At 40.1% G+C, this 143,059-nt stretch overlaps 9 protein-coding genes and 1 long non-coding RNA gene across 29 annotated transcripts in view; 3 read left to right on the top strand and 7 right to left on the bottom strand.

Moving 5' to 3' along the window:
- Window positions 1-1,698: 1,698 nt before the first annotated feature.
- LOC103695810 (BTB/POZ domain-containing protein At5g03250-like) lies at window positions 1,699-8,747 on the top strand. Its single transcript, XM_089923865.1, has 4 exons — window positions 1,699-2,145; window positions 4,233-4,302; window positions 5,834-7,060; window positions 7,997-8,747. The coding sequence occupies exons 1-4, from the start codon at window positions 2,087-2,089 to the stop codon at window positions 8,459-8,461; spliced, it is 1,821 nt and encodes a 606-aa protein (XP_089779991.1). The 5' UTR covers window positions 1,699-2,086; the 3' UTR covers window positions 8,462-8,747.
- A 19,656-nt stretch (window positions 8,748-28,403) lies between these two features.
- Window positions 28,404-39,604, bottom strand: LOC103721471 (secretory carrier-associated membrane protein 1-like). 4 transcript variants are annotated; one of them, XR_015967591.2, is made up of 13 exons: window positions 39,187-39,604; window positions 35,724-35,789; window positions 35,504-35,620; window positions 35,214-35,276; window positions 33,794-33,827; window positions 33,504-33,626; window positions 32,758-32,820; window positions 32,558-32,651; window positions 32,390-32,435; window positions 32,206-32,273; window positions 29,322-29,670; window positions 29,124-29,189; window positions 28,404-28,875 (listed from the first exon to the last, which is right to left on the bottom strand). XR_015967591.2 is itself a non-coding variant. In XM_008811697.6 (13 exons), exons 1-13 carry the CDS (start codon window positions 39,241-39,243, stop codon window positions 28,789-28,791), a joined length of 933 nt encoding a protein of 310 aa, XP_008809919.4. In that variant the 5' UTR covers window positions 39,244-39,604; the 3' UTR covers window positions 28,404-28,788. The 4 variants fall into 4 exon arrangements, 2 of the variants coding, with proteins under 2 accessions (XP_008809919.4, XP_088558084.2); XR_015967590.2 differs by having other exon boundaries at window positions 29,278-29,670; XM_008811697.6 differs by having other exon boundaries at window positions 29,622-29,670.
- A 1,430-nt stretch (window positions 39,605-41,034) lies between these two features.
- ATMIN7 (HOPM interactor 7) lies at window positions 41,035-63,622 on the bottom strand. Of its 4 annotated transcripts, none has more exons than XM_088701974.2 (34): window positions 63,482-63,622; window positions 63,086-63,225; window positions 59,366-59,441; window positions 58,822-59,059; window positions 57,667-57,788; window positions 57,538-57,596; window positions 55,756-55,813; window positions 55,592-55,676; window positions 55,274-55,477; window positions 55,085-55,143; window positions 54,905-54,974; window positions 54,753-54,821; window positions 54,414-54,536; window positions 54,159-54,212; window positions 53,988-54,076; window positions 53,726-53,822; window positions 53,533-53,631; window positions 53,219-53,428; window positions 52,957-53,067; window positions 52,705-52,889; window positions 52,004-52,630; window positions 51,417-51,834; window positions 50,649-50,888; window positions 50,406-50,529; window positions 50,112-50,260; window positions 46,001-46,357; window positions 45,601-45,767; window positions 45,241-45,518; window positions 44,881-45,056; window positions 43,701-43,823; window positions 43,422-43,558; window positions 43,016-43,343; window positions 42,098-42,193; window positions 41,035-41,698 (listed from the first exon to the last, which is right to left on the bottom strand). In XM_088701974.2, exons 2-34 carry the CDS (start codon window positions 63,192-63,194, stop codon window positions 41,636-41,638), a joined length of 5,400 nt encoding a protein of 1,799 aa, XP_088558100.2. In that variant the 5' UTR covers window positions 63,195-63,225; window positions 63,482-63,622; the 3' UTR covers window positions 41,035-41,635. The 4 variants fall into 4 exon arrangements, with proteins under 4 accessions (XP_088558100.2, XP_008809918.3, XP_088558107.2 ...); XM_008811696.6 differs by having other exon boundaries at window positions 58,822-59,065; XM_088701981.2 differs by having other exon boundaries at window positions 63,086-63,222; window positions 63,482-63,617.
- Window positions 63,623-65,084: 1,462 nt separating this feature from the next.
- Window positions 65,085-79,617, bottom strand: LOC103721469 (uncharacterized). Of its 5 annotated transcripts, none has more exons than XM_039125750.3 (16): window positions 79,364-79,617; window positions 77,906-78,012; window positions 77,705-77,810; window positions 77,585-77,626; window positions 77,195-77,305; window positions 70,553-70,636; window positions 70,366-70,484; window positions 70,096-70,197; window positions 69,507-69,623; window positions 69,350-69,415; window positions 68,851-68,917; window positions 67,859-67,912; window positions 67,126-67,215; window positions 65,901-65,960; window positions 65,777-65,812; window positions 65,085-65,462 (listed from the first exon to the last, which is right to left on the bottom strand). In XM_039125750.3, exons 3-16 carry the CDS (start codon window positions 77,792-77,794, stop codon window positions 65,361-65,363), a joined length of 1,140 nt encoding a protein of 379 aa, XP_038981678.3. In that variant the 5' UTR covers window positions 77,795-77,810; window positions 77,906-78,012; window positions 79,364-79,617; the 3' UTR covers window positions 65,085-65,360. The 5 variants fall into 5 exon arrangements, with proteins under 5 accessions (XP_038981678.3, XP_038981677.3, XP_088558122.2 ...); XM_039125749.3 differs by having other exon boundaries at window positions 79,287-79,615; XM_088701996.2 differs by lacking the exon at window positions 79,364-79,617 and having other exon boundaries at window positions 77,906-78,045.
- Window positions 73,470-74,577, bottom strand: LOC148715292 (uncharacterized). The gene is made up of 2 exons (XR_015967603.2): window positions 74,426-74,577; window positions 73,470-74,347 (listed from the first exon to the last, which is right to left on the bottom strand). It is a non-coding gene; the product is annotated as an uncharacterized LOC148715292 (long non-coding RNA).
- A 1,944-nt stretch (window positions 79,618-81,561) lies between the features above and the next one.
- Window positions 81,562-87,458, bottom strand: LOC103721472 (uncharacterized). Its single transcript, XM_039125747.3, has 5 exons — window positions 87,073-87,458; window positions 86,265-86,314; window positions 83,999-84,076; window positions 82,651-83,230; window positions 81,562-82,444 (listed from the first exon to the last, which is right to left on the bottom strand). Exons 1-5 carry the CDS (start codon window positions 87,211-87,213, stop codon window positions 81,923-81,925), a joined length of 1,371 nt encoding a protein of 456 aa, XP_038981675.3. The 5' UTR covers window positions 87,214-87,458; the 3' UTR covers window positions 81,562-81,922.
- A 3,237-nt stretch (window positions 87,459-90,695) lies between these two features.
- On the bottom strand, window positions 90,696-104,869 carry LOC103721466 (protein STRUBBELIG-RECEPTOR FAMILY 3-like). 10 transcript variants are annotated; one of them, XM_039125741.3, is made up of 18 exons: window positions 104,543-104,869; window positions 103,631-103,792; window positions 102,134-102,263; window positions 101,980-102,051; window positions 101,719-101,784; window positions 101,545-101,616; window positions 101,375-101,446; window positions 101,210-101,281; window positions 101,069-101,134; window positions 99,552-99,617; window positions 98,939-99,315; window positions 98,785-98,847; window positions 98,407-98,693; window positions 97,362-97,630; window positions 97,108-97,246; window positions 92,325-92,464; window positions 92,043-92,199; window positions 90,696-91,053 (listed from the first exon to the last, which is right to left on the bottom strand). In XM_039125741.3, the coding sequence occupies exons 2-18, from the start codon at window positions 103,743-103,745 to the stop codon at window positions 90,949-90,951; spliced, it is 2,268 nt and encodes a 755-aa protein (XP_038981669.3). In that variant the 5' UTR covers window positions 103,746-103,792; window positions 104,543-104,869; the 3' UTR covers window positions 90,696-90,948. The 10 variants fall into 10 exon arrangements, with proteins under 10 accessions (XP_038981669.3, XP_038981673.3, XP_038981671.3 ...); XM_039125745.3 differs by having other exon boundaries at window positions 98,407-98,687; window positions 98,785-98,844; window positions 104,543-104,867; XM_039125743.3 differs by having other exon boundaries at window positions 98,785-98,844; window positions 104,543-104,867.
- A 5,278-nt stretch (window positions 104,870-110,147) lies between these two features.
- On the top strand, window positions 110,148-111,918 carry LOC103721465 (S-adenosyl-L-methionine-dependent methyltransferases superfamily protein). The gene has a single exon (XM_008811688.6). It carries the CDS (start codon window positions 110,761-110,763, stop codon window positions 111,661-111,663), a length of 903 nt encoding a protein of 300 aa, XP_008809910.1. The 5' UTR covers window positions 110,148-110,760; the 3' UTR covers window positions 111,664-111,918.
- A 21,352-nt stretch (window positions 111,919-133,270) lies between these two features.
- Window positions 133,271-135,663, top strand: LOC103721464 (uncharacterized). Its single transcript, XM_008811687.6, has one exon. The coding sequence runs from the start codon at window positions 133,556-133,558 to the stop codon at window positions 134,453-134,455; it is 900 nt and encodes a 299-aa protein (XP_008809909.4). The 5' UTR covers window positions 133,271-133,555; the 3' UTR covers window positions 134,456-135,663.
- A 5,275-nt stretch (window positions 135,664-140,938) lies between these two features.
- The window catches only part of LOC103721463 (CTTNBP 2 amino-terminal-like protein), a 5,952-nt gene continuing 3,831 nt past the window's right edge, over window positions 140,939-143,059 (bottom strand). Inside the window, exon 2 of the mRNA XM_008811686.6 lies at window positions 140,939-142,383. Within this exon, the coding sequence (XP_008809908.1) occupies window positions 142,240-142,383 (144 nt within the window). The 3' untranslated portion in view covers window positions 140,939-142,239. The remainder of the gene's footprint in view (window positions 142,384-143,059) is intronic.

A 143,059-nucleotide genomic window follows, 5' to 3' on the forward strand; every position in this document is an offset into this window, starting at 1 on the left:
ATCCAAAATAGCTAACCGGAAGTTATTATTTAAGTTCCTTGATCCCGTATAAGTACCCAAGATCTACCCAGTAAATAACTAATGTGGGACTAAACACACGCCCGCATGGATCCTCACATACTCCTCCCATATATGTCCTGACGTCCTTGTCAGACTAAGGGTTCAAATCCATTCAAATCTAATCACAAATACCATGATTGGCCCGTGGTCAGCCCCATGGATTCGTGCTGCAGTGTCCCCTAGTCCACATAGGTTATGGTCCGGGTCCGCTCTGATATCATTTGTAACAACTCAAGACTTCACCCAAAATAGCTACCCGGAAGGTATTATTTGAGTTTCTTGATCATGTATGAGTACCTAAAATTTACCCAGTGAATAACCGATGTGGGTTTAAACATACGCCCGCATGGGTCCTCACAACTTATTCCTTAAAACAATATGTATAGTGCTTCCGACAGATGTGAATAAAAGCAAAAGCAGGACAGCAGATTGATATTTGCCGCAGTCGGATGCAACCTCCATGAGAGTTCTTAACATCAAGAAATGTCATGTGGGATGGAACCTCTAGCACAACATTATCTTAGTTGGCGCCTTCTATATCAGTGGATGGCAGCTTGGCTTACAGATAAATGGACCCATGTCCGATGGGTAGAAGTTGGGTTCCTCTATGATGCATATTTTGTATCCTAAAGAATGGTACATATTTGGATGGGTGATACATCACTCATCTTGAAAATGGATAGCTATTGCTCAACTATCAACCTGCCATATTTGACACATCAGACATGCAGGTGGCATGTCCATTTTCGAGATGGGCGATTTGTCGCCCATTCAAACATGCACTGGTCTCTGCGATATAAAACATGCATTGTAGCGCATCCAAACTCTAGGTAATCGCATACGGCAGCGCAGACTAGCATCAATTTTGGCTCCAAGTAGCCCCATCAAAATGCTATGAACTTCCAATTACATATAAAGTTGGCAAATTATTGCTGACAAGGGAGTCTTAAGAAATTTAAGAAACCGTGGATCTATATACAATTTTCCCTCGACATATTGTTTATGCCAACCATACCGGGGAACTTCCGCAAATAAGCAGATTAAAATTATGCTTAAACAAGGGAACTTTATGTAATTTTCTTCTTCTTTTTTTTTTTTGGTACAACGGCACCTCACACCACACCATGAGTGCAACCAACAAAATCTGAAAAAAAAAAGCTGACGGAGAGAAGAAAGGACAGCCGCTTGGTTCTCCCAAAGAAACCCTCCAAAGTGTTAAGCTGCGGCAGAGGTCACTTAGTCGGCTGCACTATTTGCCTTCCGGTAGACATGAGAAGCCCAGAAGGAACCACACTCTTTCGCTAGTCTCCGAATGTCGTAGAATAGTGATTGCCTGCTTGTCTTGCCTACTTGATTACTATAACCGAGTCTCCTTCGAGATGAATGCAGGCCACACCCAGAGTATGTCTCACATAAGAGATGCCTTCCCACATAGCTTTAAACTCAGCTCCAATGACAAAGGTGTCTGAAGATCTGCCGATCTCTGGCCACCACAAGTTTAACGTTGTAATTTTTCTTTTGAAGTACCACAAACAAATTTAAAGTCGGCAATCATGCCCCCGCCTTTCCTTTCACACGAGAGAAAGGCGCACTCCAAGGGAGGTACAAATGCGGCTTGGTGGACACAATGTCCCAAATGATGTAACCGAGAGAAAAAGCGAAAAGCCGGTGGAATCCATCGGGGAGGATTTCAAGGGGACGGGCTGCCCCTTTTTCCTCCCCATTAGACCCGGGCCCATCTTAATCTCTTATTTCCTTTTTCCCCCCGCTCTCAACCGAACGAAACACAGGAAAGATGATTCATAGGCTTATGATAACCTTTTCCCTCTAATCTCCAAAATTTTCCCTTCTTTTTTCACATCTCAAGATCTGTATGCTTGTTCTTCTATGTGGCGCGATCAGCCCTAGAGCTCCAGATCCTTCTCTATTTTTGTTCCTTCATTTCTTCCTCCTCTACTGAGCGTAGAGCGAGATAACATTCCTGACAAAAATCAGAACTTCAAAATAATAAGAAGGAAAAAGAAGGATGGCGACCATGAAGCCGGGCTCCAAGGCTGAAATCTTCCAACTGGAAGGCCAAACGTGGTATGTGTTTCCATATCCAGCTCTCAACAGAATTTCTTGTTCATGAAAAAGAGTTGCAACATTCTTCTCTGCTTAGTACTAATAATAAAATGTTTTACTCTTTAAATACAGTATTTTCTTGTGGTGAAAAAAAGAGAGCTAGGCAAGCGTAAAAAAACAATTCTTTGGTACGGTACTTCATATGTGCATTTCTTTTACAGCGAGATACTTGCAATTTTAAGTTTTTTTTTTTAATGATGGTCGCATCTCTATATGAATGCATTACTACATCATGAGCTTAGAAGGGCATTCTCCTAGCGGCACTTTTGCCACAGGGAAAATTTGGGGTGTTTTTGAAATAATGTTTAAGGTCATCCGACAGAAGGCTAGAGAATTAAGGGAATGGAGAATCCTCTAAAGATTTCCAAGGAGGATTAGAGGATAAACAGAGATCGAACAAATATTCTCACATAGTTTTGACAAAATTCAATTGGCTCTCTCTCAAGCTGTGGACAAGCATTACAAATGTAGCATTCTCAGCATCTTGGGTCTTGTTGCCGCTAGAATCCGAGGCCACTTGAGGTCGGTGAAGTCCCGAAGTAAATTTGAGTTTGGCAGAGACCCGAGATGAAGGACACCGGGTTGATAGAGTTGGCGTTGTATATGATACCACTATTAGGGTTCGAGCTTATGGACAAGCATTACAAATATAGCACTCTCGGCATCTTGGGTCTTGTTGCCGCTAGAATCCGAGGCCAATTGAGGTCGGTGAAGTCCCGAAGTAAATTTGAGTTCGGCGGAGACCCGAGATGAAGGACACCGGGTTGATAGAGTTGGCATTTTATATGATACCACTTCCAGGGTTTGAGTCCAACCTGAAATAAAATCCACTTGCTGGAAGTTTTCTAGCGGGGGACCCTCCGACGCTCAAGTCAGTCATATTCTATGGAACAACGAAAGAAAAAGAGAGAGAGAGGGAGAGAGAGTTTCTAGAATGGGAATATAATGACTTAGCTGAGGGTCCCCCATTCTCCCCTATAAATAGGAGAGGCTCAATGTCTGTCACCGAAATCAGCAGAGGGCCTAATAACCACGCCGTAGCAGCCCAACCTGTAATAACTACAAAACAACGATACATCGTGTAATAACTGCACGGTAACGGTCCGCCACATTAAGGACGTCAACCATGCAGTTATGGCCGAGCTGGAGTAACCGTCACAGCAATCGTGGCCACGTGGTGAATGGGCATTAGTTGCCTTCCAGTTTTTGTGGAGGCACGTGGCATCCTCTTCCTACTCCATCTAATTTGGCTTCACTTTGGTCAACACTGAGATACCACACTTCGAGCAATACCGAGGTCAATATCTTGCGAGGTTGGGTCGGCAAATATTCCTCATAGCAGGTCTTCTTAAATAAATACACCGGAACTGTGACATTTGGAATGCAAGGCTCATAGTTGTGTGCCTCATATGCTTGTCAAGTCAAAGTGGGGAATGCTATGAAATCGAACTAGTGTTGATGTTATACAACATGTTATCTTCCCTACCATACTTCCTAAACATGTTGCCATCTGGTCTTCGGAGCATAAAGTGTCCTACAATTAGAAGTGCTTCTGGTATTACCTTGATAAAAAGTCATCAAGGTGCTCTCTGAAATAGTCTAGAGTATATCACTAATTCCGCAGACAAAGATATCCAGAGGTTTGTCACAAGAAAGAAATGAATCAGTTTGGATTAAACCAAAGGCTGAGAAGAAATTTTATATGCATATCTAATAGTGTGCATATTGCCCCCAGTCCACATGTTTAATTGTGCAAGCAGTGGTGATCGTGAAAATTGAGAGCTGATCACATACAGATTTAAACAATTTTCCAACACCAGAAGGATTCTATTGGATGATCGATACGTTCGGATGTTATTTATGTTCTTCTGTGTGGAGGGAACTGCCAATTTAGGGATCATATTGATGCAAAGCTATTTATCGACCATGAAGAAACATGATGTCCTAAACTATCCTGATAAGTAACCAAAAGAAATCAGATTTCCTAGTTTCGTGGTCATGGTCCTTGTGAATTCATTCTAACATTTGGGTACTTTTTGTGCTTGCAGGAAATGTACAGCTGAGCTTGCGAGCGATGTTGTGATCGAAGTAGGAGAAATGTCCTTTCATCTCCACAAGGTTTGCTTCTTTGCTTTTCAAGCTGCCTTCATATAATGTTACGCATTTCCATTTTCCTACTTATGCAAGTGTGGCTGATAGCAGCACAATTACCAAAAGAGGCATGATTTCAAGGAACTTTTGAATATGGAAAGATCCCGTTTTTTACATATAAGATGGACATGACAAGCTAGTTAATGGCTATCAGATCATAATCATTTAGTCTTTTTCCAACTGTTTGAGGTCGACTTTATGGATCCTCATTTGCCAAGTATTCCTATCTAGGATCGCCTTCGATATTATTATGTTTCTCTATATCCTTTCTCAACCTCCATTCATGTTAATTTAGGTCTTTCTCTTCTTTTCTTAGGGGAGCCTCCTCAGATCTTCACTGTACATATACAAATCATTTGACTCGATATTCCATCCTTTATCCTTAATTTGTGCAACTCTTGCAGCTCCTCTAACATATTCATTTCTTAGTCTATCCTTTCTAGTTTTACCACACATCCAGCTCAACATTCTCATTTCTGCTGGTTAATCGCTATATTGGAAAAATTCTAATCAGTAACTTAGGCTGAATGCTGGAAAAGGACATACTATTTCAATGAAGACCATAACAAAAAATGTTCCAAACATTCATGTATTATCAACATATGCCATTAGTTATCTAGAAATTTGTAATAGTTTTTCTAGCTTTTTTCCCTGTCTAAAATCTTTTTTAGAGTCCATCTTGCAGAACATCATAAACTCTCATGCATATTAAAAGAATTGATCTGTTCTGTCAGAATTTTATTCAAAATATTTTGATGCAATGACATTTCTACTGAAAAGGTATTGATTTCCATACATAACAGATGGAGACTGCAAATACATACGCTACACAGTTCCAACTTCTGTATCTCATAAAGTTCCTCTATTTTATTAATTATTTATTTTTTTGTGTGCAGGGAGGTGGTGCAAGTTCTGCTTTGTTAGAAAGTGCAACTATTTCTTCTTAAGGAAAAATGATCGAAAGCACTTTTGTTATAGCTATCATATGCTCAATCTGCATTATGTGGAGTCTTTTTTTTCTCAAATGAGAGCTAGTCATCTCCTTTAAAATTCTTTGGCATTATATTCATCTCTTGCCATGATGTCTATTATTCAACCAGACTATTGCACTTAGAAATGGCCCTTCGGAAAACCTTACATATTGCTGTTGTGATTTATCAGCATGCAGATGCTTGTAGGTTTTAAGTGGTAATATGCTATGATCTGATTAGCTTGTCAATTAAAAAAAAAAAGTTGCTGCAGGAGGCTTCGTTTAGTTCATTATATATGTATGTTTATAAATGTGCCATGGTACATATCTGTGTGTAAAGAACCTGAGCTAATAGCCTAACCATCACGATTCTTGACTTGATAAAGTCTGAAGTATATATATACAATTTTGTTTTTTTAAACACTTATCATTTTTGCAAAATGTGATATAATCTGACAGTCTGTTTGCTTTTCTCAATGAATTGTTTGTGTCTATAACAAGCATAATATTTTTCATGAATTATTGCAGTTCCCATTGCTTAATAGGAGCGGGCTTTTGCAACAAATGATTAGTGAATTTCATGGTGAGGATGGAAAAGCCTGTGTTTTTCAGCTTCATGACATTCCTGGCGGTGCCAAGGCTTTTGAGCTTGTAGCAAAATTTTGCTATGACGTAAAGATAGAGCTGAATGCTCTCAATGTGGTCTGTCTGCGCTGCGCTGCTGAGTACCTACTCATGACTGAAGATTATGTAGGTGGGAATCTTATTTTACAGACAGAGCACTTCCTTAATGAAGTCTATAATAGTTGGAAAGATACAATCAAAGCTCTGCAGTCGTGCGAGAGTGTTCTTTCCCATGCAGAAGTGCTTCACATTGTCTCAGTATGCATCGGCTCACTGGCATCTAAAGCTTGTGCTGATCCAAATCTTTTTGGTTGGTCTGTGGTTGGACGCACTTCCATGAAGAGCCCAGGCAGCTCTTTGTGGAATGGAATAGTTGCTGAAGAGATGCCAAGATCCACTGGTGCCGATTGGTGGTATGAGGATGCTTCTTTCCTCAGTCTACCTCTATTCAAGAGGCTTATCTTCGCTGTGGAAGCTGAAGGCATGAAACCAGATAATGTTGCTGGAGCACTCATGTTTTATGCAAGGAAGTTCCTTCCATGTCTGAGTAGGAACTCAAGCTTCCGTGATGGCACAACCCGTACAACTCCTGGTGCATCAGTTTCAGCACCATCAGGAAGCAATCAGAGGGTCTTCCTTGAAGAGATCATTGGATTGCTGCCAACGAAAAAGGGTGTTACTTCAACAAAGTTTCTGCTCAGCATGCTTCATACTGCAATGATCTTACATGCAAGTCCTTTATGTAGGGAAAATCTGGAGAAAAGAATAGGTGCCCAATTGGATGATGCTGCATTGGAAGACCTTTTAATACCAAATGTGGGCTACTCGGTTGAAACTCTCTATGACATAGATTGCGTCCAGCGAATCCTTGATCACTTCATGTTGACAGACCAATCCATGCTTGCAAATTCTCCTAGCACTTTGAATGAGGGACAAGTGATGGCCCCATCCCCTTCATTGACACCAATGACGATGGTAGCAAAACTTGTTGATGGTTATCTTGCCGAAGTCGCACCAGATGTTAATTTGAAACTGCCCAAGTTCCAGTCACTGGCAGCTGTCATTCCCGATTATGCCAGACCTTTAGATGATGGCATCTATCGTGCTATTGATACATATCTTAAGTTAATAGCTCTTTATAACCAATTTAAACTTTTACATTCTTCTACTGGAGACTTTATCCTTTCTCAATTTACATGCACTCTTGCACGCCACACACACCTGCGTGTACGTCCATGTACCTGCATATGTACATGTACGGACGTCGCAGGAAGAACATGAACATCGTGTGCTTTGACTTCCCAGTGAAATTTGTCATCTGTTTTCTCTAATGCACGTCTATCTTCCTGGCAAACTAAATCATAACTATCAGGGCTGTCAATTAGTGCAATTGGTAGAAGTCTTTGGAGGTTGGCACCAAAGAATTGGGTTCATTTCCATCCCTCACCTTGATTTGGCCAGGATTTCTTGCATCCTATTTCTCAATATATATATATATATATAGCATGACTATTGCAAACTTGGCTACTCTCCTTTTTTGACTATTGGAATTTGTTTGTAACTGGAAAAGACATGCTCTTTTTATATTTAGTATATTGGTTAGAAAATTAAAGTCTTATGGCATTGTTTAAGGTGCAAATGAAGATTAACAGATGGTAAGTCCTAGCTTTCTTCAATTGAAGGAACTCTTTTTATCTGATAATGTAAGTTTAAAATCCAACCTGAGATCTGGTTTCTGAACTTGCCAGACTTGGTTCTATGATGAAGTTGAGCTTTGATACGGCCCAATGAACCCTTCGATAAATCTCCTGAACTAGCAATCAATCTCATTTAACAAGCATGCAGATTTGTTTTCTTTCTTTTGTTTCTTAAATGGTACCTTCATGCAAGCAAAATATGTATGCTATGCCACAGTTGTATGGTGCTGTAAAGATACCAATTTGTATGCAATTAAACTTGAAAATTCTTATGTTTGTCATGATTTCCGCACAGATTTTTTCCCCCTTCCAATTGATACAGTAACTCTTCATGGTATATGATTACTATCTTTTCTGGTTCTGTATGCAGTCCCACCCATGGCTCACAGAGTCAGAACGCGAGCAGCTCTGCCGGCTCATGAATTGCCAGAAGCTCTCCCTGGAGGCCTGCACCCATGCAGCCCAGAATGAAAGGCTGCCCCTCCGGGTGGTTGTTCAAGTCGTCTTCTTTGAGCAGCTTCGTCTACGAACCTCAGTTGCTGGCTGGTTCTTCGTCTCTGATAGCATGGAGAACTCCCAAGCCCCTCATGGGAATACCATGCTCCCAAGGACCAACGAAGGAACAATCCAGACCGAAATCATGCAGGCCCAAAAGGAGGATGACCATAGAGTGGGTGTTGAGGACATGAGGTTGCGAGTTTCAGAGCTCGAGAAGGAGTGTTTAGGCATGAAGCAGGAAATCGAGAAGCTTGGGAAGCCAAAAAGTGGATGGAACATTTTCCCCAAGAAGTTTGGATTTGGCTTGAAGTCACAGCCCACATTGCATGCCAAATAAGTCCCTATGATTGCAGCTGGTCATAGGGATGAACATTAATTAGCTGACCGAAGGGAGCTCGATGTGTGTAAGAAAATATAAAATATATAAATAAATCAACCTCATTCTAAGATTTATTTATATATTTTATATTTTCTTACAATGTGTTTTTCTTTTTATGAGCTTCTTATCTTTTGTTGATTGCACTCTAGATAGCCTGTGATTGTTGATAGCATTCACTGTAAGTCTGTAACTACGGCTGGAAGACAAATGGTGTAATTTGCTGTGACTTTCAACCCACACAAGCTCCAAGTTCTATAAATATATATATATATATATATATATATATATATATATATATATATATATATATATATAATAAACCTATTTTATTCTATAAGTTTAAATTTTTGGGACAAACAGGGATTTAACATGATTTTGAGTCCGAACCTGTCTCCATACTTTAATTCTTTTATTAAAAAATTTTACATGGCTCATCCATCAAAGGAAAGTCCGCATGTTAGGAGAGGATAAGAAAATATAAAATACATAAATCACATTCCCTGATGAATGCGTGATTAGATTTAGTTCCAGTTTGTTCTGTCTTCAACTCTATTGGAGTGAGCTCCGTGCATCGAGACCTTGGGTTTTCACTAACATTTCAGATACGTTTTGTGGTCTGGAATTTAATAAGCCGTTAGAGAGGATTATGGTATTGTTACATCCCCAGCTTCCCATGCATCAAACAAGAAGCATCTCCTTGCATTGCAGTAGGAGGTATGAAAACCTTTGGATGAGAGAGAGTAGATAAAGAATTCGGATATTGGAAAGGGGAGGCTCGATCTCTTTATGAGGGTGTCATTTTCTTTCACATCTAACTGGGACTTTATTTATTAACAAAATTTCGCAGAACTAGAAACCGAAATAAAAGGTTGGAGTTGGATGTTTCTTAAGGAACCAAGCAAGAAGTTGTGTGTGAAACTAAGAAGAGCCACTGGAAGTGACAGGATGAGCGATTCCCCCCCTCCCCACCTCTCCGGGGAGCGACGGGCGTCAGGAAGCGGACCGGGTGAGCCGGGGGACGGGAGCCCGGGCGAAGAAAGCGGCGACGGAGTGGGCCAGCCCCACCGCGATGGCCACCTTCACCTGCCCCCTCTTCGGGATCGGACGGCTCGATAGACTCCGACTCCTCCTCCCGATCGCGCTCCTCCTCCCCGCCGGTGGCCCCGCCATCTCTCTCTCTCTCTCTCTTCCTCTCTCTGAACGCTGGCCGAGTCGTGTGAGTCAAGACGAACGACAGCCAAGCTATATAAAATGGAAGCGTTGCCAAAATGCTCTCCATTCGTCTAAAACCTACGACTATGCCATCCATCTCTTTTGTGTTCTATTTAATATTTTTTTTTTTTGCCCCCTTCCAAATGTACAAATTATTCAGTAGTACAAGAGGAAGCTCAGAGCCGTTACAAACATGGTGTAAAATATTATCTTCCATGCCTTTCTTATCTTATAAAACATTTAACGTAATAATCATGATATCTACGTATCGGTTGGTTGCTGTAACGATGTTCTTTTTTCTTAAAACTAGTTTGCAGCTATTACTATTGCATGTATATAGATATTTTATTATAAAAAATTATAAATTAATTATTGCATGAAATATTTCTATTATTGTCTAGGATGGATGTAAATCCAGTGCTCGACGGACTATTAGCTTGTGCAGCATCATTCAGCAATTATAAGAGATTAGAGATGGGTAGCAGATGAAAAGCCATGGCCATGTCTCATGCATCTCGTGCGTCTCAGGATTTAGGAGCAAGATAAGATACCAACACCGATGACCATCAACGATACAACAACCTGAAACTTTCTTACAGTGTGTGGAAAAAAAAAAACAGGATAAAAGAGTTAATGTAAGAATGATTTGAATTAGTTGCCTGTAACCCGAGGTGCGCAAAATAGAACATAGCGTAGGAGGGCTTCGGATGCCAAGCTTCCGGGGACACACGGCGCCTGCCACCCTCTCACAAGACACGGATCTTAAGACAAGGTCCTACGGGATAACGGTAACCATGGGGGTGCGAGTGGTACAGCACGAACACGGAGGAACCTTCCGGTGAGGGACTCTCAAAGCACAGAGGGGGCACACGGATCCAAGGGTCCGTATAAGGCCGCCGCAAGTGGGGGTTCGATCTACCCCGCTTTTATCGTTCATATTCGCGGACAACCGAAAAAAATGTGCGGCTTTGGATGCGCACGTGGCTTCCGTAGATGCTAAAGATGGGCATCGGACCGTGCTGGACTCGGCCTGGCTCAGACCCATCGGGCCACAGACCAAACAGGCCGTGCCTGACCCTGCCTATTACTAAACGGACCGTGCCGGGCCCAGCACGGCTCAAACCCATCGGGCCACAGACTAAACAGGTCGTGCCTGGCCCGGCCTGTTACTAAACGGGCCGTGCCTGGCATGACCCGCTTAACCTAAAGTCTAAGCCCGGCACGACCCTAGGCCCGTGGGGTGGCGGGCCATGCCAAGCCCGGCACGGGCCGTGCCCTGTCCAAAAAAAATACCCATAACGGCTATTTGTGGCTTTTTTCCCATTTTGCCCCTCCCAACAGCCATAAAACGACTAATTTGAGGGGTATTTTGGGAAAAAAATTGAGGTCCTATAAATACCCCGTTCCGGACTAGCCCGCGGACTGTGCCGTACTTGGCCCACAAATCGTGCTAGCCCAGGCCCTTATGGGCCGTGCCGGGCTCGGCCCGCGGGCTAGAAATCCTTAACCCAGCCCGACCTCCTTTTATGAGCCGTGCCTAGTGATGGGCATCGGGCCGTGCCGGGCCGGCCCGGCCCAGGCCCACTGGGCCACGGACTAAACGGGCCGTGCCTGGCCCGGCCCGCTTCGTTAGCGGGCCGTGCCCGGCACGGCCCGCTCAGCGAAAAACTGAAGCCCGGCCCGGCCCGCTCAGCGAAAAACTGAAGCCCGGCCCGGCCCCAGGCCCGTGGATTGGCGGGCCGGGCCCGGCACGGCACGAGACGGGCCGTGCCTGGCACGGCCCGTCTGGAAGGAGGGGAGAAAATAGCCGTTTCCAATGGCTATTTTTGGTTTTTTCCCAAAATACCCCTCCCAACAGTCCAAAAACAGCTAATTTGAGGGGTATTTTGGAAAAATTTTTTTTGGAGTCCTATAAATACCCCTTTCCTCTCTCATTCTCACCACACCAAACCAACTATTCTCTCCTTCTCTATTACTACTATTTCTCTCTTTTAAAGTGCTCTTCTAGCAATTTAATTTTTAGTTTGCATTTAGCAAGTGTTCAAGTGCTACATAAGAGGAGGTTCCTGTTGAGAAGAGAAGATCACTCCTGTTGAGAGCACAAGAGGAAGCTCAGAATTTCGGCTCTACCTCTGCCCTCTGACCCTCTACTCAATTCCTCCTTGTGGTTAGTTTTTATTTTTTGCATTCATCAATTTAGATATGTCATCTTTTGAGGAAAGTCATTTTGGCATTCCTCCTGTTTCTGAGGGAGAAGAAACTAATCCCCAACCCCATGTTCCTAGTTCCTCTAGAACTAGTGAACCAAGTGGAGATCAAACCTCTTCTCGTAAGAGGACTAGTGCTGTATGGAATGAATTTGATAGAATTATGGTTGATGGAGTCTGGAAAGCAAAATGTAAAAAATGTGCCAAACTTTATAGTTGTAGTAGTAGTGGGGGAACAGACCATTTAAAAAGACATCAAGAGAGTCATAGGATGCATGATTCTCATACTCAAACTCAAAGTACCCTTAATATACAAGGGAGATCACTTGTAGGTAATTTTGCATATAATCAAGAAAATCAAAGAAAAGCACTTGTAAAATGGATAGTTAAGGATGAATTACCTTTTAGTTTATGTGAATCTTTTAATTTTGAAGAATATGTTCAATTAAACCTACAACCTGCTTACAAAAGAACTAGTAGGCGTACATTTAGAAGAGTAGCTATGACTAACTTTTTAGCAATGAGACAAAGTTTAATTGAAACACTCTCTACTTTAAATGTAAAAATTTCATTAACTTCTGATATTTGGTCAGCATCTGTAGGTAGTAATTGTTTTATTGCCATTACTGCTCATTATATTGATAATGATTGGCAATTAAATAAACGTATTCTTGCTTTTCGTGCTTTTGATTTTCCACATTCTGGGCAACAAATTTCAAATGTCATTTATCAAACTGCATGTTCATATAATATTAATGATAAAATTATGTCTATTACTTTTGATAATGCATCTAATAATAATTCTGCTGTTACATTATTAAAGGACTCATTGCATCCCATGTTAAATGGAAATTTATTGCATATTAGATGTGCATGTCATATCTTAAATCTTTCTGTTCAAGCTGGCATGGGCATGATTCAAGATGTGATTTCAAAAATTAGAAATGCAGTTTCTTTTATTCATGCTTCAAGTTCAAGACTTCAAGAATTTAAGGAACTATGTATAAATCATGGTAAACGTTTTAAAAAATTTAAACTTGATGTAATTACTCGTTGGAACTCAACATATAGCATGATACATGATGCATACCCATATAAAAACTTATTAAGTGCATATATTAATGATCGTGGATTAGGCTTTACATTGACTAAAACTGATTGGAATAAAGGAAAAATTTTGGAAAATTTTTTGCTTAGTTTTTATAATGCTACTAATGTTCTTTCTGGTATTTATTATCCAACTTCATGTTCATTTTTACAACAAGCATATATAATTAGTCAAAAATTTGGAGAACATAGATATGATGATGTTTTAATACCTATTATTGAACAAATGGAATCTAAATGGAATGAGTATTGGGACAAGATATGTCCTATGCATAACTTAGCTGCTGTATTTGATCCAAGAGTTAAATTGAATGGCGTGCTAATTTTACTTGATGCATACTGTGAAAATATGATTCAAGATTCTGAACCTGCTAAAATTGAGGTAAAACAACTTTTTTATGATATTTATGCTATATATGATGAAAAAATTCGTGGATCTAGATTCTCCGTACAAAGCTCTATTTCTTCTTCTAGTAGTTCTCGTTCGTCATCTATTTTTTCATTCATTGCATAGAGAAAACACACACATGCTTCAAGTTCATTTTCATCTTCTTCATCTTTAAGTAGTGAACTAGAATTTTATTTATGAAATGATCTTCAGTCTGCATATGATGAAAATCAAATAGAGAGTCTAGATGTATTATCTTGGTAGAAGAGTGTTAAAAATCAATATCCTGTTATGTCTGCAATTGCACGCGATATTTTAGCTGTGCCGATGTCCACAGTAGCATCGGAATCCGCTTTTAGTGCAGGTTGGCGTGTTCTTGACGAAAAGAGAAGTAGGATGACTGGCGAAACGGTTGAGATGCTTCTCTGCTTCAAAGATTGGTTGGATGCTGAGGCGAGACTTCAAGATAAAGGTGGACATAATACAACATCCTCTGATGATGATGATACAAACACTACTGAATAGTGAATACTGAATCACTGATGATTAGTAAGATTTCTTAATTTTTTATAATTGTACATTTTTATTTTTTTAATTGTTAAAGTGAGTCATCTCTATTTTTTCTCCTTCCTTATTGTATTCTGGAGGTCAGACCAAGGTCCAAAATCCAAACCTCCCTTCATGTACCATTTTGATTTAAATTAATAAACTGGTAGGGGTCTATGCCAAACCTCCCACCATTAAGGTGGCTTTATATTAATAAATTCTTAGTTTTCAATATTTATTAGTTTATTAAAAAAAATTATTTTCATTTATTTTAAGGGAGACGAGCCGTGCCAGGCCCGGTTCAGGCCCTTATGGGCCGTTCCGGGCTGGCTCGCGGGCCGTGCTCGGCCTAGGCCCTTATGGGCCGTGCCGTTCTTGGCCCGCGGGCCGTGCCGTGCTTGGCCCGCAGGCCGTGCCAGCCCAGGCCCTAATGGGCCGTGCCGGGCTCGGCCCGCGGGCCAGAAAATGGCAACCCAGCAAGGCCCCCTTTAATGGGCCGTGCCAGGCACGGCCCGGTACTGTAGCACGCGGGCCGTGCCAGGCACGGCCCGCTTCGTGCCGGGCCATGGGCGGCCCGACCCAGTGCCCAACTCTAGCCGTGCCTAGCACGGCCTATTACTGTAGCAAGCGGGCCGTGCCACTCCTTAACCCAGCCCGACCCCCTTTTATGAGCCGTGCCTGGCACGGCCCGCTTCGTACCGGGCCATGCCAGGCCATGGGCGGCCCGGCCCAATGCCCACCTCTAGTAGATGTGACTGCTTGAGGGCATTTGGGTCAGCAGAATGAAGGGTTTTTAGCTGCCGTAACAGATTCGGGAAGATTGAGAGACACCTGTCGTGGTACTAAATTCGCGTGGGAGCCTCGTTATCTTTCTTTCTTTCGTTCGTTTGAGGTTTTTTCTTCATTAATGTCCTTCTAGAAATTTAAATTTATTAAATACCCTCTTAAAATTTATATTTATTTTTGTATTCTCATAAAATACTATTTTACAAATATCCGTAATATAATAGTTCTTCTAACACCAATAATAAAAATAATATTTATTTTAATTAAAAATAAAATAAAATTTTGAAATTATTTTTATGTCCTCCATCGTCATTGCCTCATAAATAATTTTTTTTGCACACTACCCATTAAGAGTATTTTAGTTATTTTAGTTTGAAATTATTAATTTTTTAACGTCATTAGATGGTGTAGGCAATTTTACGAAAGTATCTATATATATATATATATATATATATATATATATATATATATATATATATATATATATATATATATATATAAAGCAATTTTAAGAGAGCATTCATGCAAAATTTGATATTTAGAAGAGTATACATAGTATTATTATTATTATTATTATTATTATTATTTTCTTATTAGTTAATGTGAGAGGCCAGGGCCTTGATGCATTTTCTTTTTTTTCTTACCGGTAATGCTCCTCCCATGCTTGGCTTGTGTCTTCTAGACCGGGAAACCCATCATTTTGCATCTTGTCCAGCATATTGGTTGTTGTGGTCATGCACATGGACTCTTTTCGACAATCCTCCATTCCGACCTGAGATCCGCGTGCGCTTCTCCTAAATTTCGTGGGATTCTTGAGTCGTGGGTCGAGTATCCCTTCCGTCAAATTTTCTTAGGGTTCCTTGCTGCTCGGAGCATTCCGAATTCGTGCATGAGGAGATACTGCTCTTCGTCCTCCGGCCTTGGCAAGCTGAAGTGCCGGTTCTTGCGTTGCAGCGCGGGATGTCGACATCCCCCTACGAAGGAATGCCATGTTTTTCTTTTCTGATGGTACCTCCACATGAAGAGATTATGCGTGCGGGTGGGCTTTAGCCTTTTTTTTTCAGTACATCGGCTGCTCACACTACACTCACATAAGCACAGTCAGCTGCATCACTAGCAATAAGACTATATAAAGCCGAAGGAATGGAAAACAACTGGGTCCAGAGGACACCTCCCGAATGATGAGCAGCGAATGAGGCAACCCAGTCAGCAGCCTGGTTCGCCTCCCATGGAACGTTTCTAGCCTGGACCACACAACACTCCCAAAGCAACCGACATGTGTCAACTAAAAGAGGATGCTCTGCCTCCTTCGGCCTCCCCTCTCGTAGGCGCTCGATCAGCGAGGCTAAGTCTCCCTTCAGGATGATGTAACCTACCTCCAGAACATGTCTCGCATAGGAGAGTCCCTCCCATGTAGCCCTAAGGTCTGCCCCAAATGCTGATGCCTCGAAGGACCGCCCCCCAGCAATCAACCTGAAACCATAGCCTCTAATCACAAATGCCGCTCCTGTACCATCGCCACCGTCGGGCAAGCTCCTATCAAAATTCATCTTGAGATAACCAGAAGGTGGGGGCTCCCAAGAAACAAGAGCAAACCTAAGCACTATAGAAGCATAGAGGGGCCCCCAGATGTCCCTAGCCACCATAGATGAATCAGTCTCAACAGTCTCAATGACCTCCACTGCCTGGTGGAGGGCTCGCTCCACAACAGACCTCATGAGAGCCCTCCTATCCTCAAAAACTTGGTCGTTCTTATCCAGTCAAATATGGTATTCTAAGTAAACTGCAGCAATGCCCCACCCTACTGTGCTCGGAGATCATATGGCATACCTCACCTGCTGAAGGAACTCCCCCATCGTGACACCGGACCCCAGAAAGGGAAATGATACCCTCCTCCAAACCTGAGCTACCTGGGGGTACTCAAATAAAACATGGCTAATAGTCTCCACCGAATCCAGGCAATCCACACACATCAGCGGAATCCTGACTCCCCTCCTCGCCAGCATATATCTAGTGGGCAGGCAGTCCCAGACCACCTTCCAGATGAATAATGCCACTCGAGGGTGGACTTGCATCCTCCAGATCTAACTGCCATCACACTGTCTGGCCATCTTGCCCCTCAGCACCACCTGTATATCAGCCGACCACACCCTAGCTGATTCAGACGCCGCCCACACCAGTCTGTCCAACCCACCCTGGGGCATCGGGATGGCAAGTACCCTCTCAGCTAACTACACTCCGAAGGCCTCCCTAATCAAACTCTCATCCCACCGGCCCTCGCCAGAAACCATTAGATCACTGACTCTGAGTACGGCCAACCTCCCCGAGTCGACCATCATCGGCATCCAACAGAGTAGAAGCTCCGTCAACCACCTACCCTCCAGAACATCAACAGACTGTCCATCCCCAATCATCCATTTGATCGCCGGTAGCACCAACTAGGCGAAGGAACAAATCTCCCGCCATATGAAGGAACAATAACGCCCGGCCCGAAGCTCCACCCCAGTCAAGTAGGCTCCATACTTGGCCCTCAAAAGGCCGCTCTACAGGCTGTCCGGCTCCAAGATAAACCTGGCGGTGTGCCGCACCACTAAAACCTCCCGCCTCATCAGCAATGACTGGACCCCCAATCCACCATGTTCGAGTGGCTGGCAAATAACCTCCCACGCCATCAGGTGAGTGCCCCTCCTGCCCTCTTGCCTGCCCCATATGAAATCTCTGAACATCTGCTCCAATGACCTCAAGAGAGTCGTCAACACCGATGTGTTAGCCAACAAGTACACCGGCATCGAGCTCAAGATCGACCGCACTAGGGTGATCTGTCCCATCATAGAAAGAGCATCCATCTGCCATCCCTCCAGTCTGCATCTGATACTCAGCTCAATCTTTGAACAATCAGTACGCCGAAGACGCCGACCAGTGATGGGAACCACAAGATACCTCATGGTGCCCTCCTGCTCCCCCACGCCCAGGATCTCTTTGATGGAAGCCTTGACCTGCGATTGAATCCTCGGACTAAAACAGATAGCAGACTTGGCGTGGTTCACCTGCTGACCCAAGGTAGAACAGTGATTATCCAGAATGTCACGGACCACCCTCGCCGCCCGCTGCATCGCTTGAGCCAACAATAGATAGTCATTGGTGAATAAAAGATGCGATATCTGGAAGGCCCCCGACACCGGGCTATACACCTCCAGGGCATGCTGCTCAACCGTGTGTCGAAAAGCCCTCAAATAGTGTATCAAAGCAAAGAATAAAGAGCAATGGGGACAACTGGCAACCTTGTTTAAGACCAATCACCGACTCGAAGAACTGTGTAGGAGAGCCGTTCTGTAATAACCCCAAAATATTTTTTTTTATATAAAAAGGGATAGAATAGTCCTTTTCAATTAATATAAGGGGTAAAATAGGAAAGAATCAAAAGATAATGGCATAGTTGTAGATGCATTGAAGTGGTAAGGGTAAAATTGGAAGGAATCAAAAGTTAATGGCATAACGGTAGATATGTTGAAGTGTTAGGGGCAAAATGGGAATTTAATAATATTAAACAAAGGGTGAATAGTGTTTTGATGTGATTTAATTAGGGGGTTTGCTGTGGCTTTTGGATGGAAACCGAGAGGGAGTCTCAGACGGACAGAGAGGAAGAAAAAGAAGGAGAGGAAAGGAAAGGAAGAAAGGAAGAGGAAAGGAAAGGAAGAAAGGAAGAAGAAGGAGATCCCGGTTGCGCTGCCAGCTGAAGGAAAAAGTGTAGATCTCCTTCCCCTCTACGCAAAGACCTCGATTTCCAAAAAGAAAAAGGTAAATATCCGTCCCTATCTAGTCTTTTGATGACATTAGGCTATACAAAGGGTGGATATAGTCTAGAGGGGTCGGATAAGGGTTGTAGAGGTGGTTAAAAGAGGAAGAATCGGATTTTAACAAATTTTTCCGGCACTACGGAAAAACTGTGTCGAAGTCCCAACTTTGGCAAATTATTTAGGGGGTCAAACGGCCTCCGATGATGATGCATGTTATCTCTTTGGAATCCTCTATGAGTGTAGAATGTTAGGTAAAAATTTCATCAAATTTGGAGTCCTGAAAGTGGATCAAAACCGGGATGAAGTAACCCACTGTCAGTTCGGGTTACTGTTCATCCGGGTGGAAAATAAGGGATTTCATGCCATAATAGGGTATTAAGCCTAGATTAGGCTAAGGGAGACCTTGTACTCGTGCAAGGGAGTCCCTAATACACATAAATGATGAGTTAATTAATAGAAAAAGAAAAAGAGAAAGAAAAGAAAAGATTTAGGGAACGGAGGAGTTGAATCAATTAAAGTTCCCTATATTATAATTGGCACGTAGATTATGACCTTGATACAAAACTAAATGTATTATAAATGCATGTCACAGTTGGGCAAGAAGTTAGGGAGCAAGAAGAAGAAGCCCCTACTGCCTACCATAAAGTTTTGGAGGCGTATCAGGGCTGTGCCAGATTGACAGGTGAGTGGGAGTCATGTACTTTGCACCATGAGCATTCCTTATTCATTTTCATGAATGTTGCCAGTGTGACTTGATTCCACCTAAGCCTATTGATTAATTGTTGTTGTAGATTCCTCTATATTTTGTTCTTCATACTTGATTATTCTGTACATGCATTCGAGGGAACATTGAGAGGAATTACGATGGATCTGAATTGGGAAATGACATCTTTTGTAAAGTGATTTCATTTCATCTATTTCAAAGACTTGTGAGTGGGAGTCATGTACTTTGCACCATGAGCATTCTTAATTCATTTTCATGAATGTCGCCAAGTGTGAATTGATTCCACTTGTGCATATTGACTGATATTGTAGTAGATTCCTCTATAATCTTGATTCTCCATGCTTGATTATTCTGTATATGCATTTGAGGGAACATTGAGAGGAATTACGAGAGGTTGATGAGTAATCAAATTGATTCCGAATTATGAAATGATTTCTTTTGTAAATTGATTTCATTTTCTCTATTTCAAAGATTTGTAGAGCCTTTTTAGTGGTATATTGAGTTGTATTGCACTTCCTTGACCCTCACTCCTAACCCTGATGTTAGTTTATGATTGGGTCATGATCGAGTGAGTGGTAGTCTTGATCATACTCCTTTTTAGTAGAGTATTGGGAGGGTGCATTATGGCATTTATGCATGGCTTGGCAGTATCTGCAGGACACCTATAGTCGATGGGGTTGAACATCGGCCTTTGTGCACATAGTAGCCTTCTGGGTGGGCGGAGCCCAGTCCCTTCCTAGGGGGGACACGGCCCTAGGCGTAGGATCGGCCGGTCCTACGACTTATATTCTGCTTGCCGCCGGGCATAGTAAGACCCCGCGAGGTGCAGTATGGCTTTCCGCGGATGTAGAATTTCCGCGAGGTGCCGTTTAGTATGTAGATGTGAGATGGATTTCTGTTCTGGATACTGGCCAGCATTTATATGATCAGTGTGGTGTCTTATCCTGCATATGCATGTGACAGTAGGGAGTTGTTGCTGGTTCGCCTGGGGCGTAAAACCCACCTCCCGATAGCTGTCTAGCATTTATGTTATCGGTATGGTGTCTTATCCTGCATATGCATGTGACAGTAGGGAGTTGTTGCTGGTTCGCCTGGGGCGTAAAACCCACCTTCCGACAGCTGTCTAGTGATGATTTACATATTGGTGTGGTGTCATATTCGATGTATGCATATGGCAGTAGGGAGTTGTTGCTGGTTCGCCTGGGGCGTAAAACCCACCTCCCGATAGCTGTCTTGTTGATGATTCAGCCTATTGACACCTGATTTATATGATTCAGTACTATGACCTGTTGAATATATTCATGAGTGGCATATATGTTGACTTGATTATTCCATATATGCTTCAGATGAGTTGATATTGATTGTGGTGATATTGATGATTTACTCCATATTCTTTATGTTGAGTTCATGTTCATCTTGTTATTGATCTTGAGATTTTACCTCGAGCCATGATTATATCTTGTCTCATGTGCATAGTACTCTCTACTCCACTCACTGAGTATTTATATACTCACTCCCCAGTTTGGTGTTTTTGATTGCAGGGCAGGTATTGTATAGAGAGGAGCAGGATTAGTGGTTGCTTGCTAGCTGTGCCGCTCCATAGTATAGTATAATGTAGATAGAGGTTTATACCTTTTGGTGTATTATAAACCTTCTATTGTATATAGTGCATAGTTACAGTCATAGATCCTGTTGTGGATATGGGTTTGACCATGGATGGATTAGGAAGCAGGTATATATATATGTGTGCAGATGAGTTATATGCCTGAGATGATGTATTGCTATATATTGTCCAGGTTTATTATGTGACAGATTATGTGATTGCTGCTCTGACAGGTAGTGTGTTGTATGTATTGAGATAATCCTGACAGGTCACTATAGGAAAAGTGATCATTTTGTGCATGCATCATGCCAAATTTTTTCAAGATTTATTGATGATTGATAGGTAGTAGGGTTCTACGCGGTGGCTGGTGGCCTTATGCCTACCCGCACCCTAGGACCGTCGCGGCGGCCCGCCGGAAACGGGGCGGGGGTCGTGACAAAGCTTGGTATCAGAGCAAAGGTTAAGAAGAGTCCTGTCAGAGCAATAGGATGAGTCAGGATTAAGTATAGGATTATACTATGGAGCATAGGATTTTTTTTTATGCTATTTGCTGGGTCATTTACAATTTAGTAAAGCATTTTATGACTCAGTGTGTAGTGACTCAGTATGTAGATATATAATAAATACCTCCAAGGAGAGGACCTGCTCGTCCTGGAAAGAGGATGGAGTCGGATATAGTATTGGATGCGGGTTCCGCATACATCGAGCCCCAAAGAGAAAAATCTCGTCCTGCTGATAGACGGAGGGTTGATGATCAAAGAGAGGTAGGAAGTAGAGATGCATTGATGGAACGGTTACTGGCGGAAAATCAGGCTCTGAGGGAGCAGATTGCTCGGGGGAAATCTCCTGCCCCGTCAGTAGTATCCATCCCACCTCCTGTACCTGTGCCAGGAAGTTTGGCCAGACGGGCTCTAGATAATGAGGGGATTACTGTATAGGAATTTCTGAGGCTTAGAACCCCAGAGTTTAAGGGGGAAGAAGGTGAAGATCCTCAGAGATTCTTGGAGGAGACTGAAAAGATGATACGGAGACTGCCCTGTTCTGATGCAAGAGCTATAGAACTTGTAGGGCTTACAATGAAGGAAGATGCCTGGGACTGGTACCAGAGGCATATGGAGGACAGATTGTACAGTAGGAATCCTCCAACCTGGGAAGAGTTCAGGCAAGCAGTGATGGATGAGTTCTTGTCTCCGGCTGAGAGGCAGAATCGGGCTCTTCAGTTTGAGAGGCTGAAGCAGATGCCCGGAATGAGCGTATCTAAGTACGCTCGTGAGTTCACTAGATTGGGGAAGTATGCTCCTTACATCATCCCCACTGAAGCTGCCAGGATAGAAAGATTCAGGCGGGGTCTGATTTCCCCGCTTTATAATGCAGTACTGGCAGTAGAGGTCCCCACCTTATCTAGATTGATAAAGCAAAACAGTGGGAGACCAGAAACAAAGAGGAAAGAGCTGAAAGAGAACAGAGGAAAATGAGTATGGGGAAAGGGCAAAGCAGTAGAGATAGATCTGAGGGAGTAGATCTCTCGGAGGGCCCGATGGAGCAGTCTGTACGCTCAGCTCCACCTGCCCCACGTAAGAGGAAATGGAGGGAAAGAGGTCAATCACAAGATACTTTTCTACCATCAGTACCTCGTCCTCCAGTCACTATGGCCAGAACTGAATCTAGGTTCCAATCATGGCCAGTATGTGGCATATGTGGGAAGCAGCACCCTGGCAGATGCAGAATGGGTCAGAGAGTGTGCTACAGATGTGGACAGCCGGGTCATTTTGTCAGAAAATGCCCGCAGGGTGCCACCCAGCAGTTTGTGCCTTTGGCATCCTATCCTTCTGTGCAGATGGACAAGCCTAGTAGTAGGGAGCCTGTAGGCAGAGGTAGAGGTCAAGCACAAACATCACAGCAGAGTGCTGGACCATCTCAACTGTCAGCTCCAGTAGGCAGAGGGCAAGGAAGGGTGTTCACGGTAAATCCACAGGAGGCACAGACATCGAATGCAGCTATGACAGGTAATTTACTCTTTTAAATTCGAGGACGAATTTTATATAAGGGGGGGAGGATGTAATAACCCCAAAATATTTTTTTTTTATATAAAAAGGGATAGAATAGTCCTTTTCAATTAATATAAGGGGTAAAATAGGAAAGAATCAAAAGATAATGGCATAGTTGTAGATGCATTGAAGTGGTAAGGGTAAAATTGGAAGGAATCAAAAGTTAATGGCATAACGGTAGATATGTTGAAGTGTTAGGGGCAAAATGGGAATTTAATAATATTAAACAAAGGGTGAATAGTGTTTTGATGTGATTTAATTAGGGGGTTTGCTGTGGCTTTTGGATGGAAACCGAGAGGGAGTCTCAGACGGACAGAGAGGAAGAAAAAGAAGGAGAGGAAAGGAAAGGAAGAAAGGAAGAGGAAAGGAAAGGAAGAAAGGAAGAGGAAGGAGATCTCGGTTGCGCTGCCAGCTGAAGGAAAAAGTGTAGATCTCCTTCCCCTCTACGCAAAGACCTCGATTTCCAAAAAGAAAAAGGTAAATATCCGTCCCTATCTAGTCTTTTGATGACATTAGGCTATACAAAGGGTGGATATAGTCTAGAGGGGTCGGATAAGGGTTGTAGAGGTGGTTAAAAAAGGAAGAATCGGATTTTAACAAATTTTTCCGGCACTACGGAAAAACTGTGTCGAAGTCCCAACTTCGGCAAATTATTTAGGGGGTCAAACGGCCTCCGATGATGATGCATGTTATCTCTTTGGAATTCTCTATGAGTGTAGAATGTTAGGTAAAAATTTCATCAAATTTGGAGTCCTGAAAGTGGATCAAAACCGGGATGAAGTAACCCACTGTCAGTTCGGGTTACTGTTCATCCGGGTGGAAAATAAGGGATTTCATGCCATAATAGGGTATTAAGCCTAGATTAGGCTAAGGGAGACCTTGTACTCGTGCAAGGGAGTCCCTAATACACATAAATGATGAGTTAATTAATAGAAAAAGAAAAAGAGAAAGAAAAGAAAAGATTTAGGGAACGGAGGAGTTGAATCAATTAAAGTTCCCTATATTATAATTGGCACGTAGATTATGACCTTGATACAAAACTAAATGTATTATAAATGCATGTCACAGTTGGGCAAGAAGTTAGGGAGCAAGAAGAAGAAGCCCCTACTGCCTACCATAAAGTTTTGGAGGCGTATCAGGGCTGTGCCAGATTGACAGGTGAGTGGGAGTCATGTACTTTGCACCATGAGCATTCCTTATTCATTTTCATGAATGTTGCCAGTGTGACTTGATTCCACCTAAGCCTATTGATTAATTGTTGTTGTAGATTCCTCTATATTTTGTTCTTCATACTTGATTATTCTGTACATGCATTCGAGGGAACATTGAGAGGAATTACGATGGATCTGAATTGGGAAATGACATCTTTTGTAAAGTGATTTCATTTCATCTATTTCAAAGACTTGTGAGTGGGAGTCATGTACTTTGCACCATGAGCATTCTTAATTCATTTTCATGAATGTCGCCAAGTGTGAATTGATTCCACTTGTGCATATTGACTGATATTGTAGTAGATTCCTCTATAATCTTGATTCTCCATGCTTGATTATTCTGTATATGCATTTGAGGGAACATTGAGAGGAATTACGAGAGGTTGATGAGTAATCAAATTGATTCCGAATTATGAAATGATTTCTTTTGTAAATTGATTTCATTTTCTCTATTTCAAAGATTTGTAGAGCCTTTTTAGTGGTATATTGAGTTGTATTGCACTTCCTTGACCCTCACTCCTAACCCTGATGTTAGTTTATGATTGGGTCATGATCGAGTGAGTGGTAGTCTTGATCATACTCCTTTTTAGTAGAGTATTGGGAGGGTGCATTATGGCATTTATGCATGGCTTGGCAGTATCTGCAGGACACCTATAGTCGATGGGGTTGAACATCGGCCTTTGTGCACATAGTAGCCTTCTGGGTGGGCGGAGCCCAGTCCCTTCCTAGGGGGGGACACGGCCCTAGGCGTAGGATCGGCCGGTCCTACGACTTATATTCTGCTTGCCGCCGGGCATAGTAAGACCCCGCGAGGTGCAGTATGGCTTTCCGCGGATGTAGAATTTCCGCGAGGTGCCGTTTAGTATGTAGATGTGAGATGGATTTCTGTTCTGGATACTGGCCAGCATTTATATGATCAGTGTGGTGTCTTATCCTGCATATGCATGTGACAGTAGGGAGTTGTTGCTGGTTCGCCTGGGGCGTAAAACCCACCTCCCGATAGCTGTCTAGCATTTATGTTATCGGTATGGTGTCTTATCCTGCATATGCATGTGACAGTAGGGAGTTGTTGCTGGTTCGCCTGGGGCGTAAAACCCACCTTCCGACAGCTGTCTAGTGATGATTTACATATTGGTGTGGTGTCATATTCGATGTATGCATATGGCAGTAGGGAGTTGTTGCTGGTTCGCCTGGGGCGTAAAACCCACCTCCCGATAGCTGTCTTGTTGATGATTCAGCCTATTGACACCTGATTTATATGATTCAGTACTATGACCTGTTGAATATATTCATGAGTGGCATATATGTTGACTTGATTATTCCATATATGCTTCAGATGAGTTGATATTGATTGTGGTGATATTGATGATTTACTCCATATTCTTTATGTTGAGTTCATATTCATCTTGTTATTGATCTTGAGATTTTACCTCGAGCCATGATTATATCTTGTCTCATGTGCATAGTACTCTCTACTCCACTCACTGAGTATTTATATACTCACTCCCCAGTTTGGTGTTTTTGATTGCAGGGCAGGTATTGTATAGAGAGGAGCAGGATTAGTGGTTGCTTGCTAGCTGTGCCGCTCCATAGTATAGTATAATGTAGATAGAGGTTTATACCTTTTGGTGTATTATAAACCTTCTATTGTATATAGTGCATAGTTACAGTCATAGATCCTGTTGTGGATATGGGTTTGACCATGGATGGATTAGGAAGCAGGTATATATATATGTGTGCAGATGAGTTATATGCCTGAGATGATGTATTGCTATATATTGTCCAGGTTTATTATGTGACAGATTATGTGATTGCTGCTCTGACAGGTAGTGTGTTGTATGTATTGAGATAATCCTGACAGGTCACTATAGGAAAAGTGATCATTTTGTGCATGCATCATGCCAAATTTTTTCAAGATTTATTGATGATTGATAGGTAGTAGGGTTCTACGCGGTGGCTGGTGGCCTTATGCCTACCCGCACCCTAGGACCGTCGCGGCGGCCCGCCGGAAACGGGGCGGGGGTCGTGACACGTTCACTAGGATGGCGAAAGTAGGAGAAGATACACACCCCATGATCTAGTCAATCCACTACTCATGAAAGCCAAAACTTACCAATGAACTCCGCAAAAAGTCCTAACCCATCCTATCATAAGCCCTCTCCATGTCCAGCTTAATGCTCATCAAGCTCCTCCGGCCCAGGGCTCTTTGAAGATCAAACATGAACTCTTGGGCAATGAGAATGTTGTCTATGATGTTGCGCCCTCTCACAAATGCACCCTACTCCGGGCTGATGAGTCTAGGTAGAACACCCTGAAGCCTGGCAACAAGAACCTTCGCCATAGCCTTGTACAAGGTCGTACAAAAGCTAATTGGCCGATAGTGGATTGGCTCCGAGGCATCCATCCTCTTCGGAATTAGAGTAACAAATGTCCTCTTCCAATCTACTGATAGGACTGCCAAGCTAAAAAACTGCTATATGGCCTCCACCACATCCTGACTGATGACCGACCAATACTTCCTGAAGAAAACTGGAGGGAAGCCGTCCGGACCCGGGGCCCTGTCCTCCCCCAATGACCACAGAGCCTCCCTAATCTCGCCTGCAGAGACAACCCTAATCAAATCAACATTCTCCTCCTCTATGACCCTGGCAGAAGGCGGTAGCAACAAAGGGGAACCCTCCCTGTTCCCCTGGTCTGTCCATCTGGATCTGAAGAACAACTCCAACACCCGCCTAATCGCAACTGGGTCCTCCATTAACTGGCCATCTGTATGCCTGATACTCCTGATTTTGTTTCTCTACCTCTTGATGGTAGTAGACTGATGGAAGAAACCGATGTTCGGATCTCCATCCTTTATCTATTGGACCCAGGACTTCTGTCTCCAAAAAGTCTCCTGCTGACGAAGAAGTGAATCATGGGTAGGCAGATTGGATCTGAGCTCCTCTAACTCCCCTAGAGACAATCCACCCCCCGCATCTCCTGAGTTTGCATCCTAGAAATAGCCTCCTCGGCCTCCTCCACCCTTCTGAAGATGTTACGTACCTCCTTCCTGTTCCACCGCTGCAGTTGACACCTGGTTAACTCCAATTTGCAGGAGACTCTATACACACGTCTCATGAACCACCTCCCAAGAGCGGAGGTATGACAGCCATAGCTTTTTGAATCTAAATGGACAACGAAAAGGAGTAAGGGAAGAGGTACTAACCAAGATTGGGCAGTGATCCGAGGCGATCCGAGGCAGGTGACTCACTCGGTAGTCCGAAAAGCTCTGCACCCAACCACCTGTGGCGAAGGCCCTGTCTATGCGCTCCCAAACCCTGGTCTGCCCCTGATGATTGTTGCACCATGTAAACTTGGCTTTAGCCTTTAGTATCCTGATCTTACCATCTCCGACGCCTTGGCATGTAACTGAGATAGTGAGAGGCCTTAGCTATGTACCAAATAGCCTACTACTCTGACCACCGAGACATTATATCCTGCACCGCATGCACAGATAGCCTACCACCGTGGCCTTCTTGCACTGTGTTTATTATCTCTATGGCCATGCAATTTCTGTGGGCCAATCACCGAGACAACCATACGATACGATGAATGGAGCTTACAGAAACAAGCCAAAATGATTAGCATGATATGCAGCTATGAGGTGCAGATATAATTTGCCTATGGCCATCACAAAACATCAAAACATAGCCGAGGTGCAAGCCCTTTTCCTGTGGTATGGCAAAAAAAACTGGCGTTATATCTGTTATATGTGATGGATAAATTTCCAGATCTCGACACAATCCATACTAATCGCTCACCAAAGGCCAGATCCTATCAGAGTCCGATCACCGGTTAGAGAAGAAACAAAAAGACTATTTTCCAACGACATTGACCGGTTAGAGAAGAAACAAGAGGACTATTTTCCAACGACATTGACGATCATTGAAAATGTTAGTCATACAGGCAGAAGATGCTGACAGTGGGCTCTCGAAATCGAGTTTATCACATCATTATCATGAGAGAGAACCATAATGCCCTTGAAATCTACGAGGTGAACAAAACTTTTTTCCACGTTCGTTAAACATTGCAGTTTCGAAAGCAAGCAACTACAGTCCCAGCAGAGAATAATGCAATGGTTAAATGCCCCATCAAATAGTACCATAACTTACCATCATCTGTAACTTCACACCGACTAAAGCATCATGAATTCTGGCCGTTCTCTTTAGAAGGATCAGGTCATGAAATACCATATTATGATACCAATGCAGGCATTGCCATGTTGAAGACCATTTATCATCGAGGGTTTATCAATATTATTGACTGTTATTACCAACCAACACTGTTTCCGATAGCACAAGTGCACAGAAACGAATAAAGCTGGGTAAAACACGAGCAGGAAGTAATCCTTCAAAGAAGCTGTACATCTCCCCAGTAAAATACAAAAAATGGCAACCAGCGTCTGCTGGTCGGTATTGGAGGTCAGACACTCTCAAACACAGAATGGCTGAGAAGAAATGAAGCAACAAATGAATCTGTTCGCATCTGCCTTGTTCGATGGTATAACTGATCTTCCACTTAACAGAAACCCTGGAAACTAGGATCTGAAGTACGTGCATCATATGGCTGCCCTCATAGCACCAGAAACCCTGGAACCTAGGATCTGAAGTATGTGCATCATATTGCTGCCCTCAAAGCACCACGTGCTGCCTCACGCTTCATTTCTGCAGCTTTTCCACTCCCTCGGAAGTACATGTATACTTGCTGCAAGTTGAATGAGAAAGAATAAACACAATGAGACACATAAAAATCCCTTTTCCAATTCAAATATGACAGTCTGATGAAAGATTACACCATTTCAGGACACAATATTTAAGTAATATCTCCCCATTACAATCATTGCATCATAGTCTAAATCATAAACAAGGGCAGCAATCAGCATGAAACTAATAGATTTTGAGAAAATATTTCAAATACTGGTGAATTTTGCATATATAAGCATGAAAAAAGACCTGAATGACCCAAACGCTGAGCAGTGATTCGACGCAGAACAACCCAAATCCAATAAAGTAGAAGATCTACAAGTAACATAGTACAAAGTTAGATGAGGCTTTAATAGGATCATGAGAACCGAAAGTACAAGAGTAACAGGAATCATTTTTTTACAAAAATTGCCAACTACACAGTCGATGTTTAGAAGCCCATCACACCATATGGAATAGCATGCTGGGGAATCAGACCCATAGGCAGAAATTAACTGTTTGTGCTAGGTGGGACCTGCAAATTCTGTCCGCCCATGTAGCTGGCGGTGGTATCCCCTACAATTTACATTAGCAGAGCAGAAATTTGGCAAAAACCAGACTGTGATGCTATTACAGTCAGCAATATTACCTAGCATTGTTTTACGAGTACAAAAAAAACCACCTAGAGTCTAATCCAATTAAATACGTTCTTCTAGCATACAATGTATAGTTGATTCTATGCATTTTTGATATAAAACCTCAACTTACCCCAACCAAAACATGATCGCTGATAAGATCTACTGCTGGTAAAATACCTCTGTAACAGAGAAAAACAAAAACAAGAATGAGTTAGCAACTAATAGAAACTGATGGGGAACTTCTTCAACGAGTTTTCAAGTGTTGGTGACAGATAGATTTCCCTTTTGAAGGTTGTAAATTAGAAATAGTCATAATCTTCAACATGTAATGAAAAACTAACATAAATCTGACTAGTTTAAAATTTATTAACTTTCTTTTCTGTTTCCAAAACAATAAGATGTCAAAGTAAACAAAGCCTCTGCAGGAATAACTCTCACTTTCTCTGGAGTATTGTTCCCTTATTTCTGGTCAAGCAAAGGACTTGTGCTTGAGTATTTGGAATACCAATGTATGAAGGTCCAAAGATGGCAGAAAAGCTACTATCAAAGCTCAAGCTTGACCAGCACAAAGCATCTAAATCCCATTGATTTAACATTTGGTAACAGTCCGGATCATCCCTCCAACCCATGTTAAGAGAACCTTAAAAGACAAGTGAAAAGTTTTGTTTCGGAAAAATTGAAAGATCCATCGCACCGAAGAAAAGATAATAAGTTTTCTTCGAACCAAATCCCTTAGGAAATAGTAAAAGTAGATTCCTCAGCTCTTTTATCTTAAGGTCCGAGGAACCGGTACCGGGCACCATACCGGTTCTTCGGTGGGACGACTCGGGTACGAGCCATGCCGGGCCTGTACCAAGAGAGGGACCGTGCAGAGAGGAAAAGAGAAAGAGAAAGTAAGCGGGGGAGGGAGGGCCGGAGAAGGGTGGCCTCCACCAGCACTCCATCGGCATCCCGCCCTCTCTGTCCCCCTCCCTCCCCCGCTAGCTCTCTTTTTCCTTTTCCTTCTCCTTCTCCGACTTCGGCAACGGGTTCCATTTTTGCTGTCGGAACCGTACCGATGAGACACTCGTACGGCTCGGGACGGTCGGAACTATCCGGTTCAGGACGGTTCTACCGACCCTGCTTTACCTATTGAATCGAGCTTTCAAATGCCAACTGACATAAATTTGTTATTACCTTTCTCCAAAGACTGTTAGATTTTCATCAACAATCTCTGCAAGCCATCCGGAATGTGCGATTGAATATTTGAAACTAGGAAAGCTTGGATTTACATAACGACCCATCAATTCAGCTAATAATACAATAATCTCCATTACCATGTGAAGTCTGGCGCTCCACATGTTGCTATTGTAAGAAGTTAGATTTCTTTACACTTAAACACTAATTTACCTTCTTTGTTTAATTATTGAATTTCCTTCCCATAGTCCACAAAAAGCTTTATCTCTTCCAAGTGTCAATAAAAATAGCTAGTCCCACTAAGAAGATCCTCTTACTGCCAAGCAAAACATTAACAAGGCCATTGCATTTATTGAATTACGAGCACTGAGCAACTTCAGTGCATGCAAACAACACAATAAATGGTTGTGATTGCACAACTACTGACAGAGTCCACCTTCCTCTCTATTTTTGTTGGAATCTATGTTAACTTTACAGGAAGTCAAAGAGTCCAACTTTTATCAAGGTCCCAGTTAGTAATAATCTTGCTACAAAAGCTCTATAGCCCTTTCAAGTGAGACCAATTTATGCTCTCGTGTAAAATCCCATATTTACACATGAAATCCGAATAAGCATTATCAAAAGAAATCGGTTTTCTTTGTCATGTGAGACTACGGGCTCATTTGGTTCGCGGGAAGCATTTTCCTTCCTAGGAATATGATTCCTGAAAAACAAATTCCTAGGAAGAGAATGCCTAGGAAAGTACTTTTGGCATGTTTGGTTGACCATGAAAAAGTGACAAATTTCCAAAGTGCTTATGTTTAGTTGGCCATCCACTTTCCTAGGAAAGTTATGTATAATTCTTATTATGCCCTTAATAAAAATTAGGTTTTTAATGCCTCTCTAATGCTTCTTTAATGCTGAAGGGACTTTTTGGAAAAAAGTAAAAATGGAGTTATTCCCGCCTCATGGGAAAGTAACTTTCCCATGTTTCTCATGGGAAAGATTTTTCCATAAAATGTGGGAATCATATTCCCATGGGAATACAACTTTCTCTTCTCTCTCCTTTGAAAACTCCAACCAAACAAGAGGCATCTCATTACTTTCCCGTTGACCACACTTTCCCCCCTTCTTTTCCCGCGAATCAAACGAGCCCTACAGGGCAGGGCACCGAACATCTGATGGTCAGTCATGGGAGTTTGCTTACCACAGTATACTAGATTAATAGAACTCTCATTCAAACACAAATTTAACAATCATATTCTATGTTTTGTCCCTTCAATCATATTCCATGCCTCATTGCCTGCTGTCAAGCCACATACTCTTTCAATTCAAGCTTGCAGAACAGTAGGGGCATAAGCTGAAGCAGGTCTGTAGAGTCTGCACAGTATTTGAGCGAATATAGCTAACATACTTGCCCAGTTACCTAAACATATGGTAACTATTATGTATTAAGGAAAAGAATTGTAGTAGCAATGAGACTTTGAGTTAACCATAGTTCCTATCCACGACACTTTCATTTTCTTCTCCTAGTATTAGACATCAGAGGAGGAACTTACGTCAAAGATTTCCCTTTGAATATAATTGGAGGAGCCACAGCTGAATAGATGCAGAAACATATGTGAAGCTGTTGCAAATTAAAGGAACAAGAAGTGAGGCATCTTAGCAATCTTTGTCAATGCACATCTGATAAATCAGGAAACACTCTTTGTATGACAATCAAGCATAGAAAACATTTATTACCAGGTAAAACAGGAAAAACCATCCAAACTTTAGAGCACTCTCAGTCCTATAAGATATGCAAATGCCATGTGAGCATAAAAGTTCACAAACTATAATATCAAAGAAGTTTTGATACATCAAATAAAGGGTTAAAAAATTTCTGAAACTGATTTTAAAGAAGGATAATACCTCATGGCACGATACAGAGGCCGATACCATAAAACATATGCTCCCGGGACACCGGAAATAAAGTAGATGATGGCAAGGAACCATATTTTTACACCTAGAAATTACACTAGCAAACTCAGCTTCTTTTGATATGATGGCGACCGTGAGAAAAGTAATTTAGTCAGGCACATACTGGTCATGGCCAAACTCATCTAACATACCTTCCCCCTTAATCCAGGCTGCTGTAACTGCTACAATATTCCAAAGAAGACATGCAGTCAATCCTGCACAACATACAAGTAGCAAATATTCTCATTTGAACAATCATCATATTCATTTTATGCATATCATGTATCATTAACACCAGTTGCCTCTTCCTCATAAGCTCTCCTTTCCTCTATCTCTCTGCATTACCCCTCAAAACCACCCCAATCACATTCCCCACCAGCCACCTTGCACCCTTTGCAAATAACAGAAGATCCAAACCTGCCCAATCCCTCAATCTGCAGTGCAGGTCTAAACGAAAAACTAGACATGGTTAAGGCTTATACCCCAACAGATCGAGTTACTGAACAACAATAGCTATGGCCAAGAAGGATGTAAGAGACAATAACTGATGCTTCTAAAAGATCTTTTACAGTAGCTTTGGCAGTGTTGGAAGTTCAATATGCAATTTAGCATACAAAGTTGGCCTTCAGAGTTTCTATCATTTAAGATCAGAATGGCACAAAAAGTAATTTCACGCCAGTATGATTAACTAGAAGTTCCTCCCTTCAAGTTCTAAGTTTCGGAGGCATGTTGAAATACTGAGAGAAAGAAGCAATGTCCAGTTTTTCAAAGTAAAGCAAACAGGCAGTCTCAAAGTCCCCCACCCCCTCCCACCAAAAAAAGAAAAAAGAAAAAAGAAAAAGGGGAAAAATATAAAAATGAGAAAGGATATTATCCATGACAGAAGATGAAATATTACCTAACAATGATGTAAATGCAAAATACTGCAACCTCTGCAGGTGGATGGGTATCTCATTTGCAATATCATGATGAATAATGGGGAAAAAAGGTGGCCAATTTTTCTCCTCGATAACAATGCCAGCTGCAAAAACAGTTAGGCTACAATGACAATCAATCTACCTTAGCTTCCTAATGACCAAAAGAATTCAACTGCTCAAGTAAAAACAAGAGGGACTTGCTGAATAAAAATACAACAAAGATATCCTCAAATCAGTCATCTTCATAATTAACAGCACGATGAAATATTACCCCTGGTTGCAGCCTCTTCCAGCCGTTTTAGTTCCTATATGGCACAAACATGATAAGACAGTAAGCAAAAAAATTCTGGCCCAGTGACAGAAAACAATCTGGACAACATGCAGACCAGCACTTTTGAAAAATAAAACAACAAGACAATTCTTCTTCTGAATCTTCTTTCATATACATACACAACTTGGCATGCACAATATGCTAGTTCTACAGATTACTCAGCATGACAAGGCAAATAAAATGCACAATGCCTAGATTATCTATGCAAACCTTTATGACCGCATAAAAGAAAGTTAGAAAAAGAGATGCTTCTATCATGAAACAAAAAAATATACACTTCAATCTCCTCTTTACTATTTAAGACAAATCACATAAGGCTATAACTCAACAATATCCTGACTATACATGTGCAGGAAGGCTCATCTTATAGAAACACACATATAAACCTGTGAAAATAATTTAAATAGACAATAACATTACCATTTTGCCAGAAATTCAATGTGTAGATTGACATAAGTCAGTTTCATAAATTTCCTTTATCGAACTTTACAAAAATTCAGTGGCAGCTATGTTTTGGATTGATATAATTCAGTTGCCTACTTTCCCATACAGAGAAGTTCAAGGATTCAAAACAAATCAGTATAGTTATATAGTTCTGTCAATATAATATCTGTCAACAATCCTCACTTGCTTTTCTGCTTTTCATACATCAAAGCTTCCAGGGCAGTTGAAAAACTTAAAGTTTGAGATGTTTCTCTCACAAAAATAATGTAACCTTAGCATGAAACAAATTAAAAGAAGGTATGAGAATTCTGGTAGACTGTGTAAAAAGAGATGATAATTAAAATCAAGATTGCCATGGAAGCAAGTGGATTAATTTCATGCAGATTTGCTGAGACTTTGTCAAAGATTTTATAGTTTAATTACTTCATTGCACTCTATTATATGGAACACGTACTAACTAGTATCGTTTGCTTCAAGAAACTTAATAAACAAGTATAACATATATATAGTTAATTATCGCCAAGCACAGAACGGTGTTATGACATATATACAGTTAATTATCACCAAGCATGGAACGGTGTTGCTCCTACTATATTTCAAACATTTTCTAACGAAAATTTCTATTTTTCCTTCTGTAGCTTCATAATGCCAAAACATATGGAAGCTTCAAAACAGTATTCATGTAGAAGTGTTTTTTTATCTCCTCTAGAGCTGCATGAACAGTACATAATTCATTAAGAGCAACAAATTAAACATGCAGGACTGTTTATAGATCTCCTGCAAATGCTGTCTTTTGTTTGCAATATAAAAGAAATAATTAAGAGGCACAAGAGAGCCACATACAGGACAAAGCATAACTACAGTTTCAATATCATGCGCAGCACTTTTATTTATCAGAATTTAAGTTGGAATTTACCTTTTCCCTCTTATTTAATTCTGCCTCCTTGGCTTGAAGTTCCCTTTCCTTTTTCTTTATATCCTACATGAAAAGAAGGAAACATATGATAAACTCAACTCCATAAGTCCACCAGCACAGAAAATACATACATTCATAAGTATAAGTATAGGTTATTGATGTTAAGATTTTAGAACCAGATGCTGTACAAAAGCATGGTTAATAAGTGCCTAGCCACCCTTTTTCACTGTTAAGGTACTATTCTTGGCATCATGGATCTGACATGTATCTGTAAATACTATACCACTTACCTTTGTTGTATCAAGAGGAATGTCAACCGTTGCACTGCGATCAGTGTAGAAATCAGCAGGTTCTGGAGGAAGCGGCGAAAGCCTGGAATTTAAAGCAGGAGGAACACTTCCCGGGTGCTGGAATATTAACAAATTCATGCATGTTGAATCAAGTTCTGCATTTTCTCATTCAATCGGATAGGTATTACAGGATGAAATTGAATGATTATGATAAACTTACTGTTGTGTAGAATGGACCACCACCATAACTGGATTGTCCACCAGCTTTTCCACGAACTGCTGGGTCCTGCCACAGATAACATCACAAAAAATGAATGCACGTCCAGTATATTTCAACAAATCAAATGTTCATACTATCTTGCAAGGTTAAAGAGAGACCAGAACTCTTGATAAGACAAAAGCAAGTCGACAATTACATTGCATATTCTACAATTTCCAGTTGTTTTTCCTTCAAGACACACAAAATGTCTTCCTAACTAACAAGCAACTACTTGAAAGCTTCAAGTTTGGTCTATGAACCAATGCAGCCAAAACAAGCATAAAACCCAACTAACATTGCGTACATAGGTAAAAGGGCCTAACATAATACTTACTTGCATCAGAAGATCTACTATCTGGACAATTGCATCCAACTCCAAAACTCTGCATTAGGTATGTATCCAAACTGGATACATGCTGGACACTTTGACACTTACGGTGTTCTCAGGTTGCAGGTTTTAAAAATAGGTGGAGAACCGTACTCTTTCAGCAATGATTATGACCCTCCACTTTGACATTATAAGAAAATGTTTGTTCTTTTCCAAAACTGGGTCAAGGATGTAGATGTTGAAAGAAGCTTTGCAAAAAAATATTATCTTATACCCTTTAAATTAATTAGGAAGTCTGGATGATAAACATGTATACTAAAAGACCTTAATAAACAACGTACTATTTAGCGTTTAAACAAACGATATTTAAAGGTATAAATATAAATTTAGTCAAAATCATATGTTCTCCTACATATCCCTGTATCTCTTTTTTTTTTTTTTTTCTGGTCGAGTCAAATGCTTAGATACATGTTCGAGTCCGATCCTTGTATCCGTATCCATGCAACATTTTGAAGAACATCAACTTAATTCTTATAAATAATTACTAAACTACTATCTTGTCTGATGAAGCTAGAAAAGAGGACTATAACCACAAATGAATGGATATTGCACGTTGTAAGTCATAAAGCCTTCCTAGATAAATGAAGTAGGGGAATCAGTTAGTTATCGATGTTATTGCATTTATTTTCAGGACTCTGAAAGGTACTTTCCTTGTAGAGCAACTGCCATACTGTAAAACCTCATAATCACCAAATTCTATTGTCATTATCCAATGGTAATACATGCCGACACCAAATTACATATTATATCAAATCTCATAAAAAATCCCTCAAACTTTCACCTTCTCTTGTGCCCAAGTGACCCTCCACTGCATGGACAACTTGCAAGAAGGCTTCTCACCAGTACATAACAAAGTGCTAACATGTTTTACTTCCACATGTCTCAAGCGATTGTGTTGCAACTGAAGATTACAATGAAAACAACCAGCCAATAAAAGTTTTGACTTTTGAGCACTGTTTTAAAAAAGCAGTGTCTATGTTATATGCGGCCTCCTGGCTGCCCTGTGGTCTAGAGCACTCCCGTCTGTGGATTAGCTGCAACATAGGTTCCCAAGTGGCCTGCAAAAGCCTAAGCCCCACATATGCAGCCCTCCACCTCTCCTCCTCTACTGCCGCCTTTGCTACAGGTTTTTTCCTTATTTCTCTATTTTTCTTTAATGAGTTTAAAAAAGGACAGCTCATTGCACAAGGGTCCTCCCATTGCAGAGTTTGAATAGGGTCAACTGTATGCAGCCTTATCCCCGCTTGCAAAAAGATTGTTTCCATGTTTCAAACCCGTGACCTCCCAGTCACGATAGAGAAACCTTACCTTTGCGCTAAGGCTCACCCTCTATTTTCCTTTACTAAGTTATTTCTATTTTAAATATTTTCAAATACAAACTGCCTAGGCATCTGCTTAGGTACTGTAGTAGAATTTGACCGCTGCAGATTGCAGTTTTGCTTTGCCAAGCAGATTAGTGTTCCAATTTCTAAATTTGTTTTTGTGGTCCAGAAAAGAACCAACCATCAGTCTTGGAGATGCAAAGCACAACAGCACGTATTTTCACACAATCTACATTGAACACAGCTCATAGATATTCTGTAATGAGAGAGCATAAACATAATAACAACCAAGAAGGCTAAAATGCGGCCACCAATTATCATCTCTATAAACATGGTCGCCATTAATGCATCAAGTGCCCAGCATGGATAAGTCACACCTGCAGAATTTTCGGTACCATGAGCTAATACAAGTTTCATTTAAGCCTATGAACCAGCATTTCCAAAAGCACATTGTGGGAGATGCTTAGGAAAACAGTAATGCACATGTCCGATCAGCTTTTTTTGGTTAGTCTACCTCCTCAGATTCCAGTTTTCAATAATTTGGTCCTCCTCTGGGCATATGGAAGGGCGAGGGGGGAAAATCTATACACTTGGGCGCTGAACTTATAAAGTCGTGATGATCTTACAATGTACCATTAAGTGGCCCTTAACAGTTGCCAGGATTTTCCTTTTTTGAGCCAGTAAAATACTAAATACTACTTTTCTTTTACTCAAAACCATGACTTGGAACATTCATAATAACTTCATGGGGAAAATCAAATTCAAACAACTTTATGAAAAAGCAACTAAAATTCTAATGTTATTGATTTCCCAACATACCTCAAAGACCTCAAATGAGTCGATAAGGAAATCACAACAAAGTCAAGAAGAATTCTTTCAGGGGTAAATTATGATTAGGACATTTATGATCAAATGTATTAGTTGATAGTAGATAGTGCTTTGTTAGACCAGACAAAGCTACACAGATTGATGACAAGAAGCTAGCAGAAACTTATAGTGTGCTCCGCATGTCAGGCTCCAAATTCTTTGTTTATTCAAGTTTGAAGCCACGCCAACAGAAAGAAATTGTCACTGCTTGGCATGCACAAGTTCCCTTGTATCCATGGACCCCAATTTAGAACCCAAACACAATAGCAGACAATCATCCGCATTGTATTCTCCTTGATATCCATGGTGTTACTTCTTGAATTTTTTCCACAACCAATGTTTACTGATCAAAGAGTTCAGAGCAACGCAGCTGCTATGCTGTCTGCTCGGTTGCTAAAATTAAAAAAGGACAAACCATGTCATCGAAAATCCGAAGGTCAATCAAATCCGCAGTACAACATAGGTTCAAAATCAACCACAGGAGCTCTCATCAAAACAAAAAAAACTTGAAAGGAGGAAAAGAAAAAGATATCAATCTTAGTCTTAGGGCAAGCCCACCATACCGCCCTATCTAACACACTCTACGTAGAAATTATACCTAGGGTTCTCTAAAACCCCGACATCAAGCGTATCGAACAGTCCAGATTCTCCAAAATCCTACAATCTCTGTATAAATTTCCCTTCCAGAGCCGGTCGGCGCAGCCCCAACTCAGTCGATTCTTCACAGATCTACAACTCGAAACCGAAACCGAAATCGAAACCGATTGGGCAAAGCAAGAAGAGCACATACAAGACACCAGAGATACGGATCAAAGCAACTGGAGTCGAGAATAGAGAGGGGACTCACCGCGAAGGGATTGACCTCCTCCTCGTCGAAAGGGTTGCGGTCGTAACGACGCGCCATGAGATCGTACCCCTCCTACGACCGAAGGGATCAATCTTTCCGGAGGAGAAGAAGAAAAGAAGAATAAGATCTGGAGATCCCGCCGGAGAGGGAGAACTGAGATAAAATAAATAAAAGAGAGGAAGGGAAGGAAGGAAGAAGGGACCGGGAAGCGGAAAGATAAGGGTTTAGGTGGGAATGTTCGAAGGCAGCTTTCTTGATTGGTTCTGGTTTGGTAAATAAGTTAAGCTTGTTGAGGGTTGGGGGCGGGGCTTTTCTCTCTCCTCAGCGGAAACAACCGCCCACGGAGGGCAGTTGGTCCCCTCGGTTGCTATTGGGAGGTTTTACAGTAATACAGTCTTGGATCTAGCAGAGAAGAAACACGTGACCCGAAAAATATGTATATATATATATATATATATATATATATATATATATATATATATAGAAAAATTATTGAATAACTTAAGTTGAGCTTGTAACATTTGGATTTTTTCAATTCTTAATTAGATTTATGAAGAAGTGGAGCGTTCGGTCCATCTTCAGCCGTTGCTCCTTCACTCCTTTTCCACTAGTCACTCCTCACTCACTCACAACTCGGAAGGGCAAAGAGACAACTCGAAAGGGCAAAGAGAAGCGCTCACTGTTTCTTTCTACTCTCCTTTTACTCTGTTATTGAATAACTTAAGTTGAGCTTGTAACATTTGGATTTTTTCAATTTTTAATTAGATTTATGAAGAAGTGGAGCTTTCGGTCCATCTTCAATCGTTGCTCCACTCCTTTTCCACGAGTTACTCCCCACTCACTCACAACTCGGAAGGGCAAAGAGACAGCTCGAAAGGGCAAAGACAAGTGCTCTCTGTTTCTTTCTACTCTCCTTTTACTCTGCTTTCTGATAGAGGCTGGTGCGGGGGCTTCAGTGTTGCTGGAGCCGGGTCATGGGCCGGATCGCCATCGGGGACGTCGGTAGCCGTGCCCTCAAATTCGAACTACGACGACGGTTGGCACATATATAGTGCTGATTAGAAATTCGAAGTTCTCGCTGGTGATCTCAAATTCGAACAAACAATATGCTTGGGAACCAGAATAGAGAACAACGTGGATTAGAAGTTATCCTCTCTTTTTCTAAAAGCATAGGGATACATAAACTTGTACGCTTTCAAAGAGATTTAGTTTATTTTATTTTGCCAAGGCACAAAAATCAATTTGCTTCCCAGGCTTGGCACAACGAGAGTACATATCGAGGATCCTACCTGCAGTCAAAGTATTTAAATAACAAAAACAGAACCCTTCCATCTCCTAAATATATGGTACACGGAAGTAGGCATAACGAAGGAAATAAGATTCACTCTCACTTGTTTCATATGGATGCCCAGCCCATCTTTGATGGAACCGTTAGGAAAAGCACGTCCTGAGCTGAGATGATGATATCAACAAATGTTTTCTTTTTTCCCTTTTTTTTGCCCTTTTGCGTGCAGATATCAGCTGACATTTTCGCCAGCTTTAGAAGTGGGATTGAAAAGCATTCTAGGATAAAGAAGATACCATAGTTACTAATACAATGATTATGGTAGCCAGAGGTTATGACTAAGCACGATAACGAGGATGGGCCAAAAACCCAGAGTCCTCCAAGAAGTCACTAACCTTGAGATTTGCACACCTCCTAAATAACCACTAGAAGCAACAAAATCTTAAGCTTCTTCCATACACTGTATAATTGAACACAATGACACCACTCGTCGAAAATGCAGCACTATCAGATCAGATGGAAACACTTGAGCATCGGCTCATCATCATGTAACTGCATCAGTGTGAACTAAGATTGTCTTCAAAATTTTACTATATGCATCAAATGAATACAGGGATAGCTGTTTTTATGACCTGCAATTTCCTTGACAATCTGAGTGCAAAGCATGTGTAAGAACGTTCAGCAAATGGGTTGATCCCAGCAAGATAGCTGAGCCCCTCCCATGTTTTTCTAAAACTCCAATTTTGTGGAAGATACCTCAAAATATGAGATTGTTCCCTTCTATGCCTGGCTAACTGTCCACTTCAATAGCATACTCTCCAACTCTCCGATAACAACTTAAAATAAATATCAAACAAAAACATTAACGAGAAATAACGAAGACCAAGGAGACAAACCAAGAAAATATTTCGCCATACAGGGGAAAATACTTCAAAGTACATGGAGTATATCTTGCATTCATATTGGACTGTCCCGAAAAGTTTCCGACCAGCATCCAGCTTTTCAGTTTTCATGTTGCAGCAACCCATGCAACAGTCTTCCATGGTAAAGATACAAGTGCCCCATTTCATCTCTCAGACAGTCTCTAAAAGTTCCTGCTCAAGGACGGGGCAAGTGACTTCAAAGAACTTGTAGAGAAGAATGTATCAACAATAAAAAGATCGATTATGGCAAAAGGGTGGTAAGCTGTTTGCTGAAGAGATCTCCAAGAGCTCCACGAACGTCCATCTGAAATAAAACAGACAAATCGATTTTATAACTCTCAACTATTACAGTTCAACTATACATGTTATATAAGTCGACTTGACTTGCCATTTTATATAAACAACCAAAATATTGTTTAGATGATTTAATCCCATGGCATGAAAAGCAATGAGGGAATGTGTAACCGTATCGGGCAGGCAGCTTTATTCCAGCATACCTCCCAGCAGTTATCATGGCTACCAATTCTTTGCCATGCAAGTCAATTTTAAATTGAGAACTTAGGAATATAATATAAGCTAGAGCAAAATATAATTCTATTGCACAGGTAGCTGGTGAGAAATAACTATTGATTTTTCCTTTATTTAACAAAGAAAATCTGATTGGAGCTTCTACTGGCTTAAGCAAAAAATATGCCAAGTTTACCTGATCACAGCAAACAAGTCTGGTAATTAATGGATAAAATTCTCTAAGATGCTTCCTGAATATCTGGTTATCCATACAACACATTCCTTTGAGCACCTGCAAGACCGAGGAAAAGTAATTCCTTTGAGAATGCTTGTATACACAAATACCTTGCAACTGAGACTAAAATGTATTATCATAATTTATGATTTAATATACAGATGATCAGAGCATTCTGACATGCCAATAGGAGCGACAAAAGCACTGCAAAAACTACAAAGGGGGCTAATTCAATTGCTCACCAGTGTATGATAGCCATATACAGGAACTAAAGGCAACCATATGCAGGAATATGCTCCAAATTAGAGGTGTTTAATCCAGGATGAAATACCACAACATCAGTTTAGAGGTAATAAATGATTGCCCCTTACTTCTTTGGCAATAGTGACAAAAAATAAAGAAAGAAACAGAATCCCACAATGTCTGGATGAGGCTTGTTGGGCTTTTTTATAAAAAAAAGAAAGAATGGTAAAAGAGGCTTGTTGGTTAAAGCTTCTCTTTAATATAAAAAAACAGACCAGTTGCACTCCGTAAGAAAAAGTACTTCAAAACTTATTTAGGATTTTTCTGTCCCATAAGATGAGCAGCTGACATACAAGAATATCATGCAGATGGCAACACGTGATTTCATCAGTGCTGGTTACCACAAACTATGTACAATCTTAAACCCAAATAATGGAACTAAATGTTCTCTCTCAACAAAGACATTTAAAACCTTGCCCTTTCTTATAGTGTTTATAACCACATCAAGTGGCATTATATTTACTGAAAAATCACAACTGCTTAATAATGCAGTAGCAAGTAGCAAGTACTACAAAATACACCAAATTAGACACCACATAGCAACAAGCACTAACAGGTTGCAAAAAACATTATTACCTTAACAATAACTGGAGCTCTTAAATCAAGTACACGATGAACATCTGCACTAGCAACCTCCCCTGTACTAGGCTGGAGATCGGAAGCCTCTTTGAGAACCTGTCCACAGAAAGAAACTAATTTCTCTTCTGCAAAGCTCCTGAGCTTCTCTTCTGCATTTACATCTTCACCATGGTTTGCATCATTTGTTGATGCTCTCTCAGTGGGAACACCATTAGAATTTACATATTTGCCGCTTTTGCTATCAGATACTGTGGTTGATTTATGTAAAATTTCCAAATAAATAGAAGTTCCTGCAATTTCCTGGCGAAGAAGATTTAAAGGTGGCCTGTGCAAAATTAAGTTTCAAATGTAAGATCCTGCCATTACATGACCAAGAAGTTTCAGCAAAGTCTGTCCTAAATACCTTTCTGGGGGTATATGGTGCATTCGCACTCTAAGGTTTGATGATGAATTATATGAAGCAGCAAACTCCAAGAGAGACAACAAGATGTCCATTATTGCAATCTTCTGAGGGGCTTTTAACTTGCTCCAGTATCTTACCTGGCAAGTTCCATTCATGTCATCAATGTTCATAAGCTTAGTCAATCTTGCAGGAAATTTGTTAATCTTACATGCCTCCCAGTGATTCAGTCGAAATAGAAATAGACCTAATAATTTATGCATATGTGAAGCATATCTTTACCTGTATACTATCAATGGCACCTAATAGTAATAGTTGAGTGACACATTTTCCTCTGACCGTCTCCATCATTGGGTTCTCTTCACCATCATCATTATCAGGAATAGGCTCGTCAGCATCAGGGATCTATAAGGACATATAACAGACAAATCAAACAGAAAAATCAAGCAGATGTTATCCATAGGTGAGCCAAAAATTATGCCAATAGGTATTTTCATATTGAACATAAATGATGAGGAAACTATTCCAGACTTTGTAACATCAATGTGATAGTGGAAGTGTGAACTAAAAAGATGTCTCTGAGTTATCAGATTAAAATTATAAAAACTTGATGGTTATATGTCCAGACACATATATATACATATAAAGAGCACCTACGTAAATTTCTCTACACTGAAACCCGTCCTGAGAGTTAAAAAAGGACTAGACTCAAAAAGGGAGGTTCACATCAATGAGCACGAGCAAGCAAAATTTCCACATAAGGTTGACTCCTTTCCTTGTAGAGTTGTTTTGTAGACCTTATGCATGACCAATTCAATGAGAGAAAGCAAAACGCATAAGGCTAACCACTTTCGCTACAGAGTTGATTTGCTGCTTTATGAACTGCACATCAATGGCAGCAGTTCAACTTCACCAAGATAACAACCTCTGAAGCATGTCCTACATGACATGCACTGTAATCTCTCTCTCTCTCTCTCTCTCTCTCTCTCTCTCTCTCTCTCACACACACACACACACACACACACACACACACTCACCGTACAGACACAGGCACACATGAGAGCTTTACTACCCTCAGTGACCTTGAGATAAATACCTGCCCAGGCAACTTTGGGCAAGCAAAGGGCCAGCTGCAAAATCATCAATTGAAGGTATAACTAATACAGCAACAAAAAGAATAGTCCTGTCAAAAAAACTTCTTCCATCTGTGAGTTGTCAAGATGAAATGATAGGACATACAACTTCGTGACACATTACTTGGAACTTAATTGCTGATTGATGTTATACAATCTTCTCCTATAATGTATTGATGCCCCTCAGTGTTCACTCAAAATAATCTGTGGATGCATACGAGTTTCAATTAACTAAAATTTAGTTGAAAAGATGATTGGCACTAATACCGAGAGTTTACCATTAACAACAGTAACAACCATTTTTATGTCAGAAACTGGTAAAAATGTACCTTTAAAGGTGAAAGTGGCAGAGGAACATCTGTACGGCTCTTTGATTTGGAAGTGAAACTTCTTATCAAAGGATTGTCCATCATATTCCCCATTATCCTTCGACCAAATGTTTGACTTTGATGGAAGTTAGCGGCTTCAGCAGGTTTTTGCACCCTTCCTGATGGTGATGGAAAGCCTACAAAATATAGAATGCATTTTACTTTAGTTTATATTATGAAAAGAACGCTTCTGATTAGAATGCACAGCAAGGCATCAAGTAGGGCACTACTTTACACTGCCAGACAGGGTTCCTAAAGGGAGATCTAATTCCAAAACTTTGGTTTTTAGAAGAAATTCCAAACCATTTAAAGCTACCATACCTTCAGATTCCTCCAAGTTGGCTTGGATATCTGTTTCTTGATAATTATCCCGCAATTTTGTAGCATTGTTATTCATTCCAAAAGTTTCACTGTCAGAACTTAAAGATGCTTGATCCAAGGCTTTTCCTCCTCCATTGCTATCATGATGGATGCCCTTAAAAGAGGGACTGCTGCCTCTGTTGGCATCCGAATCTTTTGAAAGTATTGTTTGGTTCTTTGAGTTCTCAAATCCTAATGAATTGAGAAGCTCGAGGGGTTGAGTCGTGTACGAGGCATCTCTGGATTAAACAATCAAATGAGAAAGAACTAAATATATAAATAAGAATCGTCTGGAAACTTATAAGTAGTTCACAACTATACCTAATGCTCTTTAGTAAAGTATCCCAATCACTGTCACTGAACTGATGACCCCCAACTTCTATGAGGTGCACTAAAGCTCCAAGAGAAATTGAAACAACAGTTTGATCTGTCTTCTTGGCACAATCCAGAAGTAAACCCAGCAAAGGTGGAAGCATGAAAGAGACCTCCTACAAATATGAATACGAGAAAAATGAAGATACAAGAGTGAGGCATATCAGACATGAATACAGATTTGTTGTAACCAACAATATGGCATGATGATATATGATCTTGCAATATACCACCAATAACCATGAGATTTTAACAAAAAAAAGGTGATGAAATTTTCTAACAGAGGAATCTTGCTCCAATTTACAGAAAATGATTTCATTGCGGCCAGAAGAAAAGAAATAATTGCTACCTTATAGAATGTATTAAACAGGTTGCAGAGCAACTGAAGTGAATGGATGCTAGTTTCACGAAGCCAATCATCTCCAGAAGAAACAAAACCATCCCTTCCAGCATGCCGCACATGATCAAATATAGGAAAAAGTACACGATGAAAAATGCTCTCCCAGAAAGCTGAAGAGAATTTGTGACCTCTCTCATTCAGCAAATCAAATAGCACCTCAAGCGCACAGTTTCGAACTTCTGATCTAGGATCTAGTGTTAAATCAGATAACCCAGCCAACATTGGAAACCAATAATGTTCAGTCACATCAAAGTTTGTCTCTAGACCAGCATCCACTGGTTTAAGGGCTCCACCAGGAATAAATCCCTGAAAAAACAAGAGTTAGAAGAAGCATTCAAGATTTAGAACAGACACGAACATCAGCTGTTGTTAGAGTCGACAGTAAAAAAGAAAAGTCCAAGATACTCTTGTATTTACAAAAGCAAAACTATACCTGACCCATCATGCCTGTAAAAGCCTTCCAACAAAATCTAAATATATTATATTTAAAGTGTATATGCGAAAGGGACTAAGCTTTATAACAAGTTAGCAACCCCTTTGACAAAACTGCCGATTGAAGGCCGGAGTTCCATTTTATTTCTCCTTGTCATTGAATGATTCACGGAGGAATAGCTCGACGAATTCTCAAGGAAATGCTAAATTATTAACATGATACATCAGGCCAGTATTTTTAATACCGACCCATACTGGATGGCACGAGGCATATCGTACCAATCCAATACAGAACTACTACGTTATCTCCAGATATTGACACATGGCACGGGTTTTGTGCCGGTTCCAACAACATACCATGTGTATGGGGGCATATACCACACTTTATCGGTAAGCCACTTATATGGGGCCTGATACCAACACTTAGAACATTACATTAGGTCTTGTTTGGGTGCAGGTTATCATGGAACAAAAGGTAGTAATCCAGATCATTCCAGGTTATTCTATTAAATGACCTTTTGCAACCCACAATCTCCCGGAGGCAGAAGGGGCATCATGAAAGTCATAGGTGCACTTTTTCCCACCAAACCTGGATAATGATGATAAAGCTACTCCCAGCTGGAATAAGTTTGCTCTGGATTTTCTTGGATTAATAGTAGTTTATTCTGCACTAACCTGCTTTATCCAATGTTCATTATTGCAAGCCTAACCTAATCATTGGGGAATCTTGCAAACAGCAGATCTTTTTGGAGTTCCATTAGTAATGATTAATGTTGATAGAAGTTTCAAAATTACAACTGAACAAGCTTTTTCTTTTCTTTTATTTTTCTGTTATTTTTTTTTTTTAATTGCTAACAATGAGGGGGAGGCCCTCTAAAACTACAGTCTAAAATAAGAAACTCCAGAAGCAACAGCAGTAATCAAATTACAAATCAAAGGAACGAAATCAGACATTCATGACTTGCTGGACCAAACAAGCTTGTTCACTCAAATGTTGTAATAAAAATTTAAGATTAAAGATGGATGGCCATCAAATGCATCTGCAAATGGAAAAGAAAAGAGCTCAAAATCAGTCAAATTATCAAATAAGAATAATCTGGATTTGGAAATAGAAACAAATTGTTGCTATTGGAAGAAGAACAGTGAGAATTGCTTCTAATCAAGCGGACTGCAGCCTATGCAAATTGGCATTTGGCAGAATTAAGATATGACTTAATGTTGCAGAGATGAATTAAGTTTCATGTAAGTAAAGCAAGACTTCTTAAATGCCCGTCACCTAAGGGCTCGTTTGGTTCGCAAGAAGTATTTTTCCTCCTAGGAATATGATTCCTGGAAAACAAATTCCTAGGAAGACGATGCCTAGGAAAGTACTTTTGGCATATTTGGTTGACCATAGGAAAGTGACAAATTTCCATTTGGTTGACCATCCACTTTCCTGGAAAAGTTATGTATAATTTCTATTATGCCCTTAATAAAAATTAGGTCTTTAATGCCTCTTTAATGCTTCTTTAATGCTGAAAGGCCTTTTTGGGAAAAAATAAAAATAGAGTGATTTCCGCCTCATGGAAAAGTAACTTTCCGATGTTTCTCATGGAAAAAACTTTCCCATGAAATGTGGGAATCATATTCCCATGGGAATACAACTTTTTTGTCTCTCTCCTTTGAAAACTCCAACCAAACAAGAGGCATCTCATTACTTTTCCCGTTGACCACACTTTCTCCCCTTCTTTTCCCGTGAACCAAACGAGCCCTAAAAGTGACTTTGATGGGTACAAGGTTTGAGTCAAGATAATCCTATTCATTACTCTGGTTTAATATAGGCATAATTAATATACTTATGTTCAGCTAGACTAGAAGAATAAATTACAAGGAAGGATACTTGCTGACTACAACTTAGAAACAATGGTGGGTATATTCATGTTTTTTCTGTTAAGTTGCTGATAACTCAAGGATACATTAGACATAACTCTGAAGTTACAGAGTTGTTTCCAGTCCAAGGATCCACGTACTGAGCAATGTTTATGTCAGGAAATACTTCCAACTTTTTCAAGATTGGCCAATACATATGTTCAGCTTATGATCAAACAAAAATATGTAAGTTAACTTGGTCATGCTATATAGCATGTTTCCTGAATAAAATAAACAAAGGTATTCATGATGCATCAACCCCATGAAACTTCATGATAACAACAAATGATATGAACATGTCACCATGTCAAGTTACTTAAAGATTGCCGTGTCATATTCTTCTATAAATGTGGAATGACAATACTTTGATCCCCCATGTGATCTTAAAGGATAATGTTACTATGATTTAAACGAGAACATGGTTTAATGTAATTATACCATAATGATCAATTGGACATACCAACAAGCCATAGACCATGCATCTTTGAGGGAGGCATTTTAGTGCATATTGTCCTAGTAAAGGTCAGCATTGCCTAATTTATATCATGTAACTTTGTAAATTACAATCCTAATGTTACAAACAGAATAGTAACTGTCAAGAATCAGAATTAAACATCTTAATGTTCATTTTCTTGTAAGAATTCCTTTCCTCATTAGTGTTATATTAGCATTAGTTTGTAATTTGGAATCGTACAATGGTTTCTTACTTTCTTATGTGTGGCTTCGATGATGTTTACCAATTAGATACAGTTATAACTAAGAGGATTCGTTCATATATCTATGTATTCAAAATTTTATAAACTTGATCATAAACTATAAGAGTAATCTGTTAAAAACAATTCCATCTTCAGCATACTCTTGGAGACTAGGAAAACCATCCGAGCATGACACTACTCAAAATGTATGGCGCATTACAATACAATTACTATTATATCAAAATATATTGGCATGACACAAGACACTTCAATCAATGAAGCAAAACAGCACTTCAGATACACAAGGACAATTGAGTGCAAGATGATTGCTTGTTAAAGAGCAGAGTGGACAAACTCTCTTGGGCAACAATAGCTTCATGACAATAATCACTAGCTCCAGCAATGTCTATTATTACATTTTGTCTTCAAGAAACAACTTACAGCAAATAAGTAGCTGATAGCTAAATAGAGGAAGCATCTTACAGCATGCTAATCATGACCAACAAAACATATCCCTTAAATTCTGAACCTTAAAATGGTATCATGTCAAAATTAATTGATACTTCAACAAACACGCATACAGTAGCATGATTAACTGACTAATACATAAGAAAACACGCAAACATGGCAATTAGCAAGCATTTTTCAGACAGAAGAAAATCATCTGGATTCGGAAGAAAAATATGATAAGAAATCAGCAAAGTCAATTCTAGATGTGCTGCCGATAGTTCGACCCAGGATTTGAAATCTCATCCATATCATATCATCTCCACCTCATACAATGCACCCTGTCCACTGATATCAACATGGAAGTATTGTCTGATTTGGCAAACCATGATAAGACACAGGGGGCATACCACATCACATACTGATAATGTGAACAATTTGGGGCTGATACATGAGATTCCAAACCTTGGTTTAAGAAAAAGTCAGACGTGTATAATAGTCATGCCATCATCAATTTCACTAGATGTGTTGCTGATGATCTAACAAAAGTCAAACATGTATAAAGTCGTTATGCTAACCTCTGCAAGGCGATCTTCGCAAATACGGAGAAGAGCAATAGCCTTCAAACTTATCCGGGGAGAGCTTTTGTTATTGGCGAAACCAATGAGACAGTTGACACAATCCATAAAGCAGTCACCAATAACCTGATCAAAGTGTTCCAAGATAACTGCAAAACTCACTGCATTAGCTTCACTGGAAAGTTGTATAAAACTTGAAAATGACAGTACATAAGACAAACAAGCCTTGAATTTTGTAAATAATCCAATTGCAGTAACTAAAATCTTGGAGCATGGGAAATTTCAGGCACCCACCCTGTTCAACATTTTCAAATGCACTTTCAACAATTGATTCAAGATCATCATCAGCAGCTGCAGTGAAGATCATGAAAACACTTCGCCAACCTGATTTTATACTACCTACCTTTGATTTAATCATCTGAAAGGTCATCGACAGCAGTTAATGTTTTAAATGTTGGGGTATCAAATAAGAGTTGAAAAAGATTATGCAGCCAACTATGAAGCAGTTAGGGTGAAATGAATGCAAGTCGGAATTACCTGAACAATGCAATCAACAATCAGGCTACGAATTTTCTCGTTGCGACTACTACGCATAAGAATAACAAATGGTTTCAGAATATCATTCTGGAAGGTGAAGTTGGTGAGTTCAGCTCGCTCCAAATACTTCATACCAAGCTGCCTCAATGAATCAATAGCATACATAGCAACCTTTTCCTCATGGTGACTCCCAGCTGCAATGAAATGCTGAGCCAAAACGGACCATATTCTGGCCCACACCTAAAAAGTTGCAGCCAGACATATTAAAATATACAGACAAACATAGTTTGATATTTGTGAGGATGGAACAATACAATTCAAATCACACAATGATGAAAAAGGAGTCGAGTTTCTAAAAACATTTACTACTGTTGTGTGGTAAATCTAGCACCATCAATATGCAACGCAATAATGTTTGTTATTTCACATGGAAGCATGAACATGTATTAGCAGAATGTTGGCACTCAAGAATAGGGATTGCCAGTTCTCAAAAAGGAAAATATGTTTTTATGCAAGTGTGACATTTCGAAACAAAATGAACTCACCAACATAAAAAATGCTTTTTTTAAGAATCTAATAAAACCTTTGCATTATAGCATCTGTTATAACTTCCCCCATATCACAGCTAGGAGTAGGCCTTGCAATTTACTATAGCACAGACATGAGCACCCGGGCTCTTAGGTTTACAAACCTTAAAATATGAATGCAGGTATAAAAGAAGAAACTGAGTGACTAACACACAAATATACAATAAAGAATAGAGCATACCAGGCGTATACGAGCCATATTATAGTAGCTTATCTCAACTAGCTTCTGTAAGCTGAAGACACGGGCAGGTGTTTGTTTCAATTCTTCAGCAGACACACCACAGAGAGCAGTGAAAAACTCTACAATGGAATCACTAGGCAACTTCACACTATTTACAAACACTTGCTCAGCAGGTTTTCCAGCTAACTCTCTGAGAGATTGAAGAACTGAATCCCTTGATATTTGATTTGAACCCTGCATCACCGTTGCAGCAATCGCCGGGGTTGAAGTAATAAATTCTAGCCTTGAAACACATTCCAAAACAGCATTCCAAGTATCCTGTAAGGCGTCTGTCTCCATGTCACATAGAACAAGCAGGGTTCGTAATGCTTCCACATTTTTACTACGCATTTCCTTCGGAGCATGTAGAAATGTAAATCTGCACAGAGATATCAGGACTTGATAAAAAAATTTATCACAAACATGGTATTCCAACATCGCTAACTAATGCTTATTAAAATGGAAAAAGAAATCAGATGCTCATAGATGAAGATAACTGAATCTAAGAACACAAATGCATGGAATAATTTGACAGGAAAGAAACATACCGAACTAGGGATGTCAAAAAAGCATAACGCATGGTATCCATCCCAAGAACACGTGTGATATGTATACCAGCTCTGAATCCTTCCATGCAAAGAAGAATCCTCGGCTTGTTGTCACCTTCCTCCATAGTGACCGAAAATGTTGCTAGCAACGGCCATCCTACAGCCTCCACCATTGGCCTGACAAGTTCAACCTGCTGAGCTGTATGGAAAATACCCCCTTTTGCCCCTTGATTTTTGAAAAGAGCCTGTGTTTGCTTAATGATTTTTTCACTCTCTGTCGTTGTATCAGTCACTGACTTTCTTCTAGGAAGAGCTAAATTAAGAATACTAACAAGACGGCCTCTTTCTTCTGTTTCCGGCCTCTGCCTGCTGCTTTTGGCTGCATCAGACATATCATCCTTCATTTTTATCTCTTCCTTGACAATAGAATCATATATCTCCTCTAGAAGCTCCTTTGGGGCATGCTCTTCTGCATCACTTACAGTATTCATACGTATGAAATCTGATTTCGACATTTTAGGCCACACCATTGGATTGTGTGCATCAGTATTCAACATTATAACTGCATATGCAAGAACATATGCAGTATCTGCGTTCTTAAAAAGCCCTGGATTATCAGCACAATAACTGCAAAAACCATATTACTTTCAGAATTATTGAAGATAAATGGAAAACAGAATTCACTATCCTGATGAACTTACCGCTCAGCAAACTTCTCCATAATGCGATCAATCTTCTGTGCTTCTCCAGGAAGCCTGAACCCTTTAAGAAATTTACGAATTGCAGTATCAAACTTCAAACCTGATAACTTCATGGAATCTACAAAAGCATGCATGACAGCGAGAGGGAATCCCTCATGCTGACCCAAATATTCACCAATCATGGCCTGCAAATTTGAAAGTTAGGCAGGTCCTTAAATGTTAAAAACACAGTACCACGACATAAGACACCACCTTATCCAAGCTAGGAGTATTCTTCAAGAAGTGGGCTACTGATGAAGCCGTATTTTCGACCAACTTATTTGACAATAAATATTCTATCCCCTTGGCTGGTTTACGGTTGAACTGGACACAGTAAAAGAGATTATTTTATTGACAGTTAGAATATATTTTGTTTTTTTGAGAAAAAAAAATCTACAAACAGAAAAAAGAAAATTAGTCTTTTTCTTTTCCCTTTTTTTTAAACTTTGCTTGATAAAGGTGATGCCCTTCTTACCTCTGAAATTGCAGCTTCCAGAGTCGATTTATGAGCTTTTGCCTTCTCAAACTGATTGAGTCCATCTTCCCGGCTCTTTGACTCATCAGCAGTAAGGCGATCCCTAAGCAAAACATCTTCCTCAAGTGACTGGATAATGCTTCTGTGCTTTTCAGATACTTTTTGTAGTTTCTCCCAATCAACCAATGACTTCAGCACACTCACCAGGCACTGGACAAGAAATGGAGCATTAACTGGATTGTATTTCAAAAAAAAAATGCACGAAGAAATCATGCACAGCATTTAAAATAAAAAAAAAAGACAAAGAAAAAAACCTGAAGAGACGAGCCTTTAGTAGAAGCAGATTGAGATGCAGAAACTGAGTTGGGATCTGTACTCAGAGTTCCCTGAGCTATTCTTGACAGGGCATTGACCTGTTTGGGCCAGTAGACAGAAGTAGAGTGAAATGCCACAATCAGATGAGAAACCGCAGTGCATAACTTTCACATGTAATTTGGTTGTATTTACCATGCGCTCAAAAAGGTTTGGAGCCTCGAGGTCACAATCATAGTTAACAAATAAGTCTGCAAGCATTTGTGAATCCTTACATGCTTTCTCAAGCATCCTGCAATATAATACAATTAAAAGTTTACGGGGTAGGAATGCTGGGGCTGTAATAGTTAAAAAATTAGTACAAGGTCAAAGCTGAACTTAGTTATCTTCCACCATGCCAAATATTAGTAAACTGAAGCTAAGAATGATGCCATCAAAAAGAAAAAGAAAATTTTACCGGAGAACACTTGTTCTTTGACTGATCGGACTATCAGAGCTATCCAAGGACCTCAGGATTATCAAGGGGAAGAAGACACCAATTTCTCCCTGAAAATAAATTTAAGAAGAACTTAATTTTCAGGCAAGATACACGGAGAAAAAGGATTACCTGCTTAATAGTGACATGTACCTTAAGACTTTCTCTGAAACGCAGCAAAAGCACAGAGAAGATTCCAGTTGCATACTGCACGACAGAGAACAAATTAAACAACTGAAATATATGTAATATCATCAATTAGCTAAAGCCTTTGTCGCAAATACAGTAAGGCAAATTAAGCAGTATCAACAATGATGTTGCAAAAGCAATCTCCACATAAAAACAAGCAAGAATCGAAATAAGGAACTGCGGGCAAAGAGGAACAATAGATAGGAACAAGTCAGCCACCTGAAATACAATTGGGGAAGAAGAAACAGCAGCCCTCAATAAAGCATAAGAAAGATATGCTTTGACCGAGTCGATAAAGTGGAAGTTTTTGGTAAAAGATTGGCTCACTCCTTCCAGTAAACCCTGCAAATAAGAGAATCATGAAACAATTTCTCAAAGTAACAATGAAGCACCACTTCAATACTCAGAAGAAAGGAAGATTATATTTCTACTGTAAACTCGTTAGAAAATAATGGGAAATGTAGGTCTCTTGCTTTCCTTCAGTTCTACCATTTCCAACTTAGTAAATGTGTTACTAAGGCCAAGAACATGTATACACTTAGAAGATGAAGAATTAACCTGCAAAAGCTCAAGAGATAAAAGTCTAGTCTTAGTCGTAACCTCATCACTCTCTTCCTTCATGCCCATCTGCAGATATGGACTTTCACAAATTATTAAGATGAAGCATTGCGGTAAACTATAAAATGAAACACTGTTGTAAAAAGTCAGACCTTGCAAAGGGTTCGAAACAGCAAAAGGGCATCACGTTGTCCGACATTCATGCTCTCAAGATCAATACCACTGAAAGGAGGATAAAAACTAGTTATAGCTCCCTGTATGCAACCAAAATAACCAAAAAAAGGGAGCAGTGACCTAGTTTGTATTCATAAATTTAAGCAACCATCCCATACCGTGATATTTTTTTCCCTTCCTCCATTTGGACCGCCTTGTCAAGGACAGCCTCTAGGCCCTGTAAAAAAATTTATCATGGTGCTAGAGATAACTTATAAGAAAATTTGTCTACCACAGATAATTCCAGAATGGTATGAATAAATAATCAATGACCGTTGCATAAGACATGGTTTTATTAAATAGAGCACCTTGATATCAGCACCACCAGCCAGGTTTTGTAGCTCCTCAAAAGATGCAGGAGATGCCTCATTTGTGCGGGTCATGGATAACGCATCTCCTAGAGTGATTTTTTTCTCATCTTGGTCATCTAGAGAAATTTCTCCATTATCTGAGTTTGCACAGCTAGCTGAAGCAACATTAGTATGCACAACACTGCTGGATGACATGGAGACCTGAGGACCCAATAGAAACTTACTGAAATTTATAAAGGCATGAATTATAGGAAATCCTTTACTCTCTCTTTCATATCCTGCTAAGAACAATCATTTGTAAATGCTTATGCTTACCGGATCAGATTCCATTCTCCTAAAAATAATGCTGATCATTTGGGTCAACATAGCCTTTGAGGTTGCCTGATTTATAGGACTCTTGCTGTAACATTCAAATAAAAATGAAGGAGAATTAATTGGGAGCATAACAATGTATGTGGAAGAATGCCAATGTAAACTACCTGTTGAGGGCAATGTTATAGCATACTCTGATCACCCCCAGCAGCGGTTCTCCATGCACTGTGTTTAAAACAAACAGAGTTCTCTTAGTTAGAAAATGACATACAGCAAGCCACCTGAATGTAACATTACATTTCAACAACTAAGACGTACAATCAGCTAACACATTCATCTGTATTCTCAAAGCAGCACAATGGATAAGTTTAACTTCTCTGAGAAAGGTTTCCACTTTTCAGAGATTGTAAGCTTGAGGAGATGAAGAATCGACACCATTAAGAAGAAAAATATGGTCATAATGGTAAAATAGAGAGATTCCCGTGCCAGTTAGTGCATCTATATTGGCATGCCAGACCCACAGTACAACCAGCTTTGGACTCTCTTGTTCTTTTAACTTTTGTAGAGTATGCATGGATAATTGTCTATACATTTCGCAGGAAATATCCAAACACTGTTCTGCAATATGATGTTGAGAGACTCTTCTACAACACCCAAGATGCAACCTAAACAACTCAGAGGGGTCATCCACCTAATCAGACAGAATAATCGCCTTCACTTCAAAATTTCTAGCTTCCAGCTCCCACACAACATTCAAAACTTAATTCCTCTCATTTGTCTCCTTTAAGATTAAACTGGCCAGAAATTCACTTTCAAAATATTTCTAAGCGGACAATAAATAGAAAAATGTATTTCGAGTTTATCTCTCTGGCTCATAATTAGAGCCTTTGACTCCACATATTATACATTGCCTTGTTCCCTCTTCATCTACAAGATCAAAACCATGGATGTTTGGTTCTTTATTAGAAAAGTTTAAACATCATTCTCAAATCCTAATGAAACTCCATTAAAGATAAGACCTCTTGCAATAGTTTACATCTGAACCACTCAAAATCCTACTAGACCCACTTGGAAATCTTATCTAACTCTCACACAACTCATCAAAATCATAATCCTAGATTCCATCCTCACTAGCACCAAACAGGTCAAGTTTCCAAGCTTTGCATACTAGCGAGTAAGTACCATGCAAATTGGGCTCTCAATGGCCTGAGTCTGTCAAGTTGGCCCATAGTCTGGTTGGAAAAGGTCCAATTGAACTCAGCCCTTACTTCAAGCTAGGCTTAGATGCCAAGGCCAGATATACTTCTAGGGCTATTGTGGGGCCATAGGTAGCCTCTAGGCTGAGTTAGAGCCCGGAACACTATAATACAACCACAAAACCCAAACTCCCGAACACCAACACAGGATACCCTTCAAAAACAGGGAAAAAAGCCTCTAAGCCCCTAAATCAAACATCACCAAAAGCAAACCAAGAAAGAATCATCCAGGTCAATTTAGATAGATCAGTGTGTGACTTGTTCATGTCAGAAAGGCCCAAACTATCTTTTAATGATCATGACAATATACTGCATCAGATAACAAAATACTATAAACAAGGACAAGGTATGAACATCCTAATGGACCTCAGCCTCCAAGTTATGGATCAGAGGACCACCATACTCAATAGTTCATTTGACATACAGACACAATTTACATGTGATTGACTAGTTGCATCAAAATCAAAAAGTTGGAGGACAAGCCTTGTGCAGGAGAAATTCTCATAAAAACTCTAAAACACTTGCAAAATATCAATTAGAAAATTAATGCAATTCCAGTCCTTATTCCCTGGCAAATAATTTTCTTTAGGTCTTTAACAGAAAACTCTAACCACTGTCAAAGAAGGAATTTCAAAAGAAATCTTTAGGCCTCACTCAAGAACTGAGGTGAAAAGGCAAGGAAATGGAACACACCTCTGAATCTTGTTGATGCCACAGCAGTAAGAAGCACTTTTAAGACTTGGAGAATAGTACTGCAAATCAATATGTATTAATTACAATCATAAGCATGATTAATCAAATTACAACAGCAAAAAGATATACCTGTCTGATGAAGAATTATCAATGGAACCACAGATCATTGTAAGAATATCGGCAAACAGTGGGGCGTTTTTACCACCTTCTAGACCAGGATCACCTTCTAAATGATCATAAGCAATGAGTTTCTGGAAATACAGCAACCAAATCAGAACGTCACCAGAATATAATTAGTTAATACACAAGATTCAGTATCCTGTAACCCTCACAGGATGGACAAATCATATAGTAGTAGGATAAAGAAAAAGAAAGTAGAAAAGCAAAATCCAACAGTTCCAACATTTTATGCTACAAAAGAGCACAGGAAACTAATAGTTTTATCCTACAAGAGTCTGCATGCATAGAAAATTGAATGAGAAGCCTACATTTCTTGATAGAGAATATGGATTGAAAGACATGGTAGCACAACCTATGAGAAAGAATTGAAAAAGGTAGGAATTCATTTAGTGCAGCATTTTAAGAGCAACCAATACAGTTTTCAGCAGTCCAAACCAACTCCTACTCCAGCAATATTACACATTTACAAATTTAAAAACAGAAATGGAAGGCCTAGGCCCTTGGAAAATCAGAACATATATTATTTTTTTCTCAAAAAAGAGAAGTATAATAAGAAAAAAACTGAAGTAGCAAGTCAGATTATTGTGAGCTTGGGCATTGAAGGAAATGAAAGGATCCAATCAGATACCTCCATTCTTTATAATTACATTAGACTGTCAGCATACCTTAGCATGGGAGATGATGTTGATTTATATTGATGAGTTGCTTCAGCATAAAACCTTAAATTTATAATATAAGAAAGCGCTTAGTTTGAACCATACCCAGTCAACTCAGCAGTCTAATGAGTCAAGACAGTCTTTGTTTAGAATCATAAAGTTCTTAAAAACAGCAAAAATCATATAACTTCAGACAGGCATTGCACTTTTATATAACAGGAAATCTAATAGTTTCCACAATAATGTTCACTAAGTTCACCTTAGACACATGCAACAAAAAGCACTTAGAAGACAAAAAACTTATACATAATAGTTTGTGCCCATAAGCATATATTAAAAAGGCAACATTTAGTTCCATACATTAATTATAAGTTTATTTACCTTTCAGAATAAAAACTTTGAGAAAAGAAAAGATAATAGAGACATCAGATTAACAAGAGGACCATACATGAAGACAGTCAAGTGCAGGCTCCACGAGTTTGATGTTCTTTGTCTCAAATGCAAGCCTAAGTGGTTGTAAGACAAGTTCAGCTTGCCTCCCTTCTAAAATGTGCCCGGCACATGCTAAAGCTGTTGTAAGAGGTTCGCTATTCTCCACGGGGTTAACAGTGGCCTCATCAATAGCTGAATCTGATGGTGGACCTCCCATAGCATTTTCCTCATACATGATTTCATCCCCATCAGCCCTGGTACTACATGACAATAGTTTAGTCAGTCAAAATTCACAAAATTGTTCCATCACAAGGGACAAGGAGATATAGTTAAATGCCTAAGGTACACAACATGATGGCTGTATAGTCATAGTTAAAAGAATGATCTTGACTGGAATCAACTACCTATGAAAATTCACTAACGTCTAAGAAGAAAATCTAAAAACAGCAGCTCAAAACCTTGTATATAAAAGATAAAAGAAATGGTGACTTTACAAGAGGTGATATGCATATGAGATGGTCAAAAGAAGAGAGAGAGAGAATAATAAGTTGGAGAACAACCTCTCATCCCCTGCTGAAGTCACTGCATGATTCTTTTCATCAGGAGCGGGCTCCCGGTTTATCTCCTTCATATTATCTGTAAGAAAGTAATGGAAAAGCAGTTTGAGAAAATACATGAAGTCTCACCTTTATGTCTATTTTTTTTTCATTAAAGACATATCATAGGCCAACAGTTTATTCTTGTCTGCATACATATCCACTAAGGGAATTTTAAGAATTTATGACAAAAAATCTAGGAAATGCTACAGTCATGTGCAAAGCATTACCAATGGGCTTATACTGGCTTGAAATGTAAACAAAAAAAATGGAAGGAGACATTTCAGGTTTAATATATAAAGTGCCATAATCTGTGTCATTATGAATATGACATATGAATAGAAGAATGTGTTAATCATTAGAAAAGATATTAGAAAAGTATAATAATCTAAGTTTTTGTAAATACCCTAGTTCTTGATAAAGAGAGTTTGTGCATATAGAATAAGCATGGCAAGGACAAAATTGGGTCTGACATGAAGCACAAAGGCCAACAAGTCGCTATGGAAAAATAGAGTTGTTTTTCATGACAAGTTATCAACATCACAATAACCATCTAAATTTGGTGCTGTATTCAGCCCAAGGCAACTTAACCAAAGAGGCCATTTGGCAAATAAGGAAATTTACCTTACTAGTAGTAATATGTCCTTAAGCAACCAAGATGCAGCCTCAAAACTCTACTTAAACTTGGAAGTGTCTACTTGGAAGTGTCTAGGTCAATAGGGAAGGTGAAAAGGCTTGATATTGGGAATTTGTCCATCTTGGGGACAAAAATTATAAACCACAAGTTGAGAATGAAACACAATCCCATCCAACTTACAAAGTTAGGAGTTTCGCTACAAAATGTTGGCATGACTAAGAAGGATCATATTGACCACACTGATAAGTACAATAAAGAAAACTAAAGAGCTGCCTCACTAAAGAATAAAATGAATAGAAGATCATCTGAGATGGTATTGGTCATAAGAACAAAGACCAAAGAGGGGAATAATGAAGGCAATGTGATTCAGAATTAAAGAATTCATTCATATAGGAGAAGGGAAGAAAGCATGCAGAATGATAACAAAGAAGGAAAGAAATAATAAAAGAAAGAATAGATGCCAAATTATGATGGGTTTTCTTTCCACTGCTTGACTGCCTCAGGAAGAAACAAGCGAAAAGTGAAGCACCAAATTTTTGACTTCTTCCTTCAAATGATAGCTGGATTCCTTTCAAAGAGTAGATTTCAAACACAGGAGGGAAGTGATCCACCTCCATATCTCAACCTCTCTCTACCTTCATCAACCTTGCCTCCTTCATTCATCCTTGTAAACCATTGTCTCACCATCATTGCCCATGAATAAAACCACTTTCATCGCGTTAAACAAACAGTAGAAATCTCGTTACTATCATTTTCCTTTCCTTTTCTCTTGTAAAAGCATTACTCCCACATTTGCTGCACCTAAATTATCAAGCAAAAAACAAATAAAATCCAATAGGTCCATGATAAGCTAATGATATATCAGGGTTGGAATTTCAGAAAAACAAATTGCAGCCTAAGGAAAAAAAGAAATACTGATCATTTCATACTTTTTTTTGACACCTCCATCTCCAGTCTTGAGGAGGAAGAGAAAAAGAAATGAGAAGATAAAAAGGAAGAAGAAAAGGAAGAAAGAGAAAAGAAAAGATTATTACTTTCAAAACAAAACTACATGTTAACTGCTAGTTGAATGATTAGTTTTTCCAATTCTACCTATCAGAAAATTATTTAAAAACTAGTAGTTGCAAGCAAAACTTCTTTCAACTTAAATAACCACGACTAAGATCCATGCCCGGTAAGTTAAAACCCTTCAGGGCCTGTTTAGAAAATCAAGCAAGATTAGAATGGATTTCTCATAGGATCATGGATTACACAGTCTATATAAGTAAGGTTCATATCAGCCCAAATTCTCTGGGAGGAAAAAAAAGATCTCCATAGGTCTTCCTTTATCCTGCAGTCCAACAAACCCATAGCTAGGATTTAGGCCAAAACTAGGATAGGCCTTCAGAAGAAAATGGACTTGGCAAGCTAACATGCCTGATTCCTATAGAAAACCCAGCTCAATCCTACTGGATTTTCCAAACAGGCCCTTAAGAGATTTAGTATACCAACCACCCTTTAAGAGTTTTAGTATACCAGCCACAATTCTCTAAAGGCCTTTCAGTTTTTCCCTCAAAAGGTTCCATAATACAAAGAGTACAAACTAAAATTAAATATTTAAATTAAGACTGATGAAGTCTTCATTATAATCCTCAAATGGACAGGTGATCGCCCTTAGGGTAAACGTGCTTCAACTCATTGGTGTATCATGTACATGTTCTAGCTATTAGACTACTCATGAATATAAACAGCAGTTATTAGTATTAGTCTTTAGGACTGAACTGCAGTATCGCACTGGGAAATTGATTGGACTTTATTAACTTTGCTAAGCCCTATAAGATCCATGTCAACTAACTTAAAGGCCATAACTGCAACATGAAACAAACTAGCTACAATTCTCTAACAGCCACTATTTTTTTTTCTCCTAGATGATCCCACGCACAAAAAGTAAGGACGAAAGTACAGACATATAAACTCTAAGACTACTTCAGCACTCGTTGTTTTCAAGAAGATGGATGAAACCTGTTTAAGTCAAAAGTGCTTCAGCCCATCGGTCATCCTTGTACAACTCATGCGATTATACTGTTCACCACTGCAGGCAGTCCTTATAACCATAGAATATTAGCTAACAAACTGCACTAAAAATTTTCTTTATACCAAAAAAAATCTCACTAAATGATCATAAACTTGCTTCAGCAAACTATTTAAATTTTAAAATTAAGTGTGATAGAATCTTGGTGTCTGTGTTGTCTGTGTTGTCTGCATTGAGCATATCAAAGCATTAAAACCTATTGCACTAGCTATAACCATCAAGATCCACATCCTAATCCAATGATGGTTGCCTAAGCAATACTCTCCCTAGTAGCCAGAATTAAAGCCTTGCAAAGTAAAAGGACAGGCCAGAACTGGCCTCATAACCACTATACACTTCATGATTTATAATTCTATAGCACCGCGCGCAGAGTATCTCCATCGATGGGCTCAATTATACATGTTTTTTATTCCATCAGAAGTACAAAGCTAGCTCATGGACCACAAGAGGACTGAATCAATGACCAATGTACTCATCATCCTCAACTGAAGAAATTTTGTTATCCCACTTGAATATGTTCCATTGATAACGGTTGAGCCTCAACCTTTCCCCTATATCTGGACCAAGTTTAACCTCCATTCATTATTGGATCTTCCTATGAGTTGGTCAAATAGAATCTTCCGAGAACATGCAGGCAAAACCACATGACCTGAACAAGGTGGGTCATCCACACGAGGCGTTGTAAGAGTTCCTTTATCAAGAACCAGTGGTCTCACGTTCACATGTGTTGCAAGTTAATTCCACTAAAGACAAAGAAAACTGTAGCAGGTCTGAAGTGTGACAATTTGTAATGCCTAATCTACTCCTAGTTCCTACATAAAATTCGAATAATGCATGAAATTTAGATTCAAACCAGATATCATGCATTCTATGGCAAGCAAATCAGGACAAGAGATCTTCTGGTCAATGTGTAACCTAAAGAACGCTGTGCAGAAAACAAGAGACTGAGAAGATCTTCTGAGTAAGGTATACCGACCGAGATAAGTCAGAATGGCCGTCTGAAGCGTCGCATACTTCTTCGCGGAGCACTCCTTGAGCATGGACTCGAAGGAGCGGGTGACGAAACCCCCGGCCGCGCCGGCCATGGTGAGATCTTCGCGAGATCCCCTGCCGCTTCTTGAAGTCGATCACCACAAGGAAAACACAATAAGAGTCAAGATCTTTAGCGAGAACGACCCAAGAAAGACAAGATCTTGCGACCAAAAGAAAATCTCATAAGATTGGAAGCATGGGGGCAGCGAGAAAGGCCACCGGAAGGGTTTCCGGTGGCTTATTGGGGAGCGTGGCCGGCGATCCGCGACGATCGGAGGAGAGGAGGAGAGATGGGGGCGCAGGAAGACGGAAGGGAATGGAGGAATGAGGGATCGCGTACCTCGGTCACGGAGGCGGACGAGGAGTTGAAATCTTGGACGGCCGGGGAGTTGGAAGGCGGAGGAGCGGAGAGGGGGGAAGGAGATCTGAATGGCTTCCGCCTTCTAGAACGAGGAGACGGCCTGAAGCATCCTGTGCGGTGGCTAAAATGATGGTTCTTGAGGTGCGCCCACGGGCCAGAGGCCGGCCCGGTCCTTTTCGTTTTTGTTTTGGGCTTGGGCTGAAACATTGTACTCACATGACTTTCCGGGTCACCGGATCACCAGAACCTCATAATTATGATACGACCAAATTAGATTTGCCCAAATTCTTTTCCAAAAGCACAAAGGAAGTGGTAACATCTGACTTGGACTCGACTTAGACCTGGATCCGACCCGACCCGGCCTAATCTTCAACTTGGTCGAGTCTGGGTCCAAATTTAGGATCCGAACAAAAAATCGAGTCGAATCGGGGTCACTCAGGACCCGCCCGACCCATTTGCACCCCTACCCCCATCGCAACCAGGAACTATTCTCCGGACATTAAAAACTTTTTTTTGTGTGTGTGTGGGGGACACTTGGATGGTTCATGACATTGCTTGACTATCTATATCATCAATTTATGATGCCATCATTATTATATATCTACATTTGACATTTTTATGTAAAATTTTTTGTTTCTAACATAATGACGAGTGACCATTTTATCAAACTTTTCAATTTAAAATACATATGTTTCGCTCATTATTCATCATGTGCATATATTAATACTCCTTAAGATATATGTTTATATGTGCATACATTAATGCTTATTAAGATACATGTTTATAAGTTGCAGACATGTTTCTGTATCTAATTTTAGATCCTTGTATCGGATTTTTATTCATAATTGAATACTTGGATGCTTGACATGAATGATGTTCAATTCTTGGCTGGTGCATCCCAAAATACTTGAGTTTCAATAAGAAATAAAAGAGATGAAGGTGGCAATTGTTGCTAAAATATATATACTGGTCCAAGGTACTTATACCACGAGTCCACACTAAAACTTCCAATTTGCGCTCTTTCTCATTCTCCTTCCTTCTCTCGTTTCCCTTTTTCTTTTCTTTTTACACTCTTCCCTCCCCTTGAATTATAATTAAACTTCTCTTCCTTCCGTTTTTGCATTTTCTTTTGTAACTCTCTTTCCTGAACTGAGCTAACAGCAGCTGCACCTACAAGACCACGTATGGGACTTTCACACGCAGAGCTGAGTTCGAAGGGAATGTGCCAAATTACAAAAGAGGGGTAATCAAGGGCTCAAATTACCAAGGAGGTGTAATCAAGACATCCTAAGCTCTTTGGCTTTGCCAAGATGAGGATGGTGTGTTCTCATAGATTAACAAGAAAAGGATGTTAAACGCATCACGCCTATCGAGAAATCATTCCATCAAATATCAATCGCAAGGTATATGCAAAGCACGTACGAGATAGCCCGGCAAGCTGGAAACCATGCAGACTTCTTTGTGCAGTCGTTAAGCAAATGATCATGAAGCACAATGTCGACGTGAGAATGCTCAAGGGACCTGAAGGACCATGGTTGGAAATAACTCTGTGAAATGTCTGCCAGTTCTTGAGTAGATGGGCTTCACAAATCATATGGGACATTTTGCACTTGTCCTCAAATGATTTTTTTTTTTTTTTGTTGAATTCAAACAATGAAAAATTCTTCGGTTACACTGATCTGAAACTCCACTACACAGGTCTGAAAGGATTCAAAAAAATAAGCTCACTAAAAAATGAACAAATATTTTTATACATCTAAAGAACTTTAGAATTTATAATCTAATTCAAATGGAAGAGGAAAAGGTATGCGCTGAAATGAAAATACGATCAAACGGCAGTGGTTCAGGGATCTTCCTTCTAATGACTCTGAAAGGGATCGACCCAATCCTTGTCTTCTTTTGCAGCCTGATCCCATCGTTCCTGAAAATTTTGAAGCTCTGCTTTGGACCGTCTCCTAATCTGCTAAACAAAAAGTGCCAGCAGAAAATGATAGAGGTGATTCAGAATCAGTGGGAGAAAATGATTTCTCTGAAGCGGGGTATCGAGAAGGTTGTACTAGAGGCAAAATAATTTCAAGGAAAAAAGGGCAGCTTCGATGCGCCTTCAAACGGTGTCATCAAACAGCCATATTTTTAATTGCTACTAGGTAATGTTGGGTCATGATTAAGCTGACCTCTGCTTTCTCTGTGGGTAGGGGAGGGGTGCATACTGCATGGTTTAAGCAAAGAGGAATAGGTGGTATATACATTAAACAGAGAGCTAACTACACGCACCTCAATCCGAGCATCAAATGGGGTCCTTCCCCGCTTCTGTGGATTACAAAGAAATTCTGAAAATTATACACAAACCAGAAGAAACAGATATAGGAGAGATTTCCAACTACTGCCAATGCTATACCTGCAAAGTAGCCTTGGGAATCAACCGTTTAGATCTGCCAGAAGCCCGGCCAACAGCTTTCTGACATTGAGGCAAACATATGTTACGATGTTGAAATATGGACACAGAATAAGGTGTAAAAACAAGAGCATAGAAGAGAGAGAGGAACCAAGGCACAAGTATTGACAAATTTATCAGCCACTGGATAAGGATTTATTTGAAGAGAATGCAAAATAGACATAATTAGAATTACGGAAGTTCAGTCAGTAGACAAAGTGATGTTGCTGGACTGGAACATACATAGCCAGTGATCTGAAATGCTCAACAAACATTCGCGAAAAGGGAAAGATACAAGTTTACACATATCCAGAAATAAGTGGCACAATACAGGAATCTGAACCAGGATGACATAAAGACCCTCCATAAGAATCTTCCCCAGGTATATGTTGATTGTGACTATACATTTAGCCGATTGGGAAATCATATATTGCATGTAAATGGCTTATAATATTCTAGATTACAGTCATAAAGAAATCTTAAGGCTGACATCTAAGATGTATCATTTGGTTTCACTCTACATTTCATTCTCAGAAGAAGAATGTATCCAATTTTTATCGCATGTCCTTTTCAGTTGAAAACCTCCATTAATCAGCCAAACTTAAAACCTATATCCTCATACCTTACCATAGATTGCTGTAAATCTCCATGTCATCAAAAATCTAAATTCATGCTTAATCATAATAGTTCGAGCTAGCTTCTCCCACAGCATCAAAAAAGTGGAATCACGCCATTTTGAATTGTAGTGCCCAAGGATTTTCACACTTATGGTTTTCCAAGAACTGTTTTAAGTCAAGCATTTGTAGCTAAGTGTCATATTCATATACTCTAGAAACATAATTTCATGGTCATGCCCATGGATTAAGTGTGAACTTTATAATATTACACTGGAACAATCTAAGAGAGCTTTAGCATAAGAGCTATATTCTGATCAGGAAATGATTTGGTTGAATCGAATATAGCCATTTTCCCCCGAGTATTCAAATTGTCGAGCCAAATGTGAACTTTATAATTTTACATTGTAACAGTCTTAAAGAGCTTGAGTATTATAGCTATGTTCTGACCGGAAAAGGATTTGATTGAATCGAATATAGCCATTCCCCCAACTACTCAAGTTGTCGAGTCAAAAATGAAATATATTATCAAACATTGATTTCAATGAAAAAAAATGAAGCAAATATCAACTAACCTTTTCACTTGAGGACCCACCCAATGTCTCTACACCTTGATGAACAATATATTCACTATCTATTACTCCCACCTTCTTAGTTCGGTCACCCTACAAAAACATGTCAGAATTTTAAATTTGAATATAGACAAGATGATGATGCATTTCTATAAGTACTGAAACGTAACCTGCAGCAATTCCAGAAAAGTTTTTCTGGACATAAAGAAGTGCCTTTAGTTGATTGTTTGCAGAAAACAAGGAATATAAATTTGGATCTACTGATATAGTGTATAAAGTACTTGCATGGTGGATGTGTACTACATCATCCTGAAGTCGCAGAAGTGTCGTTAAGAAATGCAGACGAGACAATGAGGAAAGACTGGATATTCTATCACCCCTGGGAATATGAGATACAACATATTACCTCACAAGAAGGCTAGGCTATACCAGACAAGGATATCATAGTCAGCCTGATGTCTAAGAACTGTATATAATTTGATAGAAAGTCATATCGCATATTATTGGACAATTTTCAGTAATTACTACAAAAAAATCTCAAACAAATTTTAAACCTTGTTATATGAGAAGATAAACTTTAAGAAATAGCTGGCACTTCTGCATGCAAATATGCACTTCCTGGAGGTCAGCCTTTCTATTACACCCTTATTAAGCATGTGAGTAAGAAATTATCATTCACCACAAAACAGAAGCAAACATGGCCGCTAACTCATCAAAAAAAGTTTAGAACTCTAACCTGAGCACAATACCCGAGTTTCATATCCATGCCCCATCCGTGTATCAGATCATTCTGTCCAAAGAAAAGTATCAATATCAGTTACCACCCTACTAAAACCTAAATTAATTGGTAATGTAATCAATTATTTCTCCTTTTTATATTTTTCAATTAATCTAATGCCTCCCCGAAGGCATCCAAAATTTCATTTCACACTATTAACTAACCATTAGACTCAAAAGTTTAAGCTATTAGGTAATGGGGCAACAATGTACGTCATGCCTTAACACTCCCGCTTCACATGCGGCCTGGATGATGCATCTGAAGGTATGAAAGAGTCAAGAATGACTCGACCAGGAACAAGTCAAGAGAAGAAAGGACTCAAGAAAATAAACATGTAAAATGGGCCTAAATATGGATTTAAACCCTTAGCTCTAATATCATGTTAACTTACGACTAGATCTCAAATGCACAAATTGTTAGGGAAGGGGTCAACAATGTATGTCATGCCTATGCATCAAGCAAGCTTAAACATAGAAAGCAAGGATAATGCTGCTATATGAATATCTATGATAGCACACATAATTTGAAAATCTACTTTGATCATGATCTATGCATCTTAAAAGATGCATGAATCAAAATTCAATAGGTTTGCATGCTTCTAAACTACATATATTAACAGAATATGTAACATACCATTAAAAGTCAAATTGCATTCAACCAATGCACAAGAGGAACCTGAAAACACATTTTTTTTGTTATTTAGGTTTTAAGGGTTGTAGATCAAGATCATCAGGATGAATCTTCAACGGCCTGATAGTGATTTAATGGCTGTTAATTTCAATGCTAAATATTTAAGAAATAGTTAGCAAAATACACAGAACTCCATTTCAAAATAAATCATGAGCACAAATTATTTGTGGAAAATGGAAGAAGATATCAAATGATCAGGAATCACTACAAAGTAGTTTTTTTGGCAAGCCTTGAGGCAGACCAATAATGTTAAATCTCACCTGGATAAGATACCATGCACAACGCCAGGCAGCTCTTGAAAATACTGGTGCCATGCCCTCTACCCATCTGAAAAACAGGTTAGAAATCACGAGAGGAGGCCATTTTTTTGATGAAAACAGTAGATTTCACTTCGGCTCCTTCCAGATATACAGAGATTGGAGGATTTATCCATGTAGCAGAAGCATGCACCAAAAAGTGTAGAGATTGATCTTCCTATCCACCAATAGGCCTTTAAGGTTTTACAAAGGCAGTCTTGTCCGAAATGCTAAATCTAGGATTTTGATATTGATGAATTATTCAAACTTTTATGGACCGTACATGATCCGTAAAGTATGAAGAGTTAACAATTTCCTTATAGAATAGTAACTATAGCAACCCTTGCCTATGAGTGATGCTTCTATATATGACTTGCCATTCATGACAATGGACCACTCAGCAAAGACAGAGATAATAGACTGGACAAGATATTACTTAAGTACATTATTAAAACAAGCATACCCAGTACATGGGGGGCCCTCACTAGCACTTGAACAATATCCACTGCCTCGAGTACCATAAACTCTCCTACAAAAACATAACAATTAGTTTCAATGTTAGAAACAATTATATTGACCATCCACGCGCCAAAAGTCTCATAGAAGAGGATATCCTTTACCTGTGGACCTTCCCTTTCTTTCGACGAATGGTTATCCGGTGATGTATTTCAGACAGCTTGGGGTCTAACGCTGGTTGTGAAATCTCCAATCCTTCTGATTTCATAATTTGTAGGTACCTAGAAGGGAAACCATCTTAAGAAACAACAATATTTAATAAAGCAAAAAAATCAGATACGCACAAGCACACACATTGTGTGCAGACATGGAGCTTTTTTAGCTTCCTATACTCAGATAAATCCTTTGGTTAGGGTTAGGCCTTGGGCATCCAAAATGGCACAACATTATGGGTCTCTCACATGTAAGCCAACTCCCAGTCATAGCTGCCATCATGATCATCTCAAACTGTTGCACAACTCATGCTAGTGCCCATGACCTAACCCTCATTCTTGTTCCTTTAACATCCATGCAAAATAGATTAGAAGACAGGCAAAACAGAAACGCCAAGTTTCAGTACTTTGTCTCTTGAATCCTTCCACTTTCCTCACAATTTTTAATATAATTAGAACAGAGGGGGGAACTCTTTGAATACGTCATGTTCCCACTGGATCAGAAAATCTAAACTTTTATGCTCATGCAACTAAAACATACCTTCCAGGGTGGAAATTTGCTACACCCAGATCTTCATCCCAAAGAAATATATAATCGTATGTAGAGACAACATCTGGGTGCAGGAAGCGTTTTGCAAACCACCTGGAATGCAGCAGAAATGTTGCATAAAATCACAGTAATATTGATGCCAAAAGAAGCTGATCAAAAAATTCTGGCTAAGATAAAATAAAAAGTTGTATTCAAACTTATAATATATAAAATTTTTCACATTTTGTAATGAATAGAATCTCAGCACCTTTAAAACCTCACCATTTTGTTTGGTTAGGAGCAGCTATATGGATAACGCTATTACTCCAATGGAGATCATGCCATCCATCAACATTCCCATCATAGTGGAACAGTATAACTGTAAAATTCTCTGGAAGAAACTGCACACTCTAAAATTAGAAGATGAATTGAACATGTAAAAATACACACAACAAAAGTGCGATAATACCTTCAAGACAATGGCATCCACGTTTTTCTTCTGCTTTATGCCAACAGGAATTGCAAGTAGGTTCTGATGACTCTGATCAAGCTCCTGCAAACATGTAGCAATCGTGCATCACCCTAAGGATCATAAAATTTATGACTTGCCAAACCAATAGCACTATGGAAGAAAACTGTTCTTATATAACTAAGGATCATAAAAATTATAACTTACCAAACCTATTGTGCTATGGAAGAAAAATGTTGTTATATAAATACTACCATTGCGGAGGATATGTGAAATCTTGTACCTAATTAGTCTGTATCAGAGAGAGCCTTTCACACTTATAGGAGGTTAATCTAATAAAATACTACCAAGGTCATGGCACCAATTTAGAAATCGAGTCCGCTGTGAATTGAAAAACTTGGTGATGGGGGGCAAAATGGATCGTCCTACCCTAGCGTGGGACCACACCATTCCAGCCAAGTAGACCTTAGCACTGAGCAGGCCAGATCTCGGACCTCGTCGAAGGCCGAGCTGACCTTGGCCCCTTCCCACAAATCAAGTCGCTGCCACGACCTGCAGCAACCTTCTTTGATGACATAATGACGTCCCGGGCTTAAGCTCGGGGCGCCCTGCAGTGTCGACCAAGAGCCGAAGAAGCTCCGTCGGCCGCAGGCATCCACGATGACGTCCCGGGCCTGAGCTCGGGGCGCCCTACAGTGTCGACCAAAAATCCAAGAGGCCCCGTCAACCGTTCGCAAGTATCTTCGACGATGCGCCCCGACCCGAGCTCAGGGCACCAAGTATCCTCGACGACGTGCCCCGACTCGAGCTTGGGGCACCAAGTATCTACGACGACCCCATCAACCGCAGGTAATTGCATCCCGATTTGAGTAGAGGCGCCCTGTAGAGTCAACTAAGAGCCGAGGAGGCGACCTCAAAGTTCGTCAAGCCGATCTCACCAAACATGTTGCGGCCCCCAAGTCGGCCCGACCTCAGTGCTCACCGAGCTGACTACGCCAAGTATATGTTGTGGCCTCCAAGCGAGCCCGACCTCGTCCACGGCCGCATCCACGCGCGCACCCACGCGCGCGCCTATGCCCGCACATGTGGCCGTACATTGCAATCTCATTGCGTCATGCTTTGCTTGCTGGCAACTCGCTTCAAAGCCCACCCCCTGTGGCACCTGCACCAGCGGACCAAACTACTCAGGTCCAGCCAGAGCAGCTTAATCTGCTCATTCAACAAGTCCAGATACTCACTGCGGCCGTTCAAGGCCTCCAGCACGCAGTAGCCTGGCCTGCCCTCCCTCCTCGCAGGTGCGAGTCCTCAGGACGGTGCTCACGATGTCACTCTCCTGCCACGCCACGCACGATTGCCGACGAAAGGGAGTGCGACCAACCAAGAAGTAGATCCTCCAGCACAAGAGAGATCCTCCTCGGCCCAAGAGCCCGGCTCGCCCGAGGTCTCCCCTCCAAAAGCCCGAGAAGTACGCTCCCCTTCAGAAGTTTGGAAAGTATACTCCCCTCACATCCACCCGGACAAAGATCCTCATGGAGATTGAGGGTCGTGGCTACCTCCAACCCCTATCAAAGATGCGACCGTCGGAGTCGCGGAAGCGCTCGGGCAAACACTGCCGCTTCCATAAAGATCAGGGCCATGATATAGAGGACTGCTACCAGCTCCGTGATGAGATCGAGGCACTCATCCGCCGAGGTCGGTTGGGTCGGTTTGTCTATGATCAAACCGACAGGAGGGAGCCCGAGGAACAAATCCCCAAGCCGTGCGAGGAGCGAAATGACTACTGTCCCGTCACGGGCATCATCAACACCATCCGGACAGGACTTTAGCCCCTCAAGGTTGGAACTCTGATGATCTCAGAATGTATTATCAATAAAAACAATCCATGGGGACTTCTTCAAAATGTCTCTAAAATGCCTTAATGGGTTCGACATGCTTCGATTGTGTCTATGACACGACCCGCGACTTCGACGACACACTCCGACCCGAGCTCAGGGCGCCAAGTATCTTCGACGACGCGGCCCGACCCGACGCCCCGAGCTCCAACCCGAGCTCGGAGCGCCAAGTATCTTCTTCTACGATGCAGCCCGACCCGAGCTCGGGGCGCCAAGTATCTTCTACGATGCGGCCCGACCCGAGCTCGGGGCGCCAAGTATCCGTCACGCCCCCGTTTTAGCATTTTTTGGGGGGAGTAGGGTAGCTCCTGTTCCAATGGAGGGACGCGCCTCGACCGAGCTCAGGGCGCCAAGTATCTACGACGACGCGCCCCGGCCCGAGCTCAGGGCACCCTGCGTTGTGTCAGTTGCGAGCCAAAGAGCTCCAGCGACCGCAGAAGTATGCGACAACATACGACGACGCGCCCCGACCCAAGATTGGGGCGCCTTGCGTTGTGTCAATCGCAAGCCAAAGAGGCTCCCACAACCGCAGGGTGCCCTGCTACGTCGACCGCGGGCGAACAAGACTCCCTCGATCTCAGAAAAAATTTGAGGCCGATCCGACCTTGGTTCGAGCGCCCAAGTTGAAGTCTACAAAAATCTACAAAGTCGAAAAGCATTAAAGCTTACAATGGCCTTCTATCTAAAAGACGCCCTAGCAAGCTACAGTTCAAAAGCTAAAGCAAGGCCCCGAGCTCAGTCTTTGTGCAAAGGTCTGAAGCAGGCCTGGTGCCCAACCTAGGCGCCTAAAGTGCGCCAACGGACGAGCTCGGAAGCCGTGAACTCTTCACCAACTTAATAAGGTTATATCTAAGCTGGGAGTGGATGCCAAGCACTAGGACTTGGCCAAAGTTGCCTAGTTAGGTGAAAACTAGGCCAGCACCTAAGCTATGCAGTTCGGATTTTGTTGGCCGAACACAAAGATTCAGCACAAGACATAAAGCAAAATGAGCTCAAATACTTAGCCAAATCTCAAAGATACAAAGTGCCAAAGAGGTACATTTCATTGATGCTAAAAGGCCAACGGCCGAGTACAAAAGAAGCCGACCTTGAGGTCGGACTGAATACATAATGGTCAACTACAGAAAGGCCTAAATGGTCGACCTTACAAGAATAAAAAAGAAGAAAATACAAGCAAAAGGGAGAGAACTCAATCAGCTTGGGCGGCAGCTTCAGCCTCAGTCCCGGCCTCGGCAGCGACCTCAGTATTGTCCGCATTGGCGATGAGCTCGCTTACTTCAGCCGCGATCGTTGCTTCGGTGGCCCCAGGCAGGCATGGGCGAAGACTATTGAAGTCAACCTCAGGGTAAAACCTCTGAGCCTGATCACGGCAATTTTCAAAACCTCGGATCAGGGCATCAGTCGCCCCCTCCGCCAGCTCATCTATATATTCTTCGGACTAGCGGAAATTCTGGACGGCCTCCCAAACTTGCTCCTCAGCAAGCCTTTCAAATCGCTCGGCCCTCAGCCTCAGAACTTTGGCTTCGTGCCTCTGGCCGCCCATTGCAGCTTCAAGTTCGGAGATGCGGCTTTCGGCGGCCGAACAAGCTCGGGCGTGCTCAACCTCCATTTTCTGAATTTGGGCCAGTCTGGGTTCGATCAGAGCTTCAGCCGCCCTTACCTTCTTCTCGGCCTTTTGCTGCCGCTGCTCGACAGCCGCCGCCCTCTCCTCGGCCTCCTGCTACTGCCACTCAGCAGCCGTCGCCCACTGCTCGGCCCCTTGCTGTTGCTGCTCGGCGGCTGTCGCCCGAGCCTCGGCCTCATGTCTCCGCCGCTTCGTAGCCACCAACCTCGACCGAAGCACCCTCATCCCTCCCCGAAAGTTGGATGCGTCGAATGCCGGCATGTCAACTATGTGGAGAAACTGACACAAGAGACAATATATTAGCCGAGGTCAAGCACTTAGAAGAAATATAAAAAGCGAGGGTATGACATTACTTACCATGATACTGACGGAGTATGCTTCATCAACAAATACGTCGAACCCCAGCTCGTCCAATTGAGCTCGAGGAAGACAGAGAGCGAGGTAGGAAGATCATGGGCAAGACAGAGAGCGAGGAAGCCAATAATCATCCTCCACGAGTTTGGAGCAAGCTGCGCGGGAACAAGGTGATAAGTCGCCAGAAGTTCGTTCACAAACCCATAAAATAAAAACCTCAGGCCTTCTCAGAGTATCTCTACATATACTCCGATCCGACCTCTAGGAGGATCGGTGACCCGACCCCCAGGTCCCGAGAGCTCAAGAATGAACTCCCTGGGGAAGATGAACCGAGCCTGAATCAAGCCCAGCTCCTCTTCGATCACACTCGAGCCAACTCCACTCGAGTTGTGGTCCACCTCGAGCTCGACCTCCTCCGTACCCGAAGAAGCCCGAGTTTGAGATGAACCTATGCTAACCATAAAGGCTCTTGTAGGCGATCCCATTGCCTTTCTTACAGAAAATCAGGGAAAAGAGAAAAAGAAGAAGAACAACTCTCCAAGCGACCGAGAAGGAAAAGAACACCTACCCGAGATTTCGCCGGAGAAGATAACTAAAAAAAGAGAGGAATCCGCCGCGAAATCCGTCGGAAAGCTCCAAGAACACCCGAGGAAGAACTCGGGAACAACAGCAATGGTGGCCGAGAAGGAGGGCGAGAGCAAGAAAGGTCGAATAGGAGCCCTAGGGCCTCCTCAAGGCCTTATATAGCCTACTTCAATGGCTCTGATCGGCTAACCCGGGCAGCCAAGCAGCCGGACCTCGCCGCGTGGCAGTCTCGAAAGCTCCCCCAATGGATCTTCCCGAATCGCGGCATTAAACGCCAAAGCCATCATAGTAGCCACCTCGAGGGACGAGGCATCAATAATTGGCTCCTCGCGTTCCACCAGGCAATGCTAACGAGACATTGGCTCCTCGCGTTCTGTCAGGCGAGCCGACGGAACATTAATGATTGGCTCCTCGCGTTTCCGTAGGCTATGCCTCGAAAGGGAGCGCGCACGTGATGCATTAAAGAGCTCCCTCAATCGTTTCCGCTTGGGATGATGTGGCAACTCAAGCCACCCAAGCTCAGCTCGGAAAGCTCGGCCTGAAGCCATCAGCCCTAAAAATACAAGAAGTGTACCCTGCTCGGCGCATACATCTTCATGAGCATCGGGCTATAGTACAGGACGATCGACAGTTCGACTACTTCCTTCGTCCGAGCCAAAAGACAACTCGGACTCGGAAGTCGGGGGGCAAAATGGATCGTCCTACCCAGCATGGGACCCCCCCCCCATTCCGGCCAGGCAGACCTTAGCGCCGAGCAGGCCAGATCTTGGACCTCATCGAAGGCCAAGCTGACCTCGGCCCCTTCCCACAAATCAAGTCGCTGCCACGACCTGCATTAACCTTCTTTGATGACATAATGACGTCCCGAGCTTAAGCTCAGGGCGCCCTACAGTGCCGACCAAGAGCTGAAGAGGCTCCGTCGGCCGCAGGCATCCACGATGACGTCCCCGGCCTAAGCTCGGGGCGCCCTGCAGTGTCAACCAAGAATCCAAGAAGCTCCGTCGACCGTTCGCAAGTATCTTCGACGATGCACCCCAACCCAAGCTCGAGGCACCAAGTATCCTCGACGACGCGCCCCGACCCGAGCTCGGGGCACCAGGTATCTACGACGACCCCATCGACCGCAAGTAATTGCGCTCCAATCTAAGTGGGGGTCCCCTGCAAAGTCAACTAAGAGCCGAGGAGACTAGGCCGACCTCAGAGTCCGCCAGCCGACCTCACCAAACATGTCGCGGCCCCCAAGTCGGCCTGACCTCAATGCTCACCAAGCTGACTTCGCCAAGTATATGCTGCGGCCTCCAAGCGAGCCCGACCTCATCCACGACCGCATCCATTTGCGCACCCACGCGCGCCTATGCCCGCACACGTGGTCGTACATTGCAACCTCATCGCGTCATGTTTTGCTTGCTGGCCACTCCATGACCTGTCGACCAGAGGCCATGCCTTGCTACCAAGTGCCATACCCTGCCACCTCTGTCAATGCCATGCCGTTTACAAGAACGGCCCACATCGTGCACCTCAAGCAAACCCTGGCTGCACGCCACCTGGCCAAGATCATCTCCTCTCATAATGAGGATGGGTCATACCTCCGCCACCTGGGCAACTTTGCTGGGACTATAAATAGCCCACATCAGGTAACGCCTGAGGACTTTTGAACTAACTAAGATCCACTCTAACTTAAGCATCAGAGGGCCCTCACCGGAATCCACCGGTGAGGCTTTGTGCAGGTATGCCGGCACACGGAAGGTGGTATCCTTTCTCCGGCCCGCCCAGTAGCTCCTCTGACTCCTCCGACGTGGTCACCCTCAGGCCAGATTTCAACCACAACATTTGGTATCACAAGGTGAAAAATGAGCATCACCTAGAGTTTAAGGATGTCCTTTAATTGGAGGTCTAAAAGTGATAGAGATGTCTCAAAATGCTCCACATGATGAAGACAATCCCCTTGCAGGAGCAAAGCAGTTTTTATGGCCAACAGCAGATAGCTGGGTAGGAATAATTAATTTCCTTTATTGCATTGCTGCTTTAAATCAACAACCTTAACTAGAGGATACATAATGATTTGTAAATCAGAGAGGCCAATAAACTAAATGATCCTTAAGACTAAAGAAATAACAAATGGAATTAGGAACAGGCAGAAAGGTGGACAGAATCGCAGAGCAATGCATCTTTGCAGCCAGTACTAACCTTGCTCCCTGAATTTTTTGTGACCCACAGAGGCTTTAATTCCATGTCAGAATTTGAGTGCACTATGCCACGGGGTAAGTAACCAATTCTTGAGGTAGTCATGTCAGATTCCTGGATTAGAGAAATATAGTATATTTAGTAATTAAGTGTTTGGTTTGCAAGACAATTAAATTTTCAAAAGAGTGCAGCTTTATGATACACAACATATATTTGTATGTCTGTGAATGTAAATTCGGATAGCTTAAGTGAGCATTAATTTGCATTTATGGCATGCCCAGATATTTAAGAATGAAAAAACATGAGTTAACAGAGACCATGACCAAAGTGTCATTGCCTGCTCTTTCCTATAAAGAGAGCAGTGAATTTAAAATGGTAAGGAACTGCTGATACCGTCAGTAAATCAGAATCAAAAGGGTGTGATCTTGCTTCAAACTGCACATTTAACAAAATATATTCAGCAACCAAATAAAAATATACAAAAAGGAGGAAAAAAATATTCACAAAAAATACCTCGGTCTGTTGATATTGAAAATTTGTTGTCGTATAGAAGATGCATAACATAACTACAGACAGAACTGAGAGGTATAGTTTCTGTTTCATCTTCCACTGGCATTTCCTGGATTTAGCAGTGTAAGATTAAGTCTTTGATACCCTATATCAAACCTATGGCTGATGGTTATGCTTTCACATTGACATGATTTAGAAACTAACCTTATCCCATAAGGTTCTTATAAATCCATCATATGCCGCAGCCTTCAAAAGGCAAAACGATGCCGGATAAAAAATCAGCAGTTGATATTTGTTCTTGAGAAAATAGTCTGATGCAACATGACAAATATTTATAAGAGAACATTGGGTGAAAATAAATAATTAATTCCATTCAGTTAGTTTATGCCATCCTGACAAGAAGAACCATCAATTAGAAATCAAATCCAAATCCAATGAGCATGAAACATGCCTTGCGTGGAAGTTGAAATAGGTGCAATCCCCTCAAACTGGCAAATATATATTGCCAAAAATTTGAATATAACTAAATAACGATCAAACATGATGAGATAAAGATTACTATTATGACACTTAATAATGATGCGAGAAGCATGGAAACTAAACTAGTACAGCAAAAAGAACTGATAGCTCATGCTCGGAATTGTGAAGAGTGTCCATCAGGAAAACATATGAGAGAAAAGGAAAAGAAACGAAACGGTCATCTTCAACATTAGGTGCCAAGAGAAAACACCAGTCACTAATAGAGAAATAAAATCCAAAGTACTTCCGGTTTACTAAGGAACTACAGGGAAAGGCCAACTGTTGAATAGAACTACCGGCCTCCACTGACAAAAGGACCACTTTCTATAAACACAACGCCACTTGTTTCGTTTCCGGTTCTCCTGGCAATTTCGGCATCCATTTGAAGCAACGAATCTGTTAACAAATCTGTACTTCTCTCCACGGAAACAAACAAAAACGGGAATTAAAGAAACGGATTTTAACAACGTCTCCAAACCCGTTAATATGAATACATCAAACATCATATTGGACTTATGACGCAAATAAAAGAACCCAATTCTTCCTAACCAAAGAAAAAAAAATCGAATCCGCATCTGTAAAAGGTAGTAAAAGAAACATACATTAAAATAAATTGAGTATATATATATATATATATATATATATATATATATATATATATATATATATATCCTCTTTGAAAAGGAAGACTTGACAATATCGTGGTGGTAGAATCCCAAACATTATATTTTGCTCTCAGTATGCGAATAAAATCCACAAACAAAAAGTTCCAGCTGCGTGCTTTCGCTAAGACTAAAACCGAATTTAGATTTTGTCGACCAAAACCGAATCTTTCCAACAGTTCCGCGTCCTTTCCAGCCTATCTCGGCTAACAAATACCCACAATCTCTATTCTGGTCGAAATAACAAAAAAGGGGGAATTGCTAACCATGACCGTCATTCTCGAATAGCTACCCGACTTAGAAAGACCAAACGATGCGAACCCCATGAGACCAAGAACAACCTAAAATCTCTTAATAGGGCTCAAACTCAGCCAAAATAGATCCTAAAAAAATCCGGAAATTACCTAAAAATAAAAGTTAAAAATAAAAACAGGCGGAATAGTTGAAACTTGAGCTCGCGACAAGAGATTCGAGGAGCTACGGCGGAAATCCGGCGATGCGCGTCATCCTCCAGCCGTACGAGCTGCTATCCCCGGCCAACGGCTCCCGATCTCCGACGGATCCCAGCGGTCAGGCGACACCTTCGACGCTCCAAGAGAGAGAAAGGAGGAAGGAGGGTTTTTTTTTCCCCTTGATTTCTTGGTTTTTTTTTTTTTCTTGGTTTGCTTCTCTTGGGTTTAAAGATGTCTCCCGAGAGCGCGCTGCAAGAGCTCGCGCTGCGGACGGGTGGCGCTCGGCAGATTATTTTAAAGCCCTTTTTGTTACCTCTGACACCGTGGGCCCCGCATCGAGATCTCGGCCACTTAAGAATACGTGCTGATAGATCCTGAAACATCGGCCGCCCGATACATCGGATCGGACATTGTTACCTTTTCTTAATAATTGCTGTAAATATCTTTTTTTCCGTTGGTTTCAAATTGATGCATTAAAAAATAATTCGTGAACTGATTGTTCCTACCCTTTTCGGGATGCCAGTTGGCATTTCAAACACGTTTTTTTGATACTAGTACTGAAATTTTGGCACTCGCTAGGTATGTAATTTTGATTCAAAGAAGAAAAAAAAAATAAAATTGTTCAGCGGCCGACACGATTACAGAGGGTGGTGGAATCGCTTGGATTCTTGCAGCCGCGGAGGGAAGTGGGTCCCGCATGTCATACATGGGAGAAATATTAACCTTACGTTGATGTGAGGTCAAACAGAGACATTGACTAATCGGTGCGGATCCAGCAATTTGAATCTTAGATCTGGTTTGGTTCTTTTTTTTTTTGGGAAGAATATCTCCCCACCAATATCTAGAGGCATAAGGGTTCTCTATGCTATTGTTGTTTTATGGCGGATCATATTCAATTAGAGGGGACTCGAAGATTGTCATTTCTTAGACTACTACATATTTATAAAGTTAGAGATCTAATCATCTTCTGATGATAAAAATTTGGAAACTTTTAATTGAGCATTATTTTATGCATTGTTAGACACATCTTTTGGGAGGCTAATAAGGTGGCTGATTGGGTAGCATCACACGTGGCAGGATATATGGTATCGAGCCAATTCCGAGATATTCTATTGACTGATGCACGCGGTTGGATTCATACAATGGTTTTATAAAGCAACCAATCTAGCAAAAAAAAACTGCATTAATGTGGTCGTTAGTAAAACAAAACTCTTCTTTGGCATGCACAAGTTTTGTGAGCACACCAAGTTTAAGTAAAGCATATCTCTTTCCATTTCTTGCACCATATCATATATCCTCTCTACTCCAATATCTACCAAAGCTCCATTAAAGAACGTGGATGATAACTTATAGATCATATAGATATTGAAATGATTTTACTGAATATAGACAATGTGCCTGCAGGCATGCCAAGTTTAAGTAAAGCACCTCTCTCTTCCCCTTTCTAGCACTATATATCCTCTCTTCTTTGATATCCACCAAAACTTCATTAAAGAACATGGATGATCACTTATGGATCATATGGATACTGAAATGGTTTTCCTGAATACATTCGACGTGCCTGTGGGCATGCCAAGTTTATGTAAACCGTGGGCATGCCAAGTTTATGTAAACCACATCTCTTCCCCGTTCTAGCATTATGTATCCTCTCTTCTCCGATATCTACCAAAGCTTCATTAAAGAACATAAATGATGACTTAACAGATCATATGTGGACCCTGCAATGGTTTTTATGAATACAATCAACGTGCCACATCCTTATAGCTTTCAGAACTAAAAAAAAACATGAAGGACAAAAACCCAACCATCATCCAAGTAATGCAACACCAACTTTCTCCTTTTTCATGAGTTTAGATATGGGACATGCATGGTTATATGTCACCAACTTCCTCCTTTTTCATGAGTTTAGATATGGGACATGGTTATACGTCACCAACTTCCTTCTTTTTTCATGAGCTTAGATATGGGACATGGTTATATGTCACTCTAACCCTGTTTTATTGCAAGTCCAGAAAAGAATCTGCAGCAATCTGCCAACATCAGGACTTCACCGAGCAACGAGAATCAAATGGAGAGCTTCCAGTAGAACCAATATTTTCCTGAGATGTTTTTTTTATCCAAGTGTGGTTACACTATCAACATCAAAATGTAAGAAATTAAGCATTGACAAACTTCCTTCCAGAAAAGAAAGAAAAAAAAAAATCATTAGCAAACTTAAGTAGTAATATGTGTGCCCATGACCCGCCATCTGCATACTTGAGAAACGTTGCACGGATGCACAACAACACAACCATGGATCAGTTACATCTTTTGAGGAAAGATAAATCAGAAAGTTTTAACTGAAAAGGCAAAGCTTGTATCACATCTTGGGAACAAGCATTACCATACATATTTTAATTAGCTTTCCTTGTAAACAAGAGAACCATCAGTTTCTTCTTCATCATATGGTTAGACTATACAACTTGCCAGCTAGATCCAGAAGAGCCAAAGAAACTAGCAAACCCTTTGACAGTAAATTTAAAAGGTATACTTCAGAAAATCCCTTTGAGGGAACCAAGAAAACCAAAAATATCCTGCCCATAACAATATCACCTTTTTCGAGCTCTTTTCCTTCCTTTGTTAGAGCTCTCCTGTCGTCTCCTGCCACTTCTTTGGCTACCCTTCACTGGTGGCCCGATACTTCTCTTCTGAGCCAGAGTCCCATCTGGTTCTTCCACATAAGATTCTTTCTTGACATTCTCCATTATTGGAGTTCCAGCGCTTTCACCAGAAACCACCGAATTCCTCTTGGTGCTGCGATTGCAAGGTTGCATGCTTCGAAGTTTTTTTGATTTGCCCAAAACAAGAGAACGTGTGACACCATGATCCCCAGATGCCTGAGAAAGATATTCAGCACTCTTTTGTAGTGATTCGCTCACAAGATCTCGAAGGGTGAGCGCAGATCTGTACTCCAGTGAGTCCTTTCGATAGAAGACAAGGGCATTATTTGAGAGCAGTAGCAAGTCTCTATAGAGCTCCTTGGCTGAAGAGATTGATCCATTGCTGATCCTTGAGATTATGGTCTGGAAATCAGCATGTTGGCGGATCATCTTCTTGTATCTGGCTCTCTTCTGTAAAAATTAAAAAATTAAAAAGTAGATATTAGTAACAAGACATGAAGGTTTCTGGAGTGGTCATAGAACTATAAAACAGCTATTGCAAGTATGATGGCAGAAAATACTACTCGCATGAAATCTTGCATGTATGTATGTATATAACCTGATAATTTCTGGTGTTAAAGTACTAAAATGAGCTTTATATATCCTTGCCACCTTACCTGGCTTTCAAGTCGGCAGTGAAAGATCGAAACATCCTTGTGCTCCATAATTGAATTCATAATGCCTGCGAGATCAACATTTGTATTTTCACCTCCTGCACAGGCACCGGACTCCTCATGTAAGGGTAGAACATCCTGCTTAAAACCTTCAGATGACCCTTCTCTATCTATGCATGCAGCCGAACTCACTGTCTCACTATACCCCATACTCACTTCTTTGACAATAGTACAATCCCTTCTCTTCCTCTTTCCCCTTTTCTTTTTTACGATTCCAAGGCCACTCTCAAAGTTTCTGATCCCAGCTTTGTCCTTTCCAGAGTCCGCAGACAATTCCATCTTCAAATCATTCTCTTGAGATGAAACTGAAGCTAAGATCTGGCATCCTGACGACCAATTTCCGCCGGTCTCAAGAGTAAAACTACCAGCAGATGATCCATCTTTGGATATATCCTTGCTGGAAGAATCAATATCACCAGCATTTTCAGTGGGAGAGGGTGACTCCATCCGGCGGCTATCATATTCAAAATTACAGTCGCTTTGTCTCTCCGCACTAAGGCTCTCGAGCTTGGATTGCAAAGACCTATTTCAATTTTTTTATTAAAAAAAAACCAATTAAGCACTAGAGTCTAGACTATAAAAAAATTCTTAAAAAACATGTTTAAAATTGCCCAAAGAATACATTCTCTAAAATCCCAGTATCTGTTCCAGATCAAAGCCATAAGTGAAAACATCTCACATGCTGTTGTACAATAAAGAATAAAAGCACCCATAGGCCAAGGTAGATAGCTAATGCCATCAAATCCAATAAGGAATTGCAGTTATATGCTACTTACTAATAGAAGTTTTAGAAGCTTTTTTAAAAGAAAAGATTTTAAGCACAACTATAAAACAAAAATATTCAAAAGAGAAACAAGCAAAAATATCTATAGATGTATCCATCATTAAATGATATCATTTAACTGTTGGAACATAGTTTCTTCCATTTTACTTTTCCTATCTCTAATCATCTCTGGGTCTTATTGCATTAAAGATCCCAAGAACCAAATCATCTAATTAAACTGAAATATCAGACCACAGGTACATATCTTTGACAGCCACAGAATACAGCTTATTGCAACCGTGCTCCTAATTCCAACTGAGTGTTTCCAATATATGCAATTAGATTGCAACATCATTAATAAGAAACAGTAATGCATCAGCTCCTTCATTATAAAGATGAGCCACAGAAATTGCTAGATTTAGACATATGAATAGGCAATATATAGCTACAAAGGCATATATTAAGGCTTGCAAGCATCTGATGGCAGAAACCTTCATAGGTTCACACAAATAAGAACTCAATACCAACCCGATAGAGTCTTCCGATTTTTCCAACTCTTGTTTTAGTTCAGCAACTCTCCGCTTCCGTAGTTCTTCAAACCACGCACTGAAAAATGAAACGAAAAAATATGAAGACATTAAAATAAAGTTGAAAAGTTTTGGCAGCAAAAGTTTTGAAAAGAAGCAAGAACTTGTGATCACTATCTGTTTCCTGGAAATATGTGAATATTCCCAATTATGAAGCTAAACTCTACAAAACGATCCCTTTGGATGAACAATCTAAATCATGTGAAGAATCCAGTGAGTTTTTTACAATGCTTATGAAATTCCTTATCATCTAGTTGTCCACATATTAAACTTAAAAATATGCACTTCTATTACAGGGCCTTTTCATGTCTCATGTATGTAGTACAAGGGAATTACAATATCCATAGATAAGCATAAAAAAAAAATTTTCTCAAATAGGAATTTAACTACAGCCTCCATTATATTGAAGCTCAGAGCATACTTCCTGTACTTATGTTGAAACTCTTCACTTTTCCAGGTTTTTGTTTCAGACTATCAAAAGCAACTACAATAAGATGAGTCTTCTTGTTTCGCTTCTATATCCTTCTGTTAATGCTGGTTTGTTGTCTTGTCCTATTTGTGTTCATTTGATTATTGCAGTTTAGAAAACTAACCTAAAACCAACACTTTAATGTACACTTCTGCTTTACAAGAGATATTTTATTTTTTAATCACTATGTATTAAATAAAATCAAAATAACATGTGCCACTTATTCATCCTTTTTGGAAAGTTAGATTCCTTGTGCATGAAAATAAGATACTCATTGAGGATTGGTCTATAGGTTTATTGGAATTAAATGAGTTAAATAAATGGATATTACATATAAAAAAAACGTGTTTCGACGTGCATGATGGGACAAAGATTAAAATAGAAATTCCAAGAAGACAATGAAAAGGATAAACAGAACCGCTCTCAGGATACAGATTCATCTGTCTGAACATTAAAGTTACATGTTGTGAGGACCCGTGCGGGCGTGTGTTTAATCCCACATCGATTATTCGATGGGTAGATCTTGAATACTTATAAAGGATCAAGCATCCCAAATAATACCTTTCGGCTAGCCATTTTGAGTGAAGTTCTGAGTTGTTACACATATAACCAATAAAGATTGATAGGAGGGAAGCTCTTTTCAAATAGAGCATCAATGATATCAATGATTTTGTACGGTAGCTTCTATTCTTAGCAATATTAAGACTTTTAACACCAAACCTTACTAGCACCTATATTGTTCATTGACTTTCTTCGTCTATAAGCAATGATAGGTACCAATGACTTGCAAAAGGAGCAACTCTCATGGGAGGCGCTCTGTAATGCGCCGGTTAAAATAGCAATTCCTTGAAAGAGCTTTGATTGGGCCAATCAGGACAATGCTATCAAGAGCATCGAGTGTCTGCTTCATTTATTTAAATCCAAAATATTTTTGTTTTTCATCATTGCGTTAATAATGTAACTAAGTCCATCTTTGGTTGTCGATAATGTAATTGAATGTTGCAATTTAAACATATCAAATTTGCCCATGAATTCACTGACCTTCCAACTGTATGCTACAAAATCTAGCATGATGCACTAAAATGTTCGTCCAATGAAATACCAACTCAAATTGTATATTACAGTCAAACATACACGTCGAAAAATTGTTGTAAAACATCGACATTTTTTGAGGAGTTACAAGTTAAACAATCCTTCTTCCTTTGTTTGTGCTGTGTAGATTAGAATTTCTTTTTTGAGAAAGTTTTCCAGTTAAAAAGGTTTAAGGTCCGTTCGTAAGGAATATATCAAGGGTTGGGGTCTTCTTTCACAATCAAGCCCCTCACAGATCTCAAAGCACTACGAACTCGTTCTTGCATCCGCATCCGCCTCCGCATTTCGCCATTTCAACTTTAGCCCAGCTTTTCCTATCCTATATAAGGTTTCAAGAAAGCATTTCGTTTTTCTATATAAGTTTTCAAGGTTTTCAAAGATCTAAAATAAATAAAGAAGATTTGAGCTTGGGATTCTTTTTTTTTGGTGGGGGTAAACAGCTTAGGGTTCCTCTTTGAAACAACAAATTTGCTATATTTGGTACAGAAACGACAACCCCGAGACAGGTGGATGCACGCATACCGCTTTCTTCTTCCAAACTTTTTCATACCACATTTAGAAATCCGTAACGGCATTCACAGCGAAGAAGATAAGGGCAACGGATATATATATATATATATAATAAAAGAGATAATTAAACACTTACTCGCATCCCGAGTATCGCTCTCGTAATTCCCCGTACTTGGCCTCACATTCCTGCAAGAGGAGATCATCGCGGCCATTTTAGGTTAATCAGAACCATCTGTGCAAGATCAAACGGTCTCCCATATAATGCGATATATATATATATAGCTTCCTAGTTTGGTATGAGAATCTCTCAAACGAATAAAAGAAAAGACGAGGAGTAGATCAGTAAGCGTATCTACTGAGATTTACATAATTTTTTTTTTAAAAAGAAGGCCTTCAATATCTTTCCCTAAAGACGATTAGTTTCCGATGAATAAAGAAAAGGTTGGTAGAATAAAGCTGCAGGGAAAAAGAGTAAAGACAACTTTCCACGGCGGCAACGACTTGCACAATGACCAAAATACCCTTAGCTTTTCACAAAAGTCGCCTTTGCCCTGAACAATGGCCTTTTCGTTAAAAAAATATATATGATTAATATGTTTATATTATATATATATATATATATATATATATATATATATATATATATATATATATATATATATATATCGAAAAGCCTGTAATTCGAATAGAAAGAAAAAAAGGAAAAAAAGCTGGTCGAAGCGGAAAACGATTCGAAAAAAGAGAGGAGATAATTCGGATAATTAAAAAAAAGAAAAGAAAAGGGAGAGATTTAAACGAGGAAGAAGGCAAGAAATCGGAGAGACGGTATGAGGATAATAATTTTTTTCAAAAAGAAAATTCTTTGTTTGAAAAAAAGGTTGGCGAGGACAAGAGCGAAGAGGCGGGATGGGGATAGGGTTATGAGAGGGGAATAAATCGATCACCTGAGGGGTAAAGAGGTAGGGGAAGGGGGTACGGGCCCGGACCTCGGCGGCGACGGCGTCCCAGGCCGCGGCCCCGTGGCGGAGCACGGCGCCGCCTAAGACCAGCTCCTCCCACGTTCCCCATCTCACCGCCTCCGCCATCACCAGCCGCCCGTCGGCCTGGGGGGCCCGATCCGATGGATTGCACGTGTCTTTGATCAAGAGCCGGGAAGAGAGAGGGATCAAAAAGGGCGTCTGGGATTGAGGAGAGAAGGCGGTTCCCAAAGGTGGTGGTTTTCTTCCGTCTTCTTATTTCCTTGTTTTTTTTGCCTTTCCTTGCTATTCTTTTTGTTCGAGGAAGTGACGGATGGTGGTGGTTTTAGTTTCCCATTATTTCCCGACGAGAGGAAGAGACGGACGTGCCGTGGTTGGGTATAAAATAGCCGAATTTGGAGATCCCGTCACCGCCGCTTGCTGCATCCCACATGCTAATTCTATCCCGACACAAATTCTCGTCAGCGCTGTAATACGGTTTGGTAACAAATAGCGGACAACCAAAAAAACAACACCAACTAATACGGCTAAATATTCATATAAATAAATAAATATATATATATATATATATATATTAAATTTTTCATGCACTTTATAGTCTGCACCATGCCAATCATATTTCCTTCTTTTTATATGACTAATATTTTATACGCTCGTCTCTATGATTGGCCTAGAAGAAGAAAATGAGTTGATTGGCGTGTGGTGCATGGTTAGAGTATTATTTGCTAAAGAAAATAGAAGACCAAAAAGCTTCTTTGTCCATGTTGTTTTCTGATTCGACTGGTCTACCAATAGATTTGATCCAACTAATAATTTCTTCTTATATTAGCTTTGTTTTTATTTCCATTTTGCCATTGAGTTTCCACAACATTAATTCTAATGGCCAGGTTCTTTTAACACATTTATGATATGCTTATATATATATATAATATTATTTTTATATATTTATAAATAGAATTAAAAGTTAAATTGCTAGCATAATAAAGAATTGTATATAAAGTTTCTAGCCAACCAGCTACAATGTTAAATATCGATCATATCGAGAGATGGAGTTAAGTTTTTCAAGATTTGGAAAGGCTTTTTATTTGAACATGGTTTTATTGCCACCAACAAGATAGATGAGTTGGAGTTGATTGAATGTAAATTTGATTTTTAACTAATTTTAGATTCATAATTTAGATATGAATATAACTTATATGCACTTAGACAAAATTAGATTGAGTTAGATTTAAGTTGAGTCTAGTATAAAAGGTTAAAGTTGAATGTTCAACCATATCAAAACTTTTCATCGAGTTCATTTAGGTCATATCAAGTTAGCATATATCAAAATATCTGAACCAATTGTGGAGATGGCAAATAAGTTAGGCCAGATTAGGTTAGATATCTGTTAGACTAAAAATTCATCAATCCAAATCTAACCTATTTAAATATAGCTAAAATTCAAAAATGTGATCTCTTTGTTAAATAGGTAATATAAACCAAGTCATGTAAGCCATTAATAAATAGATCAAATCAAGTTGAATAAGCTTTAAATGAGTTGAACAGGTCCTAAATAGTTTAAATGAGCTAAATAGATTTTAAATAGATCATGTATTAACTGGATCAACCTAATCCAACATTAAATGGGGATCGAAACTTTAAACATGGATCGAACCTATTTAATAAATGAGTCTAGTCGACTTGTCTACAACCAAATTCTATTTACGCTGAACTTAAATTTATTTAACTTGGCTTGGTTGCAAGTCTAATTGGCAAAGCAAGTTATAAATTTCACCCTTGAACGTCTTATAGGATCTTGACCTCGATTAGACTATTTTACGCGATACCTTCAAACGTCGATTGTCAAGGAGCGTTCACTAATTTTCAAATCTTAATTTTGAATGAAATAAAATATATGGTAAGCTGCTAAGGAGTCAAGATTGTCACAATGTTATTGCAACACGAGGAAGTAAAAATAATGGCTACTATATTAAATTTGGCTATGACGGAGAAAAACTAGGCTAAATTATTACTCAGGCCGTTTAAAAAAAAATATCATCGTATTTAATTGGGTTCAAGGTTGAGGTTATTCTCACCGGTGGGTGAGGCTAACCGGTCAGCCTATGTTTTTTGATTTTTTTCTCAGCGACCGTGGAAATCTCTCGCCTTTCTCGCAGCCTTCCTTCCCAATAAAATGATAGAAAATAGAAGCAAGGTTATCAAAATCCTTACCCTTGTCCTTTCACGAAATTACGATCTCACTCCCTTCTCCTGATTTGTTTCTAAAATGACATTCATGTCCCCAAATCCCGAAGGTCTCGTCAGCCGGTTCCTGGCCGTGCGGCGGTCAGCTCCGGCATCCCAACCGACACGCTCTTTTAGCCGCACTTTTTTTAAAATTTCCTTTTCTGTCTAGGCATATTATTTTTTCCAAAAAACCCTGCTTGTGCCAAAAAAAAAAAAAAAAAAAAAAAAAACACAGACATTAATTTGGATTTTTAATCACTGGAATCTTTTTTTTGAAAGGATATGCAAAAGCATAATAGACAAGCCAGCTCTCAAATATATTCTCCAAAATCTTAATGAAGACAAATTGATTCCGAGATCACTTGATATAACTCTAAACAACTACATCAATTTAATGAAAGATTTTTTATTAATACTCTGCTAAATATTAAATTTTGCATGAATACCTTTTCTTCCAAATTAATATTTACATGCATATTCTCATAAAATACTTATTTTACTATTTTATTTTTTTAATCCTTATTTTTATATATATGTATCTATACCACAATTTCAAATTAAAATAACTAAAATACTCTTAATACATAGATGCGCAAAAAAAAATATTTATAAAACGATTGCAATGAGAGACAAAAAAAAATAATTTTAAAATTTTATTTTATTTTTACTTAAAATAAATATAATTTTTATTAATAATGTTAAAAAAAATCGCAATATTATGGACATTCATAAAAAAACATTATTTTAAAAAAATACAAAATGAAGATAAATTTTCAAAAAATATCTATATAAACCTAAATTTTTAGAAGAATATTCATAAAAAAAAAATTAAGAATTGGCACGTTTTCGGATTTGGATGTTAAGATAGAGTGAGCTATTGATTATAACTGTCCCCACATAAACACTAATTAGATGGAACCATCATTGCAGATGAACCATCCATCGACATCGGAGCTACACATCAAGCATAATATATATTAGTTAATCTTGTTTCCACGACTTTGACCAGAAGGAGGAGGTCAATTAGGAGCCCAGAACCCTTGTCCAGCTCCACCGTTCTGTGGTTATCGGTGACACTGCCGATTCTAAGCAACTCTCTTGCTATTCCCCTCGATGAGATGCATCGAGTCAACCTTACAGCCAAAATTTTATTGAGGATGGATCGGATGGCAATTTCCAAGAGATCACCCAGTCTCAATCTCAGCCAATCTTGAGCTGACGTTACATGAGACCGGGATGCCCAAAAATTATAGAAATTGCTTGATACTCGTCAACCAATCCCATCACTCCTATATATCATAAAAAAGATGATTCCTCTTGACCCCTCGACTCTTTAGAACGACAGCGGAGGCGAATAAAAGAAGTATAACGAATTAAGTTATGCTTGGATACAAATAAACAAATGGAACATCAATAAGCATACAAGAACCACAAGCATCATGAAGCACAGTATGAATGCGATGCCAAAGTCAAAGTCCTAATGGGCTTTGACCAGACCATGACTCGTTACCACGTCAATAGGGAAGCCACGTGCCCACAAATAATTACATTTGGCGAGCAGCTCTTCAGCAGGGAGCCAAGTATTTCTTCACCTTCAGCAATCGCATCAGCTTATAGCTAACGTCTTTGTAAGTCTCGATCTGAAGCCGCCTTCGCATACTTTCCCATGCGAGTAAGATCTTGAACAACCTCAGACATCGGAGGCCTGAATTCTGGCCCTTGCTGCATGATAATATCTAACATTAGAACCAAAATTTCCATATAATATGCTGATAGCATGTAGAACCATTTACGATGAATGTGTTGTTCAAATTGCACACAAAACTATTTCCACTATTTACATTATTTCGCTACTCATTCATCTTCGTCTTCACTGAAATCTTACACGATGATGCTGATATCAATGCCTTTCATCAAGACCGCGATGTTTAAACCTTCTGTATTGTATATTCTTTGAATAGTTAAAAGGGTTTATCCATGCTTGCAGATTACATAAATTAACATGAAGTTCAGCTATTTCTGAAGGCAATGAGAATTAAAATCTGTTAGGAACATTGCATCTCCATTTTTAGGTCATCTTTGGAAAGAGTAGTTGATTGCAAAATTACAGCTGTTAAATCAAATTCGGATTACCAAACACCCATAAGAGATGTCATAAAATGATCAGACATAGGAGATCATGAAAGATCTTTATGTTTAAGAATTATACTATATAATTGCAGTAATGTCAAGAGAAAGATCTCATGTCAAGTTTGCATGTCGATGTGCACATGCCTGCATGAGCATTTGTGTGTTTCGATTATCATACATTTCAACAAAGGAATTAATAAGAAATACCCGAATGATTAATAATAAACCAGTTTTACCCTCCCCTGAGATTATAGAGATAAAAAAAATCATAAGGCTGAAATAAGGGGTTCCCACCTCTCTCACGCCTTTAACCTTTTGCAGTGAGAGAGAGAGAGATAAGAGGAAGATAGATGCCTACCACTATTTTTCTTCCTGAATTAATTTTCTAAGAAATGAAGAATCCTTTTTTCTTCCCAAAAAAGACTAGCTTGCTTCGCAATTTTTATAGATGAAAGCAGATCAAGTTGAAAGCATGCTTGAGAACGGTAATCCAGAAAGTAGGTTTGCACCATAGTTGAGCCCTAGCAACTACATCCATGTTTGTGAGGTGGGTGTCCAAGCAAGAAAAAGCAATACTTTACCTGAATACAACGGCTAATGATGTCAGCAAACCGTGATAATGATTTTTCAGAATATTTTCCACCGATAGAAGGATCCACCATCCTTGATAAGGTGTTAATGTCATGAAGCTGAGAACTGGCCCATCTCACTAGATGTTGCTCTATGCGAGGTCGTGAACTGCAACAATTTAGGGAAGAAAACAGATAAGTTTACAAATCCTCATGAATTTTCTAAAGAAAAATAACAAAGTCAATGGCCAATTGAAGTCTCGCTCTCCTAGGGCAAAAGCACATATTTGTTACCTGTCAAATGGTTTCCGTCCAGTAAGGAGCTCTAACATGACAACTCCAAAGCTATAAACGTCGCTCCGATCGGTACATGACCCAGCTTCATTGATTTCTGGGGCTTCATAACTGTATAATGCACGCATACGACCTGACAACTGCTATTCACATGACAACACAGTTACTAATGCATAAATGGTTTTGGAATTGAATTCAGAATCCATGCTTCTGAATTATCAGGTATTACATGTTAATTTCAGTTTTGTAAAAGCTGATATGTCAGGCAGTATCAATTTTTTTAAAGAACTTCTATACATTCACAGAAGTTTGATCGGTTTATTATTAAAAGTACGGTCCTCTGATTTTTTTGCTTGTAGTTGTTTTTCTTTCTCATGTAATTACAGGATAAAAGCTATCCATTAGTTTACCAAGACCTCAAAATCCCGCTATCATAGAAGCAAGCACCTAAAAGCATTTTTTAATCTTTCCATACTTTCAATTGGTTCACTATCTGTAATCATGTTCAATTCTATCCATGGTCATGCATCTCCATTGCATTTTCCTTTCCAATAATTATATCTGTTTCTAACAATATGATGCAATAAAGTGTGAATTATTTTTATGATGTTTATTTCATTAAGTTTTTACAAAATGCCCATTTTGTTGGCAGTTATAGCAATCCCAAACCTTATGCAATTTTCTACATTGCTTGACATGTGGCATGTTTTATTACTTAATTTCTATAAATTTCAGCGAGTTTCACCGATTAATTTGGAAAGCATTCACACCCCCGCCAGTTCTAACATACTTTTGATCATCTGCACCAACAACATTAGGACATTTCTTTACTTTCAAGGATACATGTTCTTTCCAGTCTAGCATTGTGGTTGATGATACACATTTGCAACATATACCATTAACAGGGTAGTGACATATAGCAAAGAGGTGTACTTGGATTTCCTGATGAAATTAGAATATATTTTTTTATCTAATTTTGCAAAAGGGTGACTTCATATGTTGAGCATGATGATGTAGTTAACATTGATATGACAGACTGATGGCACTAAAAAATTATGGAACAATTGCATAAAATCTAATATGTTTATTAATTGTTCTATATTTAATTATTTAAGATTATATGAGAAGTTGGCTTCTTCAACAAACATCACTAAATTAATCACCATGCCTAGTGATGTATAAGCATACCTACATCATCGTATGAAGGTTTGTGTGTAACACCCAGCCCAGCTAATAAGAAACTGGGCCTAATCCACTTGACCGGCCCAGATGAAAGAGTTTGAGTAGGAGATGGAAAAAAAAAATAGAACCCTATTCGACTTGTAGGAGACGGACTCTTCTCCTCCATCCTGGTTTTCTACAAGAGCCTCCAATAGCTATTTAAAGATCCTCACACCCCCTTTTGCCTCACTACCGACAGGTTTTGCCGATCGCCACTACTAAACCACCGCCAGTTCCTTTCTTCTCCCCTTGGCGTCCAACGGCCTTGGCTCACAGCGCTCACTAGAGATTTCAGTTGAGCGCTAACTGGAGTCTTGGGTTCTGAGAGGGAGCTCTCTTTTTCTCTCCTCGCTCTTCCCTTCTCTCTCCTCTCTCTCTCTCTTTTCACCACTCTTCCTCCATTTAGAAATCTTACGGCCCTGCGGAGGTCCAAACATCTTGATGGGCCTAGATGACCTTTGACCCCAGGAGGGTTCCGGGTCAGCCATGCGGCCCTAGGGGGGTTCCGGATCGGCATTATGCGGCTCTAGCAGAGGGTTCGGGCTGACTTTGTTATGATCATCTCCCATAATCCATGGGTGGTTATGATTATTTTGATGATAAGATCTAACTCTGTTGGTGAGAAATCGTCTGGGCAAGAAGGTGTTGAGCAGAACACTTTGCCTCCGAGTTTGTAGATCAAGAAGTGGATCGGTGTTCGCGATTCTTAAGTCTGAGACCGGTACATGTAAGAATTTTCGGGCATTAATCGCCTATATATATAAACTATTTTGTGCATCAATGATTTTGCTCTGTATGGTATATGATGGTTATATATGATATACTTAGTTAAGTATGTGTGGATCTTTATGAAAGAATGCACCATATATTACCGATTCTGATTTGTGTGGGCTTGGATACTTGCATGTATCGAATTTTGTAAAAGAGCATGATGTTGAGTTATATTCACATAACAAGCATGTAATTGAATTGTATATTTGCATGGTTGGTTGTAGTGCTCCGAACTAGCCACAATGTTGATACCCCGTTACAGGCCAAAAATGCAATACTACTGATGCCCCATCACAGGCCGAAAATGTGGTATTGTTAATGCCTGTCACGGGCCGGAAACGTCATGCTATTGATGCCCCATCACAGGCCGAAAATGTAGTATTGTTGATATCCCGCCACGGGCGGGAAACGTCATGCTATTAACGCTCCATCACAGGCCGAAAATGTAGTACTATTGATATCCCACCATGGGCCGGAAACATGGTTGTAGTAGTCTAGAGCTGAGAACCTAAATATTATCAAATCCGATATATGATAAATTAAGATGATTACTTAATGCAACCTATTGTATTAAAAGATGTGTTTGCTATGCACATTTTATGATCATGGTATTTTGTGGCATGGAGTTTACATAAGTAATAATTATTTGACAATCACTCATTATTATTATAAAAGTGTGGGTGTCTGAAAATTCTTACCAGGCTGTAAAGCTCACACCACCTCTTTTCTTTTTCTTTCAGAGTTGCATAACACTTAGAGCTCGTTTGGTTCGCAGGAAGCATTTTCCTTCCAAGGAATATGATTCCTGAAAAACAAATTCCTAGGAAGAGGATGCCTAGAAAAGTACTTTTAGCATGTTTGGTTGACCATGGGAAAGTGACAAATTTACAAAGTGCTTATGTTTGGTTGGCCATCCACTTTCCTGGAAAAGTTATGTATAATTCCTATTATGCCCTTAATAAAAATTAGGTCTTTAATGCTTCTTTAATGCTGAAGGGCCTTTTTGGAAAAAAATAAAAATGTAGTGATTCCCGCCTCATGGGAAAGTAACTTTTCCATGAAATATGGCAATCATATTCCCGTGGGAATACAACTTTTCCATCTCTCTCTTTGAAAACTCCAACCAAACAAGAGGCATCTCATTACTTTCCCGTTGACCACACTTTTCCCCCTTCTTTTTCCGTGAACCAAACGAGCCCTTAGTCTCAAATAGATCGACATAGAGTTTGTGCGATAGAGTTTTTATTAGTATATTTTCTGATGCCAAATGAACAATTGAATATCTTGTAAGTGGATTAGTTTGATTATTTGAATATGGTGGATTTATTTAGTTGGATTATTTGGCTATTAATTATTGAGTTTTTGGAATTTGTTCATCTCAAGCCTTGCATGATCTCTAGGGCATCGCTCTAGGGTTCATGCAGCCGTGTCACGTGGCCAACCCAAATGACAAGTTTGGAGCGTGACATTGTGTATGATTCCAAATAGGTTTATATGGAAAAACATGCATGAAAATCTCATTAATAGATAGCCCCCTTTTTCATTATCTTTTTGTTTCTTCTGGAGCCCCCCTTTTCCATTATCATCATCATCTAAAAGTTATGATATTGGTGCATTTTAACAAATGTTATACCAGATAGTGCAAATGGAAGAAAAAAAATAGGGGTTAAGTGAATTCCCTCATGATTTCAAGCAATCCGCGATGCAAAGGTAATTTTATTTGTTTGCGTAATTGAAATATATTCATCATAAATGAATACATGGCTTCTTCAATCTATCAAGCTACCAAAACAAGTTATAATCAACAAGAATACTTGTCAAACACTTCTCAACCAAAAATTATAGTGTGTAGGACTCCTGACCCTATCCAAAGAGTATTAAATACCTTATTTCTAACAGGAGCCATACTCTATTCTAATCCCATATTGGAGCTTTAAATCAACTTGTAGCTTCTAAAGGAACATCCGCATCATCGCATGCTTAAATCTCAAATGCCTCTAGAAAGGCAGCTAATGCATTACATCCAGAAATTTACTAAATCACAGGTTCATAAGCCACCTGACTTGCATCAAATTTCGCTATTCCACTTATGAACTGTGCAATCATGGACTAATGCAAATCCATATACCAAAACTAGCATTTTTTTCCTTCCAATTTAGACTTTCCAAGTCTGGAGGTATCTTGGAGGGTTGCTCTCCAATTACGTTAGCTTTAGCTGCTAAACCTATTATTGATTATATGTCCCTATTCCACATTTACACCTTCAAAATGGCTCGTAGAAGTTTCATGGAAGGTCCTCTAGCTCCAAAATTGCCGTCCTTATGAATTCAAGAATGGTCAGTAGAGGGTTTAGATTGAGTACAAAAGCAAGTAATACAACATTCTCAAGTTTTGATAGATTGTATATAGACCTATAAAGTCAAACATATAAGATTTGCTGGCAAAGGTTAAGGAGCATTAAATACATGTATCGATGTCCTCATAGAATGCCTAATGTCAAACATATTGTAGCATTCTTATAAATGTATGCTTGGTCAAGGTCAGAATAGGGCCTATACATGTATCACCACCCTCATGTAGCAGGTCACATCAATCTTATCACTCCTTTCAACAAAGTATTTGTTGAATTCCAATTATATGTCCTTGAGAAATTTATTTAGAATCTTAATTATGAGGCTATGGTTGCTTGATTTTCTTCAACCAAAACAATCATTTAGATTTAAATTAAGCAATCATGTATTAAATAAAACAGTAAGACCCATATACACAATATCTTATTACAAAAGCTCACCTGAGTCACTGAGATGGATGACACTAGTGAAGCAAGGCCACATTCAGAAACACGTACAGCAAGCTCATCGTCAATGAGAACATTGGCAGGCTCAAAATTTTGATGGGCAATTGGTGGTTCACAGCCTTCATGAAGATACCTTCAGGACAAAATCAGATGTTCTATGTCTATGAGTTTACACTTTTGTCGAGCAAACAGTTAAATAAAAGAAAATAATTCTAAACCATTATTAACAAAAGAAAAATCCCTCTTACTCTAATGCTTTTGCTGCTCCAAGGGCCACCTGGAGACGGGCATTCCATGATAATTTCCTGTTGAGATCATCTCCACAGTGAAGTATATCATGTAAGGTCTTTCTACTGAAGTACTTATAGACAAGTAAACGCTGTCCAAACTCCGCACAATAACCCACAAGCTCAACAATATTAGGATGCCTAAGTTCAGAGATATTCGCTACCAGCTCTAGAAACACATCAACTGGTATTCTTGAGTTCACATTGTCAATCTTCATAACTTCCAATAGCTGTACGGTAAAAATAGTTATAAGATAAGGGCACTAATATCACCTCTTATGACCATAAGAAGATAACAACCATCGTCATCTTTTAGAGAGGCTGTGGAGTTGATGTTGCATTCCTATTTACATAATGTGAATTAATATTTCAAATTTTACCAATAATGGTGCATACTGAGAGTAGCCACAGATTTAGATGTAAGAGCGGTGGTACAATCCCCCCAAAAAATGAGAAAGCAGCTAATTCATATGCACAAAAAAATCATCCCTTCTTTTTTTTTTTTTTTCATGGTGGTGATAAGGTGGGGGATGGGGGATTACCAAACCGAACAGAACAGTAGTACGCATAAAGTTAGCCATGAAAAGTTGGACTTAAAGTTGAGGTTTACAGCTATAGAAGACTAGTAGTGCATAATGGAACATGTGGTAAAAAAATTTAAAAAATTCATGAGTTTACCGTTTTAGATTAAATGTGACATCATAGAGAGAAAATCCAACCATTAAGATTACGATCTTCAAAAATAAGTGATCAAAGATAATGAACTTTATGAAGCATTGAATTTTCATAGCTAGGATTTAATAATCTTTGTTAAAATTGAGGGTTCATTATCAAGATAATGCCCATGTTTGAACAAACATTAAAAGTTCCACATTTTTTGAACTATGGAGATTCGATAAGCTTCACCAGATCTGAATTAATGCAACAGACAACACCTCCCTGTTCTACTCGATAGAATGTTTCCAAGTTTTTTGAAAAAAAATGTGAAATTCATACTCAGGAGTACCTTTCCATCAGGAAGCTCTGCCAAATATACTTTGCCCAGCCTACTATCTCTGATCAGTCTTTCTTCTGTAAAACTGTCTGTATATTGCTGAAGAGATGCAACGGAAAAGGATATTGCAGAAGTTGGGGGACATATCTTTTCAGGTGGTGGACTCCTTGCAATATTTTCAGCAGAGGCAATGGGATTTACAATAACTTTTTCAACGGGAGGTGGTGGCATTACAAGTATGCTTGTCCCTCCCATTTCAATTACATGTTCTTTCTGTTTTGCAGATGTCTCCTCTGGAACTGCCAGTGATAATTTATAAGTTCTCTCTTATGTAGCTGAACTAGCAAAAGTAACAAATGCTGACAGATGATCAACTACAGTGAACCTCACCAGTAATCCTCGTATCCATTTCAGGTTCCTTCTTCCGTTCCTCGGGAACCTCCTTTGCAACTGCTGACAATCATTTCCCAGATTCAAGGTTTAAGGAAAAAAACGGAACCAGAAAAACTAATAATTCAAAGTTTATGGAGGGTGGAAGGCTTACCTTCTTTAGCTTCATCTTTTGGCATGATCAAATGCCCTTTGCTTCGAGGCTCCTTAGATCCTTTGCTAACCCTCCCTACCTGACTTTTATATAATTCACCATGCTTAGACTTTCGTTCTTGGTATTTTGACATACAAAAGATCACCATCAGCACTACAACAATAAATAAAACCACCGCAATAAGAACATATCCGATAACCCTCATGGTTGAAAGGTGTTTCTTTTTCCCTGGTGGGGCACTTTGCTGAGCAGATGGTCCATCAGAAGAGTTTGCAGGCATGGTACCAGGAGCAGGTGGTGCCTTCGAAAGAGGCGATGATGGTTGTGGCACCATTGATGATGGAGATATACTGGTATTAAATGGGTTCCCATCCTCTCTGCATAGCAGATTCATTAACTGAGAGTTTGCAAAAAAGAAAATTGTGCTCTGCAGTTAACTGGATTTCCACAGGATGATTAAAATGAGCTAAAAATTAACATAGAAAACAAGGTGGATATTTTTTGGTACACTGGAATTTCAAATTTAGCATTCATTATGATTCTAGCACATCCAAATAGAATATATCAACCAAGAAAAAAAATAAACAAAATACAAATACAACAACGCTCTTACTTGAAATTTGGAATACTCAGTAACTTCACAGGCACGGGTCCAGAGAACAGATTATTTTCTATATTCCTGTTGAAGTTTATAAAATAAAAATTAAAAACACATAAGGGGAAAGCTACTATAAGTAAAAGACCTGTGCATCAGTTTGTAGGTGCACTGAAGGTAGCCAAAGTGACTTTAAAACATGGAATGAGGTGCAAGAGAGAGGCAGTTGTGCTGAGGCACATGCATTGCACAAGGAGGAACAAACATGGAATGCTCAAACATTACATGTTTTTCAGAAGCTCATAAAATTTGAAATCAGAGCTGGCTTTGAACAATATGATTAGTCAATGCACGACGACAAGGACACAGAGGAGGAGGAGGAGGAGGAAGAGTTCTAAGAAAGTATCCACAGGCTTCAGGTTTAAAACATTGAAGGGTTCTAAGGCACCACTTGTAGAGAGGAGAAATATATTTCTCTAACCCTCAGGAGGAAGAAAAGGTAAACAAGGCACTGTGAGTTGCTGACAAGCCACCACCACAAGCACATGAAGATACCGTGTACCTGTAATAGCTTCTTCAGATGCTTACGCTTCTACTTTCAACATCTTTTGTTTCCAGCATTTGGGTTGATCTATAGATTAGTCCACAATTGGAAAATGTAGAAGTCTACAAGAGGGTAGAGAATGGTATAACAAAACATGCCTAAATTCTTTAATGATTTTCTATGGCAGAAGCAGGTCTCCAAGATGGACTTCATGCATGAGAGCTCATACTAAAAACTTTCATATAAAACAATTACTTTACACAAATTCCTTCCCCCCTTTAGATGCCTATATATAATGAGATGCCAGAACAGCTTTTTACCTACTTCAGGCTCATGTCAATTATTATGACTATATCCGAAACTAATTGCTCTCAAATAGAAGCCAACTGGGCATTGCTAAAGTGAAACAGAAAATTACATGTCAGAAGTAAAGTGAAGTGGTTTGGCTGAACTGATGAAAAATGACAGAAACCAGTAGCCAAAACCAACCACCTTACCAGTCTGATGGTCTTGACCACTTTGATGGAAAAACCTACTCCAGTGATAGTCTGAATCACGGAGCAACTGAAATGGGCTCACATTGGCATGAGCTCAATGCCAAGAAGACTAAAAAATAAAAGAGCTTACTGATTTCGGTACATTAAATTTAATGCATAAGCTCTTCTCAGAACTACACTAATGTATAAGCAAATAGGTGGATTTTAGTCCCAATTCTATCATAGATTTCCACACTCCCATAGACATAATTATGATCTTAAGAGTTCAACTGCCTTGACCAATTCCACCTCTTAAGACACTGGCAAAAAGAAGCAATGATTTGTGTGTGTGTGTGTTGGTGTTTTTTTTTTTTGGTTTCTTCCACCTCTTAAGACACTGGCAAAAGAAGCAATGATTTGTGTGTGTGTGTGTGTGTTTTTTCTTTTTTTTTTTTTTGGGGGGGGGGGGGGGGGGGAGGGGAGGGGAGGGGGGGTGTTGTAAGTGTGGAAAGTACAAGTCTTTGAGAGGAAGATCTGCCAATACATCAAGGGTCCCGGAAAGCTGATTGTTTTGCACATGCCTACAAAACAAAGATTCTTAAGATTAATATGTTCATGAAAATGAAATTAGTTGATAGAACGACGAAAATACTTACAATGTTGTCAAAGATGACAAACTCCCCATTGACGATGGCAGTTGCCCAGTCAAGTTGTTAAAGGAAAGATCACTAGTTTGAAGTTTTAAAATGCCAGTAGTCAGTAAAGTAAAAAGAAAAGCCGAAGAATAAAAAAGATGACTTGTGTAGGGTAAAACAGCTCACAAATTTATTAGGCCAGTGAGAGACTGGAAAGCATCTGGCAATTCTCCAGTTAAATGATTGTTATTGACTGACCTGGAGGGTACAAAAATCAGAAGAAAAAAAAGGATAACTACCCATAGCAGCTACTAATATGAAAGATAGCTGAAGCTATAATCGTTTGAATGAATTACATGTCTGTCAGAAGTGTTAACTTTGACAAAGAACTTGGGATGCTTCCTGTGAACTGGTTAGCTGAAAGAAAACTGCCACAAACAAGAAAGTACAAATTTCCAATCAAAATGACAACACAGAAAGACTGAACAGAATTCTCTCACAGGATTCTGATGATTTGGGTCAAGACATACAATCTCTGCATGGTAACAGGTAGATTTTCCGGTATACCTCCGCCAATATTATTATTACTCAGATCTCTACAGCAAAAAAAAAAAAAAAAAACATTTTAATCCATGATGATCTATCCAGACATACATGAACAACAAAATGAATGTTTGGTGCTGAAAAGGCATTGTGCAGTAATTTGTCTCCAGAATGATGCAATGACAACATAAAATCAACTCCCTGATCATGTTTATAGAAAATTGAGATTTTATGGGGACGCAACTTACATCGTTAATATTGAAGTAAAATTGCCTAATCCATCACCAAGTTGTCCTCCCAAGTTTGCTCCATTGAGCACTCTATCAAAAATTAAATCAATGAGAAAACATGAACTAAAGCTTTCTTAAAAGAAAAAAATCATTAGCAGGAAAATCACCATACATTCCAGTTATATTCGAGTCCATGCATTGGACACCCTGCCAGGCCTCTACACAGGGGTCTCCTCCATTTGAGAACCATCCAGGAAGAGGAGGCGAGCCCAGTGCAGCATACAAGCTATTTATGGCATAAACTGAAAGGAAAACAAGATTTAGAAGATATAAACTGTAAACAGAATGTGTAGCTATAAGAAAATCTGAAAATCAACTACCATAATATGTGTGTGTCCCCCATAAGACAAAATAAAAACCCATAACTTTGTGTTATTCTAAGAATAAAATCATGCAATCAATATAACATAACACATTAGCAAAAAGAAACAAACTTAAATAAGAATTTATAAAAGATACTTGATGCAACAGGAAGATATAAGTGACCTTTATGGTACCACCTTTTTACACAGTCAACTTCACAAAGAAAAGCAACAGGAAGAAGAAACATTATATTTTCCTGAATTCGTTGTTGGACCATGCTCTCTCATTCATTGGACGACTTTGAATTAAAAACAACATAAAATTTATAGTTCCACTGAATGAATGTTTTTAGCTCCTGCTGTCAGCTTGTAATTGAAAAATACAAACTTTAATATATTCCACTTATATCAAACAGCATAGCTACATGCATAAAAATAGAAATAAAACCTTTGTTTGGATATGATTGCATAAAGAGTTCCAGGGTTCAAATTTTCTACATAATTCCACATCTATTGATAGCAGGTCTTCACCTGCCAAGGCATTTCATCTAAACTGACCTTTTACCTACGTCAAAATGTCGCCTGCATCTGGTATCTGAAGTATCTCAAGGGCTATCTACCTTTATCCTATTGCTTGTGTGGTAACTTCCTCTGCATTAACGATCTTTACACTCCTCTGAGTTCTCTCGTACACATTTGTTACAATTCTAAGGAAAAAAAGTTCATCTTTACAAGTAAAGCTTGTGAAACACATTATAACTTAAAAATGTTACAGCCAAAACCATGAACCAGAATGAGAAACAAATTCTTCCCCGGAGTTTTCATCTACATGTGCTGTCACAACCAGACAGACCTACTTCCATCACCTCTCCATCGTACAATTTCTTTTTCATTTTCTAGCTTCCCCTAGAGAATAAATAAAATTGGACCATCAATTGTAGCCGACACATGGTCCAAAGGGTCCAACAATGAAGGCTGAGATGTATGTATCCTACCTGACAGGTTGACACTTGTCCAGCATCTAAATTCACACACACACACACAGGGAGCTTAGACAATTAAAGGCGTGCACCCGGCATCTTAGGATGCACAGCAACCGTTATAAAGGCAACTGATGCTTGAACAAGAATGCTCACAGAAAGTAGATGAAAAGAAATGACATTTTTAAAATCTTATTTGAAGAAGTAATACCATTAGATAACCCGTACCAGAATTAAAGCTTCAGAGTAAAGGGCAAATAAAACAACATAGTTTCCAATGTTAAGAAAAAAATGTACAGAGCGAAGACAGCCAAGTGTATAGCATACCATCTCGTTCATTAGTGTATGCTTGGGAAAATGGCATGATAACAATTACCATCAACCCGGCACCAAGACATGCCGAGATTCTCAAGCCAATGTTAGCTATCCAAGCGAACAACATGATGCGCTGATTACACTTGCAGTTCTAAAACACCAAACTTAAGAAACCTGCTCAGAAACAGAAGAACGAGAGAGGAAGATCAGCATATAAAAACAATTTTACTGGGGAAAAAGAAGGTTTCTGAACCAAGCAAACATCGTTCAATTATATGACTTCAAACAAGTTTATCCTACTCATTGCCAAATCCTTCGCCGCTCCACTAGAAATTCAAACAGGTTCGCTATCTTTTCAGATATGAGGCTCTTTTCTTTCTAATCTCAGAAGAAATTAAGTAGCAAGCATGTTACACCACAAAATAGAAGGAAAGTAGAAAGATACGGGAAATTAAAAACGAAAAATAGAATCTTGAGACGTACGAAGACTTCGCTCATCAAAGCCCCGTTCTTGGCTTGCAACTTGCAAGGAGGAGAAACGATAGATAAGAAATCGAAGCAAAATCCCAAATAACCCAACCCATCGAATTCTTTTCCGAATCGCTCGCAAATTCTAACAAGCACCAAAATCTTCTTTCTGGAGAAAGAAAACAAAAAGCTCCAAGATCTAGACCCAAAGCACCGACAAACGGCAATGCCGCAAATCCCACGGCACAGAACCCTAACTTCTTTCAAGAAATCACTACCAGAAGCAGCCAAGGGCACGAAAACACCACTCCCGAGCCCAAAGAATACAACCAAGCTCTCAAAGAACCCAAAGAACGAGACGGAAGTAAAAAGAAAAAACAAAAAACAGAGAGAGAAAACAAAAAAAAAAAGAAACAAAGAAAACCCGAAAAGCTATCTCATTCTGGAGAAGCTCACCTAGGAAGCGCCGCCTTTCCCAGGCCGAGCTAGACTTCGCCGCTAAGATTCCACAAAATATCTAGTCTAGATCATAAAAAGAGGGGTAGGTAATAAAAGGAGGCGAGTAGGAGAGAGAAACAAAGAGGAGAGAGAAGGGGAGGGGGTAGTGGCGTTTTGATACGAGGGAGTGAGGTTGGGTCTTTTGGAGGAGGGGAGAGTGGGACGGTGGAGTTTCTTGCGCTTTGGTTTCATTTCTTTTTCTTTTTCTTTTTCTTTTTCTTTTCCACTGGATGGAATCAGCGGAGATATACGTACAAATAAAGCCGCTTCCACTTTCCGGCGCGGGACTCCATCGTTCCCGTTCTATCTTTTAATGATTCACCTCCTTTAGCCGCAACCGTTGGATCGCGCAATTTCCGCCTTGAGATCTGTGTAGAGGTTAGATTAGAATGCTTCGAGAGCTGTGCAAGATGCGATCTAACGGTTGATGCTGGGAAAGGAAGGCCAGTCATTCTTTTGCGGGAGAGATACAACCAGAACCCCTCCTAAATAGACTCCTTTGTTTCCCAAATGCACTCCCCCATTACCACTCGAATAAATGCACTTTAATTTAGAGAAGTGTGTGTATCCAAACACTTCTCCAATAAATGGGCATTAATTCAGCTATCTCAATTGCGGAAGCCTCTCCCAAAACTAGGAAGGGGGGCATGGCAATCGGAACCACAGCACCATGCTGCTCATGGTATTGACGTCCAGGACAAACTTCGATCGTCACTCCTTCATGGCTAGTAACTAGCTGGCTACCTGCCACAGCACACTGGCCAATGTAACTGTCCGATCGTTCATATTCTTGATTGAAAGATCATCAAATTTTCTATCATCGAAAAGGATTCAACACCATACTTCAACTTATTTTGTAGCCAAAGGTTGCATGTCATCCAATCCGTCGGAACATACTATTCTAAGTTGTGATCCAACAGTTGATGTCGAGAAAGAAAGACCAATTATTAGAGATACAACCCAAACCCTCCTAAATAGACTCCTTTGTTCCCAAATGTGCTCCCCCGTTACCACTCTAATAAATGGAGTGTTGATTTAGAGAAAGGTATGTATCCAAACCGCCCTCCGAATAGACCGTTAATTAGAGATTACTTCCCTTGTCATGTCCATAGTCAATTAGAGATAGCTTCCCTTGTTTTTCAAAATTTTAAGCCGTTAACCTAATCAAGCGCCCACTGGATAATTCCAAAAAAGAGTACCATATGAATAAATAAATAATATATTTATATTAATTATTTTGGCCGTATTTGGATGAAAAAGGCCCGTTGTGTGATATAAAATAATAAAAAACCATTAAAAGAATGCCGAACTGGAATCTTTTCATGCCTAAGTTAAAAAAAATAAAAAAGAGCAAAAAAGATTAAAAAATAAGAATAGCAAAGTGCAAATAGGAACAAACATACTTAAAGCCCTCTGAATGAATGCTGTTTGTATAAGATAAGAGTCAGCATCAATTATCGAGTAAAGAAGATGTGTGTTAACTGTTCGGTAATTGTTCACATGTTGCAGAACTTAACTATTTTTTTTTTTTGGGCTAAGCTGTAACCATCACCCATTAGAATAGTTTTAGACATCTTCATGGCATCTTTAATGGAGGTCTCAGAGTGAGCTACTATTGATTGGTTAGATGATGTCATTAGAAAGCGGATCCAACGTTTATCTCAGGCAAATAGCTATGTTGGCATGTTAGATTTTTTCTTTTTCTTTTTTTGCGTGTGTGTACACGTTCAGAATTCTTGCACCCGTAGAATATCCATTGTTTCGGAAAAAGAAACAGTACTTTGTATAAAATATTTTAAATATTTGCCAGCTTCATGTTCAATCTATTGCAATGTAAGACAACATCTAATGTTTTGTGCAACCATCTATTATTATAATACTGCTTGCATCAATGGGCAACCAATAACTCGTCACATGTGATTAGATTGTGAATCTAAAGGCAAGACAGATTTGGAAGGCGGATGAACTAGGTAATCAATAGTGACATGGCGTTGACGTTGAAATTATTAAAAAAAAGAGCATACAGAGGATCCATTTTAGCTACAGGAACGGTCAAAAATATAAGCTTAATGAAATTTTGACTGAAGATAATATATCAGCCATATATAGGATATATCTATGTTGACCTAAATTTAAATATATATATAAAATTGTTTTTGGGCAGAAAAGTTTGGACCAACTTTCTTGGTAGGGCACCAAGATGTCGCCGAGTCAAAAAGCATCTAGATGCGAAACTTTTGCTTTGCTGTCAACGTTTCAGGACCTTTGGAGGATGCCTTTAGAAACTTTACAAACATTTACATTCTTTTTTAAGCATAATTAGTAACATGGACAAGTTTTTTTTTTTTTTTTGCACCCCCCTGATACAGCTATTTTTTTATTTATCAAAAATATCAGATTATAAGTAAAAACATTGAACTTCGAGATTATTTTTTTTTCCCCTTAAATACATGCTAACATGGACTGGAATATTTTTACATGCAAACATACGCTTGCTTAACCATGAATACATGGCACATTTTAGACGTTAAAATCACCAAACATGACAATAATTATCATGATGGAAAAAATATTTGAATCTTATCTACTTTCCATGATAGCTTTGATGTTGCAGGTCAGAGGAGGCCGAGGAGAAGGAGGAGGAACTGGCCCCAATTACAAAGTTGGAGAACAGCTACCAACAGCATCAACATTTTTTTACCAGGCCATACAAAGGAGGGGAAAAATTATGAGGAAAGAGCAGTGGTTGTAACTAAGAGCAGTGGCTGAGGAGGTTCGTTCCTAGGAATGTGCTTAGCTTTCATTTTTCAGGAAAAAAAAAAGGTTGCAATGGCTTCAGCCGGTCACGTAGCATTCCATCATCATGCACAGCGAACCCACGGCAAAGGTGATGGGTGGTTCGACCCACTGATCTCCACCGGACCGACCGGCCTACTTGTTATATGCTAATATTCGTCGTCGCCATTTAGTGCACGGATAACTTGTTGATCTCGCATTTGGGAGCAAATCTTATTAAATACCAAACAATTAGATGACGAAAAAAAATAGTTTGAAGGTCTAAAAAAAAATTTTCTAAAAAAATATTTTTTAGCTAAAAATATAATATTTTAAAAATAATTATTATATATTTGGCTGACTATAATAAAATAGCATACTACAAAATAGCTCATATCTATTTTTTTAGATAAATTATAAAGAATAATAAAAAAAATTATTCTAATTTTCAGCTGGTGAATATTGTATTTATTTATGTCCAATATAAATTTTTTTATGAAATATATAAATTTTATTCTTAAATAAAAAAAAAAGTTACTTTTCGATCTTTCCTTATAAAAACTTCAATCAAATATAAGACATTTATTAATTTCTTGGTTGACAATACAGTTTTTACTCTCCTTCCCAACCTACCAGGTACTAAAATTACTCAATTTGTAACCAACTCATATCAAACACCCAATAATGAGATGACAAAAAAAAGAAAAAGAAAAACTACTTCAAAATTGGGCAGTGGTCCTCGTTTGAATGAGATGGCACGTGATTGGGTATGGAGTCGTAGATTTGGGATCACCATGCCGCTATCTACCAGGTCAAGAATGACAACTAGGTCGGCCCATCTTTGTCCTAATGGAGCCGACTCTTCATGGGCCAAGTGAGTATAACCTCATTGGGCCAGCACTAAAAGACACTCAGATCCGGCCTACCATGTCGGACCATTCAGTGACAAACTCAACACACACACGATACACTCACAAAAAGAAAAGCTATAGGGTTTTGAATTCACGGATGGCTTCAAATGTCATACTCTTACATACATGGTCATATAGAAGCTAGTGCTTTCTCGAAAAAGCTGCAAAAGTTGGTACTTTTATATGACCAAGTTAATTTCAGAAGAAGAGTTCTTCAAAAGTTGGTGCTGCACAAGTTAGGAAAAAATTCTCCTTTTAGAAGAAGAGTTCTTCAAAAGTTAATTTCGTGCCATTTCTGTCAGAAAAATGCTTAAATTTGCATGCTTTTATCACTAATGTAGGTGGGAACAAATCTGTCAATTTCTGATATTTTAGGGAAAAAATATATTTCTTTCAGGACTCTGGTAAAATAATATTTGATATGTATACTGGCTTTTTAGGTAGTTTCAATTAAGAAGAGCTTTTGCAAGCATCTTGTTGTCAGTGTTGACGATTGAAAATAATAAATAGAAGAGAAGTTGATTGAGTAACTTCAAACAAAAGGATCATCTCGCAAGGGGCAAGCGTCCTTTTTACTGTTCTTGACTCTTGTGCTATATATTTTATTTTTTAATTTTTTGGCTCTTGTGAACGTATGATTAATAGCATGATTTTTTTTAAAAAAAATAAAACATTAGGGAGCACACTTGCCAAGTAGAACTGCCAGCTGGTAAAATAAGCTAGTCCTTAGCTCATGCCAAGTGAAGCCGTGCATGTTTCAAACAACTCGCAAGCTAGCAATACAAAGGCTAATTCTCACGCTGGTTTTCAGCTTATAGTTTTTGTTGGAATGCAGTTTAGTTACTCTTCAACTTTGGTTATGTTGTCTATTCATAGTTGAACGAATTTGATTATGCCTTTGGATTTCTTTCACTTTCATCTCCATGTAAAAAGTTCAATTTCCATCTGCTAGCATGTTAAATTCTCCATTTCTTCCGTTTTGATAAATTTTTGTTCACTAAAATGAAAACAGTGCATGTAAAAATATATCTTTTTTTGAAACAATTATCCTTGTCATAAATAAATTCGACTGGCATCCGTATTTCTTCATTCTAACTCTTTTTGAAACTCAAATAAACTACTTTGTTTGTTTGGTTCTATATATGCTCAAGTTGAACTTGACCGATATTAGCAAGTGGGGCATGTTCCTTTTCTACTTCCTACGTAGAGCTAGTGCCTTTCTTAAAAAAAAAAAAAAAAGTAAATTAGTAATTATACTAATCTCCCCTCCATATTTGGGCATGTTTCTTTTTGCCTTGAGACTTCAATTCCTCATTAACAATGAAATCACAACAAATAACATGAAGCAAATACCAAAAAAAGAAATTAAAAGTTTATTTTTGTGCCTCGAACATCATAATTTAATAGTTGATTTTCGAACTTCGAAAACCACAACCTACTTAAAGTGCTTAAAGTGCTACTCCTCCATGTTATTAATAATAAATGTTAGCATCATTCATGGCAACATTAGCTTCTTTATATCATTGTACACAATACTAGACTCTGATTTGAGATTATCATGAATTCTGGCAAATAAACTTCATATTTGGGAGAAAAAATTAATGCCCATGAGATCAGATATGCATAAGGTTAGAAACCAAATCTAGGCGATCAGTGTAATTTCCAGATTCTCCGCGTTGTTACCACCATGGGTGACATCATTATAGTTTCAAGTTAAAAGACAAGGGTACTTTGGGCAAAGGACTCAACAAAAAGGTGGGAAATCGTGACCTCAATCTCCGGTCCCCTGTTACGGCGGTCTGCCACGTCAACGCGTCGTCTCGCGTCCTTTTCCGAAAAATATCACTCTGCCCTCCAAGCTCCAACCAACTCGAGGAGCACCGTCACTGAGCATTAATCAAATATTCCGTCTCCAACAGCGTCGGCCTCTTTTCGTTAACGTGGCTTCAACTCGTACCCTCCGAAACTTGTATCTCGACTTCCTGAGGAGCCGCGACCAAAGACGGTTGGTGCTTCTGCTATTCCGTGAACGGGCTCGGTCAGCCAATCTAAGCAGATTCATTGCAGAAAGGGCAATCCCCGAAATCCAGGGGCAAATTTGGTCAAAATCCGGCGGTTGCCGGCACTTGGGGACGTTCTTTCTTTTCCGTGGGGAAAAAAAGTCCACTCGTGGACCAACCCCCCGGACGGATTTGGTGGACGGACAGGCAACGGCGAAAGCAACCTCTTTCCTCTATTTAATCCTCGTTCCACTTCCTCGCTTTATTTTTAAATGACACTTCTTTCAAACTCGCATCTTATATTGTTTTATCGTCGAATATAGTTTTATCATGCCGGATTTACCGCCGTTAGTTCAAATGCAGCTGGCCTATCACTGGCAGGCCCTGATTGCTTCTCAAATAGAAATCCAAGGCTGAGCCGAGCAGAGCGAGAGATCTATCTGTGGCGGGATCGGAGGGAATTGGGATTTAGAGAATCACCGACGCATCGATGGGGAAAGCGGCGGCAGGAGGCAGAGATTGGACGCAGCTGCACGCGATCTACGGCACGGATGAGTGGCAAACGGTGGCCTTCCTGGCCCTCCACGCCGCCCTGTTCGCCTCTCTCTCCCTCCTCCTCCTCCTCTACTTCCCCCACGTCCTCGCCTTCCTCCGCGCCGTCGCCCCCGCTGCCCCCCTTCCCGCACTCCGCTTCGCCGCCGGGTTCGTCGGCTCCGTGGCTGCCCTCTCCGCGCTCTGCCTCCTCTACGCAGCCGCAGACGTCCTCTACTCCTCGCTCGCCCTCCGCTGGGAGATGGCCCAGCGGATGGTGGCCGCCGTCCCGGACTGGTCGGCGGTGCGGACAGCGCTCGACGTGGGGTGCGGCCGCGGGATGCTGCTGAACGCGGTGGCGATGCAGATGAAGAAGGAGGGGAGCGGGGGCCGGGTGGTGGGACTGGACGGCCGGAGGGAGACGGCGGTGGCGGCGCTCCGACGGGCGCGGGCGGAGGGGGTCCAGGAGTACGTCACGTGCCGGGAGGGGGACGCGCGGCGGCTGCCCTTCGCGGACGGGTACTTCGACGTGGTGGTTTCGGCGGTGCACCTGAGCGGTCTGGGGCGGCGGGCGGGTGGGAAATCACCGGCCTCGGCGGCGGCGGCGGCGGAGAGGGGCCGGGGACTGGGGGAGATGGTGAGGGTGCTGAAGCCCGGCGGGATGGGTGTGGTGTGGGATCTGGTGTCCGGGCCGGAGTACGCGCAGCGGCTGAGGGAGATGCGGATGGAGGACGTTCGGGTGTCCGATCGGGTCACCGCCTACATGGTCGGTAGCCACATAGTCTCCTTCAGGAAGCCGCTCGACCCCGCCGCCGGAATGGAGTCGCTGCTGCCGCTCGACTGGCGGGCCAACATCTGCTGATCCTGTTCCGCCGGAACACCACAAGCTCTCTACGAACATTATCTAGTGGTACCTACCTTTTAATTTTTCTTCCCAAAGGGGAGAAACGAAAATTACTGATAGGATCTCAACTGTAAATTTCGTGACCTTTTGTAGCGTATTAAAGGCCGGCTCGAAGTGGGGCTATGGCGTTTAAAGTAATCAGATACCATGCTATATTGCTATGGCTTTTAAAGTAATCAAATGCTATGTTATTGGCTGCCATTCTTGATGATACCCTCTCTTCTCCGCTCATGCCTGCTAATATTTTAAAATTAAAGCATGTCAGAGAAATTTTGCGTTACATGTAACCAATGCCATTGCGGCACTCTTCGCACGTGCTTGGTTAAATGGGCTCAACGCTCTTCGCACGTGCTTAGCTAAATGGGCTCATGCAATTATAACATCCAGCTCTCTTATTTACTAGACGTCTGTATGAATTGCAAAGCCCTTTAAAAATGGACAAAAAGAGCATGTGCGAGTCCATTTCAACTCTAGCGAGTTTTCATTTCTCAACCCAAGGCATTTTATCATTTCACCCCATCATGGTGCACCGATTTATCATTCTTGCCCACAAACAACTACAAAATTGTCACTACGTGGGACAACCAAAAAGGGTATTTGATTTGACACATTTATAGTCGGTGCTAAGCTTAGAGCTGCATGAAAGAATGTCACTTATGCGAGGCGAACTGCATTCTTCTCGCCACGGTGATCGGGTGGACCGGGATCAGGGACTCAGTGCTTGCTCTAGAGTCTAGACCACGATATTCGTAGGCTCTTTGACAAGTGTGGACTCTCTCGGATCACATATATCTACAGGAAGCGAATAGTGTGGCTGATTGGATAGCCTCATTTGCAGCTCATCATTTTGGAGGATTCATCTCAGTAGACCACGTGTCAATATCTCACTCTCTGTATTATTATTATTATTTTTAATTTTGTTATCTGCACTCACATCCTATCATTGTACTAAAAAAAATACATTTGATTCTAAGTTTCAATTTTCTGCGATAGAATTCATACACTTCTACTTTAGATCCCGTAATTTTGTGGTGCTGTCGATCAAAGTCAACAGCGTGAACCCGATATTTTATTACAACCATCCAATGGGACCATGGACTCTCGACGCAGACCATCCAACTGAACCATGTGCTTCACTAATATCCTATTCCTTGCCGTTACTCTCTCCCAATCCTAAGTCTATGTTGTTCAATGTTGTCTATCTCGTGGCTCATGTCGCGTTGCATTTTATGCTCTTATTAGCAGAGGCTGCGATAATTTAATTTCTACGTAGTCAAGTGCATATATGTAACACGAGTTATAGTGGCGAAAGAGAGCGAGATTTAATTTTTTGATATCATTCTCCAACCAGGAACTGAGGGTAGATTTCATTGTCTACAATCGCTGTCTAGATTTCGTTCCCTACAATCGCTGTCACGTATTCGTTTACTCTCTCCACCGACAAGAGGGTGCTCCTCATGGTGCTTTCTTACCTCCCATAAATGAGGCCACAGAAGAAGATTGCCACCTTTTTGTCTAACGCGTAATGACGCAGTAATTCTATGCCGCTGATGCTGATCAGATACCGGACCCGCCCCATTGGGTCCATCATTTTTAGACAGCGCTCCTTCTGATTGAACGACCACGAGCTTTCAAAATTTGGGCGATTATCCTAGGCCTTATCCCTCCGGCCCTAGTTAATTAAAAGCCCAAATTAATGAAAAGATGGCCACGACCTTCAATGTAGGGCTGTTAATAGGCCGAGCTATTCGGCTCGGTAAAAGCTCGGCTCGGTAAAAGCTCGTTAGTCAAACGAGCTCGAGCCTAAGATCAAAATGAGGCCTGTTTAAATCCGAGCTCGAGTCCGAGCAGCTCACGAGCCCAAACGAGCTCGTGACTTGACCTATGACATGGTGGTGATAGGGTCTCATACCGCATCATATGCACTCCTGTTCGAGTATCACACCTCTGCACCCTTTCTTAGCCCTCATGAGTCACACCATTCGCCGACTGTAATATATTTCATTTTTTTTTGGGAGAAAGACCTACACGAGTATCACGGCTCCGCACCTTTTCTCAGCCCTCACGATTCACGACTCTATTTTTTTATTTTTCACCATTCACCCTGGTGCGGACACCAGTGCCAGATCAGCCATCATCGAGTCTATGGTCGCCACAGGGTCCAGCTAGTCTGGCCAGTTTGATTTTATTTTGGATTTATTTATTTTAGTTGGATTTATGTTATGTTGATTGGGTTTATTTGCATATTGTCATTTTCGGATCTTTTCGGATTGTTTTCTTTGCACGAGCCTATTTGTTATTTTTTGACCCTATATATATGAGTCCACCCTCATGTTTAGGATTTAATGAACGATGAATGAAAATTAGCCTTCTTTCTTCATCCTCCTTCTCCTCCTCCTCCTTTCTCTTCTCCTTTCCCCTCTTCTTCTCTTCTTCCTCTCTGTCTCTCCTTCCCTACCTTCGTCCTGCATCAGCATGGTATCAGAGCAGGCTGGCTTTACCCCTGCTGCCAAAGCCACGATCCAGATTCTGTTCTCTCCCTCGGTTCCCACCAACATAAAAAATAGAGCCCTTCTCTCTATCAAATATGTTCATTAGAAGGAAGAGCCACCCCAACTCCCTCGGTCGGATTTTCTGTGGCCACCAACCTATGGGCAGTAGACCACCCTCCCCGCTTCCCACCATCGCCACCACCTCACAACGCCACATCTGCCCCTTGGTTTACCGCCACCCTCCCTCTCAGCGTCAAACCCACTGCCAACTACCACTGCCATTGAGCCCTTCCCTCTTCTCCTTCCACCGCCAAAAATCCCGCACCGTCCCCTTTTCTCCATCGTCAGACCCGCAGAGGGGCCGCCATCGGAAGCCACCTGCCGGAGCCGTGACCACCTTGCCGTCGGCTCGCCACCAGATGCCGCCGCCTGCCGGAGTCGCCCATCGCCGGTATAGCCGCCGCAACCCTCCCCTGCAGCCGCAGCCGCAAGGATCGGAAGCCCTCCTCCCGAAATCATTAGGAGGTTGAAGAAAAGATTAATGAGTAAGTCACAAAACCCATTAATCCGAATCCGGTAGTCCGGATAAAAAAAAGAGACAAGCTGCACGTAAACCGCGCGTGCTCACTCGCACGTGAGTCACACGCGCAGGCGCGCACGTGACCACATGTGCTTTCCAAAAGAAAAAAAAGAAAAAGAAAAAGTAAAAAAAGGAGAAAAAAAGAAAAAAAGAAAAAAAGAAAAAAAATAGGTACCTGTTCATCTTCCTCACCGCGAGCACCCTCCCCACCGCCTTCGTCCGCCGTCGCCACCCGCCTTGCCGCCCGAGCTCTGCCATCCTCCTCTCCTTCCGCTACTCACCTTTCTCTTTTTTCTTACCGCAGCCATCTGCAGCACCGCCCTCGCAACTACTTGTCCGAGCTTTTCCACTGCAAAGCTCCGCCGTTCCGCGGCGCCGAAGATCACCGCTCCGTCTTCTCCCTCCATGAGCCCACCGCCCCTCTGCACCGGCCCGTTGCACCATCCCCCCAAATCTCCGCCGAAACCCACCTCCCACCGCCCTTCCCGTCTTTCTTTCCCACGGGCCCGACTCATCCAACAGGCCCACTGCTCATCTCCCGCCCCGATTTCATCTTCATGGGCCAAGACTAAAGGCCCGCACTGCCACTTCAGCCCGCCTCGACTTCTTCTTCACGAGCCTAAGCCGACAGGCCTCCAAGCCACTGTAGAGCCCACTGCAGCCTGCCTCTTCCTCCTCCCTCTAAGCCACGGCCTAGCAGACCATTTCAACAGGCCTACGCAGCCCCTCCCCTCCCGTGCTTCGTGCTGGTTGATGAGCCGTTTGCCGCACCTTGTTCGTCGCCCTCCACCGGGCCAGGTTTGTCTTTTTCTGGAAATTTAGTTTGCTTATTTAAATTTGACATTTAATAGTTACTGTTTGTGCTTGGTGGTTTACCCCAGAAATTCTAAAACACACGCTTCACATATCCCACGAAACACACATACACCCTAATAGTAGCCCTCTTTATTATTAATTGTAGAGCTAGATCATATCTGGGAGACCTACGTGGCTCTGTGACACCTTGCAAAATACGAGAACTTAGTACTACTTGTGAGGATGATAGTGATATTTTGATGATTAATACAATGATTAAGAGTATGTTACAAGTTAATTCGATACATCATTAATAAGTCCGTCACTCTCGATACATTAGTATAATGAGATTAAGATGTATTTCAATGATTATTAATAAGATAAAATTTGCGATAGGAAAGGGATAGTGAATTCTAAATTCTAATTTGGCAAAGTTTCAATTGAAACATACTCTTAAGTGGACAATAGTAATTTTTATTGTTTGGAGTATGTAGCACTACCATGACATATATTCAAAATTGTTTAAAATTTATTTCATTGATTATATGGATGAATCTAACCTTAAGTTGCAGCAAAGTGTGGATTGAGTCGACCCCAAGATTGATTGAGTCGACCCCGGCACATCAAGAAATCATCTGGCATACTTCTGCAAAAATGGCACGGATGAACAGTACTTGGGTCGACCCAAGCAAAGGATGAGTCGACCCAATCCTCAAGCCTTGATGACCCAAAGATTGATTCATAGATTGATTTTGATGATCACAAAATCTTGAAGTATAGATACTAATGTTTATGTTGCAAGGAGAAAGATATTTATTTTGCAAGGAACATAGCAAGTTGGAAGAACAGAAGAAGGCCTCCAAAGCTCTCAAGTTGGAAGAAAGCTACAATTTATTGGCCCAAGCTTAAAGTTCAAAGGATTCAATTTGGAGGAGTAAAATCAAAGAAAAAATTCAAAAGAATAGTCTTCGAGTCGACTCCTGAGGATTTCGAGTCGACTCCAATGTTTACCGAGTCGACTCCGGAGAAGTTTGAGTCGACTCCTAGGAGTCACAGGCAGAAAAGTCAGAGAGCAGTTTTCGGGTCTGAGATTCGAGTCGACTCCAGTGGAACGCGAGTCGACTCCGATGGTTGGTAGGTCGACTCCAAAGAAAGCAAGAGTCGACTCTCAGCGGAACACAAGGAAAAAGTCAGAGAGCATTTTTGGGACTCTGAGATTCGAGTCGACTCCCGCATTGCACGAGTCGACTCCGAGACTCCGCGACCATCAACAGACAGAAAACCAAGTTACTGCCTCTGAGATTCGAGTCGACTCCCAGACAGCTCGAGTCGACTCCAAGACAGCTTCACATCAAAAAGGCAGAAGACCAAGTTTCGCAAACTGAGAGCCGAGTCGACTCCAAGGAAGTTCGAGTCGACTCCAAGACTGGACGAGCCAAAAGACAGAGGATCGGGAGTTCGGGCTCTGAGATTCGAGTCGACTCCCAGGACAGTCGAGTCGACTCGAGAGGACAAAATTCAAAATTGGATCCACGGACTTCAGTGGATGAGCCGACTCCGAAATTGCCAAGTCAGCTCCAGAAGTTGGCGAGTCGACTCCGGGTTAAGACGAGTCGACTCCCAGTCGAGGATGCACCATAATTCAAATTTGGAACAGTGGCCGAGTCGTCTCCAGTAAAGCACGAGTCGACTCCTGCAACAGGCGAGTCGACTCCTGATCGCGCGAGTCGACTCCGATCCCAACGGTAATATTGTCAGAAAGTGCAGACTGTGTCCAACGGCTCTATTTTTGTCTCTAACGGCTAGATTCTTGTTTCCACGCCATCTAAAGCTATAAAAACAAGAGGAGAGCTAGGGGAGAAGGCATGGAAGTGGGAGAGATCATTTAGAAAAGAGATTCCAAAGAGATTACAAGGGAAATCTCCCATAAGCACAAAAGGGCCATTCAAAGTGAAATAGAGAGAAGAAGAGCATCCAAGAGAATCCCAAAGCTTCCTCTCCATCCGTGTGCTGCCTCAGTGATCCTCTACCTCGTGCCAAATCAGAAGAGGGTCAAGTAAAGAAGAAGCCGAGCTCCTCCATCTTCAAAACTCGTTTGAGGGCTTCTCTTTACTCTATTTGTTTATATTGTTATATTTGCTTGCTTAAGAAGCTTTGTTTTGCTTTATACTTTGTTTTCAATATCTTGTAACTTGATTCAATCAAGGGATTGAATCAAGGGGTTAAGGTTTGTTGGTGAGCCAAAGGGAAAACCAACGGTGTTAGGTTTGTTGGTGAGCCAAAGGGAAAACCAACGGTGTTAGGTTTGTTGGTGAGCCGAGGGTAAAACCAACGTGTAAGGGTTTGATTGTGATCCCGGGAAAACAATCGGAGTGGTTCTAGTCGGTGAGCCTGGGAAAACCGACCGAGTTCGTTGTGACCTCGTAAAACAACAAGTTGGGTTGTGAGCTTGTAAAACAACCGGCTGCAATCGGTAGGATTATAGTGAAATTCCCAAGAGGTCTTGGGGAGTGGATGTAGGTGCTGGGGTGCACCGAACCACTATATGTCCTGTGTGTTTGTAATGCCTCTAGTTATTGTCTAACTAACACACTTACTTACTTAGATAAATTGCTTGCTTAATTCTTATCCGCACATCCTTTAGTTGCAAGCATATTTAATCAAGTCGAAGTCTATACATCAAACCCTTGCTAAGTTTAACTTTCACTGTGCATCTATACAACTTAGCATAGTTAATCAAAAAGTTTTAGAAGTAGCATAAAAGTTTTGAAAGACCCAATTCACCCCCCCTCTTGGCTTGTATCTACTGGGCAACAAGTGGTATCAGAGCAGGTACTCTAAGTTTAATTATTGATCTCACGATCAAGAGCCAAAGATCATGACAAGTCAAATAGATAGTTTTCTAGGAGAAGGACAATCAATTGATACACCTCCACTATTTAATGGCATAAACTATACACATTGGAAAATACGCATGCGCATTTTTATTCAATCACAAAACTATTATTTATGAAAAATCATAACAAATGACCTTCACACACTCTCACAAACTATTAATGAAAAGGACTTAGCACAATTGAACGCTAATGCTATGAACATGTTATATTGTGCTATTCAAGAAACGAAATTTAATGAAATTTCTGCATGCTTATCTGCTAAGGAGATCTGGGATACTTTAGAAAATATTTATGATAAATCTCAGACTAGCTCACATGTGCTTCAAATATATACTAACAATGAGACTGCAGAAAATGGTGTTGAATCTCCCTCAGTCGAGTCGACTCCAAGTATCTCAGAGTCGACTCTCAAGTTCACCGAGTCGACTCCAATAAGGTCCGAGTCGACTCCGAGGCAAATCAGCTTCCTAAAGACAAAGAAGAAAAGGAAGCAAGAAGAAAGGAAGAAAGAGATAAAAAGGAAGAAAGCTTTGACCAAGAAACAATCAAGCAAGAAAATAAAAGTTAGGAGCGACAATGATGATATTAGCTCCAAGAAACTACAAGAGGTAACTGACTTGTGCTTTATGGCACAAGAAGACAAGGTAAAAACTGAATCTACTCTTACATCAAATAATTTTCAAGAAAAATTTTCTTATGATGAATTATTAAATGCTTTTCATGATTTGTATGGTGAATGTAGAAAATTAGCTGTAAAGAATAAAAATCTTAAGAAACTAAATCTGAAAATTTCAAAAGAAAGAAATTCTAATGATGAAATACAAGAGAAACTAAATTCTGAAAATGAATGCTTAAGGTCATTTTCAGAAGAATTGATTCAGAAAAATCATAGCTTAATTAAAGAAAATCAAAACTTAAGCGAAGAAATTAATCAATTAAAATCTTGCATTAACAAATTCACCGTAAGCTCAGAAAGATTAAAAATGATGTTTGAAAGCCAACATGCTGATTTTGATAAATCAAAATTTAGCTTGACTCCTTCACTTAGCCATAAATCTCTAGAGAAAAAGGTTATCAATTTACCAAGCAAACCATTAAATAAGATAACTTATTTCAAAAATGAAAAGGATGGGAATAACAACTTTACCTATCGTTCTAGTATAATTAAATCAAATGGTAAAGTTATTACTATTAAACAGATATGGGTTCCAAAAGGAACCATATGTCCTAACTCTCAAGGACTCAAGCAAGCTTGGGTACCCAAAATGAGAAAATGAGGATGTACACATAGGTGTACCAAGGTACCCATGGAACATAAAGAAACTTAAAAAGTTATTAACAAAAAAAATAATAATGAAATCAGTAATTCTTGCATCTCATCATTATTTGTGCTTTAGTATTTGATATGATTTGCTAGTAGTGATCAATTTTGTGATATAGAAAATACTTTTGGAAATATAATCAAATCATTTCATTTTACTCACTAGTGGATAAGGTGCTAAATGATTAATCAACTTATTAAGAATAACTCTATGAATTCTCTATATGCTTGATTGAGAGTTTTTATCTATGGCATTATTGTTTATTGATCATAGATATGATAATGTGTACTTGGTATGCTTTTGAATATATGCACTATGAATACCAAGATTAAAGAAACCATATTTGGCATATGAAATCAGCTCATGCTAGTATGTACTTAATCTCAAAAGACCTTGCCATAGGCTTACTTAGATTATCCTCTTAAAGGTCAAAGTTTTACTATGCATGCTAACTAAGGAAACAAACAAAAATAATTTCTAAATCTAGAGATGTTGTTTCCAACACTAATTTTTTCAAAAGCTTACATTAGCCTTGTTCTTGGCACTCAAATTAAAATATTTTCTGCATTGGCACAAACTCACAAGAAGCGATCAAATGATAAAGGTTTGCAAACTATGAAATCATGGCATAGTGATTGAAAACCAATTTTGTGTTAAGTTGTGCACAGAAAAATAATATTTTCAGCACCAAGGACACCTTAAGTAAAATAGGATTAATAGAATTCTTGAAGAAATGAAAAAGACAATTGTGTATGATAGTCATCTACTTAAATGATTTTTTAAAAAAAGCTATCATCACTGCTTGTCATACATATGATTTCTATTAGATCTATTTTTGATGAAAACTCCCTTTGATCTTCTGAAAAATGGAAAATGAACCATTGCATATCTTTCATATTTTTCAGTCGTACATGTTATGCTTGATATGTTCTTATGAAAAATAATGCCAAATCTGATAGAGATATGTCTATCCTTGGATATCATTCATCAAGCAATGCATATAGAATATTCAATGAAAAGATTTTAGTTGCAAAAATATCAAGTCGTCTTATTCTCTATGAGACTAATGATTTATTGTCAAGATACTAAGATCAAATTATATATGGTTAATCTTTTATATATAACAATCTGAAAACTTGTTAATAATTATAACAAAATTAAGTTTTTCAGAAATGCACTTAATGAAGAAAAATTGATAACTACTAAAAGACTGAATCAAGAAAAGATGAAATAGATCTTGATTCTTTCATGATTAAAAGTAAAGATCACCATTATCATTTGCTTGACTCATGAGCTTTATATTCTGTCAAATGAATGTGTAGAATTCACTCCTATGTGGTTATTTCATTAAAAAGTAGATCTATGTTAAATAACCACCATATTTAAAAATTACACATTACATATATGATAAAGCAATATGTGATTTAAAACAAGCATCAAAAGCTTGATATATAAAAGCTCAGGTAACCTTGTTGATAGAAAGTAATAGTGATAAATCTATGCATCAAAAAGAAGAATCTATGATATCTTGCTTGCTCATAGCACACATTGATGGCATCATTTTTGTTCTACCAATGAAAATTTATATGAATAGTTATATTGCAAGGTGAGTTTGAAATATGATGAATGAATTAACATCTTCTCTCAAACTCCAAATTAAGACAAACAGGAAAGGGGATCTTCATTGACCAACGTTAGTCCACAAGAAAACTCTTATAGAAGATTGGCGTGAAGAAGGTATATCTATGACCCCATCTTGTAGAAATTGTAAAGGATGAGCAAAGTAGATCTATTGTTTAAAGCTGTATTGAAGCATGATAGAATAATTATTTTATCATACAGCTAGTAGACCAGATTGTATGCTCATTATGTGACCTTGTGCAAGACTTCAATCTAACTTTAATTAATCATATTTTATTGATAACAAATACGTCATAATCTGAATTTTGATAGAAACAAACGTTTAAGATAAGTTGATTAAAACTTAGTTAACACATCTTATTGATAATTATCTTAAGCAAATAGAATCTAAACTAAATTGATTTGACCTTGATAAATCTGTCTATTGCCTCACATGCTTGTCCTTGAACTATCTTGGTTAATGAATCTATCTCTTTAGTTCAAGTGATATGTGCCTGCTTATATTTAGGAAATCTCTTGAGTAAAGTGACTCAACATGCAACTATTGTCATATCTCATATTGAGTCATCTAATTAAAAAATATATATATATGTTGGATGAATGCTTTGTATCTTAAAGAAACTAATGACCTTCCTTCAAAAAAGAAAAATGAGAAATTTCAACTTGAAGGATATCTTCATGTAAGATACACTAAACATTCACATGCAAACAAGAGAGAGGATCTTCTTCAGCCAAAAGTTCACACATAAGAAATCTAGTTTGGCTTGAAGAACATATAATGAATAGGTAATTTTAGATACCTTTCTTACAAATTAATTGAGCAAAGTCAATAACTTAAATCCTATTATGGCATGATTAAATTCTTTAATTATTAATTTTTGATATCATGTCTATATGTGTATTGACTGACTTATACTTTTAGAAATTGTTTCATGGTTTGCTCAATCTAAAATATTTCTATGGCTGTATCATAACCATGAAATACACAAGTATATGATTAAAACTCTGATTTAGAATGACTTGTGAGAAGCTACGAATTCTTGGGCATAATGAAAATAGTGTTTGCATGATATACCTCTATACGATACATTTCATTATTTCTTTATTCTGCTCTTTCATGTAGATTACTTGAGAATAACAAAAAGAGAGAGAGATAAAAAAAAGAAAATGGACATTGTTCAAGAGATGAAAAATCTGAGCAAAGGCAAGTACTTCAATCTTAAGGAAAAGCAAAACAAGCATAATATATTCGGCACATTTGGAAGGGATAAAATCTATAATTAATTACACTCAAACAGGGAGAGTTTGAAGTAAATATTTTAACATTTCTATATTGCTCATCATAGGGATGGTGCCAATGGGGAGGCTAGTGGTAGTACCCGGCACTATTTGACCCAACTATTCGGTGTAGGGCATATTAGGGATGGCACAAGAGGGAGGCTAGTGGTAGTACCTCGTGCCCCTTCCCAACTCCACCGGATAGGGAGCAAATAGAGTATAGAGCTTAAGAAAGTTAAAAGAAAGACAAAGTAAATGAAAGTATACAAGAAAGAATCAATTCAAATTTTTAGTCACATGGAAACACACTTTAAGGATGAAATCAGTGCAAAATTATATTTAAATAGGGGGAGTTTATTTGAAAAGAATTGATTTTGATACTTGACATGCTTGTTCTTAATATTTTAATGTATGACTTAACACACACTATATTTTGCATGTGGCATGATATTTTAAATTATGGGTTCTCAATATCTTTTGTAGTACCCCATACTTGGACAATTTGATTGAATGTTTGAAATGCTACATAACATCTTTTGTTTGGTTTTATTGAAAAGAAAATTCAGATTTGTTATTCACAATCATCGTTAAAATCTGAAAGTTAAATAAATTTGTAAAAAAAAAGGAGAAGAGAAGGATATCTCTATTTAGGCAAAATGAATTGAGTTTGTCTTATCCATCAACTTGCTTAACTTTGGTATATAATGTGCTAACTCATACCAAAATTCAACATAAATACAAATATTCTGAATATGCTTGAAATATGTGTTTTCAATCGTAATGATTTAAGATAAGCTACAATGTGGAAGATCCATATCTCAAATTATGACTTTGAAAATCTTTATGAAATTCAGAATCTGATTTCGTATAAAAGCTTAAACTCAATATGATTTCTAAATAAAATCTTAATTTAAGAAAAATAGAATTAATTTTGATGCCTTGGTTGATTGCTCCGATACGCATCCGAAACATATCTTTTCTTATCGTTAAAATGTACTAATATTGGTCCAAATGATGTGTCTTTCGATGATCTTGATTGCAAACAAAAATTTCTAAATATATGATCTTATTTTGATATTAAAAAGATTTATTGTGTTTCATGAATACATTGGTGAAAAACTATGATTAAGAAATTGAGTTCTATAAATATATATACCTCAATGATCATCTATATGTTTTTCTCTCCTACATTCTTAAAGATTTCCATCAGAATATCAATAGAGTGAATGATCTTAAAACTAGAAATATTTCAGTTCACTCAAATGACTCTAAAAGAAAGAAAATGTAAATGCTTTTAAAAGAAATTGAGCTTCAATTGAATCATTTTCTGATTAATACTTTTATACATTTTCTCTAAGATTAGGAGAAAGCATAACTTGTTCTTAAAGGATTAGAAAGAGTGATTACTATAAATTCTGAATAATTCTAGATCACTCTACATTCTTGATATTACAGAATTTCAGTGTTATTCACGTTTATCACTAAAATCTGAAATTCAACAATTTAAAATGATTAAAGAAGAATGCATCTTTTGAGGGGGAGCTTTAGATATTCAGTATCCTATCCCAAAGACACTTTATTTTGATGCATACCTTGATTTTTATGGATTGATTTTGATGAACCTCCTTATATTACAATACTTGCTTTAATTATAAGTTTATACCTTGAGATGAGTTCTATAAAGGTTGTCTTGTCTCAAACCTTGAGTCTTATGAAGATAAGCTGAAATATATTTTTGAGATTGACAATCTTATTGAACATTATCTTAGGATTCTAAACTCTTAAATGGAATGATCAATTGAGGGGGAGAAAGAAAATTTCAGAAGGAGAGGTCTTATGGAACTTAATTACATAAATCTATAGGAGAGGGAAAGAATACTAAATGAAAAGTGATCCTAATACTCTCCAATATGTATCATCTGAAATTTAAATCTGAAAATCTTTATGATACACCTTGAGGCGTGTTATTTGGTTAGTATATCTTATGCATCACTCATGAACCAAATTACAAATCTTAAGAGCCTCTAATTTAATAAAACAGGGGGAGAACAATGTATTAAATTTTCTTGAGTATCTCTTAGAAAATCTATTTTGAACCTCACTAATGAGTTTTAATTGGCTTGCTCTTTAGAACTTCTATTTTGTGCCAATTCATTATTTTATGTATCAAATTATGCTTATTTTCTAAAGGAATAAAAGAAAGTCTTTAAAAGAGCTCAAAGATGTATCAAAAATTGCATAAACTCATATTTTGGTATTTGTGCCCCAATGCTCTTATTATCATATAAGAACTTTGAAGTCATTAAGAATTAATGATCCAACATGATGATATGTTTTTCCAAATATATAAGTTTTGATCTTTTACTCTGAAAATTAATTAAATTGCTCTCATGTTGATAAAATACTTAATAGATTGGGCAAAAGGTCTTAAATGAACAAGCTTTCATACTTAGTGAAGAGAGGTTAGATTTCCACTCATATTTTTCCTTGAATATCATTTGTGGTACTTCTTGAATTAACCTAAGGAAGATTCCACCTACACTTGATTAGAAAACTATCTGTGGTATCAAATTAAAAAACCTCTTGAATTCACACTCGATGTGTTCTGCTCTGATCTTTGTACTTAATGTTTCACTATCTTTTTGATGTTGTCAAAAAGGGGGAGAAATATCTAAGTATATGCTATATACTCAGAATGTTTTATTACTTTGAAGTGAATATAAATCAGCTTAAAATTTAAATATGTTGATTCTGTTAAGCTGATTAAATCTAAAGTATTATCATGAAGTATGTTTTTAAATATATATGTTTTCCACTTCATGCAACTTAGCTATGTATTACTTCTAGAAATCAATATCTTTTATATTGCATATACTCCAAGTTTTGTCATCATCAAAAAGGGGGAGATTGATGACCCAAAGATTGATTCATAGATTGATTTTGATGATCACAAAACCTTGAAGTATAGATACTAATGTTTATGTTGCAAGGAGAAAGATATTTATTTTGCAAGGAACATAGCAAGTTGGAAGAACAGAAGAAGGCCTCCAAAGCTCTCAAGTTGGAAGAAAGCTACAATTTATTGGCCCAAGCTTAAAGTTCAAAGGATTCAATTTGGAGGAGTAAAATCAAAGAAAAAATTCAAAAGAATAGTCTTCGAGTCGACTCCTGAGGATTTCGAGTCGACTCCAATGTTTACCGAGTCGACTCCGGAGAAGTTTGAGTCGACTCCTAGGAGTCACAGGCAGAAAAGTCAGAGAGCAGTTTTCGGGTCTGAGATTCGAGTCGACTCCAGTGGAACGCGAGTCGACTCCGATGGTTGGTAGGTCGACTCCAAAGAAAGCAAGAGTCGACTCTCAGCGGAACACAAGGAAAAAGTCAGAGAGCATTTTTGGGACTCTGAGATTCGAGTCGACTCCCGCATTGCACGAGTCGACTCCGAGACTCCGCGACCATCAACAGACAGAAAACCAAGTTACTGCCTCTGAGATTCGAGTCGACTCCCAGACAGCTCGAGTCGACTCCAAGACAGCTTCACATCAAAAAGGCAGAAGACCAAGTTTCGCAAACTGAGAGCCGAGTCGACTCCAAGGAAGTTCGAGTCGACTCCAAGACTGGACGAGCCAAAAGACAGAGGATCGGGAGTTCGGGCTCTGAGATTCGAGTCGACTCCCAGGACAGTCGAGTCGACTCGAGAGGACAAAATTCAAAATTGGATCCACGGACTTCAGTGGATGAGCCGACTCCGAAATTGCCAAGTCAGCTCCAGAAGTTGGCGAGTCGACTCCGGGTTAAGACGAGTCGACTCCCAGTCGAGGATGCACCATAATTCAAATTTGGAACAGTGGCCGAGTCGTCTCCAGTAAAGCACGAGTCGACTCCTGCAACAGGCGAGTCGACTCCTGATCGCGCGAGTCGACTCCGATCCCAACGGTAATATTGTCAGGAAGTGCAGACTGTGTCCAACGGCTCTATTTTTGTCTCTAACGGCTAGATTCTTGTTTCCACGCCATCTAAAGCTATAAAAACAAGAGGAGAGCTAGGGGAGAAGGCATGGAAGTGGGAGAGATCATTTAGGAAAGAGATTCCAAAGAGATTACAGGGGAAATCTCCCATAAGCACAAAAGGGCCATTCAAAGTGAAATAGAGAGAAGAAGAGCATCCAAGAGAATTCCAAAGCTTCCTCTCCATCCGTGTGCTGCCTCAGTGATCCTCTACCTCGTGCCAAATCAGAAGAGGGTCAAGTAAAGAAGAAGCCGAGCTCCTCCATCTTCAAAACTCGTTTGAGGGCTTCTCTTTACTCTATTTGTTTATATTGTTATATTTGCTTGCTTAAGAAGCTTTGTTTTGCTTTATACTTTGTTTTCAATATCTTGTAACTTGATTCAATCAAGGGATTGAATCAAGGGGTTAAGGTTTGTTGGTGAGCCAAAGGGAAAACCAACGGTGTTAGGTTTGTTGGTGAGCCAAAGGGAAAACCAACGGTGTTAGGTTTGTTGGTGAGCCGAGGTTAAAACCAACGTGTAAGGGTTTGATTGTGATCCCTGGAAAACAATCGGAGTGGTTCTAGTCGGTGAGCCTGGGAAAACCGACCGAGTTCGTTGTGACCTCGTAAAACAACAAGTTGGGTTGTGAGCTTGTAAAACAACCGGCTGTAATCGGTAGGATTATAGAGAAATTCCCAAGAGGTCTTGGGGAGTGGATGTAGGTGCTGGGGTGCACCGAACCACTATATGTCCTGTGTGTTTGTAATGCCTCTAGTTATTGTCTAACTAACACACTTACTTACTTAGATAAATTGCTTGCTTAATTCTTATCCGCACATCCTTTAGTTGCAAGCATATTTAATCAAGTCGAAGTTTATACATCAAACCCTTGCTAAGTTTAACTTTCACTGTGCATCTATACAACTTAGCATAGTTAATCAAAAAGTTTTAGAAGTAGCATAAAAGTTTTGAAAGACCCAATTCACCCCCCCTCTTGGCTTGTATCTACTGGGCAACAAGCCTCAAGAAAACAGTTCTCTGGAAACCCTGAGAGGGTCGACCCAAATGAAACCTGAGTCGACCCAAACTTGAGTCGATCCCGAGTTAACATGAGTCGACCCAAAGGCAATGACATTCAAAAATAGGTTCTCTGGAAACCCTGAGAGGGTCGATCCAAGTGGAAGTTGAGTCGACCCAACTGAACCTTGAGTCGACCTAAAAAGTGTTGAGTCGACCCAAGTGAAGGAAGGCTGAAATACAAGGTTCTGTGGTTTCTAAGAGGGTCGACCCCAATGTTGCTTGAGTCGACCTAAGTGAAAGTTGGGTCGACCCCAGTAAAAGTTGAGTCGACCCAAGCACGGGCAGAAGCATAACGGCTAGTTCTGTAGAAGTACTTTCAGACCTCCTAACAGTGAGTTACGGCTAGTTTTTGAATTCTAACCATTGGGGCTTGTCCAATGGATGAAGGAAACTATTTAAAGTGACACTATTCATCAGAGGAAACATCCTTTTGCAAAATATCAAAGCTTACACAAGAAAGACAAGTGCCCTAATCTTCTTCATCCAAGTGCTTCATTCAAGAGTCAAAAGGAAGTGGTTGAGCAGATTCCAAGAGATATTAAGAGCTCCATCCACCCTTGAAGAGCGAAGCATTCCTGACAAAGAAGAGAGAAGTTTCATCAAGCGATAACTATTCTCTAAACTCTTCTTTGTAGCTTATAAATGTTATATTTGCTCATCTAGGAGTTTCAACATTCTTCTTTCTTTTTAATCACCTTGTAAAGGTTTGTTGGTGAGCCCGTAAAACCAACGGTGTAGGTTTATTGGTGAACCCGTAAAACCAATTGTGAAGGTTCGTTGGTGAGCCCGTAAAACCAATATAGGTTCTTGGTAATCCCGGAAAACCAAAGTGTAAAGGTTTTTGGATTGTGAGCCCGGAAAACAATCCAACTGTAATCTGCGGGATTATAGTAAATTCCCAAGGGGTCGCTTGGAGAGTGGACGTAGGTGCTTAGGAGAGCACTGAACCACTATACTTCTTGTGTGTTTGTATTGTGCATTGTTCTAATTTCACTCACTCATCAATTGACTAAAGTAAGATAGTAAAAAATTAAGAGAAACCAATTCACCCCCCTCTTGGCTTGTCACCTTGGGCAACAACTTGACTGCAGCTACTTGTTGACCTGTGTCTTAAATTAATTTTCAGTTTAAAATAATTATTTGCTAGGGAGTAGTTTTAGTTTATATTGAGCATATATTTTACAATTTCGAATTACTTTCATGCATTAGGTCTACTTAGGAACCTCTATAGTTGGTAGGATCATACATATCTTCATTCATTTTATGCATCTATGTAGTGGTCGTGTCACATCTCATTCTGAGTCCCAATTAGGCAGGATTTCAAAATCGAAGCTCTATTAAAAGCTATCCAAGACACCAATGCTCAAGTCCAAAATACTAATGCTCAAGTTCAAAACACCAATACCTAAGTCCAAGCCAATAATACCCAAATTCATGACCTAACCATAATGTCCACCTAGGTTAATGCCCGGCTTGATTCAATTGAGGCTTCACTTCAGGGGTTTATTGAATCCAAGGAAGCTAGTGCCTCCCATTTATCGGGTTTTGAAGGGGACGAAACCCTAGAACAAATCCTAGAACAACAAGGCTCTGTTCGGCAGGGCAATTTTGATAATAGGTCTGTTCCATATCATCATCATGCCTACTCTCGCCCTAGAGGATCTGGTTCCTTCCCTAATATGGATAGAGGTTACCGACATAACGTAGAGCCCAGAGAACCTCGTGACCCTGATGAAGATATAGTGAGAGGCATTAGGGTTGAAGCCCCCACTTTTGGTGGTCGTCTTGATCCGAAAGTTTTCTTAGACTGGTTACACAAAATGGACCACTTCTTTGAGTGGTACAATCTGTTCGAGGAAAAAAAGTTCGATTCGCTAGAATAAAGCTTCTTGGTCGAGCTAAGCTTTTATGGCAAAACACTGAACAACTGTTAGCTAGGAGACATTAACCTGCTATTACTGATTGGGTAGAAATGAAAGAAAAACTAAAAGAAAAATACCTTCTATTAAGCTATCAAGATGACCTCTTAGATCGATGGAACAATTTAAGATAAGGTAGCCGAATAGCTACCGATTACATCGCTCAGTTTGGCGAATTTATGATGCGATGTAATGTAGCAGAAGATGAACGGATGATCCAGAGCCGGTTTCGACGAGGCCTAAATGATGAGCTTAGGAAATAACTTATCCTTCGTGAAGTCTCCATCTTAGACCAAGCCTATACGTTTGTGCAAAACTATGAGCAATTCTCCAGATCCATATTTGTTAGGCGCCCTGACACTAGAAGGACTCCCACTAGTGCCCAACCCTCTAAACCTAGACCCCCAATCGGGTCCGTTCCACCTAAGCCTTCTTCTTCTACTCCTATCCCAAACCGAGATATTATAGGCAAAGGAGTTTTGGGTGAACCTCCAAAGCCAAACTCAAAAATTCAATGTTTTAAATATCAAGGGTTTGGTCATGTTGCCTCCCAATGTGTAAATAAGATCCTTGTTATTGATGCACAAGAACAGGAGGATGACAAAGATAATTTGGAGGAACAAATTTATGGGCCAAATTTAGAGAATATTCAGGATGTAGAGGACGAATCTGAAGAAGAATCAGACACTTTAGGATATATCCGAAGTACACCCCTGATAATTGCCCACGAATCTGACCAATTCACTATGAATGTAGTGAGGTGTGCAACCTTATAAGGTTTCCGTTTAGGTTTGACTCCAATCCCTTAGACCCAACCTTACAAGGTCTCCTGGGTTGACACGTCTTTTGTCCATATCAAAGAATGGTGTCTCGTACCAATTCAAATTCTTTCTTATAAAGACACTATCTGGTGTGATGTGATCCCGATGGATGTCGGTCACCTAGTATTGGGGAGATCGTGGTTGTTCGACCTTAATGTTACTATCTCTGGTCGGTCCAATTCTTGTTCTTTCGTATTCAAGGGCAAGAAGATTAAGCTCAATCCTTTACCGCCTAAGCCACTTGATAAGAACAAGAGAAGCGAAGTATCCATGGACAGGGGTCTTCATATCCTGCATCCTATTGAATTTGAGCGGAAAGTGTTCCATATATCTTTGATGCCTACCCAATTTGTCCAAGAAGTTCATCCCCATAATTCAGTCAACAGGTCCATCGGCATAAGTCCCTTTGAGGTAGTATATGGTTATAAAGCTAGAAAGCCTGTCGACCTTCTACCCATGTCACCGCATATTCACATTTTAGAGTCTGCACATGCATTTGCACAACACATTCATACTCTGCATCAGGAAATTAGCAAGCACATTTATATGAGTAATGTTCAATATAAGCTACAAGCTGATTCTCATAAGCGGGATAAGCAATTTCAAACTGGGGATTATGTTATAATACGTATTCGGCCTGAGCGGTTTCCATCTGGAACCGTAAAGAAATTGCAGGCTCGTAGTGCTGGGCCTTTTCGGGTATTGCATTGGGTTGGCACGATTGCCTATGTTATTATTCTTCCATCTGATTTTGGTATCAGCTCTACTATTAATATTGATGATCTCGTTGCTTTAAAGGGTCCACCATCCATTCTTGATGACCATTTTGCTGAGCTATCTCTTGAGCCCGATGATTCCCCTATTCTTGGTTCCATACCATCTCCATTTCCTTTGCCTCTCCCACCAGCACAAAAAGAACTCATTGATGCCATATTAGACGAGGAGACTATTTTTTTCGATGCCATGAGCATTCAACGCTTCTTGGTTCGTTAGCGCGGACGACCAGCATCTGATTCGACTTGGATCACACACGAGGAGCTACCGCCGATTGACCCGGACTTGTTGGAGTTCTACCGGGGCTTCACCAAGTTGCTTTCGTCGAGGTCGACTTCTTTCCACCCTGGGAGAGTTGGTGCGGGCACCAATGCGAGATCAGCCATCATCGAGTCTACGGTCGCCATAGGGTCCAGCCAGTCGGCCAGTTTGATTTTATTTTGGATTCATTTATTTTTGTTGGGTCTATGTTATATTGATTGGGTTTATTTGCATATTGTTATTTTAGGATCTTTTTGGATTTTTTTCTTTGTAGGGGCCTATTTGTTATTTTGTGACCCTATATATATAGGTCCATCCTCATGTTTAGGGTTTAATAAACGATGAATGAAAATTAGCCTCCTTTCTTCTTCCTCCTCCTCCTCCTCATTTCTCTTCTCCTTTTTCCTCTTCTTCTCTTCTTCCTCTCTGTCGCCCCTTCCCTACCTCTGTCCTGCATCACGCCCTTTCTTTGTTTTATTTTTGCTCTAGGACAACATGCTGATAGCGTGCAATAGTTGGAGCCCTGTAGAATTATGCAATGAAAATGAGGCGGCAGAGAATAGGAACCTCGGGTAGGAACTGATTGCTGCCGGGTCCCGCCCGATGGGTGCGGAGCCCCGGCCGCCCTCCTCGTCGTTGTTGTCCTCGTCGTCCTCCTCCCCCTCCACGACGAAGATTATGTAGGGCAGCACGACGCCGTTGAAGTTCTTGCCGGCGCTGCCACCGTTAGGGTTAGGATTCGTACTTCGAGCGCGGGCGCGACAACAGCCGTAGGATGCGAGAAGGATGATCGAGAGGAGGACAAGGACGCTAAGGGCGATGGCGACGGCGTAGCCGAGGCCGAGGTTGCTGAGGTTCTGGAGGAAGGAGGACGAGGAGGTTGGAGGGGAGGCGGCAGCAGTGGCGTTGTCGTCGGCAGAGAAGGAGGGGGAGAGGACATTTTGGGAAGAGGAGGAGAAGAAGAAGGGGGTTTTGTAGCATGATGGAGAGAAGCGTGGGCGAAACGGGGGGATTTTTTTTTGGAGGAGTCCGAGCCCGAGCTTGTTATCAAGCTCGGGCTCGGCCTCGATAACAAGCTTGTAATTGGAATAAGCTTTACGAGCTCAAGCCCGAGTCTTTGCTTTACCAAGCAAGCTCGAGCTCGAGCCTAATACAGAGCTTGGTACCGAGCCCGAACCCAAGTCCAAACTTCTGTGAAACGAGCCGAGCACAAGTCTTCCAGGCTCGGGCTCGGCTTGTTAATAGGCCTACTTCGACGATGTTCATTCGCAAGAGGAAATCCTGATTCAGTAGATAGGAGGTTTCAATTTATCCTATATTAATAGACTGAAAACAGCTCAGATACGAATCAGATATCAATATATCTATATTTATTTTATTTTATTAATAAAAAATAATTATAGATAATAATTATATATATTAAAAAAATATTTCTGTAAATTAGATATGGGAGATATGAATATAAATAAAAATATAAGTTAGATAATTACTAAATAAATAATAAATATATTAATATAATTATTTATTAATGCTAAAAGTTTATGAATACTATATAAAATTAAATAAAAACAGATATTTGAGTACAATCAGAGTTGTCTACGCATATTTATGTTTATTTATTTTGATGAATATAAAAATAAATATAAAATATTAATGGGATGCCGAGAATTTCTACCAACAGCCGACTATTATTTTCCAAGAAACTGTAGAAAAAGGGCCATGGCATTTTCGTGATTATCGCGCATTTTGGTAAGCACTCTCGCGCTCCACCCTTTCAATAAATGCTCTTCTTCTTTAGACTCGCCAAGCTTTGCCCCCAGTCCCAGTCCTAGTAACACAGCTCTCTCTCTCCGGAGCCTGGAAAGAGAGGCAGAGGGAAGATTTAAAAATCTCCAGTACCCGGAGGTCGGACTACGAGCCAAAGAGAAAGCTCCCCAGATTACGGCCATCGCCACTCGTTCCCCGGCCAAGTCCTCGCCAGAGATGCCTCTTTAGTGGAGGAGGATGGGCTGCTTCTTCAGCAAAAGGGATGCTGCTTCCTGGGGCAAGGCGGCGTCCAAGGTCCGCCGGCGAAGAAGTCCTCCGCCGACGGAGCCTGAGGCGCCGCAGGAGGAGACGGTGAAGGAGGTGCTCTCCGAGACGGCAAAGCCGAGGGCGAGGCCAAGGGAGGAAGTGAAGGAGGAGGAGGAGGAGGAGGAGGTGGTGGGGATCAAGAAGTGTTTGAAGGCGGGTCCAGGTCTTAACTCCATCAACGGCGGCTACAATGAGAGGTTCGAGGAGAACTTCGAGGTCTGCAGCATGAGCGAGGGCTTCTCCGTCTCAACGACGGCGACGGAGAAAAGAGGAGCGGAGGAAGTGGACGCGGAGGGTGAGGCCAGGAGAACGAGAGAGGAGAAGTCGCCGGCGAAGCTTCACCGGAAACGCTCCTTCTCCGGCGAGATTGCTCGCAACAAAGAAAGGAGCGCCGGCGTCGGCGTCGGCTGCGGCAGTGGGAGGTCCTCTCCGTCGCCGGTGAAAAGGAGGGAGGGGGCCGTCGGGCGGACGTATTCTGCCAGGGAGTCGGGACCAGGGCGGGCGGCGAGGAACCGGGTTGCGGTCGAGAACGGATTCCGTAGAGACCCCGTGGAGAGGTCCAGCAGGAGGTCGGTATCTCCCGCTGCGAAACGGGCGGCGGTGCTGCGAAATGCGACCGCCGGTGGCCAATGCAAGGTCGTGCCGGCGTCGAGGGCGAACGGCCGGGCATCGCCGAGCAGGATCCCACCGCCCCCGCCGGCGGCGACGGCGGCGGCGGCGGCGGCTGGGGATGGAAAGAGGGTGCAGGAGGCGAGCGGCGGAGACGGCGGCGAGGGGAAGGAGTCTCTGGAGAATCCCCATGTCTCTTTGGAGTGCTTCATCTTCCTCTAGTCTCTTCCCCTTTTGGCGGCGACTCAGGTTTGCAGTCTCCGGTTTAACAAATTTAAGGTTCATGCTCTTTATTTAGGAACAAGATAGAGGTATTTTGTTAGGGTCAGCATTTCGAAATCCTTGGGAAGGAAATGAAGCAAGAGAGGGGAAGGGGAAGGGGAAGGGGATAGAGAGAGGGAGGCCTCTTGGCCGTTTTAGCCGCCGGGAAGCGCCTGTTGTCATTTTGGCGGTGGGAAGGATCACCGTGGTCCCCGGCTTGGAGACTACCGTTCGATCTTGATCGTACGCCATAAATGTATTGTAACTTCTCCTTAAACTGTTATAATATGTCTAACCTTAGTGTTCTGTTTCGTTTTTGTGCTCCTTTGTTCCTGAAAGGTAATATGAGTTTCGAAGCATAGAAAAAAGAAATAGCCTTTATCAGATGTGTGGCCACGTGGACGTACGTTGATTGATCTATAGTTAATAGGGGAAGGTAGGTCCATTGATTGCTTAGACGTAGCTCATCAAATCGAATCAGATGATGGGTGGGTCTTGGCGGTGTCTTTTCCTGGGCTCCATTGCAAGGAAAGAAAGGGAAGGAGCAGGGCAGTGGTTCCGTGCAGACGAGATAGTTAATAATATCACTGTTGAGGAGCTGTGCAGGGCACGGCACGCCACGCCACGGCATCGAATCCCGTGGTGGGCGGCAGGCCACCACAGGCCATTGAAGCAGTCTCCTGAGGGATGCAGGAACCTCCTGGGTGCTCAGGGTTACTTTATTAGACTTGTGTCCTGTCACTGTATCAATCCATGTGTGCTTGGCCACGCCTTCTTTTTCTTATTTTTACAAATAAAAAAATAAATATTATTTTTATTTTATTTTAAATTTTAAAGATATAAATATATTTGGCATATTAAGTTATATTTAAAATATAAATATGATGGCTATATTGTGATGATGGTGGTGGAGGAGATCATGCAAGTCTTTAAATGTGTTGGAGCCGATTGAGCTTATAGTCCGTGTGGACTAAAGGATAATGCAGTATAGGTCTGTTTGAGTTGGCCATGGACTGGGTTGATTGTAATGTTTATGATTGATTTTGTGGTACTTGGGATTGTATTTGAATGGATTTGGATTTTTAGTTCGGTGAGAATGTTATTGTTTAATCTAGAGAATTATGTGAGAATTGGTTTCACATCGATTATTTGTTGAAAAAAATTTAAATATTTATAGAGAATTAAGAAACTTAAATAATACTTTATGATTAGTTTTTTTGATGAGGTTTTGGGCTATGATGGAGGTATGGATGATTTGTGGTAGCGATGATGATGTTGACGATGATATGATAGAGATTAGCAATGTGATATAGGTGATTTGGATGGCAACAAAAATGATTGAGGCAGTGGCTGTCTGGTGGTGGAAATAAAAATGATGGCGGCACCAGCAGCGATATGATAGTTGAAGGCTAAAGTAATAGTGTGAGTGGAGGCAATGAAGTTTGCCGTGGTAAAAATCATAAATTTTTTTATTTTTAAAACAAAATTAAAATTAATTTTTAATTTTTAGAAATAGTAGAAATAAATTTTGAGAATAAAAATTAATAATAGTATCAAACATATTTTTTTTTTGCCTTAGTTTATGTTTTTTTAAATAAAAAATAAAAAATAAAAATGATGCCAAACGGGCTAAAAGCTGTTCCTTGCGATATGAGATTTTAATAAAAAAAGGCCCACTTTATAATTTCAAATAACTATATAAACGAAAAAACAATCCGTTATGTTTATGGTAAAAAGGCTTTTCCTATTTTTCTAATTACTATCAATCTGCAGCAACTGATAAGCATGCCATCTGCATTGACTTCTTCACTAAAGCGCATGATTTGGGGGAATGAAATTATTTTATCTTATGGAAGACCGCCACGAACCCGTGCATCTCGAGAAGCTTTGATCTTCCCCAAGAAAAGCATATGCGGACGTGCTTCAATCCGGTTTAGCGACGGAAGAGCAGTAAAACACTTGCTCAAAAATACGAGTATATACGAAAGTTTTTTGTTTTTTTAAAAAAAATACAACGGCAGCTTACACTCGATGGGTGTGAATATGGCCAATAAGATCAAAAATTAAAAGACTACACAAAGGTATAGGCATCGATACCGACATGTGGTTCGTCCAGATGAAATCTTTAGAGTAGTGAACTACATAGGAGGCAACTCAGTCTGTAGCATTGTTTGCCTCTCTGTATACATGCGTGGCCTGATAGAAGACATAATTTTTCAATAATATGCGGACGTTGTGGAGTAGCGGTCTTCTCTTCGCACGACATCTCCGACCCGAATCTTTTCAATCACCGTAGCCGAGTTCTTCTCAACGAGGATGTGATTTGTGCTCAACACCAGCCTCGCACCGAGTATAGAATCATGGAAAGGCCGTGGACTATAAGTAGGATTGAGAGACGTATCGTTTACGGTCGCATCCTCTTCAATCCTGATTTACGTTGGAGAGTGTTTGTTTCCAATCATGGACGTCCGGGATTGGCACGATAACATTGATTGAATGGAGCTTATTCCGGTTTGGGACCGAGGAGGATCCCGGTCCAAGATTTTTTTATTTTTTTTCAAAGGATGGGAGATGGTCGCTCCGAGATTTTTTTGCAAATGGTGGGAGTCGCTCATTTTACACGATGATCCGTGTACGCACACGTGATCACTACCCGAAGAGTTCATTTTTTTTTCTTTTTTAAAACATATTCATTACTAAATACATCCATAAAAAAATCAAAAAATAAAAAATCTTTTTAACCTTATCCTTTTTGATATAATATATATATTAACCAATTTGACTTCGGTATTTGACCGAAAGAATGATCCCAGCATGAATCGAGCTCAGAATCTTAGGCTCTATTTGGACTTTTTGGCCCTCCAAAAGCACTTTTAGATAAAAAATGATGTCTGGTAAAAATTTCGGAAAACTGTTTTAGCTTTCCGAGAAAGCTGAAAATAACCTTTTGGGAGAAGCTCCATCTTGGAGCTTTTCGAAAAAGTACTTTTAGGCTTTATTGGAAAGCTATTTTTTTGACCAAAATATCTATAAGAAAATATAACAATTACACACTTTGTCCCTTAGAATCCTAAAAATCTACTAGAGTCCCAACAAAAAAATTATAGCAGTGGATTAGATTCTCTTCTATGCAGAAAAGGTATTCTTCTTTCCTATTTTTGTATCCATCCTTTTGAATCATGTTTTAGAAAAAAAAATTTATAATTTCTTCTCCATCCTTCCGAAATTTATACCTTTATTATTGTATTATACTATAAATATAATATAATATTATATTATATCATAATACATTAATATGTTATATTAAATAATTTAATTTTATGTTATATTATGAGAAATTAATTTACGCTAATAATTATAATATTTTATATCTTTATTATTGTATTGTACTATAAATATAATATTATATTATATTATATCATAATATATTTATATGTTATGTTAAATAATTTAATATTATATTAAATTATTATGCTATAGTATACAATGTTATATTACTATATTATAATAATATTATATTATATTACAATAATATTATACTATATCATGTATTTATGTATTAATACATGTTATATGTTATTATGCTCTGTTATATAATACTATGCAATATCTTTTATGGTAATTTTGTCATATAAAAGTACTTTCTTAATTTGTTTACGAAACACATGTTAAAGTGCCACAACACTTTAGAAATGTAGTAACCAAACAGCCAACAGTTTTTTTATAAAAGTTCTACTTCAGAAAACTTTACTTCCAACATCTCTACTTCCAAAAGCTCTACTGTCAACAACTCTTCCAAACAAGACCTTAGTAGCTAACTAAGCCACTCGCCACAATGATCAACCAAACTATTGACTTCGGTGTTCACCAAGATGCGGATTTGTACCATCAAGTCAAGATGTCTATTGTTGTACGATTACTACAGTTAATTCTCTTCACGTATGTTGCGCAGTTAAAGCCTCATTGGAAAATTATGGAACATCAAGATTGTACATGAACCTGAATGAACGACTTTAACTCCAACCGGCAGTCATATATCGAGAAAAACTAACAGCACGCATCAATCAGACCTAACAACTTTAATAACCGACAACCCTAACAGTCTGCAGTCATGATAACTCTATGTTCCGGGTCAAACGTGCGCCGCACTCTACCTACGCGGATTGACCCAGTGCCGCGGTCATACTACCGACCGCTTCTTGGCATCATTGCACGCTACGCCAGCCCAGGTAACTACAAGACTCGCTCCCCTATATAAAGGAGGCAACCTAGGAAATTTGAGGTACGTGCATAATAAGCGCTCACTATTATTCAGAGAGATCATCCTCTGCTAAATTCTCTTTCTTCCATATCGTTGTTTCGTTATTCTGATTTAGACACCAGGGAGTTTTTTGCCGGAAATTCTCTGGCAAGTGAATATTTCGCAGACCACCTAGTGGAGAAAACTGGTGCTGTTGCTGGAAACTGAACCCGGGGGCGACCGGTCCGCTGGGAAGGAGGAGCTCCGGCGAGAACTAGCGGGCGGCGATCCGTCGACGAGCGGCGTCCTCCGCGAGGGGCCTGCAAAAAGCCGATGGCCGGGGTTTCCGGCGCCGGCCCTCCGATGCCTAAGTTAGAGGGGGCAAGTGTATTCAAAGGGAGAGAGTCCCCGCTCAGAGATTTTTTCCTCTCCTTTTATAGAAGGGTACTGGGTTACCTGTGATGTGATGGGACGAAGTTGCCGTACGACTGGGCACGTCGCATGAATTGGTGCACGATCAAGTGAATTAATGCCTTGCCGTCGGAGAGGAGTTCGGGATCAGGGGGTTGTCAGGGTCGACTGGATGCAGCCGAGCTGATTTGCTGTGGAGGAATGTAGATTCGTAGATAACAGGCGCCACGCGCATTAATTGTTGAGTAAGCCGGAAATACGCATTAATTGTTGAGTAAGCCGGAGATACGCATTAATTGTTGAGTAAGCCGAAGGTCTGCGGAGGCCATACGCATTAAATGCTAGGGGCGGTGGCAGGGCATGGTTTCTGAACGAACTACAGAAGGATGTGGCCGCGGTAGGTGAGTGGCGAGGTCGGACTTCCGAAGTCGGGAGCTCTGAAGTTGGGCGCTTGGCAGGGTGTCCGAGGTCGGGCGCTAGGTCGGACGCTTTCGAGGTCACGTGCTTGCTCACGTGCTTTAGGGCGACTTAGATTCCCCAACAGGTGCGTATACCTCAACCAACCTACTTAACCGTCTGGCTAATTTTAGGATCGTCTAAATTGTACCTCCACTTCGGTTTGATCCTAGGTCGGGCGCCCGAGGTCGGACACTTTCGAGATCACGTGCTATCGATGTGCTCACGTGCTTTAGGGCGACTTAAATTCCCCAACAGGTGCGGATAGCTCAACTAACCTACTTAACCGTCCGGCTAATTTTAGGATCGTCTAAATTGTACCTCCACTTCGGTTTGAATTCAGCAAAGCCCAATGTTGCTTTAATCGTGACGGAGGTCAGCCCTTTTTCTTTATAAAAGGCCATAAAGGGATCCGAGGTAAGTCGTTTTTTTATTATTATTTTAAGCTCTCTCATACTGTTTCATTCCCTGCGATTCTCACATGCTTAAGCATTGGTGGGTCCTCCCCGCCGGACAAACTCCGACAAACAGATTTTTCTTCCTGATTTCTTATTGGATAAGATGCGTGAGGCAATCTTCTCAGCTAAGTTCAAGCTTGGTAGCTGCCAGCACCATATGCTCGGTTTGGAGTCGAGTTGATGGATCTGACTACTTCAACCTGGATTCCGTCTGGCCTGGACGATTCAGCTCGGATTTTGGCAGCAGTAAGGTCGGGATATGAGATGACATGAAGCAGTGTACGACAATTAGCATTAGCAGTCAATAATTTCATTATTAAATCATATTTGAATTCTGGACGCTCAATTTAAGTGGAAGGAAATCGGAAAAAATATTAAACGGGAAGGGAGAAGCTGATGCACCTCCGAGATGACTGCAAGAATGGGCAATATAGTCATGCCATTTCCGATTCGCCGAGTAAAGCTCAATCCCTATTCATTAGTTCAGCGCTAAAATGTAGAACTGTATTATATATAAATCAAGAAATCTTCAATTTAAAATTCTCTTTTTTTAATAGCAATCCTTCTTAGTAAGAAATTACTTTAAAGACTATATAGGAGAATGCATCATGGGGACTCAATAAAAGTTGTTCATGTTACTACCTGTGTTATACTATAATAAACGCTCAACAGCCCCAAATTTATAACTTCCACCATCGAGGGTCTTGCTGCAGATATAATGTAGAAGTCCTCAAGTTCGGGCATTGAGGAAGGTAAGGTATTGCAGAACATCTTATATAACTTTATGCAACAAGGCACTGTTACCGTAGCACAAACAACTGGTCTCAGATAAAATCATAAAGCTAGGAACCGGTAACTAAACTCCTTTGGCATTTGATGGAAACGAATTGAAGTATTTTTATAATTGAACCTTAATCCATAAATTAACTATGGGTCAGAGATCGATATTAAAACTTGTTGTACATGACACTAGCAGGAGGAAGAAAATGAAAATTCCATTTGCATGCAATCCCAGGACCCTAGAAACAGCGTCTCCCGATCTTTCGATCATGTAATCATATAGCAATAATTCAAAACAGATTTACAAACCTCGATTCTAACAAAAGTTCCAACGCCGCCCTATCATCAACTCGATCCTTTCTTGCTTATATACCTTCATGACAGGTTGACAACCAAAATTTTTCAATAATATCTGGATTTTGTGCAATATTTTCAGCCTCCAATGGAACTTTTCCTTGCAAAAAAGGATCGGCATGCCATGGGTTGGGGTTGTAGTTATCTTTCTTCGTACGAATCTACCATCCTGTCACCCACTACACGGATCTCAATGTACTCCAAATTTTTGCAATTCATCACCTGCACAAATCTCAAACCGCCCAGTGGGCGATCCAATGGCGGATACACGTAAAGGAAGCTGAATCCTACTTTCGAGCCATAGATACAAACCCAACCCCTCATGAAAGGAAAAGAAAGGGAAACCCAATAAAAAAAAATTCACTTCCATATCTCTTAATCTTGTAGACGTTGGATTTGTACAGCATTTTTTTTTAAAGACTGTAACACCAGATGACTCAAGCACCAAATGTCAAGTAAATATTCTTTTCCCACTCAAAGCTTCAAGATCTCCCATAAATTCATCACTACCACATTTCCTAGTGTGCCGGGGAAATAACTCACCTTTCAAATAGATTGAAGGCAATACCAAACCTGCATGCAGCTCTGGCACGAGTTTTGACCCCTGGGATTTGCAAAACCTTGCTTTTTGGTCGAGCCATGCAAATGAGAGATGAACAGCCAGATTCAAGTCTAGAACTCCAAATATTTCTCCTGAAGATTTCTCACAGAAGTCTCCGACAGATTGAAACTTAAGGACCTACAATCCCACTGCTTGAAAACATCCAAGTTGCAATTATAATTGGACAGAATGATAGGAGTCCTTGAGAAAGCCACCACTCCATTCCCTGAAGGAACAGGGGCAGCAAAGATCACATGAAAAGGTGAACTATACATATTCTAGCACTGTCTTGCAGCAGCTCACATAAAAAAAAACATGGGTTGCAACCGCGCTGCCCGAACTGCCTCAGGTGGAACCAAACATGGTGTCCAAATGCAAATGGACACTGTGGGATGAGACGAATTTGGATGACAAAAGATGAAGTGGACAACAGTCTCTGAGATTCCTAACTTAAATTTGATGCAGCATGTTGATGAGAAGGCCAAGAGATTCGTTCAGGAGGGCAAGGCGCAGGGGCAGGGTGCGCGATGAAGGTGGGTATATCATACCCAGGCATCAGGACTGAAACCCCTTTTGCATAGATTGACATCTGCGAGAGAGAAGCAAAACATGAGCCACACAATGTCAAGAGGATAAAACAATTGACAAGTCTCCCTAATAATCATTCAACCAGAACTATTGACAAACTTTACAGCTAAAATATGCAACGTTCACTGGATCTAGAAATTGCTTCATGGTTTTATACTCCTAAGTTGGCCAAAATGTAAAGAAAACTGTAAAAGTTTTTCAGAAGTAGATGCTTTCAACTGTCATCAAGTAATGACCAAATAGTGGAAAACTGATAATGAGTTACGACCGATAAGCTTTCCATTAAGTCAACTGCATGTAATATAAATAGTTCTCCAGTTTCAGGGATGGTAGGTTCCTTTCTGGATAGAACAGGCTCTGGAGGCTGAACTTTTGAGCATAAGAAATTAAAAAAACCAGGTTGAAACAGAAAATATGCTTGCATGGGTGGAATTTAGTTGTTTAAGGTTTGCAAAAATTTAGAACTAAATGTAACTACACTACCTCTCCAAAATTGAAAGTGGACCAGTACGCCATGATTATGCTCTGTCTCTGTCTCTCTCTCTCTCTCTCTCTCTCTCTCTCTCTCTCCAGCATGCTAGTGTCGCTTTCTTGAGAAGATCTGTCGGAGTTTTTTTTTTTTTTTTTTTGTAAATGAAAGAAATATTTCTATTGGCTTTATTTTGTTATCTTAATAA

Source organism: Phoenix dactylifera, chromosome 1 (genome assembly GCF_051530095.1).
Source record: "Phoenix dactylifera cultivar Ajwa chromosome 1, Ajwa_hap1_PhDact_Kaust_v1.1, whole genome shotgun sequence".
Classification (NCBI taxonomy): Eukaryota; Viridiplantae; Streptophyta; class Magnoliopsida; order Arecales; family Arecaceae; genus Phoenix; species Phoenix dactylifera.

Coding starts and splice junctions, on each gene's coding strand:
- LOC103721464 (XM_008811687.6), top strand. CDS start 133,556: ATGGGCTGCTTCTTCAGCAAAAGGGATGCTGCTTCCTGGGGCAAGGCG.
- LOC103721469 (XM_039125750.3), bottom strand. CDS start 77,794: ATGAAACAGAAACTATACCTCTCAGTTCTGTCTGTAGTTATGTTATGC. Junction 68,918..69,349: donor GAGGGCCCCCCATGTACTGG/GTATGCTTGTTT, acceptor CCTGTTTTTCAG/ATGGGTAGAGGGCATGGCAC. Junction 65,813..65,900: donor TTCCCAAGGCTACTTTGCAG/GTATAGCATTGG, acceptor TGTAATCCACAG/AAGCGGGGAAGGACCCCATT.
- LOC103721471 (XM_008811697.6), bottom strand. CDS start 39,243: ATGGCGCGTCGTTACGACCGCAACCCTTTCGACGAGGAGGAGGTCAAT. Junction 35,790..39,186: donor AGGAGGTCAATCCCTTCGCG/GTGAGTCCCCTC, acceptor TATCTGTGGCAG/GACCCAGCAGTTCGTGGAAA. Junction 35,621..35,723: donor GTGGTCCATTCTACACAACA/GTAAGTTTATCA, acceptor TTAATATTCCAG/CACCCGGGAAGTGTTCCTCC.
- LOC103721466 (XM_039125741.3), bottom strand. CDS start 103,745: ATGTTGTTCGCTTGGATAGCTAACATTGGCTTGAGAATCTCGGCATGT. Junction 102,052..102,133: donor GACTCGAATATAACTGGAAT/GTATGGTGATTT, acceptor AATTTTTGATAG/AGTGCTCAATGGAGCAAACT. Junction 97,247..97,361: donor GGAGCAGCAAAAGCATTAGA/GTAAGAGGGATT, acceptor TTTGTCCTGAAG/GTATCTTCATGAAGGCTGTG.
- LOC103721472 (XM_039125747.3), bottom strand. CDS start 87,213: ATGGCGGAGGCGGTGAGATGGGGAACGTGGGAGGAGCTGGTCTTAGGC. Junction 84,077..86,264: donor GAGCGATACTCGGGATGCGA/GTAAGTGTTTAA, acceptor TTCATTTTTCAG/TGCGTGGTTTGAAGAACTAC. Junction 83,231..83,998: donor AAATCGGAAGACTCTATCGG/GTTGGTATTGAG, acceptor AAATTGAAATAG/GTCTTTGCAATCCAAGCTCG.
- ATMIN7 (XM_008811696.6), bottom strand. CDS start 63,194: ATGGCCGGCGCGGCCGGGGGTTTCGTCACCCGCTCCTTCGAGTCCATG. Junction 55,144..55,273: donor CTGGTGGTGCTGATATCAAG/GTGCTCTATTTA, acceptor ATTTTTTTACAG/GGCCTAGAGGCTGTCCTTGA. Junction 53,632..53,725: donor CAAACCTTTTTGAGCGCATG/GTAAATACAACC, acceptor TGGCCCAAACAG/GTCAATGCCCTGTCAAGAAT.
- LOC103695810 (XM_089923865.1), top strand. CDS start 2,087: ATGGCGACCATGAAGCCGGGCTCCAAGGCTGAAATCTTCCAACTGGAA. Junction 4,303..5,833: donor TGTCCTTTCATCTCCACAAG/GTTTGCTTCTTT, acceptor GAATTATTGCAG/TTCCCATTGCTTAATAGGAG. Junction 7,061..7,996: donor ATACATATCTTAAGTTAATA/GCTCTTTATAAC, acceptor TTCTGTATGCAG/TCCCACCCATGGCTCACAGA.
- LOC103721465 (XM_008811688.6), top strand. CDS start 110,761: ATGGGGAAAGCGGCGGCAGGAGGCAGAGATTGGACGCAGCTGCACGCG.